The sequence below is a fragment of the Pygocentrus nattereri genome, chromosome 9, assembly GCF_015220715.1.
Source record: "Pygocentrus nattereri isolate fPygNat1 chromosome 9, fPygNat1.pri, whole genome shotgun sequence".
Lineage (NCBI taxonomy): Eukaryota > Metazoa > Chordata > Actinopteri > Characiformes > Serrasalmidae > Pygocentrus > Pygocentrus nattereri.
The window spans coordinates 22,074,668-22,192,244 of NC_051219.1; the positions used below are offsets into that span (position 1 = coordinate 22,074,668).

A 117,577-nucleotide genomic window follows, 5' to 3' on the forward strand; every position below is an offset into this window, starting at 1 on the left:
AACTAACCATTAGAAAAAGCTTAAGTGGTTTGGATTGGATTATTCACTTATCGCAGCTCCGCTCGCTGCACTTCAGCTCGCGTTTCACTTTTTGCTCACTTCTGAAATTTACAGAGTCTGACAAAAAAAATTGAGGAGGAAAATCTGAAAGTTTAGTAAACCGTACTCGCTGTTTATAAACTGTGCCCACGGATTTGTAAACTGTACTATCGATTAGCAAAACTGTCCCTACTGTAATAAGCCAACAACTTGGAGTGTTTGCCTGTAGTTCTTTTCATACATTGGCAGAAGTGTAATTTTATAACTCTGTAGAAAAAAGGCAAATCTTTCAAGAAATGAACACAGTTTCACACATACAGTATTCATGTGTCTAATGTTATTATTACCTATTGCAAACTCCCCTAAGTTTAACAATTACCATGTACATTTGTGCCTGTGTTTTTTATTATTATTAATATTCTTTTTTGGGGGGGTGGGGGTGGGAGTGGGGGGGCTATACATACAGTTTTACATTTAATATACATTTTATGTATATAATATACATTGCATATACATTTTCAGTAACCATCTCATCTGCTTCAGGTGACCAATATACACATGCCTTTTGAATTTTATATGTAATGTCGATAATGGTGATAGTAGCAAATCTAAAAAAATATTTTTCTTTGGGTCCTATTTTATGACATCTCACATTTACCACTCTGGCATGAATATATTTTAAGCTAGGTTCATATTATCCAGTTGAAGTAGCACAGATCCATTTTTCTCCCCTATGTCACTCAGATCTAATATTTTCAGGGCTGTGTGGGCATGCAAATTTGATCTTATACACATCATCTGATATATAAAGGTGGTGCTCATATGAATCAATATCTACCTCCAGAGCAAGCCCCAGAACCTTTTCTTGCAATTGTATTGACACTTTGGAGAGATCATCCTCCAAAACTGAGAATATCGCCTTGTAAGATCTGAATCTGCTCAGTGGGCTGGAGGTTAGGGAACTGGCCCTGTAACCAGAAGGTTGCTGGTTTGATCCCCAGTGCCGACAGTCCATGACTGAGGACTGAGATTGAGCAAGACACCTAACCCCAAACTGCTCCCCGGGCACTGTGGATAGGGCTGCCCACTGCTCCGGGCAAATATGCTCACTGCCCCTAGTGTGTGTATACACACGCTAGCGTGTATGTGGTGTTTCACTTCACAGATGGGTTAAATGCAGAGGTGGAATTTCCCTGTTTGTGGGATTTAAAAAAGTATCACTTAAGGCATACCTGGATATGAAAAAAGTAAACACATGGTTTTTAATATTTTGAACAGTTAAGGAGGTTTCTAATATGATCAATGTTTGGAGCATTCCCCATGTGCGTTTTCAATCACTTTTGTGAATTTCCCCTGGCAATGCTGATGCTGTGGGACATGAAAGAGCACATGGATAAAAATGTATCCCTCCACGGTGAGTAATTTCTCTGTCTGTGATGGCCTGACTCAGCGCTCTCTGACTTTAAGGACATCAGTGAAATAAAGACCCAGATTTTCCACAAAACGTATCACCACTCTCTCTTTAACCTGGATTACCCTGTGATTTTCTTAAAAAACAACAACAATGATACTTTGGATAAGATGAATTAGACGACACCAAGGTCCAAGCCTAAAAAACATCTCTATTTATTTATGATCCAGGCCAGGTTGTAGGGCATCAATTCAATAAATTTATTCTTATTAGTTTTGGGATTAAACTAATCAACTTCTGCGTCATGGTTTCCATCAGATCCCCTTTCAAGATTTTCCGAAGGAATCCTCTAAACTGTTCTGTCAAAAGGCTTATAAGTTAAAAGGTTATCAGGCCTGGACTCTTAATTATCAAACCTAATTGTGCTGCATTCAAGCCCTTCAGCACCGACCTGACAAAGCTGATTTAGCCTTTCCAGTACAAAATGTGTTAAAATCCTGTGTTAATTTGTGCAGTTTTTCTGTATCCTGTAAACTCCAGTTAATTAAGCCAGTTAATCAATTCAGATCCTCTAAAATATTTTTTTTGTAGAGATTTACTTACTAAAACCAGGACAACCTTTTCTACCTTCAGATGTAATGGTTTCAGGCAAAAATGAGTAGAAATTGTTTTGGAATTTTAAAGATGATGTTTATTACTCAGATTTGCATGAAATGCATAATTTTCATCTTACTGAAAATCATATATGTGCATTAATGGAAGAAAACAACATGCAACTTATAAACAATAGAACTGTGACTAAGCATATTTATATATTTCATTAAATTGTACATACAGTTTTAAAGGTACTATTTAGTAAAACTAATATTTAACACAAAAGTGATTAACTCTTTGATCTTTTTTTGTCTTCTTCAAAGGAACCCTACTTCAATACCTGATAAAAATAATACAGAACTTCTAAATATGTGTAAGGTTCATTCTGCTTCTGTTGAAAAAATAATTCTGTTCTGTAAAAAAAATTCATAACAATAATAGAACATTTCATACAACATTAAAAAAAGCTGTGCAGGCTGTTGTTACTGACACTGGACACAGCTGTATCTTATCTATTTCATAACAGCATCTTTAATTTGATTTTCAAATGAGGAAATTGTGAACTGCTACAAATATCATTTTGTACACATGACCATTTTGTCATTTATCTTTGTCATTTACCACCAGAAATCATTTTGTACACTATTTTTCACATACACAACTTAAAAGATCTATGGCATATACTGTTCATTTTATAGTTGCATGTTGTCTGCACATGTGGCCAATTGGTTCTGAAATTTAAAAACATCAGAAGTCAGAGAGAACTAGTTTTGATAAAACGAATAATGAATTTTAGTGTCTGTTTAACATAAATTGTTTTTACCCGATTAGGCCTTTTTGAGTAGAAACTTTGACCAGACATAAACATTTGGAACAAACATTGCAGTCAATACTGAAATAAATTCACAACAATAAAATGTATGAATGTATTAGCGTATCAACCAAATATATTTTAAAATACATTTAATTTAAAATGTATGGGGAAATATTACACATAGATTTATTTTTGTATGGTACATTTCTATGTAAATGTGTTTATCAAATCCATTTAAAATGTATAAAAATACAATGGACTTTCAGTCTAATGCACTTTTACTGTCTGATACCTTTTGAAATTAATTTGTATTCCACACACACACACATTTTCTAAGCCGCTTCTCCCTCAGGGTCACGGAGGGATGCTGGAGCCTATCCCAGTGGCCAATGGCAGAAGGCAGGATACACCCTGGACAGGTCACCAGTCCATCGCAGGGCAGACAGACATACACACTCATATCTAGGGGTAATGTAGCATGTCCAATTGGCCTAAATGCATGTCTTTGGACCATGGGAGGAAACCGGAGAACCCGGAGGAAACCCAAGCAGACACAGGTAGAACTTGCAAACTCCACACAGAGAAGACCCTGGTCACCCAGCCGGGGAATCGAACCCAGGCTCCCCTTGCTACAGCGCTACCCATTGCGCCACCGTGCTGCCCAATTTGTATTCCAGTGTCTTTAAATACTAGCAAATTAACCATTTACATGACAAAAGCAAGTGTTGTAGGTATTGATACTCTGTGAAAATGCAGTTATGATTTTATATCTTGTTTATTTGAAATACATTGTGAATGTCTTACTGCAGACGTACATGGATTATGTGAAGTACAATGCAGATACATAAGTGTAGTTACTGTAAGATGTATTAAAGCTAAACACAACTGAACAAATATAATAACAAATACAAATAAATGCATTTAAAATATATATATTTAACAGTACATTTATGGCCATTTTCTTGCATTGCAAAAATATGTTTGATGAATACATTTGGAATAATTTCTTTCGTGAGTGCAGTGTTTTTTTTTTTTACTCCTTTTTTACTCCTTAGTTGTATTTATAGTGGTCCTGAGTGCTGTTCTTAACCAGGAATCTTCCTGAATTGGCTAAAACTCCACCTCTGCAGATCTTCATTTGTGGATCCTTAGGTGGGATCAGAATGACGCCTCCAGCTCTGCGGTTCCAGTGTCGCTACCGCTGCAGTCCAGGTGGGGGTGCCAGATCTGTAACTGTGGTTCTCCAACCGCAGTAAAGCGAAGACGAAGAAGATTCCGTTCTGCTCCACATTGTCGTCACAGAAACAACCAGAAGGTAAAAACACTTTCACTTTATTATTCATTTCTGTTTTTAAGCCGGAATGATCTGCTGGAGATGATCGCTTATTGAAAAATATAATAAAACCGCTTTATTAGGACTTAGCAGAATAACTAATGCAGCTCATGCGCTGCTTTTGGTGGAGAGTCGTCTTTTCTGGTTTAGTTTGAAGTGCAGAACATTATCAATGTTTTATTTATTACCCAGGTGATTTTTAATGAGTGTATTTATATTCTGTACTGTTGTGGAGATTTAAAGTGAATGTTTTTGAGTAGACGTTGCTTAGTTGATCCCAGAAAGATACAACTAATCTCTTCTATGTTTTAGTCAATAATTTAAAAATGGGAAGCATTTATCGATTACTGTGTGTAAAAAGTGGATTAAAATCTGTTGAGTTAGTTAGTTATGAATTAAAAGTGTCAGTTCAGAAGAGGGAGAGAGAGTGAGAGTGGGGTGCAGAGAGAGACTTTTTAAAAACACCTTTTTTTACCATGTGACACACACACACACACACACACACACACACAAAATCTGCTTCCCTAAATCATTAATGAAACAAAAACTGTATTAACAAATTTCAGGAATTCCCCCTTTCAAAGTTACTACAAACCCACCCTAATCATCAGGCTTACAGATGAATTCCCCACACAGGAAAGAAAGTGTCCACATCATCAGTGAGATTATAGTAATCATATTCCAACAGGGGTCACCTTGACCACAGCCACTCACCATGAAAACAGGATCAGTACCCCTACATACTTAATACTTAATACTGTTCTTCCAACCACACCAAGTCACCAATTTCACTGTACCATGCAAAGAAATTTAAGAGAATAATTTTGTCCCTCTTTGGAACAGCATACTTTGGTTTATAAATAAATATGCTCAGTTCATCCCTATTCATCCCAATCCCTATTCTTAACTAGATGTAAAACCTGACATTGATGCAAACATTAAATAAAAACATGAAATAATGTTGCAGAAATCCCACAAAAATGGCACCCTTCCTCAACTAAAGGATCAATGCGTGCCGTGTGCCTTGTAGATAAAATTCCATGTAAGGTCCTCCACTGGAGGTCTCCTATTCTCTTTTCAATGGATGTTTTGCACAGAGACCACCAGCTACCTTTTGGCAAAGACTCTCCCCCGACAACATCAGTCCATTTGGTTTCTGGAAGTTCAATTAGTGCCTGAAAATTAAAGATGTTAGTGCATGGAAAATATAATGACTGTTTGAAGCATTGCTGCTTTAGCACCCTTCATTGGTGGAACAAACCTTCCCCTGAACTATACACTGCACTCATTCCTTTAGCAGTCTGAAGATGCACCTCCTTGATTAATACTTCCCTGTAGGGCTGCAATAAATGACTAACTTTATATTCGAATAATCAGTTGATTACTGAAACGAATAATCAGTTATTCTGATTATGAATCACTACATTTCCAAAGATCTTTTTTGTAGCTATTGGCTTTTAAATTTAGCTTGAGGTTGTGTCTCTCTGTGTGGAGTTTGCATGTTCTCCTTGTGTCTGCGTGGGTTTCCTCCGGGTTCTCCGGTTTCCTCCCACAGTCCTAAGACATGCAGTTGGGCTGTTTGGACATGCTAAATTACCCCTAGGTGTGAGTGTGTATGTGTGTGTGTGATTATGTATGTCTATCCGTCTGCTCTGCGATGGACTGGCGACCTGTCCAGGGTGTATCCTGCCTTCCGCCTGATGACTTCAGGGGGAGGCTTCAGCACCCACAGTATCGCTCTCTCTCCTCTGAAAGCAGTGAAGATGCGCTCTGAGAACGTGGCAAATGTTTGTGGCGAATTTTTCTATGAACAGTTCAGTTTGAACGATTTTGTATAAACACTTCATTTCAACTGTAATCCTCTGTCCAGCTGCCCTGTATGTTCGTGATGAACTACCCAGTAGCAGTTCTAGACCATTTCAACTTGAGGGGCCAGTCTAGGGCCAGTGGTTATGTTAGAGGGGCCGATTTCTTTCTAGCTTATGGTGCTTTGCAGGCATTAAGAAACAAATGTATGCATTCAATATCAATCCATCCATCCTCAACTGCTTATCCGGGTCCGGGGCAGCAACCTAAGCAAAGAGGCCGAGGCTTCCCTCTCCCCCGCGACCTCCTCCAGCTCTTCCAGAGGGATACCGAGGCGTTCCCAAGATAGTCGAGAGATATAATCCCTCCAATGTGTCCTGGGTCTCCTCCCTGTCGGACATGTCTGGAACATCTCCCTAGGGAGCCGTCCAGAGGCCATCCTTAGCAGATGCCCCAACCACCTCAACTGGCTTCTCTCAATGTGGAGGAGCAGCAGCTCTACTCCGAGCCTCTCCCGAATCGCCAATCTTCTCATCCTATCTCTAAGGGAGAGCCTGGTAACCCTGTGGAGAAAGCTCATTTCGGCCGCTTGTATCTACGATCTTGTTCTTTTGGTCACTACCCAAAGCTCGTGACCATAGGTGAGAGTTGGAACGTAGATTCGCCTTCTGGCTCAGCTCTCTCTTCACCACGACGGACCGGTATAGGGTCCGCATTACTGCAGACGCCGCACCAATCCACCTGTCAACCTGTCGCTCCATCCTTCCTTCACTTGTGAAAAAGATCCCAAGATATTTAAACTCCTCCACTTGGGGCAAGAATTCACTCCCGACTTGGACAGAGCGTTCCACCCTTTTCTTACTGAGGACCATGGTCTCAGACTTAGAGGTGCTGATTTTCTCAGCTGCAAACTGGTCCAGAGAGAGCTGGAGGTCCCAGCCTGATGATGCCAACAGGACCACATCATCCACAAAAAGCATACATGAAATCCTGAGGCCACCATACTGGACAACCTCTGCTGCTTGGCTGTTCTGAGAAATTCTGTCCATAAAAGATATGAACAGAATCTGTGACAATGGACAGCCCTGGCGGAGTCCAACCCTGACTGGAAACCAATCTGACTTACTGCCGGCTAAATGAACCAAGCTTCTGCTCTGGTTGTACAGGGACTGAATGGCCCGTAACAACGAGCCCCTCACCCCGTACTCCCGGAGCACTCCCCACAGGATCCCCTGAGGGATGCGGTTGAATGCCTTCTCCAAATCCACATAACACATGTAGACTGGTTGGGCGCCCGCCATGCGCCTTCCAGGACCCTGGTGAGGATAAAAAGCTGGTCCAGTGTTCCACGACTGGGGCGAAAACCACATTGTTCCTCTTGTAGCTGAGGTTCAACTATCGGTCGGACTCCAGTACCCCTGCATAGACCTTACCGGGTAGGCTGAGAAGTGTGATCCCCTGGTAGTTGGATCACACCCTCTGGTCCCCTTTCTTAAAAAGCAGGACCACCACCCCGGTCTGCCATTCCGGGGGACCGCCCCGGCTGTCCACGCGATGTTGCAGAGGCATGTCAGCCAAGAAAACCCTACAGCATCCAGAGCCCTCAGGAATTCAGGGCAGATCTCATCCACCCCCGGTGATCTGCCACCAAGGAGTTTTCCAACCACCTTGGCTACTTCAGCCCGAGTGATGGACAGAACCTCACTCGGATTTCCAAGCACTGTCTCCTCTGGGGAAGGATCTTTGTTGGGATTGAGAAGATCCTTGAAGTATTCCTTCCACCGTCCAATGACGTTCCCAGTCAAAGTCAGCAGCCCCCAGCCCCACTGTATACAGTGTTGGTCAGGAACCGCTTTCCTTTCCTGAGGTGCCTGACGGTTTGTCAGAACGTTCTCGGTGCCTGTCGATAGGCTTTCTCCATGGCCTCCTACACCCGAGTTTTTGCCTCAGCAACCGCCAAAGCCATGACCCGCTTGGCCCTTCGGTACCCATCTTTTGCCTCCAGAGTCCCATAAGCCAACCAGGCCCGACAGGACTCTTTCTTTAGCTTAATGGCTTCCTTCAACCAAGGTGTCCACCAACGGATTCGGGGATGGCCGCCACGATAGGCACCTACGACCATGCGGCCACAGCTCCAATCCGCTGCATCGACAATGCAGGCACAGAACAGGGCCCACTCGGACTCAGTGTCACCAGCCTCCTTTGGTATGCGGTCGAAGTTTTGTCGGATATGGGAGTTGAAGATCTTTCTGATAGGTTCCTCTGCCAGACGTTCCCAACAAACCCTCACAACTCGTTTGGGTCTGCCAGGTCTGTCTGGTATTTTCACCCGCAATCTGATCCAACTCACCACTACGTGGTGATCGGTTGACCGCTCCGCTCCTCTCTTCACTCGGGTGTGCAAAACACATGGTCGCAAATCCGATGACCCAACTACGAAGTCGATCAATGAACTGCAGCCTGATGCCGTGTGCTCTTATGCACACCTTTGTGTACGAACATGATGTTTGTTATGGACAGACTGTGGTGAGCACAGAACTAAATAACAAAACACCACTTGGGTTCAAATTGGGGAGGCCGTTCCTCCCAATCATATCCTTCCAGGTCTCACTATCATTGCCCATGTGAGCGTTGAAGTCACCCGGATCAGATCTGAAACAGATCTGATCTTGGAGCATTCCAAGTCTGGCCTGTCTCTGTGACTAAGGGCACAAACTTAGGAGTTCAGCTATCTTCTGGTTGAGAAAGCTGATTCCTGCTCTCTGTCTCTCTGTGTCTTTCTCGTCTCTTATTTTCCCTTTCATCTCAAGTTCTATGCCCTGGGGTTTTGCTCCAAATGCGGACCCTTCCACTTGGGGTGGAATGAGAGTGCTGATAGGGTTTCCTGACCTAACACTTAATTAGCTATTCATTGTTTCCAACCGTGATTGGTTGCACATAATTTTAGGAACGCCTTTCCCAGAATCACTGCCTTCTTTGTTTCAGTTAGTTTAAACAAAGGAACATTCTTATATCATCAACTTGGTTCCAACTTTCAGAATCAATGAATGAACAGAATATTCACATATGCTTATAAGGTAGAGTTTAACCCTTCATACCTGATACACATGTTAAAGAACATGGGTAATGCTTTTCCTATACTATAGACTGTATAAATGTTAAAGAACTAAAATTGACAACAAAAGGAAAGGATCAAAGGAAATTAAAGAAAACCACATTCAGGATACATATTGGTCACTCCGTATTTCTAGACATAATACTAATAACCAAATCTCTGGACTTCTTGAATGGTGGAAATTCCATATTGGTGCTGTCTAAAGAATGATTTCTGTTTATGCAAAGCTTAGTTAAGGTTTGGGAAGATCTGCAGCTGGAATACAGGCCAGGATTTATGGCCTGGTCGTCTTCTTTCGGCTGCTCCCTTTAGGGGATGCCACAGCAGATCAACTGCCTCCATCTTGCCCTATCTACTACCTCCTCTACTTTTACACCAACCATCTCCACGTCCACCTTCACTACATCCATAGTCCTTCTCTTCTCCTACCTCTTCTCCTTGTCCTGGCAGCTCCATCTCCAACATTCTTTGACCAATATATCCACTATTCCTCCTCAACACATGTCCAAACCTGGCCTCTCTGGCTTTATCTCCAAACTGCTCCACCTTCACTGTCCCTCTGATCTGCTCATTTCTAATCTTGTCCATCCTTGTCACTCCCAACGAAAATCTCAGCATCTTCATCTCCGCCACCTCCAGCTCAGCCTCCTGTCTTTTAGACAGAGCCACAGTCTCCAAACCATACATCATAGCAGGACGCACTACTGTCTTGTAAACCTTCCCTTTCACTCTTGCTGCCGTCCTTCTGTCGCACATCAGCCCTGACACCCGTCTCCACCCACTCCACCCTGCCTGCACCCTCTTCTTCACCTCTTTTCTACACTGTCCATTGCTCTGGATGGTTGACCCAAGATATTTGAAGTCATCCACCTTTACGGCCTCTACTCCTTGCATCTTCACCTTTTCCACCTGCCTCCCTCTCATTCACACACATGTATTCCGTCTTATCTCTACTGACCTTCATTCCTCTCCTCTCCAGTGCAAACCTCCACCTCTCCAGATTCTCTTCCACCTGCTCTCTACTCTCACCACAGATTACAATGTCATCTGCAAACATCATGGTCCATGGAGCCTCCTGCCTGACCTCATCTGTCAACCTTTCCATCACCATTGCAAACAAGAAGGGGCTCAAAGCTGATCCCTGATGTAACCCTACCTTCACCTTGAAACCATTCGTCACTCCAACTGCACACCTCACCACTGTCTCACTATCCTCATACATGTCCAGCACCACCCTAACATACTTTTCAGCAACACCTGACTTCCTCATACAGTACCACAGTTCCTCTCTTGGCACCCTATCATATCCCTTCTCTAGATATTTATGGTCTGGTCTGGTCTGCCCAAATGGAGCCAAAGGGGATTGCAGGTCTCCCACTGTGTCTGTATTTTCAAGATTACATCCTTTTTGAGTCGTAAAACTTGTAGGCACTTGTAAGATGATATCTGCTTGACCTTTGAAAAAAGTTGTGAGCTCAAAGTTCAGAAATGTTAAATCCTCCCAAGTAGTGTGATTCTGGCTGACTAGATTGGGGTGTCTGCTACATTGCTACACATGTCTGCTACACATTGAGAGGTGGTTTAAAATGTGACTCCAATAAAATTTTTAACAAAGTGCGTCTCCATCTGGATGGTCTGCGTGCTCAAATCAGATTTCAAAGTGTCTGTGGTGTCACTTGCAACACAACAAACAGCAACAATGTCAAATCCAGAGTAACAGAAATGTTTGGATTTAAGAAGACCTTCAAAGATTTATACTTTTGCCAGAAAATTCTGAAGAGTTTGGAGGGCAATATGATGCACCTACATCTCTCCTGCTTCCACGTTTGAAATCCATGTCACCATCATAGCTGTGTAGTTACTGAAACCTACCTAATTACCACGGCAACGCATGCAGATAGACTAGTGATGTCTGGACACACAAATCTGACCTAACAAACCAGATTCGTCTGTAATCTGAACACAGCATTTGTGTCTGCTTACATGTTTTGCAAGTTGCTTAGGTAAAACTCATGTGCTACATGACTAAATCTAATGTATTAGATCAAACAGCCAACTCAAAAATGCTTAGAAATATTTTTTTTCTACATTGCATCCCTTTCAAAACTGTGGAGTTCAGCGGTCTCTTGACCCCTATAATGGACTGAGAACTACTAGATTAAATTGGTAGTTTACAGCTGGCAAATTTTTATTATTTAATCGTGATAATTTGATCTTGGGTACAATTTCCAATACTTTATATTTCCCTCTCTCTCATTGTTTTTAATTTCTTTTTTCTCTTTCAGAGCTCTTGCAAATCTTCTCCTAGTGTCAACTTTCCTGCAGAGTTTAAACACACCAATAGAGGAAAACATCCCACTGCAGAAATCAGGAGAGAATAGGAGTGAGAACATGGCTTCTAGAGGAAGGACCACAGCTCAACTGTCACCCTCTGATTCTCTCCTCGCAAATACATCTTTCAGACAAATGCAGAAAGATACAAGCAGAGAGAGACCGTATCACTGCCCAGAGTGTGGAAAGACTTTTAATCAGCGTGCTCATCTCCTGCGACACCAGCGTGTTCACACTGGAGAGAAGCCATATCAGTGTTCGGAGTGTGGAAGGAGGTTTAGTGTACAGAGTAGTCTCCAGAGGCATCAGCACATCCACACAGGAGATAAACCCTATCGCTGCTCAGAATGTGGGAAGAGATTTATTCAGCAACGTAATCTGCAGGTACACCAGCGCATTCACACTGGAGAGAAACCGTATGAGTGCTCAGAGTGTGGAAAGAGGTTTAGTGATGGGTGTAACCTTAAAACTCACGAACGCATTCACACAGGAGAGAAACCGTATCGTTGCTCCATGTGTGGAAAGGCGTTTAATCAGCATAGTCACCTTCAGCTACATCTGCGCATCCACACGGGAGAGAAACCTTATCAGTGCTCAGAGTGTGGAATGAGGTTTAATAATGGATGTAATCTCAAAACACACCAACGTATTCACACTGGAGAGAGACCGTATTGCTGTTCGGATTGTGGGAAGAGTTTTACCCTACGGATACATCTGCGAGTACACCAACGTATTCACACTGGAGAGAAACCGTATCAATGCTCAGAGTGTGGCAGGAGGTTTACTGCACAGAATACTCTTCAGCTGCACCTACGCACTCACACAGGAGAGAAACCCTATCGCTGTTCGGACTGCGGGAAGAGTTTTAGTGTTCCTGGTACTCTTCAACGACACCAGCGCGTTCACACTGGAGAGAAACCTTATTTCTGCTCAGCTTGTGGAAAGAGTTTTACTTTACAGAGTCATTTCCAACGACACCAGCGCGTTCACACTGGAGAGAAACCGTATTACTGCTCAGATTGTGGGCGGAGCTTCAGGCATTCACACACTTTAAAATTACACACGTGCGTGAAGAGGGAGCTAGAAGCTCATGACACATGCAGTGTAATGGAGTGTCCACCTTTGGTCTGAGAAGGTTTCCCTGTAGACTTGTAACTTCACCACCATCCGATCATGTCACCCAGCCAGCGCTGATTGATGGTAACATTAGAGAAAGCAGAGAAAAAATCTTGTTTTGGTTTCTGGTCAGAAACCTTTAAGCTAACATTGTTCTTGGTGTGATTTGGTAGTTTTTCCTATATTTTGGTAGTTGTTGCAAGTTTAGTATATTGTGCATTCATATTAGGACTGCATGATGAATAGCATTTTTTAAGGTTACCATGATAAACAGGGGGTAAAGAGGGGGCGGGGGAAGCCCTGGTTCTCAGTGACTGAGTACAGACACAAATCCTTGGTGAGAGAAATTAAGCTTCTATCTGCTGATCTAAGGTGGTCAACTCCCTGCATTGTTGGTTTGGCCCTTTGATTGCCATATGGTCACAAAATAACCCTCCAGGGTGGCAACCATCAAGGAGTGTTGATGTTCGCCATCCTTGCAAGGAGTCGGCACCTTTGTCCTTTTGATAGGGTAATCATCATCCCCCTGTTTAACCCCCTCTTCCTATCACCCTCATCCCCCTCGCATTCCCTTGCTTAACCCCCCTCTTCTTATCACCCTCATTCCCCTCGCTTACCCCCCCTAAAACTCCTTTTCCGCACCTTTATCCTCCTCCCACAACTTCCAGTGTTTATAAGGTTCTCCTAAAATATCCCTAGTCAGACTGGCTGTGATAGACTGACTGCGATCCACTAAGCTGTGCCCACATTTCCTGTGTGTCAATAAAATCAAGTCTACGCTGAAGGTCTCCTGACTTCTAATTCCTGAAAGCTGAATTTCTAACAACTTGGTGCCGTGACCCAGATGGCATGCTGAAACCTGCTTGGTGAGTAAACGCCATTTCGAACCAAAGAGAAATTCTGGTTTTATAACACGGAGAAGTCAGTAAAGTTTATTTGTTGTCACTGGTAAAGAAACCTAGTGTTTTTTGTGGCTGTTATACCCTTTGTGTCAAGGGAAGTTTTACCTGTTGTCACTGATAAAGAAACCTAGTGTTTTTTGTGGCTGTTATACCCTTTGTTTCAAGGGAAGTTTTACCTGTTGTCACTGATAAAGAAACCTAGTGTTTTTTGTGGCTGTTATACCCTTTGTTTCAAGGGAAGTTTTACCTGTTGTCACTGATAAAGAAACCTAGTGTTTTTTGTGGCTGTTATACCCTTTGTTTCAAGGGAAGTATACTTGTTTGTTTGTTTGTTTGTTTGTTTGTTTAGTTGATTGTCTCGTCACTAGTCACCTCACCATGATTTCCAAAGGCCAAAATGCTCAGAAAAATGTTAAAGATTCCTGGAAACCTCTTAACTATAAAAAGAGTACACTAGTTAGGGGTGGGACTGAAATGCCGCAGTGGACTGACTCTGAATTTGAAATGGTAATGGAGAACATAGTCAAAAAACATGTTAATAAGAAAAAAAGGTCAGAGTACTTTTCTTCCAAAGGTTTTCCTACTGATAGATTGTGGTCTCCTACAGAATGCAAAACAGCTTTGGGCTATGGGATTAAGCATGATTCTGTGAAGGAATGTCTTTTTGTGCTGGAACAATACTGGGGGTATAAACTTAGGCATATGGAGGATAAGTTAGCAGAGGCTGAGTGGAAGATCCTAGAGTTGACTACTGAAAGTAAAAAGCACAAAACAGCTTCAATGAATGCCCAAAGACCATGCAAAAAGCTTCAAAAATCACTGACTGAGGTTGAACAGTTACATGCTAACTGCAAACCTAAGTGCCACGGTCAACCAGGTCAGCCATGCTACACAGAGGATGAAAATCCTCCAATGTTGCATGGGCTGTACCCAGACATGGGCGCATTCTGCTCACTCTCTGATGAAGATTCTGAATCTACTCAGAGTAAAGTATTTCAAATGAGACCTGTAACAATCAGATCTGCTGAGGTCCTCAATAGGGGTGGTGAAGTCAAGGAAACAAGGGTACAGATTGGCCACATTCCTTTGGATGCCGCCACATTGGATAGACTGTCCAAGGAATTTAAACATCCAAGGGTAATGGGCCTTGACTTCATTGACCTTATTGAGAAAAAGAAAAACCTTTATTCATTGCATCCTAATGACGCTGTAGCAATAGCAAGCCAGGTTCTTAACATTACTGATAGCAGGAAGCTTGCCAATAAAGTGTTATATGGTTTGGGTGATAATGGCCAAGAGTAGGGTTGCAGCGGTAACCGGTTCCACGGTATACCACGGTATTAAAATGCACGGTTATCATACCGTGGGCATTTGCTCATTACCGGTAAAACACAACCCAGCTCAGAAACTCACCCGCGCATGCGCAGCTCCGCTCCGTTTCAGTCACACAAGCACACAGCAGTGAGAATGGCAGAGAGTGCCACAGACTTAACAATTCTCCGTCCCCCTAAAAAAAAGGCTAAACTAAAGTCAGCAGTGTGGGACTACTTCGGATACCCGCCAAATGCACGCGAGGATGGGAATCCGATTTGTAATCAATGTGGCAGGAAAGTGGCAGCTAAAGGAGGGAATACCTCTAACCTGTTCTCCCATCTCCGAGAACACCACCCCGCTGTGCAGCTCAAAGTAGGTGTCTCGTTTATAATTTCAGTCCGACCCTAAATGCGTGAAATTTCGACTATAAAACCTGTCTTTGTATTCGTGCACAGCCCACGCGTTAAGCGCCTGCAAAAGTGCTGAGTCATCCGAACTATGAGCATGCAGGTGCTGGAAGTAACGTTATGCCCGTGGCTATGAAGCGCGTGCTGTGGTGGATGTGCGTGTCCGTGTTCAGGTCCTCACAGACTAATTTGGATTTTTCCGGAGTCGGACACAACGTGAAAGACGCCATTAATTTGCATGAGTTTATATTTAAAATCTGACGTGCCTCTATTGTGAGGATCATGTATAAAATAGATAGTCCCCTCTTTCTGCAGTCTCTGGTTATATTAACTTGGCAGTAAAACGGACGTTTACAACAGTAGTTGGTCAGACACGCACACAGGCTCAGATATTAAATAATTAAATAATTAAACTTAAATAATTGTACTGAATATTTTAAATACAGGATCTCTCTACACACACACACACACACACACACACACACACACATATATAAAAAAATAAATATATATATATGTATATATATATATATGTATATATATGTATATATATGTGTGTGTGTGTGTATATATATATATATATATATATATATATATATATATATATATATATATATATATATATATATAATTTTTTTTTTTTTTTTTTTTTAATTATTATTATAAATATAATTGATTAATATTATTATTCTGTTATTGGTTTAGGGACAAGCTAGCTGTGCAAAGAAATTTCCTGATCCAGCTCAGCCAACTGTCACACAGTCATTTGCAAAGGGAATTAAGTTAGATCCCTCATCTAAACAAGCCCAAGAATTGAATCATGCTGTGGCGTATTTTATTGCCAAAGACATGATGCCCTTAAGAGCAGTGGAAAAACCTGGTTTCCTTCACCTGATGAAAAAAGCTGTTCCAATGTACCAAGTTCCATCAAGAACATACTTTGCCACCAGTGAAATCCCTCGCATGTACCAAGATGTGAGAGCAAGTGTTGAAGAACAGCTAAAGGAAGCTGTGTGTTACTCAGCCACCACAGACTTGTGGACCAGCAGCAGTGGAGGAGGGGAACCATTTATAAGTTTTACAGTCCACTACATCTCTTCAGACTGGCAGCTCAAGTGCCATTGTTTGGAAACTCATTTTTTCCCTGAAGACCACACCTCAGAAAACATCTCTGAAATGTTTGAAAACATGCTTCAGGAATGGAAACTTCCAAAGGAAGATCTGTGTGGAATTACCACAGATAATGCAACAAATATGAAGAAAGCCTTTTCAGACTTCCCTTGTGTTTGGCTCACTTGTTTCGGACACAATTTAAATTTGGCCGTTAACAAAGTTTTGAAGATCCAAAGGGTGGAATCTGCTGTCAGAGCATGCAGACACTTGATACAAGGTTTTTCTCGAAGTTGGAAGAAGAAAAGAGATCTCAAGAAAAAACAGGCAGACCTGGAACTCCCCGAGCATGCCCTAATCCATGATGTAATAACAAGATGGGGATCAACTTTTGAGATGATCTCCAGGTTCCTGGAGCAACAACAGGCCGTCTGCGCAGTACTGGCAAATGAAAGGAGTACTTGGCATCTCATGCCAAAAGACTCTGACTTAGCTATACTTGAGAATGTCAGCCAGCTTCTTCAGACCTTCACACTGTCCTCACTCTCACCAGTACTGGAGCACATCCGCAGTGAAATTCTCGTGGAGCAAGCTGAAGACAATGCACTCACCAGACAGATGAAGCAAGTAATGAGGGAAGACCTTGAAGTCAGATACACAGAGCGGCTGGAACGACTGCTGCAAGTATCCTGCTTTGTGGATGCTAGGTTTAAGGGAAGCTTCTCTAAAAACCTGGATGACACAGTTGAGGCATGTGTTGAAGAAGCTGTAACCATTGCAACAGCAGTGTCTCCATGCCAAAAACAGCCTCAAGAAGAAAGGGAAGAAAATGAGGTAGGAGAGGGCAGCAGCAGCACCACTACTGCTACTAAGAGGAAAGGGAAAGGTCTGTCTGCGTTGCTACAACAAATAAGTTCATCCAGGCAAAACAAGGCAACCTCAGAAAATAAAAACATCCATGAAAAGGTCATGTCTGAGGTCAAGACATACATGTCTCTTCCTACTATTGGAACTGATGCTGACCCTCTGGCTTGGTGGAAAATGCATGCCGAAGGAATGCCCTTTTTGGCAAAAGTGGCAAGAAAATATCTTTGTATCCCTGCCACAAGCGGCACGCTTGTGAAAGAATGTTCATTCTGCTTGTGAAAGAATGAACATTCTGAAAGAATGTTCAGTACAGGTGGACATATTCTGTCACCTCAGCGCTCAAGATTGAGCCCAGAAAAACTTGACATGCTTACGTTTCTGCATCATAATCTGGCTTGAATATTAAACACAAATGATTGCTGCGATAAAAATCTGATCTCAGGAAAACTGTTCAAGAATTCAGCTGCACTTTTTCTTTTTTTCTACAAAGACAAAGTATTTTTTCTTTCTAAAGAGACATTCATTTTTATTTAAAGATTTAGTTTTTTTCTCCTTGTAATATTGCAGTTTTTGCAAAAACAGGTGTACAGCTTTTTTTTTTTAAGGAGATATTTTGTATATAATAGTTCCAGGTTTCAACTACAATAAATAGTTAATTAAACAAAAAAAACTTTCGTGGTAATTTCTTTAAGGGTCAGTGTATCTTTTAATAATATATGTAACAATCCATGATACCGCGATAACCGTGATACCGCGTATTTTCTGAGACGGTTATCATACCGTGAAAATCTCATACCGTTGCAACCCTAGCCAAGACATTAATAAAGGGTGGGAAGCTTTCAAAGAGTGGATTAGCCACAAATGTCGTAAGACCACTGATTGGGGGCAGATAAGTAACTGTAAACAGAGAAAAGGAGAATCAGCTGCAGAATATTGTGACCGGTTTGAAAGAGTTTTTCTTCATCATTGTGGCATTGATACTTACAACAACGATAGTATTGATTGCACCACTGAGGGTCCACACTTTGGACAACTGGTTGACTCACTGCGACCAGACCTTAGACAGGCTCTAGTGACAGCTGTTCCAAACTGGCGTAAGGTTAAATGGGGTGAGCTTAAAAGTGAACTGGACAGATTGGATCTTGATCTGGAGCCAAGCCATGTTTCAGCATCTGTACATGTCCTAACAGACAAAGGCTTCAACTCAAGTCCCAATCACAGGGTCACTAACCAGAAAAAGGAGTGCCATTATTGTCATAGAACTGGTCATTTTGCAAGGGATTGTCATAAGAAACAGGCAGACAATTCTAGAAGGTATCCAAAGATGAGGGAAAACACTGCTGGAAGATCCTCTGAGGGATTTCCGCAGGATGATACAATAGGGAAGTCTTTCCAGGGTCTTTCACATGACCAATTCTCTATGTTAATTAAGGCAGTGCAGGGATATACAGAGGTGTCAATGTCTCCGTCTGCCCCAGCTTTAAACTAATTTGCCCAGCCGCTTCTGCCCATCTGTGTGCCATCAGTAGAGTTTTAGAGAATCGCCTTTTTGCTGATGTACAAATTAGGGGACAGGATTTTTCATTTCTTGTAGACACAGGGGCTCAGGTTACTACACTTTCTGATATTGTTTGTGCATCTTTAGGAGTATCATTAACAGACAGACACATCACTGCTGAGGGACTGGGTAATGCCGGAATATCCTTAACTTTATCTACACCCATAGATGTTAATCTAGGACCTAAAACCATTTCATGGCAATTTTGGGTGGGAAAGGTTGAGAATATTCTTGGGATGGATTTTCTGAGAAAATTGAACTGTTCTTTGTCTATTAATGCTGATTCGTGTGTTTGGAACATTGCCTCTTTGAAACAATCTGATTTGGCTAATCACCCTATTTGGTCAGATGATAAGGATGACTGTGGCCTTTTAGAAATGGAACCAGTTGTTCTCACTGGTCATCAACCTCCTTGTACTAAACAGTATCCTATCAACAAAGAGGCCTTACAGGGTATTAGACCAATCATAGATCAGCTTGAGAAAAGAGGTATCTTGGTCAAAACACACAGTGTATCCAACAGTCCTGTATGGCGAGTTCGCAAAGCTAATGGAACTTGGCGGCTAACAGTAGATTATAGGGTAGCTAATCAGCATATTGACAAGCTAACTCCATTGGTGGCTGACCCATCCACCATCTTTGATTGTATCCCTACAACACACACTGTTTTTTCTGTGGTTGATATGGCTAATGGTTTTTGGTCTGTTCCATTAGCATCACAAAGCCAGCCTTGGCTTGCTTTCACTGTGGGGGATGTGCAATACCAATGGACACGGCTGCCTCAGGGTTTTCATAACAGTCCAACTATTTACCATCAAGCACTCAGAAAACACCTCTCCCAGGCTGAGCACATTTTGCAGTCCTCTGTTGTTATTCAGTATGTTGATGATGTCTTGTTGAGTAGTGAGACTGAGGAAACGCATGACAAAGACTTGAAGGCGCTTCTTGAATTTTTGGTTAGCAAGGGACACAAGGCCAGTCGTGACAAAGCTCAGTTGTGTTGTCCTGGTGTACAATATTTGGGGCAATGGGTTACCCAGGGTTCTAGAGGAATTTTGCCTGCTAGAAGCTCAGCAATTAATGCACTGTCGTTGCCAACCACAGTACACAAGTTGCAAGCTTTCTTAGGCCTCTGCAACTACTGCAGACCTTGGATAGATTCTTATGCTGCAATTTCACAACCACTATACGATCTGCTTAAAGGTAAACCTGGACAACATGACCCTCTTGTACACACAGATAACACAACCACTGCTTTTGCAAAGTTGAAATCAGCCTTGATTTCTGCACCAGCTCTTGGCCTTTGTGATTCAAACAAGCCTTTCACTGTCTTTGTGCATGAAGATTGTGGTTTTATGACGTCCTGTCTGACTCAGGAACATGGTGGTATGCAGCGTCCAGTAGCTTATCATTCAGCTAAATTAGACACAGTGGCTGGTATGGGTCCATGTTTAAGAGCAGTACAGGCTACATATCTGGCACTGTTAGCATTTGCGCCACGGACGCTAGAGCAAATAGTCACAGTCAAATGTCCTCATTCTGTGTCAGCCTTACTTAACAATGGCCGCGTGTTGTCAGTGACAGCTTCTAGATGGGGCAACTGGCTTGCTGTTTTGACAGCTCCTAATGTGGTGATTCAGAACGCACCAATGAACAAACCTTCCTCCTTTATGATGTCCTCATTGACTGATGCTTATGAGGAAGGGGGTGATCATGATTGCATTGAATTATCCAGTTCTCATCCTGTTGTTAAAGATGTCCCTCTTGATAATCCAGATTTGATTCTTTTTACTGATGGTTCCTCAACTTACACTGATGGTCAGCGTAGATCTGGATGGGCGGTGACTGACAGTCTTCAAACTTTGGCCAGTGGTAGTCTTCCTCCTTCCTACTCAGCCCAGCAGGCTGAGTTGGTGGCCCTAACTGAAGCATGTAAACTTGCATCAGGTAAATGTGCCACAATTTTTACTGATTCAAGATATACCTTCGGTGTTGTGCATGACTTTGCACATCTGTGGAGTCATAGAGGTTTTTTCACAGCTGCTGGCACTCCAGTTAAAAATGCTGACTTAGTACATGGTCTTTTGGAAGCTGTCAAGTTACCCGCAGATCTAGCCGTCGTGAAAGTCAAAGCGCACACAGGTGGTAATTCTTTTGAAGCACAAGGCAATAGAATTGCAGATGAAGCGGCTAAAAGGGCATGTTTTTTACCACCAGCTAGTATTGCATCCCTCACTAATACAGAGTGTAATACTAATGACATTTCTTCTATTCACAAGCTACAGTCCGATTCCCCAAACTGGGAACTCTGGACATGGCTGGACTCAGGTGCAAAAATTGCTCCAGATGGTGTCTGGACCAAAGGGGGAAAATTTGTTGCACCTGAGTCACTACTCCCTTACTTAGCTACACAGGTACATTCTTTAGGTCACATTGGAGTGGAAAAGATGGTAAATCAGTTTTCACATTCCTGGTGGAATCCTAAATTCAGGGAACAGGCTAAAGCAGTTGTTCAAAATTGTGTTGCTTGTAACCAAGTCAATGTTGTTCCTCAGATGCGCAGTCCGGCTACTAAGACAGTAGCGCCTCCAGGTCCATTTCGCCATTTACAGGTAGATTACATCACACTGCCTAAATGCGAGGGAAAACAAGATGTTTTGGTCATAGTGGATAAATTTTCTCGCTGGATTGAATGTTATCCAACTTCCAAGGGCACTGCTGCACACACTGCTAAAATGTTAGTGCAGGATTTTATTCCTAGGTGGGGTCTTCCTGAGCAAATCAGTCAGATCAAGGCACTCACTTCACTGGACAGGTAGTGCAGGCTGTCTGTAAACTCCTGAAGGTGAACTGGAAACTTCACTGTCCATACAGACCACAAGCTTCAGGACAGGTAGAGCGTGTAAACCGTGTCATCAAGGAACGACTGACTAAACTCCACAGTCAGGGTGTCAAATGGCCTGCAGCCTTGCCAGCGGTACTTTGCAGTATAAGGGCAACTAGCAACAAAACGGTTGGGCTTAGTCCTTATGAAGTTGTAACAGGTAGACCAATGCTGGTTCCAGGGGTGATTGATCTCTGCAAAGCAGATGTGCATTTACTGTCAGATGCACTTCTTAATTATTGCCAAACACTAACACAAGCAGTACAGGCAGCTCAGAGTCAGGTCAATAGCGCTTGGAGCAAACCAGCTGAAGGTGGCCATACAATAATTCCAGGTCAATGGGTCATGGTGAGGAAACATGACAGACAATCTCTAGAACCCAGATGGGATGGCCCATATCAGGTTCTTTTGATTACTAACTCAGCAGTGAAATGTGAAGGAAAGAAAACATGGATTCATGTTTCTCATTGTAAGGTTGTGCCTGCTCCTCAAAAATGACTTTAAGGGCCAGTAAAAGAGGAAGTGGGTGATGTACAGAGCCTCAAGGAAGAACTATGATTTCTATTATCATGGGGGTTACCCTTGAGGTGAAGACTCCACAACACTGTGTATCACCATAACAGCCTTTTCTGAGGGACAGATCGTGGGGAGCTGCATGACAATCACTGAATGAAAATCTTCAAATTTTGCTGATGAACAGTTCACTGTGTATGTTCCTTTTGTGTATTCTATAGAACCACACAGCGGAGACGGTGTCCCCATCCACTCAGAACACTGCATGGACTTCTAGATGCCTTGTTGACTCTTCAAGAAACGTGCATCTCAAGAAAATCTGCGCAGCTGATTGGAGACAAGGACGAGACCTTGAGGACGACCTACCAAGCAACAGACGCCCCAGCTTACCCCCCCTAAAACTCCTTTTCCGCACCTTTATCCTCCTCCCACAACTTCCAGTGTTTATAAGGTTCTCCTAAAATATCCCTAGTCAGACTGGCTGTGATAAACTGACTGCGATCCACTAACCTGTGCCCACATTTCCTGTGTGTCAATAAAATCAAGTCTACGCTGAAGGTCTCCTGACTTCTGATTCCTGAAAGCTGAATATAGAGTTTGTAGTTCGCTTCGTCCTTTCAGAGTTGGGTGGAAGTTTTTACATCGCTTGATCAATGGTCCTCTGATTGGCAGCAACTACAACTGGGTGCAAAATGGATGGAAACATTTAATATGGTTTTCGCCTTCAACTGCATAGAAGCCAAAGTGCTTTCATATGCTAGCTCAAGGGTCGGCAACCTGAGGCTCTTTTACTGGCCGGTAGCAGCTCCACATCAGAATTAGATTTCTAGGTAAAAATTAAGCTCTGCTGATGGTTCAAACACAGTTTTAACAATAAATTATCTAAAACGCTGGAATTAATGTAGGCTGTAACTGCTAGTTCACCTAGCTAGTAGCTAACAAAAAGGCAAAGAGAAGGATTTAAGATGAACATTGATAATTTGAAGACGAAGACTTATTTGTATTTATAATTAGTCAGCTGGTTTCCAGATACATTTAATCTACAATAAGAAACTGTCAAACACTAAAAACATGTGAAACTGAAGTCAGTTTCTCGTTCTCCAGTTTCTTGTTAGAATTTTCCCATTTCACATTAAATAGTGCAGCAGTTTAAAGACATTTTACAAGAAATGCGAGAAAAATGGCTACAGCTGAGCTAAAGCTTAAAGCAGAGCAAAGTACGTCTGCATTTATATTTTTAGCCTACACTAGGATATTAACATGTACTGAGATACATGTATAGCCAAGATGGTAAAATGGACTCCCAAAGTGGTTTGATTTTTGTTGAAAAGACAAAATGACTCTAAATAACATTTGGGTTCCTGATCCCTGTTCCTGATTCCTGATCCCTGCACTAGCGTAGTGTGCACACCACAGACTGTCTGGGCGTTGTACTTTCAGACTTTTGCATTTCATGAACATTACATTATCAATTAAAATTTTGACAATTGACTTTTGGCATTTTTTTGGCGGCACGGTGGCGCGATGGGTAGTGCTGTCGCCTCACAGCGAGGAGGGCCTGGGTTCGATTCCCTGGCCGGGTGACCGGGGTCCTCTCTGTGTGGAGTTTGCATGTTCTCCCCATGTCTGTGTGGGTTTCCTCCGGGTTCTTCGGTTCCCTCCCACAGTCCAAAGACATGCAGTCAGGCCAATTGGACATGCTAAATTGCCCCTGGTTGTGTGTGAGTGACTGTCTGTGTCTGTCTGTCTGTGATGGACTGGCGACCTGTCCAGGGTGTATCCTGCCTTCCGCCCAATGACTGCTGGGATAGGCTCCAGCACCCCCCCGCAACCCTGATGGAGAAGCGGCTTGGAAAATGGCTGGATGGATGGATTTTTGACATTTGTGAATCGATTCAGAACCATCCACGTCTGCATCGTGATGCATCTATTAATTGATCCCACCCACACCCCTACAAAACACACTCGGAGACCTTAAAATATTGCTACTTCAATTAAAATTTACCTACAAAACACACACTCGGAGACCTTAAAATGTACTCATAACTCAGTTGTAATGGAAGTTCAACTATAAAACACATTCGGAGACCTTAAAATGTCACAATAACTCAACTTTACTGGAAATTCAACTATAAAACACCCCCAGAAGCATTAAAATTTCCCCATAACTTACCTATAATGGAAATTTTACTACAAAATACATTCTGAGACCTTAGAATGTCCCCATAACTCAGCTTTAACAGGATGGAAATTCAGCTACAAAACACACACTCTGAGATGTTCTCATATTGTCATCTTGATATCTGATATCAGATTTTTTGTTAATATCATGCAGCTCTAATTCATGGCCTGCAAATTGCTTCTTGATAAATGGTCTAAATCTTAGTGTGCTGAGTTTGCCTACAGAAAACTGTTGTGTGCTACTGTTGTTGTAACTTACATATATACCTATGCCAGGTGTCACCAACACGGTGCCCGCGGGCGCCAGGTCGCCCGCAAGGACCATATGAGTCGCCATCAGATCTGTTCTACAAATAGCACAACTCACTAGTGAGCTGAATCTAAAATCTAATTTGATTCTGTTGCTATTCGTTTTAACCACACTTGTGGTGTGATCCGATATATATATTGTATCGTAAAATATCTTAAAATTATGAAGTTTAGATAAGTTGAGGTTAACTCTTAGTTTTTGTCTAGAGTAGTTCAAAGGTCAGTATTCTGCGCACAGACAAAACCAGTGATCGCGGAGAGTAAACTACATGGCAGAAAAAAAGAGAAAAAACGTATCACTTTCATAACGAATGGGAGGTAGAGTTAGTCTTTACGACTGTTAAAGAAACCTGCGTGTGTCTCATTTGCGGGGCGGCTGTGGCGATACCAAAGCGGCACAATGTCGAGAGACACTTCACTACCTGTCACTAAAGCTACAATGCTATCTATCCACCTGGAAGCGCACTAAGGGCAGAGAAAGTCTGTGAGCTAAAGGCAGCTTTGGTCTTTTTTCACGAGGCCGAAAAAAAAAATCACAAAAAGCAACCGAAGCCTCGTTCAGAGCTCCACATTTTCTGGTCAAGAAGAAGACGGCATTTTCAGATGTAGAAGTCATCAAAGAAGTAGCGTTAATAATTGCTAACACTGTATTGAAAGATGAGTAAAATGGAACCGATCTAATCTCCACTATCTCCGACGTCCAACTGGGGGTGATGACACGTAGTGATGTAAGTGATCATCAGAAAATGTAAAAATGGCTGAGATTAATAGAGATAAAGTGCTGAATATTGATATCTGTTTTCCACCTTGTTGTCATTGTTGATAATTATTGTGAGAAATCATTAATTAATCTGATCAGTGTCTTCACATAGATGAGTATCATTAAACATTATTAATAATATATAACTAAAGGCAAACTGAGCATTTTTTTAAGAAGAGCACATCAAACTGGTAGCCCTTCGTATAACTCGGTAACCATAAAGTAGCTCTCAGTTTCAAAAAGGTTGGTGACCCCTGACCTATGCTATTCAGGCTATTAAATTGCCCTTGTATTTTAGGCAACTTTGATGTGAAGACAACAGTCATTAAAGCCTTGCACTGCTTTACAATATTCTGAAATCAGTTAACGGGTGTAATATTTACAATAAAATGATCGTTAAAAATAACAGTGACACCAGTCCACATAATGATAATGAAACTTTTATTATATTAGCAGCCCCATGACGAGATGGTTTCCGCTAGTGGGATATGAGAGTTTTCTACACTGGGAATAATTAAATTTGTAATGAAGTGTTCAGGATGATGGAGGACTAGGGGGAGTCACACTGCTGTTAGACATTAAAGTAATGATTCAGATGGTAATACTTTTGAAGAGAGTAAGGAGAGAAGGCTATTGCAGAAATCTCGTTTTTAATAATTACATCTTATTTGAATAAAAGCCCTATAAAAACACAAAACATCAAACCTTTTGGTTACTGATGAGAATCAAAGACCAGAGCAGACAATTTACTGTACTGAAGAATTTCCATTCAGATCTTTAAATATGGAGGGAAGCCTCAGTTAAAAGTGTGGTTCCATTTACAGTGGTGACCACAGTACAACAGTACAGCTAAACAAAACTCAGTGTTAAAACTTCCCTCTTTTTAAGTTTCGTCCGGTTTACAGAGCCATTATCTCCAATGATGCCATGCCATACTTTCAAAAATCAGCTTAATGTGTTAATGTCTTAATGTGTTTCACAACACAGTATGTCCTGCTGCTCTGGGTGACTATATTGTTTACATTTATCTGTCCAGATTTTTCGTTATATACATACTTAAAATTGAGCATTTTCAAACAGGTTTCTGTTTTTCGTGAACATTTGGCACCACTTGCAAATAGTTTCAGCAGGTAGTTCTCCATGAAACCTACAGGGCAGCTGGATGAAGAGTTACCGCTGAAATTAAATGTTTACACAAAATCATTCAAATTTAGTTTGCCGCAGACATTTGCAGAGTGAATGTCTGCCTTCAGAGGACAGCAAGTCTCTCAGAGGAGCACAGAGAGATGTTGACTTTCCTCTGTTTCAGTAAAGACTTTAGTTGCAACAGAATGTAGGCAGGCAGCGGAATGCACAAAGCACAGACTGCACTGTTTAAATTTTAAATTTAAATTTAGATTGATGTCTTATGTACTTGCTTAAAGGAAAACTGATTTAGTTTAATGATTTATTTATATTTTATATTAGCAGGAAAGTTCATTAAAACAGTGAATTTTTAAATAACTTCTGCATCTTTGTCTTCATTGTTAGTTAGCAAATGCATAAAACAACCTCAAGCTAAATTCAAAAGCTGATAGGTACATAAGAGTTATTTGGCAATGTAGTGATTCGTAATCCAAATAATTGATTCTTTGTTTTAGTAATCAATAGATTATTCGACCATCAAATTAGTCGTTTGTTGCAGCCCTAACAGGCGCCATAACTGACTGAACTAACCATCACTGAGGATCATTCAGCTGATGTTAATGATGTCAAATGCAAAGAAACAAACAATTATAGAAATGAGTAAGATGATAACTTTTCATTTGGACTGAATGGGAAATCCAAAAATTCTCCTAATTCAGCTCCGTAAGCACAGCAGTGTCACCTTTACCACCATCACTCTCATTATCATCGCCACCACTATCATCAGAAACAATACCTTTACCACAATCACTATCATCATTATCATCAGAACCATTACCTTTACCACCATCACTATGACCATCATCACCATCATCACCACTGTAACTATCAACACCAGTTTCTCTGCTGCTGTTTGGAGGGCTGTTTGTAATTATTGTAATTAATGTTGACTAAAAGCTCAAATAAAAAAAAAAAATTAACTAATTTATACATGTGTTTATATTTAAAATATGTTTTACTCCTATTTACATATTTCAAAATTTATATGAAATATGACATAATATGGAGTTTAAATTAGAGCAGCTGTGTCTCCCAAATAATCAGTTCAGAAAAGATTGTTTTAGTAAGGAATTTTACCCTTTTTAATCATATTATTCTTTCAGCTTAATTGGTCAGAAGCTGAACCTCGAGCTTCACTCAGATAAATCTACAACACACAAATGAACTGCACTAAGACACTGTTCGCAAAAACAGTTTATCATATTGACGTGCTGCTTCTTGTCTTTAGCATCAGGAACTATGAACATGATTTAGAGCTTAGACATTAATTATATGCCAATAATTAAAAATACTGTAATCACAAAAATCATGTTTAATGGAACATTTGTTTTTAATATCAAATTATATTTTGCATATACATGTGGTTTGCAATGACCATGTGATGATTTAGACATGCTGTTAGTACCATGCATTTTGTCAACACTAACCAGCTTTAGCCATTAAACTCACCTTAATGAACATTAAACTAACACCAAAGTACCAAAGTGTCAGAGCAGAACTACAAAAACAGCTGACCTGTTCAGAGGGTCTTCACAGTTTCCTCTGCATTGTGGTGATGATGATGATGATGTTGACGCTGGCCATGAGGGGTTCAATGTTTCTCCAAACTGGCCACAAGGGGGAGAATATCTTTAAACTGGCCTTTAGCTGCTGAGGTTCACACACTTCACATCCTTCAGATGGAGAATCTGTTAAAAGTTGTATTTTTGCTCTGGCCAGAAACACTGAAGCTTCTGTAATCTGGATTTTCTTCCAACACAGAGGAGAAATCTGTGATTAATATGGACTCATTAATATGGGCTCTAAACCCTAACCCTTAAACCATAATCCTTAACCCCTAACCCCAAAACCGTACTTCCTAACCCTTAACCTTCTAAACCAGGGGTGTCCCCAGTCTTATCCGTAAAGGGCTGGTCTGATAGTAAGCAAAATGTTCTGCTTGTTACTGTTGTTGTTTTTGCAGGTAATATATTTTCTCCTAATATGACCTGGGACAACACAGATACGTTACAACAAACCAGTTAACACTTTTCGTGTACATTTTAATGATCACCAGTGTCTGTGTAAAAGAGCCTTTTAACTGGTGCGCAATAACCAACTAGTGTGCGGATCAGCTGTCTACTTAATTAGCACATCAAACATAAATCAATTTTATGATCCACATTATGCAAATATTTGGTTATATTTCCACCATATTGTTGTTTTACATCATGCTTTATGTGCTGTTGCTGCTTATTGTCTTTGATGCAGTGTAAGGTGATCGCTGACAGCTTCCTGTTCTGTTTTGAGCATTTTTGGGACAGCTGTCTTTAAGATGCATTTGAATTGTGTGCTGCTGTGCCATGAATGCGAGTGCCTAAGATCCCTAAAAGATCACTCACAGCTGCAGCAGCTCAGTGGCGTGGTTACAGCATCCTACACAGTCCGTCTCAAAGACAGGAGCATCAGGGGATCCAGCAGTTTGGAGACTTGCTTGTGTGTCTACAATTACCTCAGTATGATTTTTACAGGAGTTTTTAGTTATTGCTACTTCAGCTGAATGTGAAGTGATTTTTCAGTGTTTCGATGGTTCATAGAGACATTAATGTATTTGATTCCAGGTTTCAGTCTTGGACCCCACTCAGTAATTTAGAGTTGATGCCAGAAATTGTAAGTCAAGTTCTTTAAGCATGTGATGAAGGCAGGAGAGGAAAGTCACGTTCTGTTCAGTTGTGCTAAGGGTGGCACTTTCTCCCGTAATTTTTACCAGGTCAAACAGGTAACAACACAGGCAGCCAAAGCAAGACACAGTTCAAATGATCTTGTAGTGTTTTTTATTCATTTATATTCTTGCTTTTTATAATCCTTTTACTTGACTATTTTGGTTTGCCACTATCATTTTACATTGAAATGTTATTTATTGGTTTCTTATCTTGGTTCTGTTTTATTTTTTCCCCTTCTTAGTTAAATCTTAATGGTTGCCTTAATTCTTTTGCTATTTATTATGTTTGATTTTACCACTAATTTGTTTATGTATTTCTGTTAATTTTGGTCCCCGCAAACCAGAAGGAGAAGCGGCTTAGAAGGTGTGTGTGTGTGTGTGTGTGTGTGTGTGCGTGGGCGTGTGCATGTTCGTTTTGGTTTCACCTGATTAAACTCCATTTTAGTTTCTTTTTGCATGAAACCACCAGATGTACTATGAACAGATGATCTATATATACTTAAATCACTAAGAAAGCTTCAGGTGAGGTCAACAGCACTAGGGTGAGGGCTGGGTTTGGGACTAGGTTTAGGTTTAGGGCTTAAGTTGAGGTTAAGGGTTAGGATTTAATAGAATCTTTCACGCTCAATTTCAAATTTAGATGCATTTAATAGATACTTAGTTGAATGTTAGACAGACTAAGCAGTGGACTATCAAAATGAAGTGTTACTGAACAAAAAAGTGCAGTGCACGTCCAGTGCATACACACACACACACACACACACACACACACACACACACACACACACTGTCCTTGGGAGCTCGGTTCAGAATCAGGCACTAATGAAACAACCAAATGAAAGAATGCAGGAATCTGAGAAAAGGAGGACGCATTGCTGCTGTTGGAGGTGCTGGGCGCGGAGTCCGCTATGTTTTCACCTCCTGTTTATTTGTTTAATTCTCTCACTTTGTTGTTCATTTGTTTCCTGTATATTTGGTTTCATTCACAGGCCAGTTTTCCATCGAAGCTGGACAGCGCGATGGCAAATGCCTGGACGGCACACAGTGGATATTTATAGTCCAGAGTGAAGGTGTCCTCTGATACACGGCCGAACTGCATCAGGATATAACTGTCTGTAAACAACAACAGGAACACTAATGACTACTGGTATTACAGCACATCCACTGTTTAAAATAAATCTATAAAACAATATAAATTATTGTTATTTTAATAATATACGTATTTTTATAATTTAGTTTTTTTTGCATAGACGTTTTAAAACTCATTACAGCACATTAATATTTTTAAACACATAATGGTTTATTATTGCTGTTTAGGATCAAATGTATTGACAGAAACAAAAACTGATCAAATATTGTACTTAATCTGGCAAAGGAAACATCTGATCACAGCTCCAGTGAACACTCAGTCTAGGCAAATCTGCCTCATTAGTTTACATCTGGGTGTCCAGTCCTGCTCCACCCTGCAAAGTTTAACTCAAACTGTGGTCTATCACAACTAATCCAGGTAAAGACGACCTTCAGGAGCATCTGAATATCTGAGCCAGGTGTGCTGGATCTGAACTCTCTCATCTACATGTTCTCCAAATCACACCTGATGTCCTTTCTGCTTATGTGCAGTGCTGGACTCATACTGGACTGAATGTGATTTAAAAGAATCAGCTGTGATTCACTTGTTCCAGCTTATCTTTACTTTCTACTATACGATTTTGGGCTTTGACTTTCATGTCCAAAACAGTATTTAAAACTCAGCAGAAAAATATCCAGAAAATCTTTATGTTCTGGATTTAAGTGTAACAGGTTTGTAACAGAATGTAAACCATTGCCAACTGTGTTATAAACACACAGTTCTGCTGAAGGCTCAGGCTGAGTGAGCGGTGAAGGAGGGAATGTTGGATGCTGAGGTCACTGAATGCAGTGTTTGTTCAATCATGATAAAGCTGTTGTGCTAAATGTGAATCATACTGAAAGAGAAAGAAAATGCTTGAAAAAAGCTTGTAGCAATCTCTTTGGTTTTAACATGTTTAGCTTGTGTAGATTACATGGAGCTAGTTTACACACAGATTAAGGGTAAAGATCAGAGTAAATACTGGATTAAACAGCCAATCCCATCTGAATATAACTCTCTTTCAGAGTAAATATCAGGTTATCAGGATTTGTGTCTCGGTTTCTACCCAAATGAAACAGGATAATTACTGTCTTTGCTGTGAACAATCTGGAAGTTCTTGATGGACGCCTGAGTCACCCGTCCAGAGAAGTTTAGGACATATGAAGCTGTGTCGTCATTCCAGACAGGTGTCTTGTTATGGAGCTCAATCAAATTATCCATCTGTCTGTTCTGAAAACGCATCAATAACCCATCATTTTCCTGCAGAAAAAAGGCAGAAAAAACATTATGTAAATCAGCCTGGCTTAGTCCTGGATATGTGCTGGACTAGGCAGGGTTTAGATTAAATCTTGGATTCTATTGGGTATAATTTATGTTCTGGACTATGTAGGGTTTACTTTAAATCCTGGACTGTGGGATTAGTTTAGCTCCTGGAATCTGCAGGTTTTTGTTTAAGTCCCATACTCTGTAAAGTGTAATTCGAAGACTCTGTAAGGTCTGAATCTACAGGCTCTTTATGCAGGTCTGATTTGGACTCTAACCTAAATCTGGATCCTGCTGATTTAGTTATTGTATATATACACAAGAACAGCATAGAACAGCTTTAATGCTTATGTTATAGGTTATTCAAGTCTCTGCAGCTGTTCTGGAGTCTCTGCAGCTGTTCTGTAGGGAGGGAACAACATTCTTCTAAAAATTCCTCCCTCAGTTGGTATTTTGTCAATGATAGTGGAGAATGTGGGCCTATCACTCAAAAATCTTCAGCAGGTGTTCAGCTGGATTGAGGTCTGGTGACTGTAAAAGCCACAGCATATTATTTACATCATCTTCATCCTCCTCAAATCATTCAGGCACCCCTTGTGTCCTGATGATGGGGGACTGAGACCACCCCTATCAGGATAGACATGGTTCATCATATGATAAAGATGATCAGTCAGAATAACTCGGGACTGATCTGTAGTGACCATTAAAATGTCTCCCACAGATCAGAAAGGTGGAGTGAAGGATGACTCATCTGACCATATTACTTTTCTTCACATGTCTGTAGACCAGAGCTGATGGTCCTGACCTCTCAGATGATCTTTGTAAAGAGAAGTTTCTTCAGTAATGTGTGTAGTTCTTATTGATTGAACAAGTGTCCAGCAGCACTGCTGTGTCTGATCTACTTGCACCAGCACGTCAGTGTCACTGCAGTGCTGAGAATAATCCACCACCCAAACAATACCTGTTCTGTGTGACTCCTGTAGGGGTCCTGACCATTGAAGAGCACGGTTAAAGGGGCTGTGTGTGTGTTGTGATAATTATTATTATAGTATAGCTCACACTTTGGGCACGAATTGGAACACGTTCACTGTCTTCGTCCATTCCTGGGATTATCACGGTCATTTTCCTTGGCCCTTTAAAGCCCAATACATTCGTCTCCTGGAAATAAACACTCTTTCCTGGTTAGATATGATATGATATATGTTCATTTTCATTTAACATAAAACAAAAGCTGTTTTGAGCTTACTCACGTAGATGATAGCAGCCAGTTCCTGCCGGGCATTCGACAGGTCCCTGAGTGCACGGTCAGGATTCAGACCATTATCAAATACAGTAAACTTAGTGCCCATCAGATTCGACCTAAAGAGAAAAACACCAAAAACTAAATGACATATGAATGAATCAACCATATTCAAAACATAACAGAAACAGAGTTTTTTTCTTATGTAGCTGAAAAAATTAACAGTGAAAATCAAACATTAAATCTTTTGAAAGAGCATGGTGTGTTCCAAACCTTCTGTAAGGCAGCGTCCAATCTGCTACATTCACCTCTTTAATATAGTATTATAATTATAATATATAATATTCTATTTGATATATTTCCAGATTTTAAGTTAATTACCGCAGCTTTCCAATGAAATTGTCTCCTCCTCGGGATAAATCTGTGGCATCTATAGAGATTAAATAATTTGAGGTTGCGCTTTTCTTCCTTTTTCGTCCAGCCAAGAGGAAAACCTGAAGAGAAAAGGAAGAAACTTCCTAAAAAAAAACCCACACACTTTTACATTAATTACTGAATCAGAGTCTTTTCACTGCAGAGTTCGCTTTCTCCATCTGTGATCACAGAACTCAGAGTGAGTTCTGACCTTTTTGTCATTGTCCAGGTGGAGGTAGTACGTGGGGTAAAATCCTCTGTCCATTCCACGTTTATCTCGAGTCACTTTACATTTTACGGTCATTCCCTCTGGCGCCGGCCGCAGGACGAACTCCTCCAGATCATCAAACTCCACCTCTGGAGATGGAGGGCGTTCTTCCTGTGGACGGAATGTTACGCTTTGATTGTGTTGAAACTCAGTGTTTGTGAACTTGCTGTTTATTCTGTATGTGGATGTAATAAAGATGTTCACTAATGTTGTTACACTTACTTTCTTGCCTTTCTTCCCTTTGCCTTTCTTCTTTTTGGTGATGTTTTCCTCTTCACTTTCTTCAGCTTTTGCTGAACCTGGGAGTGAATTAATGATGATTAGGCATTTCCACTAAAAGTAGCCAGTTAGATTTTAATTGCCACCAAATAATGTGACCTGATGCAGAGCTGTGTCTGCCTCAGTGACTGATTAACCTTCCCTGTTAGCTCCATATACAACACTATGCATAATTATATACATAATTCAATACATAACTATACATAACACCATATATAACTATAAAACAGTATACATAACTCCATATATAACTCCATATATAGCTCTCTCTATGTCTTCATACATAACTCTATGCATAACTTCATCGATCCATAATTCTATATGTAGTTATTTATGCAATTCTGTACATAATTCTATAGATAGTGTAAAAGTCCCTGAAAGTTTATCAGGTTTATTTTGCTAAATCCTTTGTTTATGATGCTGTTCGGATCTGTTGACACAATATTAAACTGTGCTCTCAGGACAGCTGATTTATTGTTCTGGTTAATGTTCTGGTATCTAAACCAGTGCACTGTTCTTTATTCAGGCTAGCATGCTAACTGGATTCCTCCATGTGAACTCAGTTACAGTATCACAATAACGTGTTGTGTAATGAATCGTATCTCACTCTTTTTCTTATTGTTCTTCTCTTTCTCCTTCTTCTTCTCCTTCTCTCCTCCGGTCTGGAACATGGTGGCTGTGTTGGAGGTGCTGGGCTTTTTCCTGCTTTTACTCAGTTTAACTTCTGCTTCGCTCTCCTCGCTGTCTGACTTCATAACTAAACACAAACACAGTCATTAAATTACTACCGTTTATTGAACATTGTGTTCACAATATTATTTGCATTGTTACACCCAAAGATGTTCATGAACCATAATATATATTCTTTCTCTTTATCATAGCTGTGTTAAATGGCTGTATTTGTGGTCTGGTGTTATCTCTGTGTGGTCTCTCTCAGGTGGATACTGATGTCAGCTGATCTCAGCATATGCTGTGATTGCAGCATAAGGTGCTAATCTTGAAAAGTGACAGTGGTGTGATGCAGTTCAGCCCACCATGTTTCACCATACAGCCCCATAGCGTCTCTTGGAAAAAGCTGTGCTTATAATGATGCTTGTTTTAATGAATGTTGCTGGCATGTTATCTGCTTTTCTGGAACAATGGATCATGTTCTACAGGTGGTTTGACTCTGAGCTGTTTAGGTTTCTCTACAGTCTGATACTTGCAGGATGATGTTTGTTTGGCGATAGTTACTATTAACCACTATTCACAACCATGTAGGGCCATTAGAAGAAGCGTCTTCTAATTGTGTTTGCACAGAAAAATCAGCCAAGATGTTTGATATCTTAGCGTGAAATAATGATGCATGTTATGCTGCATTGCTGCATAATGGATATTTATCGGATTTCAGCACCATATATGAAAGTGTCACAAATCGGAACCGTCAAATTTAGTGTGTTTATCTGTTCACACTGACAGATAACTGTGTCACACATGAAGCAAAAGATCAGATTTGGGCCACTTTTACCTGCCGAGTGAAGGTGTTTCAGCCTTTGTTTCCTTGTTCCAGGTGCCCTTTTTATATGGCATGTGCTTTTGTTGTTGTTGTGGTCTTCCCAGATTGGCCTTCTTCTTCTTCTTGTTATCTCACCTGTGTATTGTCTGTAGCCCCGCACTTTCATGAGTCCCAATTGTTTCTGATCAGTTCCATGTGTATTTTTAACACTGTTTTTTGCTTTTTTGGTGTTTTGTTCTATCAAGCCCTGTTTTGATTTTGTTTTCTTCATGTTTAAGTATTTGTTTGGTAGTGTTTGTTCTTTGTTTTATCACCTTTTTGGATACTGTTTTGTCATGAATGTTTATTAAAACCATGGAACTTCACTTGCATACTGCCTCTTTGTTTTCTTCAACATTATGCATGGGGGTTTAGTTTTGTTTATTATATTATTAGCTGGCTCAGACCAAAGCCAAATCTTTGTGATTTTTACCTGCAATGTCTAAAAATACAAGTTATTTAAACTGTCATGCTGGTGTATTTGTTTTGTGTAGCTACCTCAAGGCCTTAGTGTGGCTTTAACCCCAAAGTTAAACCCAGTAAAAAAGTGAGCAGAACAGCATTACAGTAATGAAAGCTTAGACGGATCAAATTGAATTATTCTCACCTTTCTTCTTAGTGACAAAGTTTGGTTTGTCTCCATTTATCTGAAACATGGAGGCTGCTTCATTTTTAGGTTTGTTTGCCTTTCCTTTGCTTTCAGATTCACTTTTATTTTCTGGAAAAAAATAAATAAATGAACATTTGAAGAAAAATCTAATACAACATCCGAGGCGCTATAAACTATTTAACTATCAAGCGTTTTACCTGAATATCAAACATTAAGCTACGTGACAGTTTATGGAGTTTTACTGAAATCAGTTCATAGTTAAAGTTAAAGTTCAAATTAAAAAAGAACGTTTTTATTCATGATCCTCAAACTATGATTGTACTCTTCAGTGATATCAGTTTCTCCCTGGAATCTTTAAACCTTAAATACTGAGCTGAAACTTTAGTCTTAGTAAATGTGGGGGTTTGCGTGTTTGAGAATTCAGAATGGGTTCTGCTAAAGAACTGAAAGGTGATGATGAGGTGACCTTTTTCTTTAGCTCTGGCTTTCTTGTCTTTGCTACTCGTGGGTGTATTCTCTTTGGTTATCTTCTTCTTTGTCTTTTTTTGTGGCGTTTCATCATCATCTTCATCATTCTCCTCCTCCTCCTCATCTTCAGAATCTGAATTAGAGACATAAAAAATGATATTTAAACAATTTCTATTGTCACAATTTCCCCTTGTTCTTGTGTCTGTGCTGTAGCCATGTGCTTTCTGCCATGTGCTTGTGTTTTTGTTTTGGTTCTTGTGCTCTGCCCTTTCTCTGCTTTCCCCATTACTATCTTCACCTGTCTGTAGTCTGTCTCCTCCCTCTCCCAGGTGTTCACTGTTTGTTTTAACCTTTATCCACCCTTTGTTTCAGTCAGTGTTTTTCTGATCTGCTTGTCACTTTGTCTGATGTAGTGGTTCTTTCCCTGCCTTGTGTTTTGTTTGTGCTTTGTGTTTCTTTGTTTAAGCTTTGTAGTTAGTTACTTTGTACGTTGCTAATTTGTTTTTTGTTATTAAAGTCTGCTTGCGCTTATATCCAGCCTCCCTGCACATTTTATACATGACATCTACATTATTAATAAGAAAGCATTTAATTTCTCTATTTAAAAAAAGGTGAAGTAACAATAGATAAGCAGAAAAGACAAATAAAAATTAAACTCATTTCAAATGTAGATAAATTAGGGGAGCATGGAAAACAACTTAACACAGGGCAGAATTTAATATAAACTGTTTATGTTGTTACACAAGGTCAAGCAGCATGAACTTTCACGACCCCCACTGTCTAGCCACTGTCTCCCACCAAAATTTTGAGTTCAGGGCATGTAAGTCATTTTTTCACGTGTTTTTTTGGTTTGTTTGTGTAAATCACAAAATCCAACCTGACATTACTTTAATCACAATCTTGTTTCCTACAACTCAGCACCATTTCGAAGCAGCTGACAAGCTGTCAGTCACAGTGTTATAGCTCCAACCCTTTTAGTAAACAAGGACTAATAAAGTAAATTTGGTCTTTTTGTTCTGTATGTTTACACAGATTTTAAAACAAAAGGGATTTCTTCTGCTTTATTTATTCTGTTAATGAAATTCTCCTTAACAGTTGGTAAAGCTATAATTATTCAGAAACAATGTCCCATATTTTACTCATGTTTTTATTTACTGTAGTAAAATAAATGTCATTGTTTGACACGCAGTCTCAGTCAGTTCTCATATACAGTATAATTCTATAGGTTGATCTGTCTGTCTGTCCAATAGATGATAATATACATTATATTGCCAAATGTATTCACTCACCCATCCAAATAATTGAATTCAGGTGTTCCAATCACTTCCATGGCCACAGGTGTAAAAAACCAAGCACCTAGGCATGCAGACTGCTTCTATAAACATTTGTGAAAGAAAGGTCACTCCAAGGACTTCAGTGAATTGTGATAGGATGCCACCTGTGCAAGTCATGAAATTTCCTGGCTACTAAATATTCCACAGTCAACTGTCAGTGGTATTATAACAATAATTGGGAACGATAATTGGGAAGCAATTGGGACCGACAGCAACTCAGCAACAAAGTGGTAGGCCACGTAAAATGACAGAGTGGGGTCAGCGGATGATGAGGTGCATAGTGCACAAAGGTCGCCAACTTTCTGCAGAGTCAAGTACTACAGACCTCGAAACTTCACGTGGCCTTCAGATTAGCTCAAGAACAGAGTAGAGAACTTCATGGAATGGGTTTACAAGGCCGAGCAGCTGCACCCAAGCCTTATATCACCAAGTGCAATGCAAAACGTTGAATACAGTGGGGTAAATCACCGCCACTGGACTCTAGAGCTGTGGAGATGTGTTTTCTGGCTGGAGTGACGAATGCTGCTTCGATACTTGTCTGACTGCATTGTGCCAAGTGTAAAGTTGGGCTTGGCCCCTTAGTTCCAGTGAAAGGAACTCTTAATGCTTCAGCAGGCAAAGAGATTTTGGACAATTTCATGCTCTTTGCAGGAACAGCTTGGGAGATGGCCCCTTCTGGTCCATAAAGACATAGATGAGCAAGTTTGGTGTGGAAGAACTTGACTGGCCTGCACAGAACTTGACTAGTCCTGACCTCAACCTGAAAGAACACCTTTGAGATGAGTTAGAGTGAAGATTGTGTGCCAGGCCTTCTCATCCAACATCAGTGTCTGTTCTCACAAATGTGCTTCTGGAAGAATGGTCAAAAATTCCCATAAGCACACTCCTAAACCTTGTGAAAAGCCTTGCCAGCTGCAAAGGTTGGGCCAACATCATATTAAAACCTATGGATTAAGAATGGCCACTCAAGTTCATATGCATGTGAAGGCAGATGAGCGAATACTTTTGGCAATATAGTGTATAATGCTGAAAATATATTTGCTTCTTACAAAATATAATTATACAGAATTTGTTTGCACAAATTGGATATTATGGGGCTGTTGTGGCTGATGCACCTCTGCAATATTGCATGGACCTCAGGAACAGTACCCTTGGACTGGCAGACTGGGGTGGTGTTCCCCATTTTTAAAAAAGGGGACCGGAGGATGTGTGCCAACAGGCACACACTGCCAATCGGGGTATCACACTGCTCATCCTCCCTGGGAAAGTCTATGCCAAGTTGCTGGAAAGGAGATTCCAACCAATAGTTGAAACTCAGATTAAAGAGGAACAATGCTGATTCCGTCCCAGCGGTGGGACAAAGGACCAGCTTTTCACCCTCTCGATTGGATTGTTGAGGGGGCATGGGAGTTTGCCAACCCAGTCTACATGTGTTTTGTGGATTTGGAGAAGGCTTACGACCGGATTCCCCGAGATATCTTGTGGGAGGTCCTCCGGGAGTATGGGGTACCGGGGCTACTACTCCTGGCCATTCGATCTCTGTACTCCCACCGAGAGCTGTGTTTGTATACTCAGCATTAAGTCGGACCCTTTTAGTATTAGCGTTGGGTTCCGGCAGGGTTGCGCCCTGTCTCCACTCCTGTTTGTGATATTCATGGACAAAGTGTCAAGGCATAGCCAAGATCAGGAGGGCATTATGTGTGGAGGCCGGAGGGTGGCATCTCTGCTATTTGCAGATGATATTGTTCTTTTGGCTGAATCACATGTTTGCTGCTCACTGGAACTGTTTGCAGCTGAGTGTGAAGCAGTTGGTATGCGGATCAGCACCTCCAAATCTGAGTCCATGGTCTTAGCCCAGAAAAGGATGGCATGCCCACTCCAGGTAAGTGGAACTTACCCCAGGTAGAGGAGTTTAAGTATCTTGGCATCTTGTTCATGAGTGATGGGAAGAGGGATCGTGAGATCGACCGCAGGCTGGGACAGGTGGCAGCAGTAATGCGGTCACTGTACCGGACTGTAGTGGTGAAGAGGGAGCTGAGCCATAAGGCAAAGCTCTCTGTTTACTGGTTGGTCTACATCCCGACCCTCACCTATGGTTATGAGCTGTGGGTAATGACCAAAAGAATGAGATTGCGAATACAAGTGGTGGAAATTAGCTTTATTCGTAGGGTGGCAGGCTACACTCTATTTGATAGGGTGAGGAGCTCAGCCATCCAGGAGGAACTCGGAGTAGAGCTGCTACTCCTCTGCATCGAGAGGAGCCAGCTGAGGTGGTTCGGGCATCTGATTTGGATTTGGTACCAGGCACGGCCTACCAGGATAAGGCCCTGGGTCGTTCTAGGACCCGCTGGAGGGATCTCCAAATTGGCCTGGGAGTGGCTTGGGGTCCCTGGGAATGAGCTGGAGGAAGTTGCAGGGGACAGGGTCATCTGGGATTCTCTGCTCTCCCAACTGTTACCGCGATCTGGATTAAGTAGTCAATGACGATGATGATGATGAACTTTGTTTGCACTGACTAATCAGACTTTTTCAGGAGTTGTTAATATGACCCTCTGTCTGTTACAGGGAACACACCCATGGGCTAATCTGTAATACTGCACTTCTCCGCATTTTGGGTGGAATTGTACTGAATGCTAGGAGCTAGAAATAAAGTTCAAGTGTTGGCTTGTAGCAGAGATGTTGATGGTGCTTGTATAAAAACATGATTAATCCAACCAAAGTATGTTTAAAATTATTTTACAAAAACCAAACTGTGTTAGATTTTGCCCCACACTCTCCTGCTTTGAGGTTCAAAGTAAAACCATTTCAAATTTACTTCTGTGTGAAATTGTGCATGTGATAGTTTGCTGTTGTGTGATCATGTGACTTTTCCAGGTTTTTCTGTTTCAGCTGAAAATGCACTCTTACTTTTCTTCTTCTTAGGAGCACTCTTCATCTTCTTCTTCACCTCTTTCTCTTCTGGCTCTTCTTTTTCCTTCTCTGCTTTCTTTTTCTTTACTGTCTTTCCATCTGTTAAATAAAAAATGAAATAAATTATAAATCTAATGATTAAACACAGATATGATCATGTGATGATGTTTTATATGAAGAGAGGAAATCTTAACATTCAATTATTGTTTATTATAGTGAATAATAGACTTCAGCACAATTATGTTAAATCTTCTTTTGTTGTTTTTATAATACTTAATAAGTCACAACACAAAAGTGTAATCAGTGATCCTATATTTTTGGCATGCTATATGTAATCTGTATTATGTATTATTAATCTGCATTAGGTATTGCTTATGCCATATTATGTGATCTGATTGGTAATAATAATCAGTTTGCAACTTGAAACATGTTGCTGTACTATGATCGGAAACTGTATGACTCAGAGAATGTGGGCCTGAAATTCTGGGCTGTTCCACCAAAGAACACTGAGTTAAATTCAAAACTTTTCAGTGCACCTGAATTGTGTTCAGGTGTATAAGGAGTCTTCCTGAGGAACTCTCACATGAGGAAAAAGATGGTGGTCCAAAAGTCTTTTGCCCGCAAGAACTGATTCTGAAGGAGAGACTATGCTCAGACTGCCAGCCCAAAACCGATTACTGGTATTTTCAGATTGATTTTTGATAGGCTGAACAGCACAAAAACAAATGAAATCTGATTATTACATATGCGTGTGTGGTTTATTTCAAAAAGCAATGCTGAAACTCTTTGGTGACACCCATCTCATGCATAAAAAAGAAGTTTATTTGCATTTAAAGATCAGAATCAAGCCTTCGTGAAACAGCTTGGAGAGAAACGTGCCAAATGTTCTCTGTCACATAGCTTCGAATCCATGCATTTATACCCCAGTTGTTTTTGACATAACCTATAGTCCACATCTGGTTCCTATTATAATAGCTTCAGCTTATTCTAAAGCGAGGGGCCCATCTCTCTCTTGGGACCCAGAGCTTCAAACCTGGGCCCCCTTGCAACATATGGAACCTTAACCATTCCAAACCCAAGACAAAGTGCTTTCAGATAGCACACAACTGAATGCATATTAGAGCCCAATATCATATCAGTATCATATATATAATTTTTATCAAGCCTGATACACTTCACGTGTCAGTCTGGATACTCAAATGAGATTTCAAAGTGTCTTTTGTGTCACTCACAACATGACAAACAGCAACAATGTCAAATCCAGAGTGATGAAAGTGCTGGGATTCAAGAAGAGTTCCAAAGATTTGTGATTATGAAAAGAATTCTGAAGAGTTTGGAGGGCGAGATGATACACCTCCATCTCTCCTCTTTCCTGCATCCACGTTTGAAATCCCTATCACCAATGTAGGTACATAGTAACCAACGCCTACGCTGTCACCACAGCAACCCATGCAGATTAGACTGGTGATGTCTGGACATACAAATCTGATCTGATCAGATTAGATAACAGAGATAGATAGTAGATAACAGAGCAGACAGTCGTCTCAAAAGATCTGATCTGAGAAATAAACCTGATTTAGCTGCAGTCTGAACACAGTCAAAAGGCTAGATGGTAGAACATTGGGGTGTCTGAGATGGATAGGGCTTTTTTTGCAAAAGTTAAACTTGAGCAGTTAAACTGCTGGACTACCTGAGTTGGCCATTCTGGTGACATTTGAAAGCAATATGGTGCTAATTGTAAGGGTTGTAAGATGAAAGATGAAATTGTCAAAGGTGGAGTAAACAATTTTGATTTGGGAGACACTAAACACCCCCACAGTGCATTGCATGAACAGTCAGAGCTGAGTTGAGCAACAGTGCTGAATAGGGCGCTCGTCAGTGGCACAGACTGTTCACAAGGATTTAGAGAGCTGTAGTTAGCGAACTGGCTATATCAGTGCAGTATTTGGAGGTTAGGATTAGCTTATTCTGTAAAATTATTATGTTCAAGTTTACAGTTTTGCAGATAATTGTGGTCTGAAATATTAATTAAGTGGTTGAAAAGAAATTGTTTTATTGTGTTAATTAATGTTTTAATGCTAGCCGGCAAGCCAACATGGGTGATCTATTGTTAAGGACTTGTCTTTTTGGTTTACAACTGGAATATATGTTCAGCAAGAAAATGTACTGAATGAAACAGATAAGAAGACTAATAAGCTTTTCCGTAAACACTTTCAAGAATTTGAGGGAAGCCTGATGTAACGTGGAGCGAGGAGGTGGACGCATACACTGAGATAAGCGACTTTTATTAAGGGAAAATCCAGGGTCATGGTCAAAACAGTCCAGGTTCAAATAGCCGATACAGAGAGCAGACATGACAAAATGAACACAGAACCTCAAACAAGAACCAAACACCACGAGAATACAATACACCCAACACGAACAAGCATCCAAACAACACAAACAAAGACCAGCAAAGACAAGGGGCAAACACAGGGCTTAAATACAACAGAGTCACGAAACAAGGGGCTGCACTAGATCAAAAACAAATGCATGTGGAAGATCAAAACAAAGGGCATGTGGATGATCAGAAAGTAAACAGAAAAAGTAGTGGGAGGAGCCAACCATGACACCTGAACACAACTTGTGGAAATCATTTATACCCTACACTTAATTAAAAATAGTACAAAGACAACATATCAAATGTTGAAACTGAGAAATGTTATTGTTTTTTTTTTTTAATGTATGCCCATTTTGATGCCAGCACTATGTTTTAAAATAATGTAGGGACAGCGTCATGTTTATCACTGTGTTCATCACACTTTTAGCAACACTCTGTAAGCGTTTAGGAAATGAGGAGACCAACTACTGTAGCTCTGAAAATGAAATAATTTCTCGCTTTTGCCTGATACAGGATTTTACCTGCCCAACAGTTTGGGGTCACCTTTATCATATTTTTTGTTTCATAATGAAAATTATGAAATGATTAACTTGCATTTATGGATACAGTGATGAACTGTGTTCGCAGACAGTGGTTTTCAGAAGTGTTCTGAGCCCATGCAGTGATTTCCACTAAAGAATTCATGCCTGTTTTTAAAGAAGTGCTGCCTGAGGACGATCATGTCCAGAAATATCTGTTTTTTGGTCTTGTCCCTTACATACAGAGATTTCTTCAGGTTCTCTTATTCTTTTAATGATATTATGTACTGTAGATTATGAAATCCCCAAGTTCTTTGCTATTTTACGTTGAGAAATGTTATTCTTCAATTGTTGCACTATATGCCAGTCTGAAGGGATCTGAAGTGGGATAGAGAGTGAAGATGAAAAGAGAGGAGAGACAGAGTTGGAGAGAGAGGGGTGGGATGAAGAGAGGGCCATTACAAATACACATACACACACTGCTAAGCACATGGAGAACTTTCCGGACTGACTTTTTGCTGGAGTGCCGCTCTCTTCTAGAAGATCCTCACTCTTCTTGGTTTTGGTCTTTTTGGATGTGGTCTCTGATCCATTGGCTTTTGCTGAGTCCCTCTCTGGTTTCTTCTTCTTGGGCTTCTGCACAAAACAAGAATGCAGTAAACCTCCCTCAATGTGCTGGTTATTGTGTGTTATCCCTATTTCTGATATGACCCCTGATTGTTTTCACCTGTCCCTTGTTTTCCCTTTGTTACTTAAGCCCCGTGTTTGCACTTTGTCTTTGCTGGTCTTTGTATCGGTCTTTGTTTGATGTATGTTGGTTGTTTGTCTGTTCAATTCTTGTTTATTTCATGTCTGCCCACAATCTCTCCGTATTGGCTCTATGACCCTGGACCGTGATGACCCTGATTTTGGATTTGCCCTCAATAAAAGTCGCTTACCTCCGCACATGCGTCTGCTACCTTGCTCCACGTTACACAGCTGTTTCACTCGAAGAAGATAGCAATGCCTAAATAGGTGAATCAAGAGGTGCTTCTTATATCATTTATTTATTTATTTGTTTATTTATATTTATTACCCCCCCTCCCTAATTTTATTTATACAATTGTACATATTGTGGTTTATTATTTACATTTATTATTATTTATGTATTGATTTAGACCACTCTTGCTCTGGTAGATATTCTTTTCTCTGTTAGATCCCCAGGACTGGTCGAAGGGTAAGGGGTTGATGCAGAGGCACACCTTTTGTTGCCTCACTTGAACAATGTAGTATGCTTGTCATTCTACAAAATGCAATTAAAAGATTTGGGGGAAAAAAAGATTAATAAATAAATATTGCATACGTGCTTTAAATAACAAAGACACACTTTACTTCTTAAAAAGTGGGAAACATTGGGCTAGACAATGGTTACTTTTCAGGTAAGAGTTTGATGTGCAGTCAGCAATTACAATTATATACAAACAAATCATACAAATAATAATCTGACAGATGCACATTTCAACACTTTCAGACTTGCTTAGTTCTCATCCTGTCCTCACACTCAATCCTACTAGATAGCCTGGACTGACTCCATCTCTTCCCTGCAGAGGACAGGACTCTTATTTTGATATCTTTGGTTTTTCTGTTGAGCACCCATGAGGTTTTTGCGAGTGTTAGTGAAAGAGAGCAGTTAATCCTGTGTTCTCAGTGGATTAGTGTGGGGATTTTTTGAAGAAATATGTCCTTAAATCACCTTTTAATAACTTAGAAATTATTAAAGAATTATTAAAGTTATGAGCATAAAACAGAGACAGACAGACCTATAAGCATTTCACTGAGGCAGGCAGACAGGGACCGGAACAGCAGGCCCAAAACTTCCAAATATGGGCTTTCCGCTCCAGGAGCAGATAGTGTAGGTTATGAAAGGAGATTTTTGATAGTAAGTGCACCTGGTCTAGGAGCCGTGAGAAGTGTTGCCCATTCAGTGAAAACAAGCCTGCCGTTAGTGAGAAAAATCGATAAGAACTGGTAGAAACTAGCCCATCAATCAAAATTAATGAGGAGAGGACCCAACACTTGGTTAAGATGACCTCATGTGCCAGGATAAGGGAAGTATATAAAATATAGGAAACAAAGGTTCCTAAGAAAGCTAGAAAAACAGTTCTATTGATTGGTGATTTCAGGATGTATCAAGAATAGGTGGAGCAATGATCTCACCCTTCTCACCCCAGGGAGGGGTGATGGATTCGCTCATAAGTGATATAAAATGTATGGTTTTTGAAGTGTCTGTACATTTTGGCTTCCGGGCACCAACTTGTCACATTGGAACTAATAAAGAGGGCCTTTTCTTCGAATCAAACCTGTGGCAGAAGTTTGGTCTTTTCCTCTGACTTTGATTTTTTTTGCAAGATTGATTTTTCACTTTTCTTTAACTTTTGCAAGAACGCTTTTTCAATTCTTTTACTTTGCTACTCTTTTCAAATTAGAAAACAGATTAAATTAAAAGTAAAACTTTGATTTAACTTTAATTACTTAGTAACGTTTTTTCACATTGTTGGGAACTTCAGAGCGGAGGACGGAGAGCTGTTTGGATCACAACATTAGTTTGATAATTCTGTTTATAATTTAACTTGCTCTATCTCCTGATGTACCCTCTAATGTGAGACTTTTAGTTGAGATTCAAGGTTTTATTCAGATTGCAGAACTAATGTAGAGATACAGTTAGCTTACTTGCTAACTAATCTGAGCTAAGTAGGTTTGGTGTTCTTGTACAATGTATGTTTACCATGTTGTTTCACAATTATAAGCACACGTTAGTGCTTTAGTAACCTAAAGCTGCTGCTGATGTTCTTTTATGAGTGCATGCTAGCTAGGTAGAGCAAAGCTCACAGGAAATAAACCTTTGTGCCTCAGCTATGAAACAAATATGTGTAATTAATGTACTGCAGAACATACTGTGATCAGTCGCAGATCTCAGACTTTCTCCTTCAGTAGTAATGGCAGTAATGGATTTCATTTTCTTTGGGGGTATTATTTTCAATGATATAGCTAGCTAACCCAGGGATGTTTTCACATTTGGATTGTTCACAAATAAAAAGCAATCAATAAGGACTCAACTTATTTACTCTTACATTTTTTCAAAATCTCTTTATTTATACTTTTTGTACTAAAGTACATCATTTCTTTAGGCTTTTTTATTTCTAATGTAGTTCAATTTATAATACTGTTCCATATCATCATTAACTCCTATTTCATTAATAGGGTGTTACCATGTGTTTCACTTTGTACTGGTCCTGATCATCATTAACTCCTAGTTCATTAATAATGAATTACCATGTGTTTCTCTTTATAAGACTGTTCCTGATCGTGATTAATTCCTAGTTTATTAATAGTAAATTATCATGTGTTTCACTTAATAATACTGTTCCTGATCATGATTAACTCCTAATTCATTAATGATGAGTTACCACATTTTTCAATTTATAATACTGTTCCTGATCATGATTAACTCCTAGTTCATTAGTAATGAGTTGCCATGTCTTTCACTTTATTCTGTTCCTGATCAACAATAACAGCAACACCTCAATAATTATCTAACAACATGTAGAATGGGAGGAGGCTTTGCCGAGTGGAGGATGTAGACATGCTTCCCCATAGCTCTGAGAGAAAATGGTCTAGAAGTTCATTTTATCTTTCACAACAATAATGTTTTTGATTCTCCACTTTTACCAATTATTTGGGACCCCATTTATCATCTGGACTGCACTTTAGGTTGAAGGCAATGTCTACTACGTGAATTAAGTCTAAAGCTCCAAAGTCAGGCCGTAAAGCCTCAGCTTCGCTTGAAGCTACTGTGCCGGAAGAGGGAGAGGACACGTCTGAACAAGGCACTATTAATGCTACACTCCTACAAACTTTGCTGGACTCTTTATATATGTTATGTTGTACACCTCCCTTATGGTAGCAATTATGACCAATAACAATCAATCTGATTTTTTCCCTCTATATCATTCAACTAGACAAGGATGTCCTTTAAGTCCCTTATTGTTTGCCCTGGCCATTGAACCACTTTCTCTAGCTTTCTGTGATAACGTTGACATCACAGGCATTACTAGATATAACACAGAAGTTTATGCTGTATGCTGATGATTTGCTCATGTTTGTTTCTAATCTTCCTCTCCATGGATCACCACCTTATCGTGGTGGAGAGGTTTGTGTGCTTGAAGGACCCTAGGAGCTATGTTGTCTGGAGCAAAAGCTCCTGGTAGGGTCTCCCATGGCAAACTGGTCCTAGGTGACAGGCCAGACAAAGTGTGATCCATAACCACCCCTATGAGGACAACAAAGCAGGACTCGTGTACCCTGCCCGGATCAGGGTTACCGGGGCCCCACCCTGGAGCCAGGCCTGGGGGAGGGGCTCGCCAGCGAGCGTCTGGTGGCCGGGCATTCACTCATGGTGCCCGGCCGGGCCCAGCCCGAAGGAGCTACATGAGTCCCCCCTCCCATCGACCCACCACCGATGGGAGGGGCAGTAGTAGGGGTGCGGTGCATTGTGGATCGGGCAGTGTCCGAAGGCGTGGGCCTTGGTGTTCTGATCCTCGGTTGCTGAAACTGGCTTTTGGAACTTGGAACGTTACCTCACTGGCGGGGAAAGAGCCCGAGTTGGTGCGCGAGGTCGAGAGATACCGACTAGATATAGTCGGGCTCACCTCAACACACAGCTTGGGCTCTGGGTCCAATCTCCTTGAGAGGGGCTGGACTTTTTTCTTTTCTGGAGTTGCCCATGGTGAGAGGTGGCGGGCAGGTGTGGGCTTTCTCATAGCCCCTCGACTCGGCGCCTGTATGTTGGGGTTTTCCCCGGTGGACGAGAGGGTAGCTTCCCTACGCCTTCGGGTTGGGGAACGGGTCCTGACTGTTGTCTGTGCTTATGCACCGAACAGCAGTTCAGAATACCCAGCCTTCATAGAGTCCTTGGAAGGGGTGCTTGAAAGTGCTCCTCCTGGAGACTCGATTGTCCTACTGGGGGACTTCAACGCTCATGTGGGCAATGACAGTAAGACCTGGAGGGGTGTGATTGGGAGGAATGGCCTCTCTGATCTGAACCCGAGTGGTGTTCAGTTTTTGGACTTCTGTGCAAACCACAGTTTGTCCATAACGAACACCATGTTTGAACACAAGGATGTCCATAAGTGCACATGGCACCAGGACACCCTAGGCCGCAGTTCAATGATTGACTTTGTAGTCGTGTCAGCGGACTTGCGGCCATGTGTACTGGACACTCGGGTAAAGAGAGGAGCTGAGCTGTCAACTGATCACCACCTGGTGGTGAGTTGGATCAGGTGGTGGGGGAAGATGCCAGTCAGACCAGGCAAACCCAAACGTATAGTGAGGGTTTGCTGGGAACGTCTGGCAGAAGAACCTGTCAGATTGATCTTCAACTCACACCTCCGTCAGAACTTTGACCAGATATCGGGGGAGGTGGGGGACATTGACTCAGAATGGGCCATGTTCCGCTCCTCCATTGTTGAAGCGGCTGACTGTAGCTGTGGTCGCAAGGTAGTTGGTGCCTGTCGGGGCGGTAATCCTCGAACCCGGTGGTGGACACCCCAGGTGAGAGATGCCGTCAAGCTGAAGAAGGAATCCTACCGGACATGGTTGGCCTGTAGGACACCAGAGGCAGCTGGCAGGTATCGACAGGCCAAGCGATCTGCGGCTTCAGTCGTTGCCAAGGCAAAAACCCGGGTGTGGGAAGAGTTCGGTGAGGCCTTGGAAAGTGACTTTAAGTCGGCTCCGAAAAGATTCTGGCAAACCGTCAGGCGACTCAGAAGGGGAAAGCAGTGTGCCACTAGCACTGTATATAGTGGAGATGGTGTGCTGCTGACTTCGACTGAAGACGTCATTGGGCGGTGGAAGGAATACTTTGAGGACCTTCTCAATCCCACCGACACGTTCTCCAGTGAGGAGGCAGAGTCTGGGGACACGGGAATAGGCTTGTCCATTACTGAGGCCGAAGTCGCTAAGGTAGTTAAAAAGCTCCTTGGCGGCAGGGCTGCAGGGGTGGATGAGATCCGTCCCGAGTTCCTCAAGGCTCTGGATGTTGTGGGGCTGTCTTGGCTGACACGCCTTTTCAACATTGCGTGGACATCGGGGGTGGTGCCACTTGATTGGCAGACTGGGGTGGTGGTGCCTCTTTTTAAAAAGGGGGACCGGAGGGTGTGTTCCAACTACAGGGGAATCACACTCCTCAGCCTCCCTGGTAAGGTCTATGCAAGGGTACTGGAGAAGAGAGTCCGGCTTATAGTCGAACCTCGGATCCAGGAGGAGCAGTGCGGGTTCCGCCCTGGTCGTGGAACACTGGACCAACTCTTTACCCTCTCCAGGATTCTCGAGGGTTCATGGGAGTTTGCCCAACCAGTCCACATGTGCTTTGTGGATTTGGAGAAGGCATTCGACTGTGTTCCCCGGGGTATTCTGTGGGAGGTGCTTCGGGAGTACGGGGTACATGGCTCTTTGCTACGAGCCATTCAGGCCCTGTACAAACAAAGCAGGAGCTTGGTTCGCATGGCCGGCAGTAAGTCAGACTTTTTCCCAGTGAGAGTTGGACTCCGTCAGGGCTGCCCTTTGTCACCGATTCTATTCATAATTTTTATGGATAGAATTTCTAGGTGCAGTCAGGGGATGGAGGGTGTCCGGTTTGGTGACCTCAGGGTCACATCGCTGCTGTTCGCAGATGATGTGGTCCTATTGGGGACATCAGGCCGTGAACTTCAGCTTTCACTGGATCGGTTTGCAGCCGAGTGTGAAGCGGCCGGGATGAGGATCAGTACCTCCAAATCCGAGGCCATGGTTCTCACGCGGGAAAGGGTGGAGAGCCCTCTCTGGGTCGGGGATGAGCTCTTGCCTCAAGTGGAGGAGTTTAAGTATCTCGGGGTCTTGTTCACGAGTGATGGTACAAGGGAGCGGGAGATTGACAGGCGGATTGGTGCTGGGTCAGCAGTGATGCGGGCTCTTTACCGGTCTGTTGTGGTAAAGAAAGAGCTGAGCCATAAGGCAAGGCTCTCGATTTACTGGTCGATCTATGTTCCCACCCTCACCTATGGTCATGAGCTTTGGGTAATGACCGAAAGAACGAGATCGCGAATACAAGCGGCTGAAATGAGTTTCCTCCGCAGGGTGGCTGGACTCTCCCTTAGAGATAGGGTGAGAAGTTCGGTCATCCGAGAGGGACTCGGAGTAGAGCCGCTGCTTCTTCACGTCGAGAGGAGCCAGTTGAGGTGGTTCGGGCATCTTGTTAGGATGCCTCCTGGACGCCTCCCTTGGGAGGTGTCACAGGCAAGTCCACCGGGGAGGAGACCCCGGGGAAGACCCAGGACACGCTGGCGTGACTATATCGCCCAGCTGGCCTGGGAGCGCCTCGGAATCCCTCCCAGGGAGCTAGTGGAAGTGGCTGGGGAAAGGGAGGTCTGGGCTTCATTGCTCAGGATGCTGCCCCCGCGACCCGAACCCCGGAGAAGCGGAAGATGATGGATGGATGGATGGATGGATGGATGGATGGATGTTTCTAATCTTTACACTTCACTCCCTGCAGCTCTTTCCACAATAGAACAATTCACTGCTATTTCGGGCTATAAATGGAACCTTACAAAAAAAGCGAACCCTTAATGATGCAGCTGCAGAGGAAGCCAAAAATTTTACCATTTAAATTGGCTCAATGTAGTATTAGGTAATTGGGGGTACAAGTGATGTATAACTTTACAGATCTTTATAAGGCAAATTTTTATCCTCTTATGGAATGGTTTAGAAAAGATTTGTCTTTTTGGTCGATTTTTAAATTTATCACTTGGTGCTCAGATCAATGTGATTAAGATGACAGTTTTTCCTAAGTTCCTCTTTTTATTTCAGTGTATACCCATTTTCTTACCACAAAGCTTCTTTTAACAGTTGGATTCGCTTCTTTTAGATTTTATATGGAACAAAAAACTCCAAGGTTACACAGACAGCTTTTACAAAGACCTAAAGCATTGGGAGGGCTGGCCTTCCTGAATTTTATTACTCGGGCAGCAAATATGTGCATTCTACAGTTTTGGTTCCAATACGATTCGCTCTCTGTTTTTCCAGTCTGGCTAGAATTGGAGGCCTCAGCCTCAAAACCTGCATCTCTAGCTGCCCTGACATGCTCATCAATTAAAGGTCCCAATCCAAGGTATTTAAAAATCATCTTTGGTATTGTTAAATCATCTTTGAGAATTTGGAAGCAATTTCAGAAGTATTTTGGCCTACAGTTATTTTCCGTTTTGTGTCCCATTGTTGGGTCTACTGCTTTTTCTCCATCACTGATGGACAATGCATTTGAGGTTTGGTCCAATCTGTGGATTAAACGCCTTAAAGATTTTATAGATTGAGGATACATTTGCGTCTTTTCAACAACCGGTCGATAAATATACTTTGCTGAACCTACATTTTTTTAGGTTTTTCCAATTATCCCTCTTTTCTAAAGGGCAAATATCTCATTTATATGGACAGATCCATTTATTACAAATATCATCCCTAGAGCATATTAAGGCCCTTTGCGAATCAGAGCTGCTCATTCAAATGAACTTTGTGGTGCATGGAATCTCTATATGTGCTAAGCATGGGCTATTTCAATGTAAGATTGGTCACCGTTTCCATTTTACTAAACTCAGACTCTGTAATATATATAACGATATTGATCTGTCCTGTGATAAATGCTGCCAAGCAGTAGCAAACCATTTGCATTCTTTTTGGTCCTGTCCCTCACTACATTCATTTTGGTCTGAGATTTTTTTGTCTTTATCTGATATACTGGGACAAACTCTCGAACTAAACGTTTTCATTGCCTTGCTTAGTGATGTTCCCCGAACCACCCATCTGTGGAGGTAAATTTCGTTTCTATTGAAGTGTAAATCTCCTATCCCCCTTCTCACTCTATGTGGATCGTAGAATTGTGTAATGTGATGAAAATGGAGAAGATTAGAAGTGTTAAGTTGGGGTCCATACAAAGATTTTATAACCCTTTTTTTATTATTTAGACACATTGCCTTCATTGGACCTCCCTTAAAATAATATCTCAGGGTTTAAAGTATTTACTACAAATTACAGATAAATATTTATGCATCACTGTTTCTTACAAGTGTAATATCCTTTTCAAGTTGCTTTGAATGACTGATGCTGGTATTTGTTTTTTGTGTGTATTTATTCATTTATTTAGATTTAGATTTGATCTATTTGTCTTTTTTTTCCTTAACAACAGTCTTGTCCTTTGTCGTTTCTCTGTTGTTGTGTGTGATTTCTCTTGTTATAAACCCAATACAAAGATGATTAAACAAAACAAAAAAACAGTATGTAGAACCCAGTGAATATGAAGGCCAGATACATACACATTCAGATATTTCTGTGAGCCCTCTCTTCAACCTCCCCAAGAGGGCATTAAATGAGAACTACTGTTCAGAAGAAACACATTGGAACACATGCTGTTACAGAAAAGAATAGTGTTTTCTTATATAAACATGAGAGGTAAGCAGACTGGTCTACTGAATATTGTAGTATTTTAGTAGTTGTCCCATTTGTAGGCTGATGTGCAAATTGATTCACACCGCGAAGTATGAAGATTAGCCTTTTAGGGTTTCTGATCAAAACAAACACATGAGGGGTACCAGTCAGTACAATGTGGTGTGATGGCCCAGCCTACTCAGATCATACCTGTTTCTGTGAATAGAAATTGAGGGTATAATTAATCATATTGTAGAGACTGCACACTGTATATTTTATTTCACTACAGTTGGAGTGTTGTCAGACTCCTTTATTGAGCAATTAATGCAGAATTGATATGTAATTTATGGGTAGCTATTCTAAGAAACCATAGTTACTAAGAAATTCTCTATGAGACTTTATAGTTATTATTCTCTAGTTATTATTTACTTAAAAGTGAACTACCCTAATCATTAGTTCACTATTACCTACTGAATAGTTTAGTAGTTCTTGGTAGTTAAGAGCAGTTATTTAAGCATTAATGCAGAACTACTATTTGTTCCTACTTAGTTCCTGATTATTTACTTATTAACTAAGAAAAAGTATTGTTAATTGTTACCAGAATAACTTCATGGGCTCAGGAACACTTCTGAAAAGCACTGTCTGTGAATACAGTTCATCGCTGCATCCACAAATGCAAGTTAAAACTCTAAAATGCAATAAAGAAACCTTACATAAAATGGATGGAGAAATGCTGCCACCTTCTCTGGTCCAAAGCTCATTTAAAATGGACTGAGGGGAAGTCAAATAGTGCCCTGTGGTCTAACAAATCAACATTTGAAATTGTTTTGGGAAATCATGGACACTGTGTGCTTTGGGCTTGTTATCAGTGCACAGTTCAAAAGTCAGTATTCATGATGGTACAGTGCACATGGCATGGGTGATTTGCACATCTGTGAAGGCAACATTAAAGCTGAATGATATATACATGTTTTGGAAACGTATGCTGCCACCCAGATGACGTCTTTTTCAGGGAAGGCCTTGCTTATTTCAGAGAGACAATGTCAAACCACATTCTGCATGTATTACAACAGCATTGTTGTAAAACAAATGTTCTAACAAAGAATTGACAAAGAAGAGCCCAAACTGTTGAGCAGCTGAATATATTATACTTCTAACAAGAATAGGAAAACATATCACTTTCAAAACTACAAAAGATGGTCGAGAATATTCTCTGTACTGGCACCCAAGTGGTGGAATGAACTCCCACTGCCTATCTGAACAGCAGAGTCTCTTGCTGTCTTCAAATGTAGACTGTAGACTCATCTCTATACACAGCACTTAAATGAGCATTGAATTATAAGCTGCACTTATTTTATTGTACTGCACTCTGTATTGTAGTTTATTGTATTGTATCTTATTGTTATTGTATTGCATTGAATGGCACAGAGTTCTGCGTTCAACTCTGTTTCTTTTTCTCTTGGTGTCTGCAGTGACATATTTGTTTCTAGCAGTATCTGAGCTCAGGACTGTCTTTTTCTCTAAGCTATTGGTAACTAGCAAAGATACTTTCTCTAGATTGACAAAGCACTTCTTGTAAGTCGCTCTGGATAAGTAATGGGATTGTATTACTTTATTAAACAAAAAAAATGTTTTATTCTCTTCAATGTCTAGATGTTTTTATTTATCTAGCTAGGAGAAGCTATGCCATTGTCTTCTTTTTTAGGAAAAAGATATCTAGTTAATTGATATCACTTTGGCTTCCACTGTTTATAGACAGTCTGTTTCCATTACATTCTTTCCACCAAAAAAGAGAACCAATCACAAACTCACAATAGAGACTCAACTACAAAGACTCGACTGCACAGATTCAACTACACAGACTGAACTGTACAGACTAAACTGAACTGATTTAACCACACATGCACAGAATGTAATGCCATCATTCTCCAAGGCATTCTACACACTGCACTCTCTATGTTTTGAGGAAATGGGCCCACCTGTGGTTTGTGAGTGTAAAACCAGTTTAAAGCAGGAAGAGAAAAGGTACAAGCAGAGGGATATGGTTCTTTGACAAAGAGGCAAATAGGGCAACCTCCATGATCCTTAGCTGTGTGTAGTCGTGAAAAACAAGATTATTTCATTTGGCATGTATGCCGAAGTTTACTGTCAACTGCAAATCAAGTGTCTTGGTGTTCACAGAAATATCAAGATATTCTCAGCTCAGCTCCCTCAATTGGCCAGACAAGAGAAAGTCATTCGAAAAGATCAAATAGAGGTTTTTTTCTCCAGTTGAGAGTGATGACTATAAAAATGTGGCTTTTTTGTTTGGTTGTAACACTGTGCTTTGTTAAATATTTGGTGTGTGTGTTTAAAGCAGATATAAACTCTTCACTGGACTGACTCCAGCATGATCACAGAGCAGTCTGGGGTACAAGTAATGCTATCAACTGTACAACTCGTCATATTATAAGCAAGTTTGGGCAAAATTCTTTGAGATATTAGTGATGGCTAAATCCTCAATGCAATGCCCTTAAATGGGCATTAATTAAGAAGAGTAAGAAAGTCCCTAGCAAAATTCAGCTGAAATATGACATGGTACCAAGAACAATGGCTGATGCCAACTCAGCCACTATAAGATGGCTGTGTGAATTGCACACGTGCATGTGTACCAGTACAATTACAACTACATGATATTATGAGTACATTTTTGGTAACGAAGTAGAAGACAGCAATCCATATCCACATCTGATGTGTATGCATTTATAGCCTACAGTCAACAAACACGACAATAATTTCAATCAGCAGATTAGGACAGAAGACAAAGTAATTATCACAAATCACTTTGTTTCACTCCATCTTCTATAGAAAGGTCAGCCTCTATGTTTTCAGATGTAGTCTTTTCCACTGGGCATGCTGTTGGTCCTGCCATGATGCCATGACTGACAGGTTGGGTAGACCATCAAAATACAGCAGTTATCTTAGGTCCTTATAGATATTAACAATTTATACCACCATCACACATCATACATTGTCCTCACATCAAGCCCACATTTCCAGCTCTGAGAAATGTGAAAAAAGATCTCTTACAGCCCCACTAACATCTGGTACTGATCTACCTGGTGAAGAACAACACCTTCAATTTCACTCATCCCCAACAAACTTTCGAAAACCCTTCAAAAAACTTTCAACAACCTTTCCAAAACTCTTCCAAAACGCTTCCGAAACCTTTCCAAAACCCTTCCAAAACTCTTCCAAAGCACTTCCAAAACTCTTCCAAAATTCTTATGATACCCTTCCAAAGGTCTTGCATAGCTCTTCCAAAACTCTTCTAAATCACTCTTCCAAACATTTTCTGAAAGTTTTCCAAAAGTCTTCAAAATCTTAAACTAACCTTTTCGAAAACTCTTTCAAAACTCCAAATTCCAAAACCTTTTATGGACAGAAAAAAAATTCACAACTACCATCTCAGTCAGGTATCAATTTACAAATCCCAATGTGGTTAATCATGCATTAGTCTTTGGTTTTATGTAATGCTGTTTTTCTTGCATTGCGTGGTTCATAAGTCACAAATATTAATGTGGAGTTTTATGAAACTGAAGTGTTTTGGTTGATTAATCTGCCCTGCTGTTGTGGGGATGGTTTCACTGTGGAGTTCTAATGTGTTCCATTAGTGCTGAGTTCTGAGGAAGGCCACAGCAGGTTAAGGAGACGACAGGCTAATTCTTCACTTCAGGCCGGATGTCAAAGCCTGTTGCTTCGTGATTCCGCATTACCAGGGGGACTGAGGGTTTAATCTCATTACTAACAAATCTCCTGTCTATTCTTGTAAAACAGTGGCAGAGAGAGAGAGGACTGCATTTGGGCGGGGTGTGGGGGTTGTTGTTGGGGCTCCAGATAAACATCACAGTCCACTTTAGAGATCGAAGACACTGAGTCACTGCAGACATCTGATTTAAAAGAGCTCATCAGAAATATGTTCACATAAACGTTGTGTGTTATGTAGGCTGTGTAATGTGCAGCAACTAACCAGGTCAAGGTTCATAGTTCATCACAGGACAAACAGCTAAGCTTGATGCTGACCTGCTTGACAGACCTGATTTTCTTTTTATTTTCTCAACAGCAGAATTAAAACACTTTCATCTACATGAGCAACTCTACTGATCTCAGCAGGCTCCTCTTACTGATCTTTCATTGAATGAACAATAAGGTCCTGAATCTGATGTGCTAGAAGCCTTTAATCAGGATGAAGCACTGAAGCACAGATTTCTGATAGGCGTTTTGGTGTCTTGGCCATAAAAGTCTTTTACCCCCAAACAGGCGAAGAGCTGAAAAGAATCTGACTCTGTGCTAAATCTACACCACATAGAGCAGTGATCTGATATCAAAACCAATTAGAACAGCTGAATCATTTGAACTGTGTGACTCTCACTGCTTCTTTAAAGCTCATTATTCTGTAGAGTTCAGTGTGAGTTTTATCTAGAACTGAACAATGAACAGCTCAACATATTTTAGTAAAAATATCTCACCACAACCTTCAGACACCACACACACACACACACACACACAGTAAATGTACCTTCTCAGCAGACATGGTTCTATTGAAGAAGTCAGAAGCGTCCACTTGGTTCCAGCACAGAGAGAGAGTGTGAGTGTCAAAGGAATCAGCAGAAGGTGATAATTGGATTCAGACCATCTGCTTACACACACACACACACACACACACACACACACACACACACACACACACACACACACACACACACACACACGTACACACACACACAGTTTCAGGTGGTTTTACGGTGCTGGTTTACTCACTGTTTGATGTCGCCACATGCTGGATGTCTGAATACCTGCATGATACAGCAGACACTGACAATCCTACACTACACCACACATAAGCCATTGTAGATATTTAGAGTTAACTATACAGCCCTCGATGTGATGTGTACTACATATTTAGATTTGTTTGTACAGCTTTGAATGTGATGTGTTTTAGGTATTTAGAGTTGACTGTACAGCTGTGGATGTGAGGTGTTCTAGATATTTACAGTTGACTCTTCACACTACGTGTAAGGTGTTCTAGATCATTTGAGATCACTCAAATGTTTTGAGTATACCCTGATTGTGAAGTTCTCTAGATATTCACTACACTGTGGAGGTGATATGTTTTAGATTCTTAGTGTTCACTGGACACTCTGAATGTGAGGTGAGAACAGTGATCTATTTCACATTTATCTTGTTGAGCACTGTTGTGACACCCTGAATTATTGCTGTAGTTATAACAGGAACTGGAGGCCACAGGCACCATCAATCAGACAAAACATCATTTTTATCATCTTTTAAGAATTTTAAATTTACATAACATCTAAGCAAAACCAAATCAATCAAAGATATTCAAATTTGATAAATTTTACACTTATTCAAATAGTATCATCAGCGATTTAGGGTGTTTTCTCTCCTTAAAGTCCAAACTAAGATTCATGTTTTGTCATATTGAATGCATCTGATCTTGTCAGTTTTGGTTCCTCATTGCAGTGTAGTGAGCAAACTAAAGAACTCTACATGACACACATCTGTCCTGTCAGCAATCACCTAAGTGGGCTGTGTCTCCCTGTACTGAACCTTGATTGATTTGTGAAGGAGCATTTGATGTCAGCGTGTGGTCAGTTCGGCAGGCAGCCTTTTCCATTTGAATGGAGAAAACTGAACATCCTCTCTCTCTCTTTCCCTCTCTCTCTCTCTCTCTCTCTCTCTCTCATTCTCTCAGAGAATAAGAGAGATTCAGCATTTTTATGCATTTTTTTTCAAGTTGACTTTAGACCTTTTAATCAGACCAAATCACAGTTAATTATCTGTTCTCCTCCCCGTGAACTACCACAGCTCATGTTTATTTCTCTCACGCTTCTTTTTCTTCTTCTGTTGTTTAATGGGTGATGATATTCTGCCTCAACTTCCTGACATCTCTCCAAAAGTATGAACCATCCAGAAAAGTGTTTTCACACTGCAGACAAACCGAAACATGCTTTAGTTTGGATCGGACTGAGATCACCTCTTTAAGTTATCTCTTTACACAGCACTTAAATGAGCATTGAATTATAAGCTGCACTTATTTTATTGTACTGCACTCTGTATTGCAGTTTATTGTGTTGTATCTTATTGTTATTGTATTGCACTGAATGGCACAGAGTTCTGCGTTCAACTCTGTTTCTTTTTCTCTTGGTGTCTGCAGTGACATATTTGTTTCTAGCAGTATCTGAGTCCAGGACTGTCTTTTTCTCTAAGCTATTGGTAACTAGCAAAGATACTTTCTCTAGATTGACAAAGCACTTCTTGTAAGTTGCTCTGGATAAGAGCGCCTGCTAAATGCTGTAAATGTAAATGTAAAAGTTGGACCAAATTTTAACGCTTTGGTAAGAGCCACCTTTCACATCTGCCGCTTTAGTTTGGACTAAACTTAAAAGTCCGAAGGTCCAGACCTCATAAGACAAGCACCCTCAGTTCTTGGTGCAAAGTTCACTGGGGATGCAGTATTCTGTTTCAGCCACTAGATAAAAATAAGTTCAACTAAAGTTTAAAATGTGTAGGACAGTGCACTCCAGAATCAGGATCAGGATTGTTATTATTATTATTATTATTATTATTATTATTATTATTATTATTCTCTGTGTGAATGAGTAAACAGATCTCTACAGAACCTGAAAAGCCCAGTGATTTTGCAGAGCTCTGCATAAAGCTCTTATTCCGTAAAGCATTATGCTTTGTTTACATTATAGAGTTATAGAAGCACAAATACACCTTTTTGTTTAAATGTAACACAGATGAGAGTTATATTGTGTAAACACAGATCTTTTTAAATTAGATTTGAGCCAATTGGGTGGGATTCAGATCTGATAAGTGCACATTGATCCTTTCAGGGGCGCTGACATCTCAGGGAGTTGCTACCTAGAGGAAATCTGAACAGCAGAGAAAATAAATGAATAAATAAATAATGAACTCAGAACTCAGAGCTCAGAAATTCATCAATACCGGATCCATAAATAACAGACTGATTCATAACTGAGCGGAAGTGACGTCACACAATCTTAGTATGTGTTTTTTCCTGGAGTGCGAGGCTATTCTGATCTGTCTGATGAAGTTCAAGTGAAGTTTTTTTTCCAGCCACTTCCTATTTTTGTACTAAAAGAACCACAGGGGCTCCATTAGAACCATTAGAGATCTTCATGGCTGCTCTGTGGAGGTTCTCTGAAGTTTTCCATTCATTTAAGTGTGTTTGTTTATTAGATTGTGCTCCTTACAACTTCAAGTAGAGCTGAACAAGACAAAAGTGAAGGAAGCTAAAAAGAGGATAGAGAAATTTCACAGATTTTGTTCTTTTCAGTCTCTGACAGAGAGAAAACTCCAGCAGACCACTATGTGCAAACACTGACATAAGCTCTTGCAATCTCAGGGTGAGTAATTTCACTCTTCTCTCTCTCTCTCTCTCTCTCTCTCTCTCATTTTTTTTGGGGGGCACGGCTGTTAATGTTTAGTTGTTAGATAGATAATGGCTGAGCAGAAAGGCCAGCAGTATGAGGGATATGAGGATGTGGAACTTCTTCTTGTGCCAACTCCTTTATTTATTTATTTACAATTGATCTGTAGAGACTTGATCAACTTCATGAAGTTGAAAGATCTAACAGAAAATAGAAAATGGAAAATAGATCTATTGGAAAACTATGAGCTTCCATCAGAAATCTCCAATCAGTCTTAAGATTGAAAACAGTTTCAAAATAAAGGTTTCTAAGTGGTTCTAGGGGTGTAACAATGCACTGTGATGTTATATTGCATAAAAACTATGACAATGTGGAGAGTGACAGTTCAAAAGTTAATGACATCTAACACAACTGCAGTGTTTAAACACCAAACAATCAGCACCTCACTCCAGCGCTCTTCCTGTCTTTGGGCTCTAGAATCATTAGTTCAGTACAGTGCTCCTCCCATCTCCAGGCTCTAGACCTGTTAGTTCAGTCCAGCGCTCCTCCAGTGTCCAGGCTCTAGAATCATTAGTTCAGTCCAGCGCTCCTCCCATCTCCAGCTTCTAGACCTGTTAGTTCAGCCCAGCGCTCCTCCAGTGTCCAGGCCCTAGACCTGTTAGTTTAGTCCAGCCAGTGGTACAGCCGGCTTGTGGTACAGTTCGAGATTTCACCATTGCCATCAAGTAGGTAGGGGCTGGTCCATTTTTGGCTTCATAGGCAAACATAAGGGGTTTTTAATCTGATGCGTGCAGCTACAGGAAGCCAGTGAAAGGAGCCCAGCAGTGGGGTGACATGGCTGAACTTGGGGAGATTGAAGATGAGCCGTGCTGCTGCATTCTGGATGAGCTGCAGAGGCTTGATTCCCTGTATGATAAGAGTGAGTTGCAGTAGTCAAGCCTTGAGATGACAAGAGATTGCACTAGCACCTGGGTGGCCTCTTGAGTGAGAAAGGGTCAGATCCTCTGGATGTAGTACTGGAGAAATCTTCATGACCGAGTTAGGTTCACGATGTGAGTCGAGAATGATAACTTGCCATCCAAAATCACACCAAGCCTCTACAGACAGAACAATCAGAGAGTTCTCGAATGAGATGGCAAGATCATGATGAGGACCTGTAGTTGCAGGAATGAATAGCAGCTCAGTCTTGCTAGGATTGAGCTTCAGGTGGTGAGGGCAGAAAGGCAGGAGTGTGGAGGATAGAGTAGGGACTCTGAATATAGGGACAATGACTGGTAAAGGCAGAGAGCTTGCAGACATGATGGAGAGAAGGAAGGTAGATATTCTGTGTGTCCAGGAGACCAGATGGAAAGGAAGCAAGGCCAGGAACATTGGAGGTGGATTCAAACTGTTCTAACATGGTGTAGAGAGGAAGAGAAATGGAGTAGGGATAATCCTAAAGGAACAGCTTGGGAAAAGTGTTCTGGATGTAAAGAAAGTGTCAGACAGGATCATGAGCCTGAAGTTGGAGGTTGATGGTGTAATTTTGAATGTGGTCAGTTCATATGCACCACAGGTTGGTTGTCAGTTAGAGGAGAAAGAGGAATTTTGGAGTAAGATGTATGAAGTGGTAGATGGTGTCCCTAGAGAGGAGAGATTAGTGATTGGTGCAGACTTCAATGGACATGTTGGTGAAGGGAACAGAGGGGATGAAGAGGTGCTGGGTATGTATGATGTGAAAGACAGAAATGCAGAAGGTCAGATGGTTGTAGATTTTGCAAAGAGAATGGAAATGGCTGTGGTGAACACATATTTTCAGAAGAGGGAAGAACACAGGGTAAACAAAAGCTTGATCATGTTTAATACAATAACAGACACAAACACAGTCAAATCTGCACCATCTCCAACATTCAGTTTAATATATTTTAGTCATTTACAATCAGCTTATCATTCAGCATTTAGTGTTTAATCTTCTTCTTCTTTTGGCTGCTCCCTTTAGGCGTCACCACAGCGGATCATCTGCCTCCATCTTGCCCTATCCACTGCCTCCTCTACTTTTACAACAACCGTCTCCATGTCCAACGTTTAACTGACAACCAACCTGTGGTGCATATGAACTGACCACATTCAAAATTACACCATCAACCTCCAACTTCAAGCTCATAATCCTCTGTGTACTGCTGAATATTAGCCTGTCTCTATAAAGCTGCATGTTGGCTTCTCTCTGAACCACATGCAATATATGTAATGTACAATATGTATGTAATGTTGTGTCACTTACTCTCAATAACTATACAGTCTATTGCCTTCCTTGCCGCTCCAACAAACTGACTGTAGCCAAAAACACATCAGTGCAGAAATGTTTAGAAATGTTTACATTCTCGCTGTAGCCAAAATTTATTTAATGAAGCTAATTAAATATTAGCATTGCTATCACTTGCTAGCACTCCACAAGCCATGAGTGGACAGATATTGGGCCACTGAGCCAATGAACTTTATGTCCAAAATAATAGAAACATGCGTCCCTGCGATGGACTGGCGACCTGTCCAGGGTGTATCCTGTCTTCCGCCCAAAGACTGCTGGGATAGGCTCAGGGTGGGCCAGCTCTGCAGGGGGACCACCACAGTCACTACATGGACACATTAGCTATAGCTATGGTTCCAGTTAAAGACTTTTAAGAAAATCCTAATCCTGTTTGGATGCAGTCACTTCTGTGTCCAATCAAACAGGTTTGTAAAATAATCTCAGATGAGTGACCACTCAGATAGCAGGACCTACATTATTTTAAAACTGAAATGTTGTTGCCATGCGTGTCGGGCAGTGTCCACCCTGCTAGCTTCACTTGCTTTTTTATTTATTTATTTATTTAAAATCTGTGCTCATTGAAAACCTCAACATTTTGACATTTTGGAAATTTGTTAAGATTTTAGATTTAAGATTTTAAGAGTGTTCTGCTGTGAAAGCACTAATTCTTAGTTATCTACCAGATTAAATTAGAATTTGAATAAAACAGAGTGATGAGAGTATGAAGCAAAATCAGATAAATTCACAGAAGTGAAGATATGCCACCCTCTGCTGGACAGACACAACAAAAAGTTCACAGAAAAAATAAACCTTACATTCGATTTAGAAACAGAACTGAAGTTTCTATCTTTAAGTCAGAGCTCTCTGTCTGAACATGTGGACAGTTTCTTTTTTCCTTTAATTTAACTTCAATATTACCATGTCAACAAACAACAATGTTAACAGTGATGTCATGAATGTTATATTTACTGTGACTGAGTATAATACATAGAGTGTTGTTATAGAAGAGACAACAGTTCAGGTCTCAACTCTGTAGTTTAAAGAGGGATCAGATGTCTGATCTTATTCTCATTTTGTGTTAATGATCAGCTGAATATCAGACTAACCTCACCATTTTTACTGTCATTTTCACTTTCATGTTACTTTCACCATGATTCTCACCGTTACTCTCACTGTTATTCTCACAGTTATTCTCATCGTTATTCTCACCATTACTCTTGCCATTAGTCTTATTGTTATACTCATTATTACTCTCACTGTTACTCTCACCCTTAATTCTCATCGTTATTCACACTGTTACTTTTACCATTACTCTCACTGTTATCCTCACCGTTACTCTAATCGTTACTCTCACTGTTACTCTCATCGTTATTCTCATCATTAATCTCACTTTTATCCTCACTGTTACTCTCTCCCTTATTCTCATTTTTATTCTCACCCTTAACCCCCCATTACTCTCACCGTTACACTCACTCTTACTCTCACCATTATTGTCACCACTACTCTCACCCGTATTCTCATTGTTATTCTAGCTAGCTATCTGGCTAGCATTGTGTGGGTAACAAGACAAAATTGTCTTTGTCAAAGAGAAAAAAATTAACAAGAACTTGTAAGCGATCTGGGGATCTTGACCTCCAAACTGTATTTTTTTCAATGGTATTAAAGTGGTATAATTACAGAAGTTAGTTTAAAATGTGCCAGTGGGAAGATGTTCTTTTGTGCCTAGCGCTTATTGGTGTGATGGTCAAGGTTGTCTGGCTTGAGGGAAGTTATCAGAGTCAAGCTCCACACATACACACACACACATATGCACACACATGCACACACACCTATGCACACACACATACGCACGCACACACAACCACAAAGACACACAGACATACACATATACATACACATACCTACGTGACATCCTCAATTGAAGTGATAGTCGCCCCTCTAATCTATGCATGGGTATGCATAGATTAGAGGGGGACTATTACTTATTACAATGTTCTTGGGGTGTATTACAATGGATGTTTCCTAAGTGTGCAGTTGGGTCGTTCATCGCTGTAGGCCCTGACAATGAGTATTTGTCTCTCTGGCTAATGCTGATTGGGTGAAGAAGGTCACTTCAGATTTGCAGAGTTGTTATAAATTCTTTTGGTAAAACCTTAAGAGTTAGTTCGGGCAGGAGCACAGAGAGGTGGGACTTGGAGAGATAAGCGGGGAGAAAGAGTGAACCCAAGTCCACACTCAGGATTACTGGGGTGATGGGTGCCTTAAAGGCTATCAAGCCTTTATTTATTTATTTATTTATTTTTATTTCTATTCACTTTTGTTAAACTTTTCATATTTAGCATGATTTTTCTGTCTTGATTTCTATTTTTCATATTTCCTTCATTATTATAAAAACTGTTTTGTCCAGCGGTTTCATCCAATAAACTGGCAAAACTCCTTTTGGACTCTTTGGTTGGGTTTTTTTATACCACAAAGGACAATTTTTCCATTTTCACAATCTTACAGACTCCAGCTCAGAAGCATCCAGACCAATTTAAAAGTGCCTTCATTTACAAAAATGTATATATATTTTCAGGAAAATTAACCCAGAGATCTTCCGCAGAGGTTTTCACTTTAGTTCTAGAAGGCTATAAAGATCATAAACTGAAGCATTGACATTATAAATTAAACTGTAACAAGTTCTGCAACATGCAAAAAAACGAGAATATAAAACAGATTTCAAAAACATCAAACATCAAAAATTTTAATCACTTATTGTAAAAACCCTCAGACAGCTCTCACACTAAACTTGCCTGCTGTGGCTTTGACTCAAAGTAAGACACAGCAGCAGTATACCAACAGCAAAGCACAAAACAACAGCGTGAATAGCAATGGTTTCATCACCAGCCACACATTTCTGCTTCACAATGAGTAACACAATAAGACGTACTCTTCTTCTTCTTCTTTTGGTACACATAACTTAAATTACCATATAACAACATAAACAACATTTAAGTCCTATTTTAGGGAGTATATGGGTCTCTAGAGCCTCTATGACAACATAAGATGGGTGGAATAGGCGGAGCTAATCTGCTGTAAACTGATTGGAAGGGGCTAAATTACGATCCAATCATACGATCCTTCTGGACATCATCACCAACCTCACTGGTTATGCGTGGAAGTGGTTCAAGTCCTATCTGGAGGATCTTATCTTATCAGGTAACATGGAGAGGGTTCACATCCTCTCCATGCAGGCTCTCCACTGGCATCCCCCAAGGCTCGGTCCTCTTCTCTTTTCTCTTTACACTAGCTCTCTTGGTGACGTAACATCTTCTCATGGCTTCTCTTACCACTGTTATGCTGATGACACTTAGCTAATGTTTTCTTTCTCTCCCTCTGACACACAGGTTTCCAGTCGCATCTGAATTATAAGCTGCACTTATTTTATTGTACTTCACTGTGTATTGTAGTTTATTGTATTGTATTGTATCTTATTGTTATTGTATTGCATTGAATGGCACAGAGTTCTGCGTTCAACTCTGTTTCTTTTTCTCTTGGTGTCTGCAGTGACATTTTGTTTCTAGCAGTATCTGAGCTCAGGACTGTCTTTTTCTCTAAGCTATTGGTAACTAGCAAAGATACTTTCTCTAGATTGAAAAAGCACTTCTTGTAAGTTGCTCTGGATAAGAGCGTCTGCTAAATGCTGTAAATGTAAATGTAAATTGCAAACTGCTGTAATCTGAATGGGTGGAGCTAAAATGCTGTAGGCTGAATGGGTGGGGCTAAACTGCTAAAGGATGAATAGGTGGAGCTAAACTGCTGTAGGCTGAATGGGTGTGGCTAAACTGCTGAAGGATAAATAGGTGGAGCTAAAGTGATATATGCTGAATGGGTGGGGCTAAATTGGTGTAGACTGAATGAGAGAATGTTTGTAAATGTTTTGGTTTTCATTACATCACAAGTACATGAATTAGAAATTGGCTGTTTTTGCTGTTTATGGATTGAATAGTATGTTTTGTTTACATTTTACATGAAACTCTTTTTCTCTTTTTTTTAAATTAATGAAGTTCAGTTTCAAGCTCCTTAATGTCATACAAACCAAGTCTCATCTAACATGTTTTAAAGTTAGTGACATCTTTGCTGAAAAACACATCATTTGCACTCATACTCCAAACACACTACATACAAATATTACTTGTTCTAAAATGCGTCCTTGTTTATCTTGTTGTTGTAAATGATTGACAGATCTGTTGTAATGGCAGTTTTCCAGAGTACTCATACTTTGCATAGGCGTGTGTGTGTGTGCGTGCTTATCATGAAGATAAACAGATCAGCTTTTCAGCACTGCAGCTATACATAAACTAAATGTGTTTCTTTTAGCTACATATAAACCAAATATATTTGAGTAAGGATGTCCACCAAAATAAATTAAATATAGATTTACTACCTGATTAACACTTCCTACAGCTTATCTGTGATTTCAGCTTAAAATTTCACCTTCATAAACGTCTTTGAGAGTGAATAGATGTCTGTGTAGGTGAGCAGGTGAACAGATCGGCAGGTGAAAAGGTCTGTAAAACAGATATTGGCAAGATTTTATTCAGTCTGGTGTTCTGAACATCTGTACACAAACACAAACAAACAGATTCAGACAAAAGATGCAGACACAAAAACATTTTAATTTCATAAAAAACAACATAATGAACTTCACTACTTAGAACGTAGCTTTGTATGACACAACAATCCTCGGATTTACAGCAATTTAAAGATTTCCTTTTGATCCTTCATGAAAAAATGTTAATTAAAGCATTGAAGAATAGTTCCAATCAAATTTCATCCAGGCAGCCAATCAGATCCATTAGATAATCAATGCAGGTGTGAAACAGTAAATACTCAGTATTTATTCAGGATTCCCTGCAGCAGAGTGATGCAGTTAGGTTTGACAGCTCATTCAGTCAGTGTGGATTTTTAGACAATGTATTAACTCAGAGTGAATTTTTAGGTAAATTATTAACTCAGTGAATTTTGAATAAATTATTAATGCAGACTGAATTTTGGAGCAAATATTAACTCAGAGTGAATTTTTAGGTAAATTATTAACTCGTGAATTTTGAATAAATTATTAACGCAGACTGACTTTTGGGAAAATTATTAACTCAGAGTGAGTTTTTGGATAAATTATTACCTCAGAGTAAACTTTGGCTAAATTATTAACACAGTGTGAATTTTGGATAAATTATTAACTCAGAGTGAATTTTGATAAATCACTAACAAAGAGTGAATTTTGAGATAAATTGTTAACTCAGGGTGAATTTTGAATAAATTATTAACTCAGAGTGAATTTTGGATAAATTATTAACTCAAAATGAATTTTCAATAAATTATTAACAGAGTTGATTTTGAATAAATGATTAACTCAGTGTGAATATTTAAATTATTGAAGTAAATTTTTGGATAAATTATTAACTGTGAGCGAGTTTTGGATAAAGGATTAAGTCAAAGAATTTTTACATAAATTGTTAATTTAGAATTAATTTTTGGATAAATTGTTAACTCACAATACATTTTTTGCATAAATTATTAATTCAGAATGAAATTGTGGATGGATTATTGGCTAAATTATTTAGAGTCATAATAAATTACTAAGTCAGAATTAAACTTTAGATAAATTCTTAAATCAAGAGTATTGTTTTATTTATCATTAATTCACAGTGAGTAAGAGTAAGAGTTTTGTGTAAATTATTCTTTCAGGGTGAAGTTCTGGGTAAACTATTCATTTTTAATGAAGTTTTAAATAAATTATGAATTCAGAATGAATTTTGGTTTATTAATTTCTAGTGCTTTTTTGATAAATGATCAGTGTGAAATATCAGATAAAAAATTAATTCAGAGTCAAATTTTGGATGAATAATTAATTCAGAGCAAAATTCTGGGGACATTATTAGCTGAATTTTTGGGAGCTGCTCTGGAGGCCCCTCAGTGTTCTCTCATTGAACTGGTAGGTCAGCTTGCGTTTGACTTTGCAGATTTCTCCGGTGCGCGAGTAATTCCGTAGAGCTCGAGCCATTTTCTGGTAGGTCATGGTTTTGCGGTTTCCTTTGCGTTTCCCCCACATTTCCGCCAGTTTCTCTTTGTTCTGTGAGGAGAACTGGAAGGTTCCATTTGCCGACTGAACCCACCAAATGCAGCTGCGCATGTCGGGACTCTGCAGCATCTCATACAGAAACTGAAATAAACGCTCTTTTCTTTTACCTGCAGAGAACCAGAGAAAGAATGTGTGTTCATTCCAAACACTGTTTTTCTCTTTCTTGCTGAAAAATAAATAAACAGACCACAATTCATTCTGAGCGTCTGTCTCACAACCTCTGTCTGATTTCTACCTGTCTCTCTGTTTCTGCCTAATGATCTATCTATCTATCAATCTGTCTGTCTGTTTATCTGTCTGTCTGTGTAAGTATCTGCTTGTCTCTGACAGTGTTTGTCTGTCTGTTCATCAGCTGTATATTTGTCTGTCTATTTGTGTGACTGTCAGTCTGTTTTTCTGCCTGTGTGTGTAACTGTCTGTCTTCTATCTGTCTGTCTGTCTCTGACAGTGTTTCTACAGTAAAGGTGTATAAAGGCCTGGTACCAGTCAGTGGGGTGATGGGTAGCGTCTCCCAGGCTGAAGTTCTTTGGCCACCTGTAGGGGGTGATGGGGGAAACTCTGGGCAGACAGAGCTGCAGTGGGAGTCAGAGTCACTGAGGAACGGAGCTTCATACACACAGTGCTCGCCCTATAAAACACGCATGCATCTTAAAGTTATGGTTAACTGTTCGTAATCATCTTAAACTTTTACGTTATACATGCTCCCCCTGGGCAAAGTTATTAGAAAACATAATGTTAATTTTCATTGTTATGCAGACGACACGCAGCTCTTCATATCAGCCAAACCTGATGACAAACAGAGAATAAAGAAAATGGAGGATTGCGTAAAAGATGTGAAATCATGGATGTCACACAACTTTCTTCTATTAAATAGTGATAAAACAGAAGTTCTTCTATTAGGCCCTAAAGCTGCTAGAAATAAATTATCACACCTAATGTTGAATCTGGCCGACTTCTCAGTCACACCTGGTTCAACAGCTAAAAATCTTGGCGTTATCATAGATTCAGATCTAGCATTTGATAAACACATATCTAATGTTACTAAAACAGCTTTTCTACATCTCCGTAACATCGCCAAGCTAAGAAATGCTTTATCCTTACATGACGCAGAAAAATTAGTACATGCCTTCATTACGTCAAGGCTAGACTACTGTAATGCGCTACTGTCAGGATGTTCTAGCAGTAACTTAAATAAACTTCAGCTAGTTCAAAATGCTGCAGCCAGGGTCCTTACTAAAACTAGAAAATTTGACCATATTAGTCCAGTCCTATCAGCTCTTCACTGGCTTCCAGTCAAATTCCGCATAGACTATAAAATTCTCCTGTTAACGTATAAAGCCCTACATGGGCTCGCTCCTGAGTATCTGAGAGACCTTATCTCCTATTATGAACCACCACGATTACTTAGATCACAGGGTGCTGGCTTCCTAGTAGTTCCCAAAATTCAGAGAAGCTCTGCAGGAGGAAGAGCTTTCTCTTATAAAGCGCCCCAACTCTGGAATAATCTCCCCGATAATGTTCGGGACTCAGACACAGTCTCAATCTTTAAGTCTAGACTAAAAACTTACTTGTTTAGTTTAGCTTTTGGTAGTTAATGTTAATTCCCTTTAGATAAGGCTGCAGATCCAGGGGTTCATGGACATAGTGAATTGTGGGTAAACTGAGATGCTGGTGCTGCTGTCACTCACTACATGCAGTCACTCAGGTTTGTGGACGGTGGAGTGGGTGAATGCCAGTGTCTCAGGGAGCCTCCGTGTCTATGTTACCTTCTGGCTCTCTCCCTTTAGTTAGGCTGTCATATTCAGACCTGCCGGAGTCATTAGTCACACTCTGATAATTTTTTACATTTTCTGTTCTTCATAAATACAGTCTAAACTAATTCCTAAATCTTTCCTTCCTCCGAGTTACTGACTGTCCACCGGTCCGGCCCAATACTGATGGATGTCCCACCCTCAAGTCCCCCTGTCCCCCTGATTGACCAGACTGATGGAAGTTTCTGGAACGCAGCTTCTCCACTACAGATCACATCCAAATCTATATGAACTCTAATTGTTTCCACTGTTGATTATACACACCTGAATATATTAGAACTGCGTGGATGTAAAATTGACTTTTCAATGTTTAACTTATAAGTTGTCTGACCAGTGGTAGGATGGTCCCCCCCTTTAGATGTGAGTCTTGGTCCTCCCGAGGTTTCTTCCTCCTCCAGCTCTGAGGGAGTTTTTCCTTGCCTCAGCGCTCACGGGGGTTCTGTATATTCTGTATATTATGTTCAGTGTTTTGTCTGATTCTCTGTGCTGTGATTCCCATTTTTGTAAAGCTGCTTTGTGACAACATCAGTTGTAAAAAGCGCTATATAAATAAATTTGATTTGATTTGATTTGATTAAACTGTATGGTTAACTTACGCCCACCCCCACCTCCCCACCCCGCTTTCTGCTAAATATTGCCAATCAGCCGAGATGTGTTTGAAGTCTGAAGTTTATTTCTTTAGCGTTAAAGACACCCGATACCTAAAAAGTAATGACACCACCGATTAGCATGATGCTAACTGCACGCATACATTTTCTCACACTTGCCTCAAGGGGGTGTACTTACCCACTCGTTGGTACTGTACTGGCTGGGCCACTGCTGCTGCCTGGTGGTTCTGTCCTCTGCTCTGGATGTGCCGCCATACTGCCACTCATATGCAAACCTCCCCCACCAGCTGTTCTCTGAACACAATCACAGACTGCAGTAAGACCCTCAGTTATCAATAACCAGCTGAAGATGATAAAACCTTCCTAACATGTTCAGAGATGTTTCTTTTGACTTAATCACACAATAATACATAAATATTGAGTTTTTGGACAAATTAATTCAGAGTGAATTTGGAAATAATGGATGCTTTTTGGAGCCATTAACCTGAGGGGTAGAACTTCATCTCCATCCTCTCTACCCTCGTGCAGGGTGATTCTATCAGTACTTCATATTCCAACATTATCAATGTTTAGTATTCCATGATTAGATGACAAGCTTGTTGAAAATATAACCCACAAGAAAGTCACTCATCCTGCACTCATTTTATTGCTGTCTGTGCACAAGAAGATATGAGTAAAGGTCATGATGGACGTCCCCTCAGTAAACTAGTCCAGTCTAAACTGGGCTGAGTGAATTCACACTGGACAAAGTGCAATATTTGGGCAAAAAAGACAAAATTTCATAACTCACATAGTGCACTATACAGGAAGCAGTGAGCCATTTAAAATTCAGCATTAGGATTTTCAGAGCTCGGATTTTATGGATGTTTAATATTGACCAATTAACTGGGTTAATGGACTGTTTGTGTTCAGTTTTCAGCTCTTTACCTGCTTGTTTTATGGTAAAGATGCTACATATTGACCTTAAAGAAAGTTGTATGCATGAAATGGCTTTAACTCTGAAACACAAAATGACCATTGCAGTTATCTGTTTTTGACAAAAAACAAAATAATAATAATAATAATAATAATAATACAAAATCAATAAAGTTACATTTTTAAAATTACCTTTATTTTTACTTAATCTAAACAACTCAGTTTGATTGATATTACCTGGAATGCACAATAAAACATGATTCATGAGATCTTTTTTTGCAAATAAACTCCTCATTTTGTGAACAAAAGCAACGTAACAAACACCTGAAAAGTGAACATCTAACCCAGTCCTTGAGCATCTGTTCACAGCCCTCAGCCAAAATATCAGCAGCTTTAGGTGAACTGACCCCCCCCCCCCCCCCCCCCTTTACTGTCCTCTGACCTTTTACTGTCCTTGTCTCCTGACTGCTGTTTTCTCTTGCTGACCTGCAATGATGATCTCCCCTTCGGTTCGGCTCTGTGCTCTGGGTTCTTCTCCTGAGTGCTCCTGCAGATACTCCTCAATGACCTCCAGCTCCATCTCTCCAGCTGACGGCCCACAAGGATGCAGCTCCTGCAGGTATTGGAGCTGAAGAACGAAGAAACAAACATGAAACATGGAGTAACCCAGAGGAACATACAGACAGAGATGCTAAAGCAGAGCTGGAGTGACGATTCTGAAGTTCAGCCATGTACTGATCTCACTGCAACACCACTGCAACAGCTCACTGTATCATAGCTTAGTGTATAAGATTGTATTGCAACATATTAATAGTATACTAGTGTAATTACATAATAATCTATTATATCACTTTATATAGTGTTCTAATGTATTATATAGTGATCTATTATGGCATACATATTAATAGTACACTAATAGTACATTAATGTATTACTTAATAATCCATTATAACATTATATGGTGTTCTATTGCAACATATTAAAAATATACTAATGTATTATATGATGTATATTAGTGCATTATATAGTAAATCATTATATTATATACATATTATATACATATTATTATATTATATACATATTATATAGTATTCTCTTATATTCCATGGAATTCTGATTTAACCTGTTACAGAGTATTCTATTTTCTTATATCATATTTTGTGTGTGGAGAGTGTGTGTGTGTACACACTGTGTAGTATATGTGTACAGTGTATGTGTATGTGTGTGAGTGTGTGTGTGTGTATACAGTGTGTGTCTGAATGGTGATGTTGAGAATATGAATGTTACAGTGTGTGTTTGTGTGTGTATACAGTGTGAGCGTGTGTACAGACTGATTAATGCTGTAAATTTGCATGTGTGTGTAGTTACAGCATAATTCCATGAAATAATTTGCATTTCTGACAGAATATCTGGCCATCAACACAACAGCCGTTTCAGTGTTTAAACAATTCACATGTTGAGAGAGTGTGTGTTTACCTGCTGTGTAAATGTGTGTGGTGTTTGTTCAGAATTTAACCCTTAGTAATAGTTCATAATTTCCCTATAATAGCTCAGTAATTTTAGCACAGTATTTTTCAGTAATATCTCAGTGTGAAACCTGTTTTTTTCTTCTTCAGTAACTCTAAGTTTGTTTTGTTGCTGAATTCTAATGTAAACAAATAAACAAACAATAAAAGACTAAACTGAGACTCACCGGTTCAAGGCTGGTCAGCATTGTGTACTCTCTGGAACACACACACACACACACACACACACACACACACACACACACACACACACACACACACACACACACACACACACACACACACCACAAACACGATGGGTGAATTAGAATTCACACACACACACAAACACATGCACACACACACATAAATACATAACATAAATACAAACAAACATGAACACACATCACACAATCACAAATGCGAACACAAACATGCACACACAACACACATCACAAACACACACGTACACACATCACAACACAAGCACACAACACATCACACAAATACACACACAAACACTCACACACAAACACATTACAAACGCACACTCACAACACACATTACACAACACACATCACATTACATACAACACACATCACACAACACAGCCATTTAGAGAACTCAATATTCTAATGCTGAACACACATTCATACTGGATATGTGTTAATATTTAATATATTTTATTGGATATTATTGTTCAATTTATGGTGATATTGATTTTTCTTTGTCTCTGGATAAATAAATAACTTTATTTTTTTTTACATACTACATGTTAATGTGTAAGTGTGTTAATATTGAGTGCAGTTGAGAGTGTGCGAGTTACCTTGTCAAAGCTCCCAATGTAGACAGTTTCAGATATTTCTGTAAATGAACTGAAGCAGATGGAGTTAAAATCCGTCTGATGAAGAGTCACCTGTAAAGTTCACCTGCTGCCAGAAAACAGCCTTTTATATCCTACACACAGACACACACACACACACCCTGGATTCCCCATGTCCCTGTGCCAATCTCTAAATGCAAATCGCCCCCCCCCCCCCCGGCCACGCCCCCGGGTAACAGTCTGTAGGCCCTCTGGCTCCACTGCTTTGCTTCTGTCTGTATTAACGTCATTACTCATTCATTTCTGTCAAAATAATCACTCACAAAACCACAGTTAGATCTGAATAACAGAAATTCTGTTAAAATAATTAGAGGCATTATATTTTTTTACAGATAGCAAAGTTTAGTAATTATAAATTCACAGTAACATGCAGAAGTTTGATAAAGTTATAAGATTTGCAGTCAGAGTGAGCTTAGATTTATCTTCATTTTCATGAGATAGTTCAATTCAGTGATAAACTCCTTCAAACTGAGTCTCTATAAAATGTCAAATACAGAGAGAAATATCTAGTAAAATTACAGTTTAGCTCATGTGAAGTTCATTAACAAAAATCCTAACACCTCAAACAATTGAGCACATTTCAGTTAATATTAAAACAGTCTATGATATTCTGAGAATAAAAACATACTGAATCCTTACAACTACCATAGAGTTACAGCAGAGCTACTGCAGAACTACAGCAGAGCTACTGCAGAACTAGAGCAGACCTGCTGCAAAACTACAGCAGAGCTGCAGCAAAGCTACATCAGAATTACAGCAGACCTACTGCAGAGCTATTGCAGAACTACAGGAGACCTATAGCAGAGCTACAGAAGAGGTACAGTAGAACTACAGCAGAGATACAGAAGAGGTACAGTAGAACTACAGCAGAGATGCAGCAGAGCTACAGTAGAACTACAGCAGAGCTACAGCAAAGCAACCACAGAACTATAGTACAACTACAGTGGTGCTACAGTAGAACTACAGCAGAGCTACAACAGAGCTATGGCAGAACTACAGCAGAAAAGCAGAGCTACAGCAGCACTACAGAATAATTACAGCAGAAAAGCAGAGCTACATCATAGCTATTACAGAACAATAGCAGAGCTACAGCAGAGCTACTGCAAAACTAGAGCAGAACTACAGCCAAGATACAGAAGAGCTACTGCAGAACTATAGCAGATCTACAGCAGAGCTACTGCAGAACTACAGCAGAGCTACATCAGAACTACAACAGAGTTACTGCAGAACTACAGCAGATCTACAGCAGAGCTACTGCAGAACTACAGGAGAGCTACATCAGAACTACAACATAGTTACTGCAAAACTACAGCACAGCTACTGTAAAACTATAGCAGAAATACAGCAGAATCACAGCAAACCTACAGTAGAACTACTGCAAAACTATAACAGAGTTACTATAGAACTACAGCAGAGCTACAGCAGAGATACAGCAGAGCTACTGCAGAACTACAGGAGAGCTACATCAGAGGTACAGCAGAGCTACAGTAGAACTACAGCAGAGCTACAGCAAAGCAACCACAGAACTACAGTGGAGCTATAGTAGAACTACAGCAGAGCTATGACAGAGCTATGACAGAACTACAGTAGAACTACAGCAGAGCTACAGCGAAGCAACCACAGAACTACAGCAGAAGTGGAGTTACAGTAGAACTTCAGCAGACCTACAACAGAGCTATGGCAGAGCTACAGCAGAAAAGCAGAGCTATAGCAGCACTACAGCCAAGACATAGCAGAGCTACAGCAGAGCTACTGAAGAACTACAGCAGATCTACAGCATAACTACAGCAGAACTGCAAAACTACAGCAGAGCTAAAGTAGAGCTATTGAAGAACTACAGCAGATCTACAGCATAACTACAGCAGAGCTCCCGCAGAACTACAGCAGAGCTAAATCAGAACTACAACAGAGTAACTGCAGAACTACAGCACAGCTACTGTAGAACTACAGCAGAACTACAGCACAGCAACTGCAGAAATACAGTGGAGCTAGAGTAGAACTACAACAGAGCTGCAGCAGAGCTAAATCAGAACTACAACAGAATAACTGCAGAACTACAGCACAGCTATTGTAGAAGTACAGCAGAGCTACAGCACAGCAACTGCAGAAATACAGTGGAGAACTACAGCCGAAAAGCAGAGCTATAGCAGCACTAGAGCAGAAAAACAGAGCTACATCAGAGCTACTGCAGAACAATATCACAGCTACAGCAGAGCTACTGCAGAACTACAGCAGAGCTACAGCCACTATGCTATTGCGGAACTACAGCAGATCTACTGCAGAACTGCAACAGGGATACTGCAGAACTAGAGCAGAGCTACTGCAGAACTACAGCATAACTAAATCAGAACTACAACAGAGTTACTGCAGAACTACAGCAGAGCTACAGCCTCTTGCCCATTATAAAGTTCTACTGCTGAGTGTTCATCTGAACTATTTTTTAATCTAATCATTTTTCCTGTATTTACTATATTTCTGTGAGAGAATCACTCCAGAAAATCATTACAACTTCTTTCACATCTTCCAGGTCACTTTAAAAATCATTCTCTCATTTGCTAATGTGATGTGTGTGTGTGTGTGTGTGTGTGTGTGTGTGTGTGTGTGAATAAAAATGAATTAAAGCACTCAGTAAACTTGGCAGGGGAGCGGCTGAGTGAGTGAACGAAGCAATAAGGTTATAATTCTGTCAGTGCCTAGAACTCAAGGTCACTGTGGCCTTATACGCAGAAAATAACTGTAATATTTACTTTATATACACAAAATAATTTTAAGATTAACTAGCTTCTAGGTCAAAGTGCACAGGTTACCAAGTTAGTTCACTCAGAGAGATGAAATCTCTCACAAACAAGTCAAATAAATCCAATTCGATTAATGATCTTATTACAGCTCATGGGCTTGATTTTATGCTTTTAACAGTAAAGTGGTTACACACTATACAGATTTTATTTTCAGTGTCAGTTCCCAGATGTCAGTGTTATGGATGAGATTACTAAGTCAGGGCCCACATATGTAGATGATAAGTCAACCATGGCGAAGGGTATTCTGCCTTTATTAATATTATTGCTTATAATGCCAGAGAAATCCATAATATCAGGGAAGTCATAAATACATCTATACCCACGAAAGAGCCCGTGTTCTCTTCATCACCACTTAAAGATATCATTGTTAAAATAGTACAGTTTAGTACTATTAATAATGAAATTATAATTGATAAAATGAGTCATCTCACACCCTCCATTTGTAACATTTTAAACATGTTTCACTCAATAGCAGTAAACACTCACCACACATAGTAAACACATAAGTCATGTCAGGCATTTTTCCTAACATGTTAAAAACTGCTGATCTGAAGCCTCTCTGAAAAAAATCTAGAAGCAACTCTATTTGACTGATTTCAAGTCTACCTTTCATTTGAAAAAATATTGAAGAAAAACATCTTCAAGCAACCTACTGGCTTTCTGTCTAGACAAATTTCATCATAGTGCTGAGACATCTCTAATTAAAGTGATTAATGACATTTGTCACATGACAAAAAAACCTCTGCTATTGCTTGATCTCAGCGCTGCCCTTGATACCACTGACCATAAACTCTCCTAGGTAGACATGAGCACTTGGTTGGGTTCTCAGGAACTTTGTTAAATGGTTTAGTTCATACCTGCAAAAAGGGACTACTTTGTGGAAACTGAAAATAATATTACTGAGATAGTGCCAGTGACCTGTGGTGTCCCCCAGGGTTAAGTTTTTGGGCCAATCTTATTTTATTTATACATGCTTATTCTTGGCAAAATGGTATAAGATTATTGTATATCAGATCTCCCCAAACAACTCTCCCCAAACAACTATGGTCCCCTTGACTCACTTTGTAAATGTCTTGAGCATATCACTAATTGGATGGAACAATTTTTTCTGTAGTTGCATAAAGATTTAATGAGATTATTTTATTTAATAGCACTGAGAGGCACAGACTAGCTGTATATCTGGATTCAAGAGCCCTAAAATCTAAAGAACTTGGATGTAACCATGGTGCACTAATGAATTCCTATCACAGTTTTAAGAGCCCTGTAATTAAATCAGCTTTTTATTACCTAAAGAACGTCAACAAGGTCAGAGATATTCTGACTCAAGCAGACCTGAAAAAAATCATCCACGCCTTTATTTCTATTGGGATTGATAATGGTCTCCTAACTAGACTCGACAATCAAACAGCTTCGGCTGATTCAGAATGCAGCTGCCAGAGTTTCACTAGAAGTAAAAGAAGGAACACATCCCTATCCTTTCTTAAATCCTTACACTGGATACCAGTCTGTTTCAGAATAGACTAAGGTGCCATTACTGCTATATAAATGTCTTACTAGTACCTTAATATCTTTATTTTTATTTAAGAATTTTTCTCTTTTACAATCTATGATTTTAATCATATTTTTATTTCTATTCTCCTTTATTTTATTAATAACTGTATTTTCTCATTTGAAAAGCACTTTATATGATAGCAGTGAATGAAAGGTGCTATATAAATAAACATGCCTTTGTGATGTATTCAGGAGTTAACTTTAATATTTACCTTACATGCACAAAATAAATTTAATATTTACTTTCTGTTCAGAATGTGACTAACATTAATTTTACATTAACTTATTTTAATAAAGTAAATTTTAACTTCATTCATAGTGTTGGACTATGAAAGGAACAGTATCAGAAAAATGGATTATCAAAAAAAAAATAGAAATTACTTTTGCTTGATTGCCTTAAAAACTTTCCTTCCCCCAGTTAACCTGAGACTTTAGGGAGTGTAAGTTGCTTACAGAGGTGGGCAGGTCAGCAATTTAATCGGTATTTCCCTTTAATCAATGACTAAATAGTAGTTTTGTTACTGTGAAATGATGAGCTCATGGACCAGTGACGTTGTGTTTAACTGTTGGCGCTGAGAGGAGATCAATAATTCCAGCAGCAGCTGGGACACCTGTCTGATTTGCACTGCTGAGACTGATAACACCCACCATCTGGAATATTGCACCTTTTTATGAACCTGTTTCACAGAGCCAACTCCACCGAGCCGCACTATCACACGGTCCCACCTGAGGGACGGACTGTTTGCTCTGTAAACACTTCACTGTGCTCCAAATCCCTGAGCACCTCTCGTCCCGTGGGATCCTGCTTTCTTTCACCTGCTCAGACATTCATGATGGTCAGAAAGGATGGACCAGCCATGGAGTTCAGCTTTCAGAGCAGCATTTCTTAATGCAGTTTACACACAGTAAACAATGCGGTTTACATGCTTTACAATAAACAATTCAGTTTTCATGCTTCACAGTAAAAAACAGTTTATAGTTTATACACATTACACACAGTAAACAATAGAGTTTACACGCTTTACCCTGAGAAAACAATCTAGTTTACCTGCTTTCACACAATACACATTGCAGTTTACAACATTTATAGTGAATAATCCAGTTTACATGCTTTGCACATAGTATACAATTCAACTTACATCTATTACACAGCATTGTAAACAATTCAGCTAAAACTACACACAGTGTGGAGTCAGTGCATCAGTGAGAAGTCAGTGAATCAGTGAGTCAATGTGGAATCAGTGAGGAGTCAGTGAATCAGTGAGAAGTCAGTGAATCAGTAAGTCAATATGGAATCAACGTTTTAGTGAGGAGTCAGTAGAGAATCAGTGAGGAGTCAGTTAGCCAATGTGGAGTAGGTGAATCAGTGAGTCAATTTGGAGTCAGTGAATCAGCGAGTCAGTATTAAAGTGACAGTCAGTGACATCAGCAGAGTGAAAGTCAAACTGAATATTTTTCTTTCTCTTCTCTGCTGAGCTGAATGTCACTGATGTCACTGAGCAGTTGTGTAAATTCCACACGATTCTGCACGTGAAATTTTGCAGCTCAGGAAACTCAGACGTTTCTCAGGAGCCTCGGGGCGAGTCTGGAAAATCCCCTGATGGGCGGATTTGGCAGTTAGTTTACGCAGCGATGCACCTGCTGCCAAAAATTTCAGCGACGGCAAAATACAGCATACAAAAATACAGCAGCCGATTCTTATCATTAATGCATATTTAATTAATCAAACCCGACAGACCTGATCGTTCTAACTCACTTTAAAACCAGATGAAGTGAGCGGGACTCTCAGGAACGCCGTTTCAGGGCAGAGGTTTCGGATTTACTGGTGTGAAGCTGCACGTTTGAAAACGTTGCTTTATTTGACAGTAAAGTCGGAACCTGAGTGCCCTTAAAAATAGCTGCATGCTCAATTAATAGATTCTGAAAGCAGCAGAAACTTGCGGGCATGCTGCTGTAACTGAGTAGCTCTGAATCTGCATCAGTAACACTGAACTTACTGTGCAGAAGTGATGGCACCCCAGTGGTATTCAAAAGCTGTACATCTGAGCATAGAGTACTTATTTTCCCACAACATTCCCAAAACAGTATACTTATACATTATTACTTAATCATAATCAGTGTAAGTAACTTTAGTACAGTAAATAGCAATATTGTTGTGTTGATGTGTTTATTTAGGCTCTTAGCTGACGTCTCCTCAAGGAAGATCAGTATAAACTGCAGTTAATTTAATTAGCTGCTTTATGTCATCAGTATTTCATTCATTTAAATCAGGAGCTGCTGATACTGAAGGAGAAATCTGGAACCAAACTTCAAACTAGCTCAAAATGTTTTTTTTTTCTTTTCAAAATAAGAAATTTATATAACTTTTTGCTGCATTTATGTTTAAGTGTATTTGCTGTAATTTTGTGTTACAGTGAATTCAGCATAAGCACAATTACTGCCCAGATAAATCCCTTTAAACAATGTACATAGGTTCCACAGTGCTGTATGATCATTAATGCATCTGTTGTTAAATAGGCATTTAAAAGCTTTTATTATGTGCATCAGTTCTCAGTTCACAACACACACTCAGTGTTCCTCAGCAGGCTGTTACACAGCAGTTAGAAGCCGCAGCATGCAAATATGTTCTTTATAATATTAATATACAAACAATTCACCATTCTGCACTGTGTGTGTGTGTGTGTGTGTGTGTGCAGGTGTGAGCGTTTACAGTTTATAAGGAATCCCCAACTGAACTTACAGAAAATAATCCATAAACAAATCAGGAATACTGTACAAGAGGGTGTGTGTTGTGTTGTGGGGGGGCAGGGATTGTAGGGTGGGACAGGGAGAGGGTTGTTGGGAGGGTTTAGTGGGGATTCCCCCAAAAACCTCCAAAAACCACACACACTCACTCAACCCATACATGCACTTCATCTTCCCCAATAGACTTCTACAACTCGTCTCTGTCCAGTGCTGCTTCATATTTAAAGTAAATAAATAAATAAATATCTTTATTTCTAGAGCACTTTAATAGCAGTGGCAGCTCAATGTGCTTTACAGCCAGCTGATGCAGCATAATAATGATAGAAGAAACTATGAGTATTAATTCATAACCATAAAAGACAATATCACAGATCAGATTAAAGAGATGAACACCAAACATACATAGTTTTAATAAGGCACTGAGTTAAAGAGCTGCATTTTCAGATGTTTATTAAATATGACCTCTGAGCTTGTAATAAAAGTTGAGCTGAGCTCCACAGTTCAGAAGCAGAATAACAGAAAGAGTCTCTCCAAGTTTTCTGTATTTTATGGAAGGTGTTTGCGGAAAGTCAGTATCTGCAGATCTAAGATCATAAACAGACAAACGTTCAGGAGTCTTAAGGTCATTTAGAGCTTTAAAAACAAGCAGCATAAATTAGCATAAACCTAGAAGATCCAGGTGGTCAGTGCAGTGTGTAAACTGAGGTGATATGAGCTCTCTGTGTTGGTGGTGTGAAGATCCTTGCTGCTGCCTTCTGTATGGGTTGTGGAGAATGGATTGTTTTCAAGATCATTACATTGATCAACTCTACTGAACAAATGCAGCAAAAAGTTTCTCTGCGTTGCTCTGAAAGAGAAAAGGCTGAACTTTAGAGACATTTCTTACATGATAAAAAGCTGCTATAGTGACTGTGTTTACATGCAGATAAAACAGAGCTAAGATCACACTCAGATTGCCTACTGCGGGTTTGGTATATGAAGATCAAGAGCTGAGCTTCTCATAAAGCAGCTTCCCCTGAGTTTTAGTACCAACGATCAGTATTTCAGATTTTTCGTGATTTAGTTGTAGAAAATTCTGTGAGAAATATCAAAAACACAGCTGGTTAGTCTGTCTACAAAGTCTTGATTACCATAAGGAATTGAAATGTACAGTTGTGTGTTATTAGCATTGTTATGTTTCCTAATGACATAACATGTAAAATGTGTTTGATGAATGGTTCCCCAGTGAAAACAAGAATTGTCTATGCATTAATTATGCTTTAAACCATTCTAAAACTGTGCCTGACTAATTCAAGAGGGATTGAATTAGAATCTTCTGATCTATGGTATAAAATAAGACCAGAACAGAAAGATTTTGTGTATCAGCATTGAGCCTGAGATCATTCACAAGGGTAACAATGCTGTCTCAGTGCTGTGCTATGTTGTGTTTAAAACAACTGACTGAAAATTCTCATATAAACTGTTATATATTAGATACACTTTTAAAAACAACTTTTTCTAAGACTACTTAAAAGTTGAAATTTTGAATTTGAAAATGAAAATGACTTAGTCCAGAAGGATCCATGCTGCTGTTTTTCAGCAGAGGCTTCACCAGGGCAGTTTTAAAAGTGTATGTAAAAAACCTGTTGACAGAGAACAATTTACAATAGTTAAAATATTATCTTGAACACAAAAACCATCTGAAAGAGAGAAGTATGAACAGGGTCAAGATCACACATGGACACACTTAATTTGTTTTATAACAATCATAAGCTCCTGATAATTGATAAGATCATCACTGATATAGGTGGACATTATTCAAGTACAAACTTCTATTTGATTCACTCATCTGTTCAAAATGTCAAAGCTGAGCTTAGTTTTTATAGTCATGGATGTTTAAATATTGAACTTAACTGTTTACAAAAAATGTAACTGAAAAAACATTCACCTTTTTTAATCTAAACTTTTATCTGTAAATAGTCAATTTTCAAAATTTTCGGTTTTATGTAATACTCTCACATTTCTATCAAATGTATGAATTAGTCATTTTTGCATGTAATATTTGAAGCTACATCAACAAAAAATTCATGAAATTATTATTTTTCTAAACAGACTAATTCCAATTTCTTTAGAGCTTTTAATGAATAATAATCATAGTTATTATACTAATTAATACTCATATTTTAGTTCAGATTAGTCAGTGTGTGAAGAGTTACCTCAATATTTAAAGTGGTATTCCACTGATTTCCCAGAATTCTTCCATAATTTGAGAGTGTATGAGACTTCGGATTTAAAGTGGTCTCATGCGAAATGGTTCAGATGTCACAATGACTACAACACAAATATAGACATTTTATTTACTATCCAAATCCACCAGTTAACCTACACATGTCTTGAGTTTGATGTGGAATGTTAATGAATAGTGGAACATCTGAAATAATAGTTTTCTTTGGGAATTATTTTGCCTCACAGTGCCCTGCTTGTATCCTTCCCCCATGAATTGATTTTAAGTTCTCAAATTAGCATCAACCAATATCTCAGATAGCAGGCAGTGCATTCATAATTATTTCATGTAATAACGTTCTTTGAGGGAGATTTTAGAGGTTCCTATCACTACCACTGTGAGCAAGTACTCTAGAACGGAGCGTTTCACTACAGCCTCTAAGTGACTCTGTTTACATTCAATTATACTGGAATTTTGAAAGGTTGGTGGAAGTCACTAAATTTGGAATCTAATGGAGAAAACTTTAAACAGAAAAACTATGAATTTTGCAGAAAATAGAAAATTTGGCTTGTTTTTTTTTTTTAACACAAGCCCACGTGACCTTATTTAGAGGCTTTATGTGAGATGGACTAGAATTATTAAAATCAGCTTAGTCATACAAACCTCATGTCTCTAAATGCATCTGAACTGAGAAATGTGGTGCATCAGCTGTGCGTCTTCTTTAATAGAACTCAATGCAGTACAGCAATAAAAAATTGCAGTAACGCAATACAGTAAACACAGTGTATTTTAGACCTGCTGATGGTGCTGTACTGATGCGCCTCCTCACCTACAGAGGTCCCTCTCACCACAGCTTCGAGAACTTCTGGTAACAGTGATGTTTCTCACTGGACATTCGGCTGTATGAGGTCCACTGGTTGTGTTGTATTGTTTATTGTATTGTTTTGTGTTTCTTATTTTATGCGATTTCACTATATTGTTGCTACATTTATTATTGCATGATTACACAATTGTTTTCTTTTTCTGTTTGTGTTGCATTATATTTATGAATGATACTGTAGAAATAAGCTTGAATTATTAGACAAATGAACAACAATATGTTGCTATAGAATTAGTTACAGCGTTAGTGTTCCAGTCTTAATATTACAGGGTTAGTGTTCCAGTCTTAATATTACAGCCTTAGTGTTCCAATCTTAATATTACAGCGTTAGTGTTCCAGTCTTAATATTACAGCGTTAGTGTTCCAGTCTTAATATTTCAGGGTCAGTGTTCCAGTCTTAATATTACAGTGTTAGTGCTCCAGCATTAGTGTTCCAGTTTTAATATTACAGCATTAGTGTTCCTGTTTTATTATTACAGCGTTAGTGTTCCAGTCTTAGTATTACACTGTTAGTGTTCCAGTCTTAATATTACAGCGTTAGTGTTCCGGTCTTAGTATTACAGCGTTAGTGTTCCCATCTTAGTATTACATGGTTAGCGTTAAGGTCTTAGTATTACATGATTAGTGTTCCTGTCTTAATTTTATAGCGTTAGTGTTCCGGTCTTAATATTACAGCATTAGTGTTCCACTCTTAGTATTACATGGTTAGTGTTCCGGTCTTAGTATTACATGGTTAGTGTTCCGGTCTGAATATTATAGCGTTTGTGCTCCGGTCTTAAAATTACAGGGTTAGTGTTACAGTCTAAATATTACAGCCTTAGTGTTCCAGTCTTAATATTACAGTGTTAGTGTTCGAGTCTAAATATTACAGGGTTAGTGTTACAGTCTTAATATTACAGGGTTAGTGTTAGAGTCTAAATATTACAATGTTATTCTTCCAGTCTTAATATTACAGCGTTAGTGTTTCAGTCTTGATAGTACAGGACTAGTGTTCCGGTCTTGATATTACAGCGATAGTGTTCCAGTCTTAATATTACAATGTTAATGTTCCAGTCTTAATATTACAGAGTTAATGTTCCAGACTTAATATTACAGAGTTAATGTTTCAGTCTTAATATTACAGAGTTAGTATTCCAGTCTTGATATTAAAGTGTTAGTGTTCCAGCATTAGTGTTCCAGTCTTAGTATTACATGGTTAGTGTTCCGGTCTTAGTATTACATTGTTATTGTTCCAGTCTGAATATTACAGCGTTTGTGCTCCAGTCTTAAAATTACAGGGCTAGTTTTCCGGTCTTAACATTACAATGTTAGTGTTCCAGTCTTAATATTGCAGCGTTACTGTTCCAGTCTTAATATTACAGGGTTAGTGTTCCGGTCTGAACATTACAGCGTTAGTGTTCCGGTCTTAATATTACAGAGTTAATGTTTCAGTCTTAATATTACAGAGTTAGTGTTCCAGTCTTGATATTAAAGCGTTAGTGTTCCAGCATTAGTGTTCCAGTCTTAGTATTACATGGTTAGTGTTCCGGTCTTAGTATTACTTTGTTAGTGTTCCAGTCTGAATATTACAGCGTTTGTGCTCCGGTCTTAAAATTACATGGTTAGTGTTCCGGTCTTAACATTACAATGTTAGTGTTCCGGTCTTAATGTTACAATGTTACTGTTCCTGTCTTAATATTACACAGTTAGTGTTACAGTCTTAATATTACAGCGTTAGTGTTCCAGTTTCATTTTTACAGCGTCAGTGCTCCAGTCTTAATATTACATTGTTATTGTTGCAGTCTTAATATTACAGCATTATTGTTCCAGTCTTGATATTACAGCATTAGTGTTCCTGTTTTAATATTACAGGGTTAGTGTTCTGGTCTTAATATTACAGCGTTAGTGTTCCAGTCTTAATATTACAGGGTTAGTGTTTCAGTCTTAATATTACAGCGTTAGTGTTCCAGTAATAATATTACAGCGTTAGTGTTCCGGTCTTAACGTTACAGCATTAATGTTCCAATCTTAACACTACAGCATTCGTGTTTGTCTTAATATTACATCATTAGTGTTCCAGTGTTAATATTACAGCGTTAGTGTTAGTCTTAATATTACAGAGTTAGTGTTACACTCTTAATATTACAGCTTTAGTTTTCCAGTCTAAATATTGCATTGTTGGTGTTCCAGTCATAATATCATAGTGTTAACATTAGTGTTGGAGTTTTTTCTGCTGTGGGATTCGACTTTCCAGAATCAATAAAATTCCCTAAACAAACAATCCCATTGTTTTTTCTTTATTATCTCCAGCAGCACATAGAGTACATGAATGTGTAAATCATCTGTTTTCCAGACAAGCAGATAACACACACACACACACACACTCCAAGTGTATATATCAGTGTGAGAGGTTGTTGAACTCATTCTGCAGCTGCTGCTCTCAGAACACAATAACTCTTTATTCTCTCAGTGAACAGTGACAATAAACGCTTTATAAAAATCAATCAGCCTGCAAACATCATTTACACACCTTCTCTCTCTAAATCTCTCTATCACTCTCTCTTTCTTTAACTAACTCTCTCTGTCTCTAATTTCTCTCTCTGTTATCAATGCTTTAATCCACATTTTCTTTATTTTAAACACCTAAAATTAATTCAAAAAACAGTGAGAGAACTGAACAAATCCATTTTCACAGAATTCAGATCAGAATTTTGATGGGAAAACTGGAAGGTAAAGAGCACAAATGTGTTAGCTAAGCTTCACAGGTGTGTCAGAGAGAAATCATTCATCAGCAGATAAATTACCTGATTCAGCCAACAACAAGTGAAGAGAATTAGCTTAAAGTTGTCAGAGAATTAGCCTACAGTCTGTGAAAACTAAATCTAGCTCACATACAGAATTTGCCTACAGCTAGTTAATTATGAACTTGCAGCTAGTGTACAGAATTAACCTAGTGAGGAACAAACCTTCTGCAAATGTACAGACTTAGCCTACAGCTATACTGTTAAAAAAAATAGAGGTCAGCTCAACTTAAAATGATATAGTAACTGATTATATTGCTTTTCTTGAGGACACACAACTTAAATTTCTTAGTTCAGTCAAAAGTTCTCTTAATGCTTTTAGTACTGCATCTCAGCTATGTAAATAAAATGAACTTTTTTATAATCAACTTCCTTACCACTGGTGACCTGTCCAGGGTGTGTCCTGCCTTCCGCCCGAAGACTGCTGGGATAGGCTCCAGCACCCCCCCGCGACCCTGACGGAGAAGCGGCTTAGAAAATGGATGGATGGATGGAAACTTCCTTACCAGCCAAGACTCTGTCCATCACAACATCCTGTGTGTGAGACATTGAGTACACACTCATGGATGGCTATGGCATCGCTGTGGCTCAATCTCACAACCTCCTGTTGGGTAGACGGCTCAGTCCACTGCACCACTCAGGAACACGTGAACCAACTCAGATTTTGTGTCTACAAATGTTTAATACACTGGAGAAACTATTTGTTGTTTTGACTTTGAAGTGTGGCATTATCTCATGTGGTGCAGCTGTGTAATAATTCATCCCAACTTTAGGAGGTTCTGAGTTTGAATCCCAGCAATACCACAGCAGGCCATTAGAAAAAAAATATTGTCATGTCTTAGATCTGGTGACCAACCGGCCCCAGAGAAAAGGTATCTGTGAAAATCGTGTGTAAGTCGCTTTGGATAAAAGTGTCTGCTAAATGTAAATGTAATGTAATGTAATGTAATGTAATGAAAATCTGAGAAAAAACTGTGAAAATGTTATACTGGCATTTATATCGAGATACACAAGAGTTTTCTAAGTTATACAAACCAGTCTGTGCTTGACCAGGCCTGTGTTTGGTCTCATACCTTTTCTCTGAGGCCGTTTGGTCTAACAATATTTAGTCTGATGTTTAGTTTCACCAGATCTGAGTCATGATGGTGGTTTTTCTGGAGACTTTTATCTTGAGGAATGATGGCAATTCTGACACAGGCAGCTGAGGATGTCCTAAAATGTAACCTGTAGCCCCACCTAGTGCTAATTAACATATATTTGCATTTTGGTCAGTTTGAAAAGGAAAATGAAAATGGGAAAATGAAGTGAATCTCCAACAGGTGGCGCTGATGTTTGTTTACAGTTGCCTTTTCATTCCGACAGTTAAAGCACGCCAAAAACTGGATCACAGACTGTCGCTTTGCTGTTGATTTATTCATTTTGCATTTTCATTTAATTTGGTCAGATTTGAAGCCAACCGCTATGAAAAAGAAATAAGAAAGTAAACATTGCATTTTGATTTTAGTTTTGACATGTATTCTGCTTTTCATGAAGAGAAGCCAAAGCCAAAGTGAAGTTTGTGTTTTCTTTTGTCTGTTAGCTTTTACATTTTAGATTTGGCTATGAAATACCAGAATAACGACTAAAATGAAATGACATAGCTGTTTTCAATTTATTTTTATTTTTGACACAAATGTCTCATGCTCATGTGAAAAATGAAACTGCACATTAAGGTATTTAATTTCATTTTCAATTTTGGCAGGATATTTGCACAGATGTTTGGAAAAAGAAATGGCAAAAAGAGGTTTGCATTTACATTTTATTGTTTTCATTTTCTGGCTGGATTTGCCTCCCATACCCAAGTGAGTCCAAAATGAATGGGTTAAGATGCATTTGAATAAAAACATAGTTTATAAATCCTTTCAAGAATATTACAATCAGAAAATGGTGTAGGATTATATAATAGAGGGAACACAGAAATCCATGCTCATGTTTATGTGAGGCGTATTGTTTGTGTGATTTATGTGTAGGTGGCCGTGTAGTTGGTGATCCACAAAGAACCTGTTGAGGTGATTATTTTTCCTCTAGTTTTATATTAAACTTATTTCAATGAATAGTCTATTCAAGGAATCTTACCTTTATGCAATAGTTTTTATTTACAATGATGAATCTGTGTAGATATTCATGACAGATTAATGTTAGCACCTTCTTACACAAAGCTATGGTTAGCTCCTTATGCGCCAGCTTCTTGTACGAATTCTTCCATTCCACCTTAAATGGTGCATCACCCAGCTTCTTGTTTCTGTTGAACTTTTAATGGTGCAGCTTAGGGCACCAGAAAGTGACTGCTGCGCCATTTAAGGTGTAAAGGGAAAACTCAAACAAGAAACTGGCAAATAAGAAGCCAACTTTAGCTTTGTCCATCATTTTATTTTTCTGTGAATTAAGATGGCCTTTTCTGCTGGTCTGGATGGCTAATTAGCAGTTTTTAAAGAAGTAAAACCTAGATTAACCTAGATTAATCTGTCTGAGAACTATAACAAAACAAATTTGGTGAAAATTGTTTGAGTAATAAGGAAGCTGTGGCCAATTTAATCCAGAGAACTCATCATCTCTCAATACAAGTAGATGTGTTCACAAGATAGAGAACAACAGGCAACATGGCATATAGCTATGTATATCTATGGCTACTGCCCAAAACCCATTAGCTGTACAAAAAAGGAAATATACAGGTGAGCTTTCTTGAAATACATCCTTACTTTTTGTTTTTAGCTGTTAAGCTCCATCCCTCTAGAGTTTTGCAGTCATGTTGTTGATATTATGGGGAAACAGAAAGTGACCAGGCTCCTCATAAACCGGCTTTGCTACAGCTAGTAAAATTTGCCAATGCTAGTAATGAATGAACCTACAACAAGTGAAGAATTTCCATACAGCTAGTGTACAGAATTAGCCTACAACTAGTGTACAGAATTAACCTACAGCTAGTGTACAAAATTAGCCTACAGCTAGTGTACAAAATTAGCCTACAGCTAGTGTACAGAATTAGCCTACAGCTAGTGTACAAAATTAGCCTACAACTACTGTACAGAGTTAGCCTACAACTAGTGTACAGAGTTAGCCTACAGCTAGTGTACAAAATTAGCCCACAGCTAGTGTATAGAATTAGCCTACAGCTAGTGTACAAAATTAGCCTACAACTAAGGTACAGAATTAGCCTACAGTTAGTGTATAGAATTAGCCAACAGCTAGTAGGCTAATTCTGTACACTAGTTGTAGGCTAATTCTGAACACTAGCTGTAGGCTAATTCGGTACACTAGCTCTAGGCTAATTATGTTCACTAGCTGTAGACTAATTCTCTACACTAGCTGTATGCTAATTTGGTACACTAGCTGTAGGCTAATTTGGTACACTAGCTGTAGGATAATTCTGTACACTAGCTGTAGGATAATTCTGAACACTGGTTATGGTCTAATTCTGTACACTAGCTGTAGGCTAATTCGGTACACTAGCTCTAGGCTAATTATGTTCACTAGCTGTAGACTAATTCTCTACACTAATTGTGGGCTAATTCTGTACACTAGCTGTAGGCTAATTCTGTACACTAGCTGTAGGCTAATTCGGTACACTAGCTCTAGGCTAATTATGTTCACTAGCTGTAGACTAATTCTCTACACTAGCTGTATGCTAATTTGGTACACTAGCTGTAGGCTAATTTGGTACACTAGCTGTAGGATAATTCTGTACACTAGCTGTAGGATAATTCTGCACACTGGTTATGGTCTAATTCTGTACACTAGCTGTAGGCTAATTTTGTACACTAGCTGGAGGCTAATTCTGTACACTAATTGTTGGCTAATTCTCTACACTAATTGTGGGCTAATTCTGTACACTAGCTGTAGGCTAATTCTGTACACTAGCTGTAGGCTAATTCTGTACACTAATTGTGGTCTAATTTTGAACAGTAGTTGTAGGCTAATTCTGTACACTAGCTGTAGGCTAATTCTGTACACTAGCTGTAGGCTAATTCTGAACACTAGCTGTAGGCTAATTCGGTACACTAGCTCTAGGCTAATTATGTTCACTAGCTGTAGACTAATTCTCTACACTAGCTGTAGGCTAATTTGGTACACTAGCTGTAGGCTAATTTGGTACACTAGCTGTAGGATAATTCTGTACACTAGCTGTAGGATAATTCTGCACACTAAATATCTAATTTTGTACACTAGCTGTAGGCTAATTCAGTACACTAGCTGTAGGCTAATTCTGTACACTGATTGTTGTCTAATTTTGTACACTAGTTGTAGGCTAATTCTGTACACTAGTTGTATGCTAATTCTGTACACTAACTGTAGTCTAATTCTGTGCACTAGTTGTAGCCTAATTCTGTGCACTAGTTGTAGCCTACTTCTGTACACTAGCTGTAGGCTAATTCTGTACACTAGCTGTCGGTTAATTTTGTACACTAGCTATAGGCTAATTCTGTACACTAGCTCTAGGCTAATTCTGTACACTAGCTCTAGGCTAATTATGTTCACTAGCTGTAGGCTAATTCTGTACACTAGCTGTAGGCTAATTCTGTACAATAGCTGTAGGCTAATTATGTACAGTAGCTGTAGGCTAATTCTGTACACTAGCTGCAGGCTAATTCTGTACACTAATTGTGGTCTAATTTTGTACACTAGCTCTAGGCTAATTCTGTACACTAGCTGTAGGCTAATACTGTACACTAGTTGTAGGCTAATTGTGTACACTAATTGTGGTCTAATTTTGTACACTAGTTGTAGGCTAATTTGGTACACTAGCTGTAGGCTAATTCTGAACACTAGCTGTAGGCTAATTCGGTACACTAGCTCTAGGCTAATTATATTCACTAGCTGTAGGCTAATTTGGTACACTAGCTGTAGGCTAATTTGGTACACTAGCTGTAGGCTAATTCTGTACACTAGCTGTAGGCTAATTCTGTACACTAATTGTGGTCTAATTTGGTACACTAGTTGTAGCCTAATTTGGTACACTGGTTATAGTCTAATTCTGTACACTAGCTGTAGGCTAATTCTGTACACTAATTGTGGTCTAATTTTGTACAGTAGTTGTAGGCTAATTCTGTACACTAGCTGTAGGCTAATTCTGTACACTAGCTGTAGGCTAATTCTGAACACTAGCTGTAGGCTAATTCGGTACACTAGCTCTAGGCTAATTATGTTCACTAGCTGTAGACTAATTCTCTACACTAGCTGTAGGCTAATTTGGTTCACTAGCTGTAGGATAATTCTGTACACTAGCTGTAGGATAATTCTGCACACTAAATATCTAATTTTGTACACTAGTTGTAGGCTAATTTGGTACACTAGTTGTGGTCTAATTCTGTACACTAGTTGTAGGCTAATTTTGTACACTAGCTGTAGGCTAATTCTGTACACTAGCTGTAGGCTAATTCTGTACACTAATTGTTGTCTAATTTTGTACACTAGTTGTAGGCTAATTCTGTACACTAGTTGTAGGCTCATTCTGTACCCTAGGTGTGGTCTAATTCTGTACACTACCTGTAAGCTAATTCTGTACACTAGCTGTAGGCTAATTCTGTACACTAGTTTTAGGCTAATTCTGTACACTAGCTGTAGTCTAATTCTGTGCACTAGTTGTAGCCTAATTCTGTGCACTAGTTGTAGCCTAATTCTGTACACTAGCTGTAGGCTAATTCTGTACACTAGCTGTCGGTTAATTTTGTACACTAGCTATAGGCTAATTCTGTACACTAGCTCTAGGCTAATTCTGTACACTAGCTCTAGGCTAATTATGTTCACTAGCTGTAGGCTAATTCTGTACACTAGCTGTAGGCTAATTCTGTACACTAGTTGTAGGCTAATTCTGTACACTAATTGTGGACTAATTTTGTACAATAGTTGTAGGCTAATTTGGTACACTAGTTGTGGTCTAATTCTGTACACGAGCTCTAGGCTAATTCTGTACACTAGCTGTAGGCTAATTCTGTACACTAGGTGTGGTCTAATTTTGTACAGTAGTTGTAGGCTAATTCTGTACACTAGCTGTAGGCTAATTCTGAAAACTAGCTGTAGGCTAATTCTGTACACTAGTTGTAGGCTAATTCTCTATACTAGTTGTAAGCTAATTCTGTACACTAGCTGTAGGCTAATTCTGTACACTAGCTGTAGGCTAAGCCTGAACACTAGCTGTAGGCTAATTCTGTAGACTAATTGTTGTCTAATTTTGTACACTAGTTGTAGGCTCATTCTGTACCCTAGGTGTGGTCTAATTCTGTACACTACCTGTAAGCTAATTCTGTACACTAGCTGTAGGCTAATTCTGTACACTAGTTTTAGGCTAATTCTGTACACTAGCTGTAGTCTAATTCTGTGCACTAGTTGTAGCCTAATTCTGTGCACTAGTTGTAGCCTAATTCTGTACACTAGCTGTAGGCTAATTCTGTACACTAGCTGTCGGTTAATTTTGTACACTAGCTATAGGCTAATTATGTTCACTAGCTGTAGGCTAATTCTGTACACTAGCTGTAGGCTAATTCTGTACACTAGTTGTAGGCTAATTCTCTATACTAGTTGTAAGCTAATTCTGTACACTAGCTGTAGGCTAATTCTGTAAACTAACTGTAGGCTAAGCCTGAACACTAGCTGTAGGCTAATTCTGTACACTAGTTGTAGGCTCATTCTGTACCCTAGGTGTGGTCTAATTCTGTACACTACCTGTAAGCTAATTCTGTACACTAGCTGTAGGCTAATTCTGTACACTAGTTTTAGGCTAATTCTGTACACTAGCTGTAGTCTAATTCTGTGCACTAGTTGTAGCCTAAATCTGTGCACTAGTTGTAGCCTAATTCTGTACACTAGCTGTAGGCTAATTCTGTACACTAGCTGTCGGTTAATTTTGTACACTAGCTATAGGCTAATTCTGTACACTAGCTCTAGGCTAATTCTGTACACTAGCTCTAGGCTAATTATGTTCACTAGCTGTAGGCTAATTCTGTACACTAGCTGTAGGCTAATTCTGTACACTAGTTGTAGGCTAATTCTGTACACTAATTGTGGACTAATTTTGTACAATAGTTGTAGGCTAATTTGGTACACTAGTTGTGGTCTAATTCTGTACACGAGCTCTAGGCTAATTCTGTACACTAGCTGTAGGCTAATTCTGTACACTAGTTGTGGTCTAATTTTGTACAGTAGTTGTAGGCTAATTCTGTACACTAGCTGTAGGCTAATTCTGAACACTAGCTGTAGGCTAATTCTGTACACTAGTTGTAGGCTAATTCTCTATACTAGTTGTAAGCTAATTCTGTACACTAGCTGTTGGCTAATTCTGTACACTAGCTGTAGGCTAAGCCTGAACACTAGCTGTAGGCTAATTCTGTACACTAATTGTTGTCTAATTTTGTACACTAGTTGTAGGCTAATTCTGTACACTAGTTGTAGGCTCGTTCTGTACCCTAGGTGTGGTCTAATTCTGTACACTAGCTGTAGGCTAATTCTGTACACTAGTTTTAGGCTAATTCTGTACACTAGCTGTAGTCTAATTCTGTGCACTAGTTGTAGCCTAATTCTGTGCACTAGTTGTAGCCTAATTCTGTACACTAGCTGTAGGCTAATTCTGTACACTAGCTGTCGGTTAATTTTGTACACTAGCTATAGGCTAATTATGTTCACTAGCTGTAGGCTAATTCTGTACACTAGCTGTAGGCTAATTCTGTACACTAGTTGTAGGCTAATTCTCTATACTAGTTGTAAGCTAATTCTGTACACTAGCTGTAGGCTAATTCTGTAAACTAACTGTAGGCTAAGCCTGAACACTAGCTGTAGGCTAATTCTGTACACTAATTGTGGTCTAATTTTGTACAGTAGTTGTAGGCTAATTCTGTACACTAGCTGTAGGCTAATTCTGAACACTAGCTGTAGGCTAATTCGGTACACTAGCTCTAGGCAGGATAGCTGGATAGTGGCTGGATAGTGTAGTGGTTAACACATCTGCCTTCTACGCTGTAGACTGGGGTTCAATCCTCACCTGGGTAAACACCCTACACTATACCAATAAGAGTCCTTGGGCAAGACACCTAACACTATCCTTCGCCTACCTGTGTAAAAATGATCAAATTGTAAGTTGCTCTGGATAAGAGTGTCAGCCAAATGCCGTAAATGTAGGCTAATTATGTTCACTAGCTGTAGACTAATTCTCTACACTAACTGTAGGCTTATTTGGTACACTAGCTGTAGGATAACTCTGCACACTAAATATCTAATTTTGTACACTAGTTGTAGGCTAATTTGGTACACTAGTTGTGGTCTAATTCTGTACACTAGTTGTTGGCTAATTTTGAACACTAGCTGTAGGCTAATTCTGTACACTAATTGTTGTCTAATTTTGTACACTAGTTGTAGGCTAATTCTGTACACTAGTTGTAGGCTCATTCTGTACCCTAGGTGTGGTCTAATTCTGTACACTACCTGTAAGCTAATTCTGTACACTAGCTGTAGGCTAATTCTGTACACTAGTTTTAGGCTAAATCTGTACACTAGCTGTAGTCTAATTCTGTGCACTAGTTGTAGCCTAATTCTGTGCACTAGTTGTAGCCTAATTCTGTACACTAGCTGTAGGCTAATTCTCTACACTAGCTGTCGGTTAATTTTGTACACTAGCTATAGGCTAATTATGTTCACTAGCTGTAGGCTAATTCTGTACACTAGCTGTAGGCTAATTCTGTACCCTAATTGTGGGCTAATTCTGTACACTAATTGTGGTCTAATTTTGTACACTAGTTGTAGGCTAATTCGGTACACTGGTTATGGTCTAATTCTGTACACTAATTGTTTTCTAATTTTGTACACTAGTTGTAGGCTAATTCTGTACACTAATTGTTGGCTAATTCTCTACACTAATTGTGGGCTAATTCTGTACACTAGCTGTAGGCTAATTCTGTACACTAGCTGTAGGCTAATTCTATACACTAATTGTGGTCTAATTTTGTACAGTAGTTGTAGGCTAATTCTGTACACTAGCTGTAGGCTAATTCTGTACACTAGCTGTAGGCTAATTCTGAACACTAGCTGTAGGCTAATTCGGTACACTAGCTCTAGGCTAATTATGTTCACTAGCTGTAGACTAATTCTCTACACTAGCTGTAGGCTAATTTGGTACAATAGCTGTAGGATAATTCTGTACACTAGCTGTAGGATAATTCTGCACACTAAATATCTAATTTTGTACACTAGTTGCAGGCTAATTTGGTACATTAGTTGTGGTCTAATTCTGTACACTAGTTGTAGGCTAATTTTGTACACTAGCTGTAGGCTAATTCTGTACACTAGCTGTAGGCTAATTCTGTACACTAATTGTTGTCTAATTTTGTACACTAGTTGTAGGCTAATTCTGTACACTAGTTGTAGGCTCATTCTGTACCCTAGGTGTGGTCTAATTCTGTACACTACCTGTAAGCTAATTCTGTACACTAGCTGTAGGCTAATTCTGTACACTAGTTTTAGGCTAATTCTGTACACTAGCTGTAGTCTAATTCTGTGCACTAGTTGTAGCCTAATTCTGTGCACTAGTTGTAGCCTAATTCTGTACACTAGCTGTAGGCTAATTCTGTACACTAGCTGTCGGTTAATTTTGTACACTAGCTATAGGCTAATTCTGTACACTAGCTCTAGGCTAATTCTGTACACTAGCTCTAGGCTAATTATGTTCACTAGCTGTAGGCTAATTCTGTACACTAGCTGTAGGCTAATTCTGTACACTAGTTGTAGGCTAATTCTGTACACTAATTGTGGACTAATTTTGTACAATAGTTGTAGGCTAATTTGGTACACTAGTTGTGGTCTAATTCTGTACACGAGCTCTAGGCTAATTCTGTACACTAGCTGTAGGCTAATTCTGTACACTAGTTGTGGTCTAATTTTGTACAGTAGTTGTAGGCTAATTCTGTACACTAGCTGTAGGCTAAATCTGAACACTAGCTGTAGGCTAATTCTGTACACTAGTTGTAGGCTAATTCTCTATACTAGTTGTAAGCTAATTCTGTACACTAGCTGTAGGCTAATTCTGTACACTAGCTGTAGGCTAAGCCTGAACACTAGCTGTAGGCTAATTCTGTACACTAATTGTTGTCTAATTTTGTATACTAGTTGTAGGCTAATTCTGTACACTAGTTGTAGGCTCGTTCTGTACCCTAGGTGTGGTCTAATTCTGTACACTAACTGTAAGCTAATTCTGTACACTAGCTGTAGGCTAATTCTGTACACTAGTTTTAGGCTAATTCTGTACACTAGCTGTAGTCTAATTCTGTGCACTAGTTGTAGCCTAATTCTGTGCACTAGTTGTAGCCTAATTCTGTACACTAGCTGTAGGCTAATTCTGTACACTAGCTGTCGGTTAATTTTGTACACTAGCTATAGGCTAATTATGTTCAATAGCTGTAGGCTAATTCTGTACACTAGCTGTAGGCTAATTCTGTACACTAGTTGTAGGCTAATTCTCTATACTAGTTGTAAGCTAATTCTGTACACTAGCTGTAGGCTAATTCTGTAAACTAACTGTAGGCTAAGCCTGAACACTAGCTGTAGGCTAATTCTGTACACTAATTGTGGTCTAATTTTGTACAGTAGTTGTAGGCTAATTCTGAACACTAGCTGTAGGCTAATTCGGTACACTAGCTCTAGGCAGGATAGCTGGATAGTGGCTGGATAGTGTAGTGGCTAACACCTCTGCCTTCTACGCTGTAGACTGGGGTTCAATCCTCACCTGGGTAAACACCCTACACTATACCAATAAGAGTCCTTGGGCAAGACACCTAACACTACCCTTCGCCTACCTGTGTAAAAATGATCAAATTGTAAGTTGCTCTGGATAAGAGTGTCAGCCAAATGCCGTAAATGTAGGCTAATTATGTTCACTAGCTGTAGACTAATTCTCTACACTAACTGTAGGCTTATTTGGTACACTAGCTGTAGGATAACTCTGCACACTAAATATCTAATTTTGTACACTAGTTGTAGGCTAATTTGGTACACTAGTTGTGGTCTAATTCTGTACACTAGTTGTTGGCTAATTTTGAACACTAGCTGTAGGCTAATTCTGTACACTAGCTGTAGGCTAATTCTGTACACTAATTGTTGTCTAATTTTGTACACTAGTTGTAGGCTAATTCTGTACACTAGTTGTAGGCCCATTCTGTACCCTAGGTGTGGTCTAATTCTGTACACTACCTGTAAGCTAATTCTGTACACTAGCTGTAGGCTAATTCTGTACACTAGTTTTAGGCTAAATCTGTACACTAGCTGTAGTCTAATTCTGTGCAGTAGTTGTAGCCTAATTCTGTGCACTTGTTGTAGCCTAATTCTGTACACTAGCTGTAGGCTAATTCTCTACACTAGCTGTCGGTTAATTTTGTACACTAGCTATAGGCTAATTATGTTCACTAGCTGTAGGCTAATTCTGTACACTAGCTGTAGGCTAATTCTGTACACTAGTTTTAGGCTAAATCTGTACACTAGCTGTAGTCTAATTCTGTGCACTAGTTGTAGCCTAATTCTGTGCACTAGTTGTAGGCTAATTCTGTACACTAGTTTTAGGCTAAATCTGTACACTAGCTGTAGTCTAATTCTGTGCACTAGTTGTAGCCTAATTCTGTGCACTAGTTGTAGGCTAATTCTGTACACTAGCTGTTGGTTAATTTTGTACACTAGCTATAGGCTAATTATGTTCACTAGCTGTAGGCTAATTCTGTACACTAGCTGTAGGCTAATTCTGTACACTAATTGTTGGCTAAATCTGTACACTAATTGTGGGCTAATTCTGTACACTAATTGTGGTCTAATTTTGTACACTAGTTGTAGGCTAATTCGGTACACTGGTTATGGTCTAATTCTGTACACTAGCTGTAGGCTAATTTTGTACACTAGCTGGAGGCTAATTCTGTACACTAATTGTTGGCTAATTCTCTACACTAATTGTGGGGTAATTCTGTACACTAGCTGTAGGCTAATTCTGTACACTAGCTGTAGGCTAATTCTATACACTAATTGTGGTCTAATTTTGTACAGTAGTTGTAGGCTAATTCTGTACACTAGCTGTAGACTAATTCTGTACACTAGCTGTAGGCTAATTCTGAACACTAGCTGTAGGCTAATTCGGTACACTAGCTCTAGGCTAATTATGTTCACTAGCTGTAGGCTAATTCTCTACACTAGCTGTAGGCTAATTTGGTACACTAGCTGTAGGATAATTCTGTACACTAGCTGTAGGATAATTCTGCACACTAAATATCTAATTTTGTACACTAGTTGTGGTCTAATTCTGTACACTAGTTGTAAGCTAATTTTGTACACTAGCTGTAGGCTAATTCTGTACACTAGCTGTAGGCTAATTCTGTACACTAATTGTTGTCTAATTTTGTACACTAGTTGTAGGCTAATTCTGTACACTAGTTGTAGGCTCATTCTGTACCCTAGGTGTGGTCTAATTCTGTACACTACCTGTAAGCTAATTCTGTACACTAGCTGTAGGCTAATTCTGTACACTAGTTTTAGGCTAATTCTGTACACTAGCTGTAGTCTAATTCTGTGCACTAGTTGTAGCCTAATTCTGTGCACTAGTTGTAGCCTAATTCTGTACACTAGCTGTAGGCTAATTCTGTACACTAGCTGTCGGTTAATTTTGTACACTAGCTATAGGCTAATTCTGTACACTAGCTCTAGGCTAATTCTGTACACTAGCTCTAGGCTAATTATGTTCACTAGCTGTAGGCTAATTCTGTACACTAATTGTTGTCTAATTTTGTACACTAGTTGTAGGCTAATTCTGTACACTAGTTGTAGGCTCATTCTGTACCCTAGGTGTGGTCTAATTCTGTACACTACCTGTAAGCTAATTCTGTACACTAGCTGTAGGCTAATTCTGTACACTAGTTTTAGGCTAATTCTGTACACTAGCTGTAGTCTAATTCTGTGCACTAGTTGTAGCCTAATTCTGTGCACTAGTTGTAGCCTAATTCTGTACACTAGCTGTAGGCTAATTCTGTACACTAGCTGTCGGTTAATTTTGTACACTAGCTATAGGCTAATTCTGTACACTAGCTCTAGGCTAATTCTGTACACTAGCTCTAGGCTAATTATGTTCACTAGCTGTAGGCTAATTCTGTACACTAGCTGTAGGCTAATTCTGTACACTAGTTGTGGACTAATTTTGTACAATAGTTGTAGGCTAATTTGGTACACTAGTTGTGGTCTAATTCTGTACACGAGCTCTAGGCTAATTCTGTACACTAGCTGTAGGCTAATTCTGTACACTAGTTGTGGTCTAATTTTGTACAGTAGTTGTAGGCTAATTCTGTACACTAGCTGTAGGCTAATTCTGAACACTAGCTGTAGGCTAATTTGGTACACTAGCTGTAGGATAATTCTGTACACTAGCTGTAGGATAACTCTGCACACTAAATATCTAATTTTGTACACTAGTTGTAGGCTAATTTGGTACACTAGTTGTGGTCTAATTCTGTACACTAGTTGTTGGCTAATTTTGAACACTAGCTGTAGGCTAATTCTGTACACTAGCTGTAGGCTAATTCTGTACACTAATTGTTGTCTAATTTTGTACACTAGTTGTAGGCTAATTCTGTACACTAGTTGTAGGCTCATTCTGTACCCTAGGTGTGGTCTAATTCTGTACACTACCTGTAAGCTAATTCTGTACACTAGCTGTAGGCTAATTCTGTACACTAGTTTTAGGCTAAATCTGTACACTAGCTGTAGTCTAATTCTGTGCACTAGTTGTAGCCTAATTCTGTGCACTAGTTGTAGCCTAATTCTGTACACTAGCTGTAGGCTAATTCTCTACACTAGCTGTCGGTTAATTTTGTACACTAGCTATAGGCTAATTATGTTCACTAGCTGTAGGCTAATTCTGTACACTAGCTGTAGGCTAATTCTGTACCCTAATTGTGGGCTAATTCTGTACACTAATTGTGGTCTAATTTTGTACACTAGTTGTAGGCTAATTCGGTACACTGGTTATGGTCTAATTCTGTACACTAATTGTTTTCTAATTTTGTACACTAGTTGTAGGCTAATTCTGTACACTAATTGTTGGCTAATTCTCTACACTAATTGTGGGCTAATTCTGTACACTAGCTGTAGGCTAATTCTGTACACTAGCTGTAGGCTAATTCTATACACTAATTGTGGTCTAATTTTGTACAGTAGTTGTAGGCTAATTCTGTACACTAGCTGTAGGCTAATTCTGTACACTAGCTGTAGGCTAATTCTGAACACTAGCTGTAGGCTAATTCGGTACACTAGCTCTAGGCTAATTATGTTCACTAGCTGTAGACTAATTCTCTACACTAGCTGTAGGCTAATTTGGTACAATAGCTGTAGGATAATTCTGTACACTAGCTGTAGGATAATTCTGCACACTAAATATCTAATTTTGTACACTAGTTGCAGGCTAATTTGGTACACTAGTTGTGGTCTAATTCTGTACACTAGTTGTAGGCTAATTTTGTACACTAGCTGTAGGCTAATTCTGTACACTAGCTGTAGGCTAATTCTGTACACTAATTGTTGTCTAATTTTGTACACTAGTTGTAGGCTAATTCTGTACACTAGTTGTAGGCTCATTCTGTACCCTAGGTGTGGTCTAATTCTGTACACTACCTGTAAGCTAATTCTGTACACTAGCTGTAGGCTAATTCTGTACACTAGTTTTAGGCTAATTCTGTACACTAGCTGTAGTCTAATTCTGTGCACTAGTTGTAGCCTAATTCTGTGCACTAGTTGTAGCCTAATTCTGTACACTAGCTGTAGGCTAATTCTGTACACTAGCTGTCGGTTAATTTTGTACACTAGCTATAGGCTAATTATGTTCAATAGCTGTAGGCTAATTCTGTACACTAGCTGTAGGCTAATTCTGTACACTAGTTGTAGGCTAATTCTGTCCACTAATTGTGGACTAATTTTGTACAATAGTTGTAGGCTAATTTGGTACACTAGTTGTGGTCTAATTCTGTACACGAGCTCTAGGCTAATTCTGTACACTAGCTGTAGGCTAATTCTGTACACTAGTTGTGGTCTAATTTTGTACAGTAGTTGTAGGCTAATTCTGTACACTAGCTGTAGGCTAATTCTGAACACTAGCTGTAGGCTAATTCTGTACACTAGTTGTAGGCTAATTCTCTATACTAGTTGTAAGCTAATTCTGTACACTAGCTGTAGGCTAATTCTGTACACTAGCTGTAGGCTAAGCCTGAACACTAGCTGTAGGCTAATTCTGTACACTAATTGTTGTCTAATTTTGTATACTAGTTGTAGGCTAATTCTGTACACTAGTTGTAGGCTCGTTCTGTACCCTAGGTGTGGTCTAATTCTGTACACTACCTGTAAGCTAATTCTGTACACTAGCTGTAGGCTAATTCTGTACACTAGTTTTAGGCTAATTCTGTACACTAGCTGTAGTCTAATTCTGTGCACTAGTTGTAGCCTAATTCTGTGCACTAGTTGTAGCCTAATTCTGTACACTAGCTGTAGGCTAATTCTGTACACTAGCTGTCGGTTAATTTTGTACACTAGCTATAGGCTAATTATGTTCAATAGCTGTAGGCTAATTCTGTACACTAGCTGTAGGCTAATTCTGTACACTAGTTGTAGGCTAATTCTCTATACTAGTTGTAAGCTAATTCTGTACACTAGCTGTAGGCTAATTCTGTAAACTAACTGTAGGCTAAGCCTGAACACTAGCTGTAGGCTAATTCTGTACACTAATTGTAGGTCTAATTTTGTACAGTAGTTGTAGGCTAATTCTGAACACTAGCTGTAGGCTAATTCGGTACACTAGCTCTAGGCAGGATAGCTGGATAGTGGCTGGATAGTGTAGTGGCTAACACCTCTGCCTTCTACGCTGTAGACTGGGGTTCAATCCTCACCTGGGTAAACACCCTACACTATACCAATAAGAGTCCTTGGGCAAGACACCTAACACTACCCTTCGCCTACCTGTGTAAAAATGATCAAATTGTAAGTTGCTCTGGATAAGAGTGTCAGCCAAATGCCGTAAATGTAGGCTAATTATGTTCACTAGCTGTAGACTAATTCTCTACACTAACTGTAGGCTTATTTGGTACACTAGCTGTAGGATAACTCTGCACACTAAATATCTAATTTTGTACACTAGTTGTAGGCTAATTTGGTACACTAGTTGTGGTCTAATTCTGTACACTAGTTGTTGGCTAATTTTGAACACTAGCTGTAGGCTAATTCTGTACACTAGCTGTAGGCTAATTTTGTACACTAGTTGTAGGCTAATTCTGTACACTAGTTGTAGGCCCATTCTGTACCCTAGGTGTGGTCTAATTCTGTACACTACCTGTAAGCTAATTCTGTACACTAGCTGTAGGCTAATTCTGTACACTAGTTTTAGGCTAAATCTGTACACTAGCTGTAGTCTAATTCTGTGCACTAGTTGTAGCCTAATTCTGTGCACTAGTTGTAGCCTAATTCTGTACACTAGCTGTAGGCTAATTCTCTACACTAGCTGTCGGTTAATTTTGTACACTAGCTATAGGCTAATTATGTTCACTAGCTGTAGGCTAATTCTGTACACTAGCTGTAGGCTAATTCTGTACACTAGTTTTAGGCTAAATCTGTACACTAGCTGTAGTCTAATTCTGTGCACTAGTTGTAGCCTAATTCTGTACACTAGCTGTAGGCTAATTCTCTACACTAGCTGTCGGTTAATTTTGTACACTAGCTATAGGCTAATTATGTTCACTAGCTGTAGGCTAATTCTGTACACTAGCTGTAGGCTAATTCTGTACCCTAATTGTGGGCTAATTCTGTACACTAATTGTGGTCTAATTTTGTACACTAGTTGTAGGCTAATTCGGTACACTGGTTATGGTCTAATTCTGTACACTAATTGTTTTCTAATTTTGTACACTAGTTGTAGGCTAATTCTGTACACTAATTGTTGGCTAATTCTCTACACTAATTGTGGGCTAATTCTGTACACTAGCTGTAGGCTAATTCTGTACACTAGCTGTAGGCTAATTCTATACACTAATTGTGGTCTAATTTTGTACAGTAGTTGTAGGCTAATTCTGTACACTAGCTGTAGGCTAATTCTGTACACTAGCTGTAGGCTAATTCTGAACACTAGCTGTAGGCTAATTCGGTACACTAGCTCTAGGCTAATTATGTTCACTAGCTGTAGACTAATTCTCTACACTAGCTGTAGGCTAATTTGGTACAATAGCTGTAGGATAATTCTGTACACTAGCTGTAGGATAATTCTGCACACTAAATATCTAATTTTGTACACTAGTTGCAGGCTAATTTGGTACACTAGTTGTGGTCTAATTCTGTACACTAGTTGTAGGCTAATTTTGTACACTAGCTGTAGGCTAATTCTGTACACTAGCTGTAGGCTAATTCTGTACACTAATTGTTGTCTAATTTTGTACACTAGTTGTAGGCTAATTCTGTACACTAGTTGTAGGCTCATTCTGTACCCTAGGTGTGGTCTAATTCTGTACACTACCTGTAAGCTAATTCTGTACACTAGCTGTAGGCTAATTCTGTACACTAGTTTTAGGCTAATTCTGTACACTAGCTGTAGTCTAATTCTGTGCACTAGTTGTAGCCTAATTCTGTGCACTAGTTGTAGCCTAATTCTGTACACTAGCTGTAGGCTAATTCTGTACACTAGCTGTCGGTTAATTTTGTACACTAGCTATAGGCTAATTCTGTACACTAGCTCTAGGCTAATTCTGTACACTAGCTCTAGGCTAATTATGTTCACTAGCTGTAGGCTAATTCTGTACACTAGCTGTAGGCTAATTCTGTACACTAATTGTGGACTAATTTTGTACAATAGTTGTAGGCTAATTTGGTACACTAGTTGTGGTCTAATTCTGTACACGAGCTCTAGGCTAATTCTGTAAACTAGCTGTAGGTTAATTCTGAACACTAGCTGTAGGCTAATTCTGTACACTAGTTGTAGGCTAATTCTCTATACTAGTTGTAAGCTAATTCTGTACACTAGCTGTAGGCTAATTCTGTACACTAGCTGTAGGCTAAGCCTGAACACTAGCTGTAGGCTAATTCTGTACACTAATTGTTGTCTAATTTTGTATACTAGTTGTAGGCTAATTCTGTACACTAGTTGTAGGCTCGTTCTGTACACTAGCTGTAGTCTAATTCTGTACACTAGTTGTAGCTAATTCTGTACACTAGCTGTAGGCTAATTCTGTACACTAGCTGTAGGCTAATTCTGTACACTAGCTTTAGGCTAATTCTGTACACTAGCTGTAGTCTAATTCTGTGCACTAGTTGTAGGCTAATTCTGTACACTAGCTGTAGGCTAATTCTGTACACTAGTTGTAGGCTAATTCTCTATACTAGTTGTAAGCTAATTCTGTACACTAGCTGTAGGCTAATTCTGTAAACTAACTGTAGGCTAAGCCTGAACACTAGCTGTAGGCTAATTCTGTACACTAATTGTGGTCTAATTTTGTACAGTAGTTGTAGGCTAATTCTGAACACTAGCTGTAGGCTAATTCGGTACACTTGCTCTAGGCAGGATAGCTGGATAGTGGCTGGATAGTGTAGTGGCTAACACCTCTGCCTTCTACGCTGTAGACTGGGGTTCAATCCTCACCTGGGTAAACACCCTACACTATACCAATAAGAGTCCTTGGGCAAGACACCTAACACTACCCTTCGCCTACCTGTGTAAAAATGATCAAATTGTAAGTTGCTCTGGATAAGAGTGTCAGCCAAATGCCGTAAATGTAGGCTAATTATGTTCACTAGCTGTAGACTAATTCTCTACACTAACTGTAGGCTTATTTGGTACACTAGCTGTAGGATAACTCTGCACACTAAATATCTAATTTTGTACACTAGTTGTAGGCTAATTTGGTACACTAGTTGTGGTCTAATTCTGTACACTAGTTGTTGGCTAATTTTGAACACTAGCTGTAGGCTAATTCTGTACACTAGCTGTAGGCTAATTCTGTACACTAATTGTTGTCTAATTTTGTACACTAGTTGTAGGCTAATTCTGTACACTAGTTGTAGGCCCATTCTGTACCCTAGGTGTGGTCTAATTCTGTACACTACCTGTAAGCTAATTCTGTACACTAGCTGTAGGCTAATTCTGTACACTAGTTTTAGGCTAAATCTGTACACTAGCTGTAGTCTAATTCTGTGCACTAGTTGTAGCCTAATTCTGTGCACTTAGTTGTAGCCTAATTCTGTACACTAGCTGTAGGCTAATTCTGTACACTAGCTGTCGGTTAATTTTGTACACTAGCTATAGGCTAATTATGTTCACTAGCTGTAGGCTAATTCTGTACACTAGCTGTAGGCTAATTCTGTACACTAGTTTTAGGCTAAATCTGTACACTAGCTGTAGTCTAATTCTGTGCACTAGTTGTAGCCTAATTCTGTGCACTAGTTGTAGGCTAATTCTGTACACTAGTTTTAGGCTAAATCTGTACACTAGCTGTAGTCTAATTCTGTGCACTAGTTGTAGCCTAATTCTGTGCACTAGTTGTAGGCTAATTCTGTACACTAGCTGTTGGTTAATTTTGTACACTAGCTATAGGCTAATTATGTTCACTAGCTGTAGGCTAATTCTGTACACTAGCTGTAGGCTAATTCTGTACACTAATTGTTGGCTAATTCTGTACACTAGCTGTAGCTAATTCTGTACACTAGACTTGTAGGCTAATTCTGTACACTAGCTGTAGGCTAATTCTGTACACTAGCTGTAGGCTAATTCTGTACACTAGCTGTAGGCTAATTTGGTACACTAGCTGTAGTGCTATTCTGTACACTAGCTTGTAGGCTAATTCTTGCACCTAAATATCTAATTTGGTACACTAGTTGCAGGCTAATTTGGTACATTAGTTGTGGTCTAATTCTGTACACTAGTTGTAGGCTAATTTTGTACACTAGCTGTAGGCTAATTCTGTACACTAGCTGTAGGCTAATTCTGTACACTAATTGTTGTCTAATTTTGTACACTACCTGTAAGCTAATTCTGTACACTAGCTGTAGGCTCATTCTGTACCCTAGGTTTGGTCTAATTCTGTACACTACCTGTAAGCTAATTCTGTACACTAGCTGTAGGCTAATTCTGTACACTAGTTTTAGGCTAATTCTGTACACTAGCTGTAGGCTAATTCTGTACACTAGCTGTAGGCTAATTCTGTACACTAGCTGTAGGCTAATTCTGTACACTAGCTGTAGGCTAATTCTGTACACTAAGTTGTAGGCCTAATTCTGTACACTAGCTTGTAGGCTAATTCTGTACACTAGCTTAGGCTAATTCTGTACACTAGCTCTAGGCGTAATTATGTATCACTAGCTGTAGGCTAATTCTGTACACTAGCTGTAGGCTAATTCTGTACACTAGCTGTAGGCTAATTATGTACACTAGCTTGTAGGCTAATTCTGTACACTAGCTGTAGGCTAATTCTGTACACTAGTTGTAGGTCTAATTTGTACACTAGCTTGTAGGCTAATTTCTGTACACTAGCTGTAGGCTAATTCTGTACACTAGCTGTAGGCTAATTCTGTACACTAAGTTGTAGGCTAATTCTGTACACTAGCTGTAGGCTAATTCTGTACACTAGTTGTAGGCTAATTCTGTACACTAGTTGTAGGCTAATTCTGTACACTACCTGTAAGCTAATTCTGTACACTAGCTGTAGGCTAATTCTGTACACTAGTTTTAGGCTAATTCTGTACACTAGCTGTAGTCTAATTCTGTGCACTAGTTGTAGCCTAATTCTGTGCACTAGTTGTAGCCTAATTCTGTACACTAGCTGTAGGCTAATTCTGTACACTAGCTGTCGGTTAATTTTGTACACTAGCTATAGGCTAATTCTGTACACTAGCTCTAGGCTAATTCTGTACACTAGCTCTAGGCTAATTCTGTACACTAGCTGTAGGCTAATTCTGTACACTAGCTGTAGGCTAATTCTGTACACTAGCTGTAGGCTAATTCTGTACACTAGTTGTAGGCTAATTCTGTACACTAGTTGTAGGCTCATTCTGTACACTAGTTGTAGGTCTAATTCTGTACACTAGCCTGTAGCTAATTCTGTACACTAGCTGTAGGCTAATTCTGTACACTAGTTGTAGGCTAATCTCTATACTAGTTGTAAGCTAATTCTGTACACTAGTTGTAGGTCTAATTCTGTACACTAGCTGTAGGCTAATTCTGTACACTAGCTGTAGGCTAATTCTGTACACTAGCTGTAGGTCTAATTCTGTAACACTAGCTTGTAGGCTAATTCTGTACACTAGCTCTAGGCTAATTCTGTACACTAGCTGTAGGCTAATTCTCTACACTAGTTGTAGGCTAATTCTGGTACAATAGCTGTAGGCTAATTCTGTACACTAGCTGTAGGCTAATTCTGCACACTAAGCTGTAGGCTAATTCTGTACACTAGTTTTAGGCTAATTTGGTACACTAGTTGTAGGTCTAATTCTGTACACTAGTTGTAGGCTAATTTTGTACACTAGCTGTAGGCTAATTCTGTACACTAGCTGTAGGCTAATTCTGTACACTAATTGTTGTCTAATTTTGTACACTAGTTGTAGGCTAATTCTGTACACTAGTTGTAGGCTCATTCTGTACCCTAGGTGTGGTCTAATTCTGTACACTACCTGTAAGCTAATTCTGTACACTAGCTGTAGGCTAATTCTGTACACTAGTTTTAGGCTAAATCTGTACACTAGCTGTAGTCTAATTCTGTGCACTAGTTGTAGCCTAATTCTGTGCACTAGTTGTAGCCTAATTCTGTACACTAGCTGTAGGCTAATTCTGTACACTAGCTCTAGACTAATTATGTTCACTAGCTGTAGACTAATTCTGTACACTAGCTGTAGGCTAATTCTGTACACTAGCTGTAGGCTAATTCTGTACACTAATTGTGGGCTAATTCTGTACACTAATTGTGGTCTAATTTTGTACACTAGTTGTAGGCTAATTCGGTACACTGGTTATGGTCTAATTCTGTACACTAGCTGTAGGCTAATTTTGTACACTAGCTGTAGGCTAATTCTGTACACTAATTGTTGGCTAATTCTCTACACTAATTGTAGGCTAATTCTGTACACTAGCTGTAGGCTAATTCTGTACACTAGCTGTAGGCTAATTCTGTACACTAATTGTGGTCTAATTTTGTACAGTAGTTGTAGGCTAATTCTGTACACTAGCTGTAGGCTAATTCTGTACACTAGCTGTAGGCTAATTCTGTACACTAGCTGTAGGCTAATTCTGTACACTAGCTGTAGGCTAATTCTGTACACTAGCTGTAGGCTAATTCTGTACACTAGCTGTAGGCTAATTCTGTACACTAGCTGTAGGATAATTCTGCACACTAAATATCTAATTTTGTACACTAGTTGTAGGCTAATTTGGTACACTAGTTGTGGTCTAATTCTGTACACTAGTTGTAGGCTAATTTTGTACACTAGCTGTAGGCTAATTCTGTACACTAGCTGTAGGCTAATTCTGTACACTAATTGTTGTCTAATTTTGTACACTAGTTGTAGGCTAATTCTGTACACTAGTTGTAGGCTCATTCTGTACCCTAGGTGTGGTCTAATTCTGTACACTACCTGTAAGCTAATTCTGTACACTAGCTGTAGGCTAATTCTGTACACTAGTTTTAGGCTAATTCTGTACACTAGCTGTAGTCTAATTCTGTGCACTAGTTGTAGCCTAATTCTGTGCACTAGTTGTAGCCTAATTCTGTACACTAGCTGTAGGCTAATTCTGTACACTAGCTGTCGGTTAATTTTGTACACTAGCTATAGGCTAATTATGTTCACTAGCTGTAGGCTAATTCTGTACACTAGCTGTAGGCTAATTCTGTACACTAATTGTGGGCTAATTCTGTACACTAATTGTGGTCTAATTTTGTACACTAGTTGTAGGCTAATTCGGTACACTGGTTATGGTCTAATTCTGTACACTAGCTGTAGGCTAATTTTGTACACTAGCTGGAGGCTAATTCTGTACACTAATTGTTGGCTAATTCTCTACACTAATTGTGGGCTAATTCTGTACACTAGCTGTAGGCTAATTCTGTACACTAGCTGTAGGCTAATTCTGTACACTAATTGTGTTCTAATTTTGTACAGTAGTTGTAGGCTAATTCTGTACACTAGCTGTAGGCTAATTCTGTACACTAGCTGTAGGCTAATTCTGTACACTAGCTGTAGGCTAATTCTCTACACTAATTGTAGGCTAATTCTGTACACTAGCTGTAGGCTAATTCTGTACACTAGCTGTAGGCTAATTCTGTACACTAATTGTGGTCTAATTTTGTACAGTAGTTGTAGGCTAATTCTGTACACTAGCTGTAGGCTAATTCTGAACACTAGCTGTAGGCTAATTCGGTACACTAGCTCTAGGCAGGATAGCTGGATAGTGGTTGGATAGTGTAGTGGTTAACACCTCTGCCTTCTACGCTGTAGACTGGGGTTCAATCCCCACCTGGGTAAACACCCTACACTATACCAATAAGAGTCCTTGGGCAAGACTCCTAACACTACCCTTCGCCTACCTGTGTAAAAATGATCAAATTGTAAGTTGCTCTGGATAAGAGCGTCAGCCAAATGCCGTAAATGTAAATGTAGGCTAATTATGTTCACTAGCTGTAGACTAATTCTCTACACTAACTGTAGGCTTATTTGGTACACTAGCTGTAGGATAATTCTGTACACTAGCTGTAGGATAACTCTGCACACTAAATATCTAATTTTGTACACTAGTTGTAGGCTAATTTGGTACACTATTTGTGGTCTAATTCTGTACACTAGTTGTAGGCTAATTTTGTACACTAGCTGTAGGCTAATTCTGTACACTAGCTGTAGGCTAATTCTGTACACTAATTGTTGTCTAATTTTGTACACTAGTTGTAGGCTATTTCGGTACACTAGTGGAGGCTATTTCGGTACACTAGCTGTAGGTCTAATTCTGTACACTAATTGTGGTCTAATTTGGTACACAAGTTGTAGGCTAATTTGGTACACTAGTTGTGGTCTAATTTTGTATACTAGCTGTAGGCTAATTCTGTACACTAATTGTAGGCTAATTCTGTACACTAATTGTAGTCTAATTCTGTAGACTAGTTGTAGGCTAATTTTGTAAATAGCTGTTGGCTAATAATGTACAGAATGAGCCTACAACTAGTGTACAGAATTAGCCTAGAGCTAGTGTACAGAATTAGACAACAACTAGTGTACCAAATTAGCCTACAACTTGTGTACAGAATTAGCCTACAGCTAGTGAACAGAATTAGACTACAGCTAGTGTACAAAATTAGCCTACAACTAGTGTACATAATAAGCCTACAGCTATTGTACAGAATTAGCCTACAACTAGTGTACAGAATTAGCCTACAGCTAGTGTACAGAATTAGGCTACAACTAGTGTACATAATAAGCCTACAGCTATTGTACAGAATTAGCCTACAACTAGTGTACAGAATTAGCCTACAGCTAGTGAACAGAATTAGCCTAGAGCGAGTGTACAGAATTAGACCACAACTAGTGTACAAAATTAGACCACAATTAGTGTACAGAGTTAGACTACACCTAGTGTACAGAATTAGCCTACAGCTAGTGTACAGAATTAGGCTACAACTAGTGCACAGAATTAGACTACAGCTAGTGTACAAAATTAGCCTACAACTAGTGTACATAATAAGCCTACAGCTATTGTACAGAATTAGCCTACAACTAGTGTACAGAATTAGCCTACAGCTAGTGAACAGAATTAGCCTAGAGCGAGTGTACAGAATTAGACCACAACTAGTGTACAAAATTAGACCACAATTAGTGTTCAGAGTTAGACTACACCTAGTGTACAGAATTAGCCTACAGCTAGTGTAGAAAATTGGTCTAAAGCTAGTGTACAAAATTAGCCTACAGCTAGTGTACAGAATTAGACTACAACTAGTGTACAGAATTAGCCTACAACTAGTGTACAGAATTAGCCTACAGCTAGTGAACAGAAGTAGCCTAGAGCGAGTGTACAGAATTAGACCACAACTAGTGTACAAAATTAGACCACAATTATTGTACAGAATTAGACTACACCTAGTGTACAGAATTAGCCTACAGCTAGTGTAGAAAATTGGTCTAAAGCTAGTGTACAAAATTGGCCTAAAGCTAGTGTACAAAATTAGCCTACAGCTAGTGTACAGAATTAGCCTACAACTAGTGTACAGAATTAGCCTACAGCTAGTGTACAGAATTAGCCTAGAGCTAGTGTACAGAATTAGACCACAACTAGTGTACAAAATTAGGCCACAATTAGTGTACAGAATTAGCCTACAGCTAGTGTACAGAATTAGACTACACCTAGTGTACAGAATTAGCCTCCAGCTAGTGTAGAAAAGTGGTCTAAAGCTAGTGTACAAAATTGGCCTAAAGCTAGTGTACAGAATTAGACTACACCTAGTGTACAGAATTAGTCTACAGCTAGTGTACAAAATTAGCCTACAGCTAGTGTACAAAATTGGCCTAAAGCTAGTGTACAGAATTAGCCTACAACTAGTGTACAGACTTAGCCTACAACTAGTGTACAGAGTTAGCCAACAACTAGTGTACAGAATTAGCCTACAACTAGTGTACAGAATTAGCCTACAACTAGTGTACAGAATTAGCCTACAGCTAGTGTACAGAGTTAGCCAACAACTAGTGTACAGAATTAGCCTACAACTAGTGTACAGAATTAGCCTACAACTAGTGTACAGAATTAGACCGCAACTAGTGTTTAAAAATTAGACTACAGCTAGTGTACAGAACTAGTCAGCTAGTGTACAGAATTAGCCCTCAGCTAATGAAGAATTAGCCTACATCTAATGAAGAATTAGCCTAAAGCCTTAGATATATATACCTAGATGCTGTGTTGTTGTCTATCGGAGGCGATATGTCTGCACGACCGCTATGTTGGAGCAGTCAAGATCCGCTTGTGAACAAAATCACTTTACTTGAGAAATGATGAGTTCTCGAGGTGAAATCGGCCACAGCGTCCTTATCACTCAACCGATTTTCACCAAACTTGTTTTGTTATAATCCTCAATTTAATCTAGGTTGCACAGACTGCTCTCTGTAGCTTTTATTTCTTTAATAACTGATCCTGCTAATTTGCCGTCCACACCAGTAGAAAGGGATTCAGTCTGCACCTGACGTTAAAAATCAAGTTTAGCGCGAGTAGAAATAAAATCTCACACACATCAATCTGTATGACTTCTAATCTTTAAACCCATAAAAATTAAACACACCTGCATTCAGTACCATTACATAATGGCAGATAAATAAAGGTACTGTCCAAAATTACACTATTTCAAGAATATTTCCACTCAGAAATTGTGTTTATATAACAGTGATTTTATAAAAGAGAATATGCAATCCACACTCATGTTTATGTTCTGTTTATTGTTTGTGTGTTTATATGGCTGTGTGCTTGGTGATGCACAAAGAATCTGCTGATGTGATTATTTTTCCTCTGGATATGTTAAGCTTATTTCATTTAATAGCTACAATGGCTGTTAACTTGATGTAGTAAATAAATCCATTTATTTACATTTAATTTTAATGCTGAATAAGCAAGGTAGGTTACAGCGTTATTTAATCTGTATATATTTTCACAACCGTACCTTCTTACACAAAGCTGAAGTCGGCGATTTCTGTTTCGCCAGCTTCTTGTTTGGATTTTCCTGTTCCACCTTAAATAATGCAGCCACGGGCAACTGAATGTAACTGCTGCACCATTTAAAGCAGAATGGCAAAATTCGAACAAGGAGCTGATGAATAGGAAGCCAACTTTTGGAGGGTTTATTTTATGTTTATGTACATTCAAATTAGAAGTGTTTTCCACTGTGATGGATTTGCTGACGTGTGTGTGATTGTGTTTCTAACAGAGTTTTATTAAATGGAAATAAAAGCTACCAACAGCAGCATGAACAACCATCATAACAAAACAAATTTCGCCAGACTCAGATAAAGAACGACAGACAACGTGGTGTCTGTTCATATCTGTGGTAGAAATTGTTGTCTCGCTTTAGTCTGACCTCCACCCTGAAGTTATATAACAAATGAAACTGCTGTAAATGCTCTCCATTGTTTTAAGGTAAACTGCCTCCTGACCACCAGGTAGCAGCATTAGCTTAGACTTAAAGTACCAAACGTTAATAAAACCGATAAATTGACCAATTGAAGTTCTAAAAGAAAAACATACATACAAAAGTAAACAAATAAATAATAGCTTAAATGCAAAATACACTATGTTTGTCACAAATACCTCTGCTGGAAAGAGTCCATTAGAAATTATTAGGATTACGACCTAATAGTTTTGCTTTCTAATGGGAATTTGCTTAACGGTTTCCAACAGAGACCAGTAGTTTCCTGTAGATCACCTGTAGAAACCATCCATCGATCCATCCATCCATCCTCAACCGCTTATCTGTGTCCGGGTCACGGGGGCAGCAGCCTAAGCAAAGAGGCCCAGGCCTCCCTCTCCCCCGCCACCTCCTCCAGCTCTTCTGGAGGGATACCAAGGCGTTACCAAGACAGTCGAGAGATATAATCCCTCCAACGTGTCCTGGGTCTTCCCCGGGGTCTCCTCCCCATCGGACATGTCTGGAACACCTCTCTAGGGAGGCGTCCAGAGGCCATCCTTGCCAGATGCCCAAACCACCTCAACTGGCTTCTCTCAATGTGGAGGTGCAGCGGCTCTACTCCGAGCCTCTCGCGAATCGCCAGTCTTCTCACCCTATCTCTAAGGGAGAGCCTGGTGACCCTGCGGTGAAAGCTCATTTCACCTGTAGAAACCTCTCCTTGGATCACCACTTTGGTAGAGAGGTTTGCGTGCCTACATGATCCTAGGAGCTACGTTGTCTGGGGCGAAAGCTCCTGGTAGGGGCAAGAAGAAGGGTGATCCAAAAAACCCCCATGATGATAAAGAACAAGACCCAGTTTTCCTCGCCCAGATCAGGGTTACCGGGGCCTCACCCTGGAGCCAGGCCTGGGGGAGGGGCTCCTCGGCGAGCGCCTGGTGGCTGGGCCTTTACCCATGGGTCCCGGCCGGGCTCAGACCAAAAGAATTACATGGGTCCATTCTCCCATGGACCCAACACCCGTGGGAGAGGTGCTTATGGGGGTCTGGTGCAATGTGGATCGGGTGGCGGCCAAAGGCCTTGGTTTTCCAATCTTCGGCTACTGAAACTGGCTCTCGGAGCATGGAACGTGACCTGTAGAAACCATCCATTGCATTTAGAATCAACTATAGGTCACCTTTTAAACCATAAGGATCCTTTACACTGTGATATCAACCCGTTAAAGAAAGACAAAACACACTACAAAATCATTAGGAATACGTAATGGTTTCTGTGTTTTTTCAGCAGTGATGTCTCATCGCTGATGTTCTTTATGAACATACTTCATTGCGTTAGTATGTCTGTAGAGAATTAGAACAGAGTGCGTAGTACAGTGATTAGAACAGTGTTTTCGATCATTAAACTATTTCTATTAAGCCAAGTGCTAAAGTCATATAATAAATATTTCACTTTTTCAGAGAGAAAATTCCCATCCTGCTGCAAAAGATCCTCTCAAATGACACATGAACGTTACATCAAAACAATAAGCCACTCCGCTTTGCGTCGTGCCTAAGAACACCCTTCCTTTGATAAAATCGCAGTAATGCACAATCACAAATGCATAATCACAATAATAAAACAGCGCCCGACATAAAATATGATAAAATAATTTTTTTTTCAGAAAAAAAAAAGTTCTTGTTAATAATAATCGACGAAAACAAGTATTCCACTAAGAAATGTGGCTAGCTCCTTTAGAGTATGGTATAGTTGCCAAGCAACCATTGACTGAATGAAGAGAATGCTCAGTTGCTCTTTGCTGTATATTGTGGTCATTTTATGAATTTTTAAGATTTTGTCTTATAAAAATGAACATATGATAAGACAGCACTGTTTAATGCAAAAACATTTGCTTTATAGGTATTTCTGGTCACCAGATTTCCACAGTGAGTCTCATTTAGCACAAATCCAACCTTGCCCTCTTCTTTTGTTGGGTATGTATCTCAATTGGCTCCCTGTGCCCTACAAAGTGCACTACGTAGAAATTAAAATACTGGATCCGGCACCCCAGGGGTGCAAAGCTAAAGACTCGGCCACATCCATACTCGATAATTGGTGCACTTTTTGGCTATAGAGGCTAGAATTTCTAAACTTTCATAGCTAGCATACTATTTAGGGAGTGAAGAGCCGTTTGGGATTCAGCTTAGGTTCAACTGGACTTCTGACGTGAACTTTTGATGCGCGTAATCGATTCAAGTGACATTTTTAGACTTTTACACCGCTGTTTTCAAGTTAATCATACTGTAAGTACCTTAATTCGAATCTCTGATATTGATTATTTGTTTGTTTAGGCAGCTATTTTTAGCCTATTTGCTTATTTCTAGTTAATAACATAAAGCTATGTCACCAGCCCCTCAGTTTAAACAAAAACGGGTTCTTACTTCATCAATACACTCGATGGTCCATGTGAGCACCACTAGTGTCAAAGATTATTTCATTAACGGCACAAGTTTTTTTTCGTGCCAGGGCGTAGTAATACTACAAAACTTGTAGAGTGGAGAATTACCACTCTGCAGTGTCTTCCGGTTTTCTCAAACGCTAGAGGGCGCTCCCGAGCGACTCTAAAATGAATAGGTTTATATGGAGCGTTTGAGCAAAATCATAGTTTATAAATGCTTAAACATTTTTAATGTAAAAGAATGCAAATATTTTCTGAACAGAGAATAGCATAAAACATTTTAACACCGCCCGCTGTTATATTTTTAAGAGCTCTTAAACTCGAGCTATAGGAGTTTAAAACGGCACCCCGTGTATGTCCCTGACGTAAGTGAGTGCGAACAGCCAATGAA

General features: G+C 39.6%; 3 protein-coding genes and 1 long non-coding RNA gene across 5 annotated transcripts; 1 reads left to right on the forward strand and 3 right to left on the reverse strand.

The window, feature by feature from the left end:
* Positions 1-4,033: 4,033 nt before the first annotated feature.
* Positions 4,034-22,675, forward strand: LOC108411655 (zinc finger protein 239-like). 2 transcript variants are annotated; one of them, XM_037541648.1, is made up of 3 exons: positions 4,034-4,173; positions 11,398-13,425; positions 22,336-22,675. In XM_037541648.1, the coding sequence occupies exon 2, from the start codon at positions 11,504-11,506 to the stop codon at positions 12,572-12,574; it is 1,071 nt and encodes a 356-aa protein (XP_037397545.1). In that variant the 5' UTR covers positions 4,034-4,173; positions 11,398-11,503; the 3' UTR covers positions 12,575-13,425; positions 22,336-22,675. The 2 variants fall into 2 exon arrangements, with proteins under 2 accessions (XP_037397545.1, XP_037397546.1); XM_037541649.1 differs by lacking the exons at positions 4,034-4,173; positions 11,398-13,425 and adding an exon at positions 13,743-15,147.
* Positions 22,676-29,878: 7,203 nt separating this feature from the next.
* tulp1a (TUB like protein 1a) lies at positions 29,879-40,716 on the reverse strand. Its single transcript, XM_037541152.1, has 11 exons — positions 40,676-40,716; positions 36,433-36,567; positions 35,964-36,074; positions 34,430-34,579; positions 33,766-33,842; positions 33,487-33,654; positions 33,243-33,355; positions 32,872-32,980; positions 32,681-32,779; positions 31,447-31,618; positions 29,879-30,363 (listed from the first exon to the last, which is right to left on the reverse strand). Exons 1-11 carry the CDS (start codon positions 40,701-40,703, stop codon positions 30,230-30,232), a joined length of 1,296 nt encoding a protein of 431 aa, XP_037397049.1. The 5' UTR covers positions 40,704-40,716; the 3' UTR covers positions 29,879-30,229.
* A 45-nt stretch (positions 40,717-40,761) lies between these two features.
* On the reverse strand, positions 40,762-57,697 carry LOC119264029. The gene is made up of 3 exons (XR_005130729.1): positions 57,624-57,697; positions 44,089-44,212; positions 40,762-40,777 (listed from the first exon to the last, which is right to left on the reverse strand). It is a non-coding gene; the product is annotated as an uncharacterized LOC119264029 (long non-coding RNA).
* A 10,732-nt stretch (positions 57,698-68,429) lies between these two features.
* On the reverse strand, positions 68,430-74,717 carry LOC108414583 (transcription factor PU.1). The gene is made up of 6 exons (XM_017687468.2): positions 74,596-74,717; positions 73,958-73,988; positions 72,751-72,892; positions 71,528-71,643; positions 69,414-69,558; positions 68,430-69,037 (listed from the first exon to the last, which is right to left on the reverse strand). Exons 2-6 carry the CDS (start codon positions 73,976-73,978, stop codon positions 68,727-68,729), a joined length of 735 nt encoding a protein of 244 aa, XP_017542957.1. The 5' UTR covers positions 73,979-73,988; positions 74,596-74,717; the 3' UTR covers positions 68,430-68,726.
* Between the last annotated feature and the right edge of the window lie 42,860 nt (positions 74,718-117,577).

Bases quoted from the DNA above. Each gene is read 5' to 3' on its own strand.
- LOC108411655 (XM_037541648.1), top strand. From the start codon at position 11,504: ATGGCTTCTAGAGGAAGGACCACAGCTCAACTGTCACCCTCTGATTCT.
- tulp1a (XM_037541152.1), bottom strand. From the start codon at position 40,703: ATGAAGAGTGCTCCTAAGAAGAAGAAAA. The intron at 34,580-35,963 runs GTGAGAATAATT...GTTTGTGTTTAG, and splicing joins CTTTGTCACTAAGAAGAAAG to TTATGAAGTCAGACAGCGAG. The intron at 31,619-32,680 runs GTGAGCTATACT...TTTTTTCTGCAG, and splicing joins TTCCAATTCGTGCCCAAAGT to GAAAATGATGGGTTATTGAT.
- LOC108414583 (XM_017687468.2), bottom strand. From the start codon at position 73,978: ATGCTGACCAGCCTTGAACCG. The intron at 71,644-72,750 runs GTCAGCAAGAGA...GATTGTGTTCAG, and splicing joins AGGGGAGATCATCATTGCAG to AGAACAGCTGGTGGGGGAGG. The intron at 69,559-71,527 runs GTAAGTACACCC...CGTGTTTTATAG, and splicing joins AGTACAGTACCAACGAGTGG to GGCGAGCACTGTGTGTATGA.